Raw genomic sequence first — 144179 nt, forward strand, 5'->3', positions numbered from 1 at the left:
ATCTGAACATTCAAAAACCAAAGATCATAGCTTCTTGTCCCACTACTTAGTGGCAAATAGATGGGGAAAAAATGGAAACAGTGACAGATTTTATTTTCCTGGGCTCCAAAATCACTGTGGATAGTGACTGCAGCCATGAAATTAAAAGACACTTGTTCCTTGGAAGGAAAGCTATGACAAACCAGTCTATGAAAAAATAGGGACATCACTTTGCTGCCAAAATTGCATAAAACCAAAGCTATAGTTTTTCCAGTAGTCATGTATGGATGTGAGAGTTGGACCACAAAGAAAGCTGGGTGCTGAAGAATGGATGCTTTTGAATTGTGGTTCTGTAGGAGACTTTTAAGAGTGCTTGGACAGCAAGTAGGTCAAATCAGTCAATCCTAAAGGAAATCAACCCTGAATTTCTTTGGAAGACTGATGCTGAAGCTGAATCACCAATACTTTGGCCACCTGATGCCAAGAGCTGACTCACTGGAGAAGGCCCTGATGCTGGGGAAGATTGAGGGAAAATGGAGAAGTGGGCAACAGAGGGTGAGATGGTTGAATGGTGTTATTGGCTCATTGGACATGAATTTGAGCAAACTCTGGGAGATAGTGACAGACAGGGAAGTCTGCCATACTGCAGCCCATGGAGTTGCAAAGAGTCGGACACGAGTTAGCTACTGAACAGCAAGAACTCAGCATTTTCAACAATGTGCTGACTGACACTAAAGGAAGCATTAAAATGAACAACAAACCTGGGAGTCAAATTTATATTAAAAGAAATCTTGAATTAGTGGAATAGAGCACTTCTTACCACTGGGAAGATATGAGAGTTTCTATTATTACTATTTTATGCTAATTAGCCTATATATCTTAGCATACATATGTGCTTGCTAGGTAAAACAACAGATAATAATAACATTTGCTATAATATTTTGAATGTCCAACACCTACCTTATTGGCACTTTTGCAAATTACATTTCATTCCTTATGCTTAATCTTTCAACAATCTATAGGTCAGGAACTTTCGCTGAATGAAACACAGGATTCAATTAGAATGGGATACCAACCCTGTGCTCTTTCCCAAATTTCCCACTGCCTCTTAACCTAAGTCTGGTTCTTATCTATGCCTCTCTGACACACACTTTATTCCTTTGTTCTTTGGCTATCTCTAGGAATTTTCTTTGTAGAGAGGGGCAAAGCAATAAATAGTGTGACATTTTAGTCCTGCCATACCTAAATGTTCCACTAATTATTTCCAGATTATCAATAACACTTATAATGCCTAGGGACTTTAATTCTTTAGATAAAGGGAAAATAGCTACTCCGAATTAGATAGGCTTATGCTGAAGTTTCAGTGGCTTAGCAAACAAAAGATAATTGCTCACTTACACTATATGTCCTACATACCTAAATAATGGCATGTGTGTCTGAGTGAGGCAGTGTGCCTCAACTTCACACAGCCTGGTGGAAGTGTCAAATGTATAGCTGCGTTGTCAGTACACCTGACCTACTTGGTTGCCATGGAGGAGGGAAAACATGGGGAAGCATCTGTGATTTTTCCAAAGTCCAGAAATGCTGACTGTCATATTCTCTCATATTTCATTGTTCAGGGTAGTTTTTTTGACCATTCTCATATGCAAGTGGCCAGAAAAGTATAGTCTTTCTTGTGACAAAAAGAGAATAAGAAATGGGTTCTGGTAGACATAAGTCATCTACCAGATTATCCTCTCAAAAAAGTTAGTGGTTCTTGACACAGGAAGACTTCAGGTAGACAGTTTGTTGTTCAGTCACTCAGTCATGTTCCACTCTTTGCTACCCCATGGACTGCAGCACGCCAGGCTTCCTTGTCCTTAACTATCTCCTGGAGTTTGCTCAAACTTATATCCATTGAATCGGTGATGTTATCCAACCATCTCATTCTCTGTCGCCCTCTTCTCCTCATGCCCTCAATCTTCCCCAGCATCAGGGTCTTTGATACAAGGTGCACAAGCTTTTTGATTGATGTGAAGAGGGCCAACCTAAGAAATTATATAAACCTAGCACTGTATAAGATTGCCTCCTGCAAGGCAGAAAACAATCTCTCATCCCTATGCAGAAGATTGAATGGAAAATAATGATGCAATTTACCACTTAGAAGGATAAACAGAGAGACCTAGAAGATGGAAAGGCTCTTAAAAATAACTTTGGTGTTATGATATTTTAGAATGGCTCATGGCTTTAATAATTGTTTCTCATTGTGCCTGAGAAAATCAGAGGAGTGCAAAGAAGAGAAAACAATGGCAGCAGCCAGTCAGCAGTGAGAGGCTCCCCACTGAGTGCCATGAGCTTCATTATCTTCTGTCATAGCAACTCCTCAATCAAAAAGAAATAGTTCTCCAGAAGCAGGAGATGGAGGGGAAATAAAACATATGCAAATTGCCCAAATTATACTACAAACTACTACTAAAGATACAGTTAAAGAATAATAGAGAAAAGCAGTTATTTTCCTCCCATTTATTTCTTAAATTCTAGCAAATGTGATATCCATTTACTCTGTTACATGAGATAGAATGTGTTCACTAATCAAATGACTTTTTCATTTATAATGATGTTTCAGAATATTTTGATGTTTCAGAACATAAACAGAGTTTGTGATATCAATCTGTTCTCTGTGCAGAACAGAGTCACTTTTTTCCTATAGCTACTAATAAAAAATTTGCTGATAAATGTTTTAACTTTAGAGTATATATTTATAAATATATGTTTCAATGGGGAAAACTTGACAAATGCTTTACTATTCCTTGTATAAATATCTTTTATCAGATAATTAACATTTTTGGTCACTTTTATATGTGCCTACCTGAATCTTTCAGTGTGCCTGCCCTCTGATGCCCTCTCGCAACACCTACCGTCTTACTTGGGTTTCTCTTACCTTAGACATGGGGTATCTCTTAAGGGCTGCTCCAGCAAAGTGCAGCTGCTGCTCCTTACCTTGGACGAGGAGTATCTCCTCACGGCTGCCCCTCCTGACCTTGAACGTGGAGTAGCTCCTCTCGGCCCTCCTGCGCCCACGAAGCACACGGACCACAGCCTTGTCTAACTCAATGAAACTAAACCATGCCGTGTGGGGCCACCCAAGATGGTCGGGTCATGGTGGAAGGTCTGACAGAATGTGGTCCACTGGAGAAGGGAATGGCAAACCACTTCAGTATTCTTGCCTTGAGAACCCCATAAACAGTATGAAAAGGCAAAATGATAGGATACTGAAAGAGGAACTCCCCAGGTCGGGAGGTGCCCAATATGCTGCTGGAGATCAGTGGAGAAATAACTCCAGAAAGAATGAAGGGATGAAGCCAAATCAAAAACAATACCCAGTTGTGGATGGGACTGGTGATAGAAGCAAAGTCTGATGCTGTAAAGAGCAATATTGCATAGGAACCTGGAATGTTAGGTCCATGAATCAATGCAAATTGGAAGTGGTCAAACAGGAGATGGCAAGAGTGACTGTCGACATTCTAGGAATCAGCGAAATAAAATGGACAGGAATGGGTGAATTTAACTCAGATGACCATTATATCCACTACTGTGGGCAGGAATCCCTTAGACGAAATGGAGTAGCCATCATGGTCAACAAGAGTCCGAAATGCAGTAATTAGTTGCAATCTCAAAAACGACAGAATGATCTCTGTTCCTTTCCAAGGCAAACCATTCAATATCACGGTAATCCAAACCTATGCCCCAACCAGTAACACTGAAGAAGCTGAAGTTGAACGGTTCTATGAAGACCTGCAGGACCTTTTAAAACTAACACACCCCAAAGACATCCTTTTCATTATAGGGGACTGGAATGCAAAAGTAGGAAGTCAAGAAACATCTGGAATAACAGGCAAATTTGGCCTTGGAGTATGGAACGAAACAGGGCAAAGGGTAATCGAATTTTGCCAAGAGAACGCACTGGTCATAGCAAGCACCCTCTTCCAACAACACAAGAGAAGACCCTACACATCGACATCACCAGACGGTCTACACCAAATCAGATTGATTATATTCTTTGGAGCCAAAGATGGAGAAGCTGTATACAGTCAGCAAAAACAAGACCAGGAGCTGACTGTGGCTCAGATCATGAATGCCTTTATGCCAATTTCAGACTGAAACTGAAGAAAGTAGGGATAACCATTAGACCATTCAGGTATGACCTAAATCAAATCCCTTATGAGTATACAGTGGAAGTGAGAAATAGATTTAAGGGACTAGATCTGATACACAGAGTGCCTAATGAACTATGGATGGAGGTTCGTGACATTGAACAGGAGACAGGGATCAGGACCATCCCCATGGAAAAGAAATGCAAAAAGGCAAAATGGTTGTCTGAGGAGGCCTTACAAATAGCTGTGAAATGAAGAGAAGCGAAAAGCAAAGGAGAAAAGGAAAGATATTCCCATCTGAATGCAGAGTTCCAAAGAATAGCCAGGAGTGATAAGAAAGCCTTCCTCAGTGATCAATGCAAAGAAATAGAGGAAAACAACAGAATGGGAAAGACTAGAGATCTCTTCAAGAAAATTAGAGATACCAAGGGAACATTTCATGCAAAGATGGGTTCGATAAAGGACAGAAATGCTATGGACCTAACAGAAGCAGAAGATATTAAGAAGAGGTGGCAAGAATACACAGAAGAATTGTACAAAAAAGATCTTCATGAGCCAGATAATCACAATGGTGTGAACACTCACCTAGAGGCAGACATCCTGGAATGTGAAGTCAGATGGGCCTTAGAAAGCATCACTATGAACAAAGCTGGTGGAGGTGACGGAATTCCAGTTGAGCTATTTCAAATCCTGGAAGATGATGCTGTGAAAGTGCTGCACTCAATATGCCAGGAAATTTGGAAAACTCAGCAGTGGCCACAGGACTGGAAAAGGTCAGTTTTCATTCCAATCCCAGAGAAAGGCAATCCAAAAGAATGCTCAAACTACCACACAATTGCACTCATCTTACACCCTAGTAAAGTAATGGTCAAAATTCTCCAAGGCAGGCTTCAGCAATACATGAACTGAGAACTTCCAGATGTTCAAGCTGGTTTTAGAAAAGCCAGAGGAACCAGAGATCAAATTGCCAATATCCGCTGGATCATAAAAAAAGCAAGAGAATTCCAGAAAAACATATATTCCTGCTTTATCGACTATGCCAAAGCCTTTGACTGCGTGGATCACAATAAACTGTGAAAATTCTGAAAGAGATGGGCATACCAGACCACCTGACCTGCCTCTTGAGAAACCTGTATGCAGGTCAGGAAGCAACAGTTAGAACTGGACATGGAACAACAGACTAGTTCCAAATAGGGAAAGGAGTATGTCAAGGCTGTATATTGTCACCCTGCTTATTTAACTTATATGCAGAGTACATCATGAGAAACGCTGGGCTGGAGGAAGCACAATTGGAATCAAGATTGCCAGGAGAAAGATCAATAACCTCAGATATGCAGATGACACCACCCTTATGGCAGAAAGTGAAGAAGAACTAAAGAGCCTGTTGATGAAAGTGAAAGCGGAGTGAAAAAGTTGGCTTAAAGCTCAACACTCAGAAAACTAAGATCATGGCATCTGGTCCCAACACTTCATGGGAAATAGATGGGGAAACAGTGGAAACAGTGTCAGACTTTATTTTTTGGGGTTCCAAAATCACTGCAGATGGTGATTGCAGCCATGAAATTAAAAGACGCTTACTCCTTGGAAAGAAAGTTATGACCAACCTAGACTGCATATTAAAAAGCAGAGACATTACTTTGCTAACAATGGTCTGTCTAGTCAAGGCTATGGTTTTTCCAGTGATCATGTATGGATGTGATCAACATAAGTAATATGTTCCAAACATAAGTAATAGCACATAGAATTTGTCTTTCTCTAAGTTGTTTCACTAGCTTAATATTCTCTTGATCCATTCACATCATTGCAAATGACAGAATTGCATTCTTTTTTATGGCTCATATTCCATTGCATATATTTATAATATCCTTTTTATCCATTCATCTGTCAAATAACATTTAGGTTGCTTCCATATCTTGGCAACTGTAAGTTGTGTTGCTGTGAACTTGGGGTACATATATCTTTTTAAATTAATATTTTCATTTTTTCAAGGTATATACCAAGGAATTATATGCTAGTTCTGTTTTTACTCTTTTTGAGGAACCATCATACTCATTTTCATAGAAGCTGCACCAAGTTACATTCCCACCAAAAGTATGCAAATGTTTTGTTTTCTCCACACCCTTTCCAAAATTTATTTGTAAACTCTGATGTTTGCCATTCAAACAAGTGTGAGTTGATATCTCATGGCTTTGATTTGCATTTCTCTAATAATTAGTGTGAGATGAAGGCTGTGATTTTTCCAGTGGTCATGTATGGATGTGAGAATTGGACTGTGAAGAAAGCTAAGCACCAAAAAATTGATGCTTTTGAACTGTGGTGTTGGAAAAGACTCTTGAGAGTCCCTTGGACTGCAAGGAGATCCAACCAGTCCATCCTAAAGGAGGTCAGTCCTGGGTGTTCATTGGAAGGACTGATGCTGAAACTCCAGTACTTTGGGCACCTCATGCGAAGAGTTGACTCATTGGAAAAGACCCTGATGCTGGGAGGGGTTGGGGGCAGGAGGAGAAGGGGACGACAGAGGATGAGATGGTTGGATGGCGTCACTGACTTGATGAACTTGAGTTTGAGTAAACTCCAGGAGTTGGTGATGGACAGGGAGGCCTGGCGTGTTGCAATTCATGGGGTCGCAAAGAGTCGGATACGACTGAGCAACTGAACTGAACTGAATAATTAGTGACGTTGAGCACCTTTTTAGGTGCCTACTAACCATCTGTATATCTTCCTTCCATAATTACCTAACTAGGGCTTCTACCCATTTTTGATTGGATTATTTTTTTGTTTGTTTGATATTGTGTTGCATTAGCCATTTGTTTATTTTGGATATTAACCCCTTGTAAGTCATATCATTTGCAAATATTTTCTTCCATTCCACAGGTTGCCTTATTGTTTTGTCAGCGGTTTCCTTTGCTGTGCAAAAAATTTTAAGTTTAGTTTAGGTATCATTTGTTTACTTTTACTTTCACTTTTTTTGTCTTAAGAGATCCAATAATAATAATAATAATAATTGCTGATTTATAAAGTGAAAGAATAGTCTGCCCCCTTTAGGAGTCTTTTCTAGGAATTTTATGGTTTCAAGTCTTACATTTATGTCTTGAATCCATTTTGAGTTTATTTTTGTGTATTGTGTGATGAAATGTTCCAATTTTATTGTTTTACATGTAGCTGTCCAGTTTTCCCAAGCCCTCTTATTGAAGAGACTGTCTTTTCTCCACTGTATATTCTTGCCTTCTTATCATAGATTAATTGATCACAGGTACATGAGTTTCCCCGGAGTAGGAAATAGCAGCCCACTCCAATATTCTTGCCTGGAAACTTCCATGGCCAGAGGAGCCTGGTGGGCTATAGTTCATGAAATCGAAAACATGACAGAACGATTAAGCACACACATCTGGGTTTATTTCTGAGTTCTTCATTGTGTTTTATTGGTCTATGTGTCTATTTTTCATTTTCCCCATACTATACTGTTTTGATTAGCTTTGAAGTACAGTCTGAAGTCTGGGAAAATGATGTTTCCAGCTTTGTTCTTTTTTTGTGGAGATTGCTTTGGCAATTCAATGTCTTTTGTGGTTCCATATAAACTTTAGGATTCAAGTAACTTTTCTGTAACATAGATAAAGTCAATAAAGACAATATTGCTGATAACTTATTCAAGCCTCACTATCTCCTACCTATAAGTAGGTGCCTTTGTTACTCTCCTTTTTCATATGATGAGCAGAAGGAACAAAGAAATAAAGTAAATTAATGAAGGTTATACACCCAGCAGTTCAGAGCTGTGATTTAATCTCAGGTAAGGGCTCCCTGGCAACTCAGATGGTAAAAAATCTTCCTTCAGGGCAGGAAACCTGGGTTTGATCCCTAGGTTGGAAAGATCCCCTGGAGAAGGAAATGACAATCCACTCCAGTATTCTTGCCTGGAGTTTCCTATGGACGAAAGAGCCTGATGGGTTACAGGCTACAAGGTCACGCAGAGTCGGGCATGACTGAGCAGCTAACACATACGGTCCAGCAATTCAGAGCTGTGATTTAATCTCAGGTAGTAAACTCCGGGAGTGGTGATGGACAGGGAGGCCTGGAGTGCTGCGATTCATGGGGTCGCAAAGAGTTGGACATGGCTGAGCGACTGAACTGAACTGAACTGAACTGAGTCTAGCTCCAGAGTCTTTACCCCTAATCAATATTAGAAAACATCAGTTTTTATTCACAATCTAATTTTACTCAGGTTTTATTCATTTTGTTTTTCTTATCTATGGGACTATGGGACTTTGGGTTAGGGTAGCTATATTTTAATATTTATGATTGCACACACACACACACACACACACAAATTTCTAGGACAGGATTTTAATTTTGAAATATGATACAAGACAGAATATTTAATCTGCTTGCATACATCAAAGGATCTGTTTTTGTTTTTTATGTTGCAGCTTAATTGTTTTTCTCTTAGTAATACTAGAATGAGAAGTGGGTAAACACACTGTGACCAGGAGGTGCTAATGGTATCTATAGTTATAACTCTAAGTCTTTTCCAACTTGTTTTTCTTTCACTTTGTTACTATGTAGCTTGTTCTCTCCCATTTCATCTTGGCCCTTCTCTATCTTTACAGAATTCACTTACTTACTCATCTCATTTGCTAACCAATACAGTTCTGCAAGTATCACAGACTGAGAAGCTGAATATTTTTTAACAAAACTAAAACTTCTATCTCCTCTGAAAGTAAATATTAGAAAACAGTGTGACAGGGTAAAAAAAAAAAATAAATAAATAAACACCAGTATATTCTCACTGAGTGCTGAAAAATTGATGCTTTTGAACTGCGGTATTGGAGAAGACTCTTGAGAGTCCCTTGGACTGCAAGGAGATCCAACCAGTCCATCCTAAAGGAAATCAGTCCTGGGTGTTCATTGGAAGGACTGATGTTGAAGCTGAAACTCCAGTACTTTGTCCACCTCACGTGAAGAGTTGACTCATTGGAAAAGACCCTGATGCTGAGAGGGATTGTGGGCAGGAGGAGAAGGGGACGACAGCGGATGAGATGGTTGGATGGCATCACCGACTCGATGGGCATGAGTCTGAGTAAACTCTGGGAGTTTGTGATGGACAGGGAGGCCTGGCGTGCTGTGATTCATGGGATCGCAGAGTTGGACACGACTGAGCGACTGAACTGAACTGATATTCTCATAAGTATATTTATGTTTACATGCAGACATGTTGTTAGTGGCTTCTTCAAAGTAAACAAAAAAATTATTATTCTACCAGTGAAGCAGAGTTTCTTACACTTACTGTACATACAAACGTGTAACTGATTTATACATGCTGCTGGAAAAATTTGAACTAGATATAATGAAACCAATCATATTGCTTAGAAAAAATATCTGGCATATAGTAAATTATAATTAAATGTTATTATTATTGTTGTTTTTATGGTCTCAGTTATCCTATCTGATTTATTTAGGTAGCTATTACAGAAAGTAACACCAAAGGTATACAACCTGATTTGGGGAAATCATTTTTTGTTACTAACTTTATAAGCCACATTTAATAAAATGACAACCAGTATAAGTGAAAGTGAAGTCGCCCAGCCGTATCAGACTCTGCGACCCCGTGCACTGTAGCCCACCAGGCTCCTCCATCCATGGGATTCTCCAGGCAAGAATACTGGAGTAGGTTGCCATTTCCTTCTCTGACAACCAGTATAAAACAATGTAAATGGCAATATTCTTCTCACATGACATGAAAACTGTACATCTTATTCAAAATTAGAACCCTAGATTCCCAAGTGAAATGTGATTGTCCTATTGCAATGCATTCTAAGTGATGAGGAACACAAGGTTACAAATTTGTCCAGGATAGTCTCCAAAACAAGATAAATAAATGAGAGATTTTGGTCTTAATTGCTTTCGTCTGCTACTTTTTGTTTGCTTTTCCTCTTTGGTCTCTTTCTAGGAGTTCTAGTGAACATGGGCAAAATTATGATAGCCTAATTAGCAGACTCATCTGAATCTTTCAAGTGTAACAGTATATGTGAGGACTATAAATGTTCTTTGGAAAAGTTCATTCCATTTTGATTAGAGCCACGATTAAGAAGCAAGCTGAAGGAAGAAATGCAAATGTGATTAACTTGTTTTGAAAACATTTCATTTAGGTGGACAGGGTAATTTTTTACTGCATCATAACAAATGTCTCAATCAAGAACATGCTTTCTTAAAAGTAAATATATGTAACTATATATAAATATATATATATATTCATTAAATTTTTAAAAAAACCTTTAAGGAATTGAAATTCTACTCTCTGATGAACTTCTGTTCTTTAAGTCCAGAGAACTATATCTTTGATTATCCAAAATTCTACCTATTCCTTCATATGGAATTTCTTTTTCTGCTTCTTTTTCCAAATATGCTTTTTCATCTTTATTCTCAAAACCACTACCATGTCTAATTTTCCATATCACTGAACACTGAAATACTTTATTAACTAGTGGCTTAGCTGCATTTTTACCCTTCATTTCCAACTTGGCTCAATTTACGAATTTATGAGACTATCCTTAATACTCCATTTGGGGTCTGCTATCTAGTCCAATAAGGAGCATCCTTCTTCCCTTCTCAGATTCTCAACAAATTTTAAAATGAGGCAAAAGCATAAAACAAATTGAAGAGCAAAATATAAACATACTAATGGAGACAATTTTGGAGAATCTAATTATTATTCTAGATCATAGGGTCAAATCCCATGGACATCTGGCAGGTTACAGTCCACGGGGTCGCACAGAGTCCAAGGGAGTGAAGCGACTTAAAGTGCATGCTAGCATGCGGTGCCTGGTACTCAAACCCATGAGCGTGACAGATTTACCAACTTAGACAGAGGTAGCACTAGGTTGGCATAGACCACAAAATAGCAGTTTCAGTCAGGAGAACAGAGGAGAATAAATTAGACCTACTGCCAAGAGAGAACAGAAGAGTGGTGAACTTTTGTGAAATGTCCTTTTTTCAATGTCTCAATCAGATAAACACCAGCACCCCTGGAACAAAGGAGCAGAGGGGCAAGGAGAGGCTACTTATATACAGAAAACAGTATCAAGTGTGGGAAAAATATATATCCCATATATGTCTCCCCAACACTTCCCAAAAGTGTTTTCCATAAAAAACTTCACAGTGTTTACTGACACTTAATAATTTGTAATATACCATTTGGGTCTTTCATATCAAGCCTTAAATTCTCTGCATATAATGACTTCTTAAAGTTTTCCCTCGTTGTTTTGACAACTGTATTCGGCAATTCCTCTCTATTCTCCTATTACTTTGGACCAAAGTTAAGTCCTCATTGTCTTCATATATACCTAATGACTTAATTTATGAAGCCCTTATCTATTGTATTCTTATGAATCATAATTCATGATCCATTTGGAACACTATGTTTTTCTTTTTTTTTTTTTTTTTTTTTTAATTTTTTTATTAGTTGGAGGCTAATTACTTCACAACATTTCAGTGGGTTTTGTCATACATTGATATGAATCAGCCATAGATTTACACTTATTCCCCATCCCGATCCCCCCTCCCATCTCCCTCTCCACCCGATTCCTCTGGGTCTTCCCAGTGCACCAGGCCCAAGCACTTGTCTCATGCATCCCACCTGGGCTGGTGATCTGTTTCACCATAGATAGTATACATGCTGTTCTTTTGAAACATCCCACCCTCACCTTCTCCCACAGAGTTCAAAAGTCTGTTCTGTATTTCTGTGTCTCTTTTTCTGTTTTGCATATAGGGTTATTGTTACCATCTTTCTAAATTCCATATATATGTGTTAGTATGCTGTAATGTTCTTTATCTTTCTGGCTTACTTCACTCTGTATAAGGGGCTCCAGTTTCATCCATCTCATTAGGACTGGTTCAAATGAATTCTTTTTGATGGCTGAGTAAAATTCCATGGTGTATATGTACCACAGCTTCCTTATCCATTCATCTGCTGATGGGCATCTAGGTTGCTTCCATGTCCTGGCTATTATAAACAGTGCTGCGATGAACATTGGGGTGCACGTGTCTCTTTCAGATCTGGTTTCCTCAGTGTGTATGCCCAGAAGTGGTATTGCTGGGTCATATGGCAGTTCTATTTCCAGTTTTTTAAGGAATCTCCACACTGTTTTCCATAGTGGCTGTACTAGTTTGCATTCCCACCAACAGTGTAAGAGGGTTCCCTTTTCTCCACACCCTCTCCAGCATTTATTGCTTGTAGACTTTTGGATAGCAGCCATCCTGACTGGTGTGTAATGGTACCTCATTGTGGTTTTGATTTGCATTTCTCTGATAATGAGTGATGTTGAGCATCTTTTCATGTGTTTGTTAGCCATCTGTATGTCTTCTTTGGAGAAATGTCTGTTTAGTTCTCTGGCCCATTTTTTGATTGGGTCATTTATTTTTCTGGAATTGAGCTGCAGGAGTTGCTTGTATATTTTTGAGATTAATCCTTTGTCTGTTTCTTCATTTGCTATTATTTTCTCCCAATCTGACGGCTGTCTTTTCACCTTACTTATAGTTTCTTTTGTAGTGCAAAAGCTTTTAAGTTTCATTAGATCCCATTTGGAACACTATGTTTTTCAAATAGGTATCTTAATCTATAAAATTCTGAAAGATATTTTATAAAGAAGTTTTATTATTTAAACTTAAGGTAGTTAATTTTTTTTCTTCTTTACTAAACTGTTGGCATTTGAGGTCACTAATCCTACAATATAGCACATAACAAATAGTTGACATAAGAGTATCTACTCATCAACTACAGTTATATTGCTAAATAAATTAAAGCATTTAATTTCAGTTCAGTTCAGTCACTCAGTCATGTTCAAATCTTTGTGACCACATGGACTGCAGCACTCCAGTCCTCTCTGTCCATCACCAACTCACAGAGCCTACCCAAACTCATGTGCATTGAGTTGGTGATGACATCCAATCATTTCATCCTCTGTCGTCCCCTTCTCCTCCTGCCTTCAATCTTTCCCAGCATCAGGGTCTTTTCAAATGAGTCAGTTCTTAGCATCAGGTGGCCAAAGTATTGGAGTTTCAGCTTCAGCATCAGTCCTTCCAATGAACACCCAGCACTGATCTCCTTTAGGATGGACTGGTTGGATCTCCTTGCAGTCCAAGGGACTCTCAAGAGTCTTCTCCAACACCACACATCAAAAGCATCAATTCTTCAGTGCTCAGCTTTCTTTATAGTCCAACTCTCACATCACATGACTACTGAAAAAACCATAGCCTTGACTAGATGGAACTTTGGTGGCAAAGCAATGTCTCTGCTTTTTAATATGCTGTCTAGGTTGGTCATAACTTTCCTTCCAAGGAGTAAGACTCTTTTAATTTCATGGCTGCAATCACCATCTGCAGTGATTTTGTAGCCCCCCAAAATAAAGTCAGCCACTGTTTCCACTGTTTCCCCATCTATTTGCCATGAAGTGATGGGTGGGACCAGATGCCATGATCTTAGTTTTCTGAATGTTGAGCTTTAAGCCAACTTCTTCACTCTCCTCTTTCACTTTCATCAAGAGGCTCTCTAGTTCTTCTTCACTTTCTGCTGTAAGGATGGTGTCATCTGCATATCTGAGGTTATTGATATTTCTCCTGGCAAATTTGACTCCAGCTTGTGCTTCCTCCAGCCCAGCATTTCTCATGATGTACTGTGCATATAAATTAATAAGCAGGGTGACAATATTCAGCATTGATGTACTCCTTTTCCTATTTGGAACCAGTCTGTTGTTCCATGTCCAGTTCTAACTGTTGCTTCCTGACCTGCATACAGAATTCTCCAGAGGCAGGTCAAGTGGTCTGGTATTCCCATCTCTTTCAGAATTTTCCACAGTTTATTGTGATCCACACAGTCAAAGGCTTTGGCATAGTCAATAAAGCAGAAATAGATATTTTTCTAAAACTCTCTTGCTTTTTTGATTTAATTTAAATATTAAATAATTTTTTCATGTTCAGAGCTTGAACATGAACATTTTGGTGACTTTGTTACTAGATTTTGTAAAAATTTATAAAATATTAGAATTGATGCATGTATAGATATGACTGAGTCACTTTGTACACCTGAAATTAACACACTGTTAATCAGCTATGAAAGTGAAAGTGTTAGTCACTCAGTTGTGTCTGATTCTTTGCAACCCCATGGACTGTAGCCTGCCAGGCTCCTCTATCCATGAATTTCTCCAGGCAAGATTACTTGTAGCCATGCCCTCCTCCAGAGGATCTTTCTGACCCAGAGATCAATCCCAGGTCTCCTGCATTGCAAGCAGCTTCTTTACCATCTGAACTACCCAAGAAGTCATTAATCAACTGTATTCCAATATAAAATTAAAAAAAAAATTAATAAACAAAATGCTTCATACACACACAAATAAATTTATGCATGACAGATTATGAAATAAAGTACATTATATATACTGAACTTAATTCTATATTTGTATTGTCTTTCTCATCATCAGATTAAACTCAAATTACATGTAAGGAGGAATTTGGGGAAACAGAATGCATTTATTTTCACCTACATGTACAATTAAGCATGGGTGAGAGATGGACATCACCAAATTCTAACTCAGGTCAAACAGAGTGTAGCATATTCAGAACCGGCATTATGGCTTTTTGTCATAATGTTTTCATGAAAAGGGTAGTTTTGTGCTGAAGAGGTAAGGAAAAGTTTATCTTTCCTCCCACAAATATTTTCCAGATGAAAGACTAGGGATGAGTATGTAAGAGAGTACTTGAGGGAAATTTAAGAATTGTTCATGGATTGAGAAGACTAATACCCACTCATCACTGGAAGTTTTCAGAGTGATAGACCCCACAAGTACACTTGCTGCTGTTGGGTCCTGGAGGAAGAATGGAGAAATGGCCAAGTAGAATAGCTAGGGGAGCCTGGGAAATGTTAAACAAACAGTTCTGAGGGTAAGGGAAGAGAACTCTTATATGTAGCATTTGCTAAACTTTCCTCACCATTAAATTCTCATCATTGTTAATTTTAAGCTACTGATTTGAGGCCTCTGAACAGGAAGATCAGAAGAACTGCACATAATCGTCCCTTAGAGAAGCTGGTGGGAGCAGCTTCTGCAACCATTGCCTGGATGAGGGGTGAAAGTGTTTGCTTCAGTTTTGTCCTGGCGATGATTTTCATGTGAATCCAATTTCTGAGTTTCCTTTGTGCAGATATATGCACCATGTTTAAAAGCTTCCCCAAATCTACATGTCCATATGCCAATTAAAATCATGGGAATAGAAACACATGCAAGTTCTAATAAAATAGAAATGTAACTAATATACATGGATGACAAAAATGTCTGAATAAAGAAGAAAGATTAAATGCATTGTGGCATTGCCTGAGATAATTATGCATCAACTTAATTGAATATTGAACTACAGGATATATTATTTTAGAACAAACTAAGATATATGAAAACATCTCTCTTGCAGAATAAAAAGGGAACATATAGCATAAATTGATTTATTTTAGGAATAATGTATATTATCTGCTCTGTGACTAGGTATTACATATTGTATATGATGTATAGAACTAAAAATTCCTCCCCAAATCATTTCAGTGTGCTGTAGTTTTCATTCCTCTCATGCTTATCTCTATCCCTTTTCTTTATTTTCCAAGCTCCAGTCAGTCTCAAAATTTGATAAACTCTTTCTTCCTTTCCTTCTTAATCCCATCAATTTTGTGTTGAGTCCCATTATTTGTTTCTCCATGTCTAATTTTTGAACTGTTTCCTTTGAAATTTCCATATTTCTGTTCTCACCATGAAATTCTATTGCAGCCATGAAATTAAAAGATGCTTGCTCCTTGGGACAAAAGTTATGACCAACTTAGGCAGCATATTAAAAAGCAGAGACATTATTTTGCCAACAAAGGTCCATCTACTCAAAGCTATGGTTTTTCCAGTAGTCATGTATGAATGTGAGAGTTGGACTATAAAGAAAGCTGAGCACAGAAGAATTGATGCTTTTGAACTGTGGTGTTGGAGAAGACTCTTGAGAGTCCCTTGGACTGCAAGGAGATCCAACCAGTCCATCCTCAAGGAGATCAGTGCTGGGTGTTCATCGGAAGGACTGATGTTGAAGCTGAAACTCCAATACATTGGCCACCTGATGCTAAAAACTGACTCATTTGAAAAGACCTTGATGCTGAGGAAGACTGAAGGTGGGGGAGAAGGGGACGACAGAGGATGAGATGGTTGGATGGCATCACTGACTCAATGGACACAAGTTTGAGTAAACTCTGGGAGTTGGTGATGGATAAGGAAGCCTGGTGTTCTACAGTCCCTGGGGTCACAAAGAGTCAGACACGACTGAGCAACTGAACTGAATTCTCACCTCATGCTATCTATGCTATGTCCATATTATGTCCATATTATTCCATATTATGTATTCCATATTCCATATTTCATAATATGTCCATATTAATTCACATGAAATACTTTTTCAAAATATTAATGTTTTCTTATAAGATTCACACTCAGTTACAAATTGTACTGCAGCTTTATTACCTGCTGCATCTCCAAGGTGCTCATCACAGAGTCAAACTGAAACACTATTCCCCCAACTAGAGCATAGTCTTTAGCATTTTCTTACCTTTACTGGTTTGTTCCCTCTTTCTTAAACATTCCCTTCAAACTGTCTCCTTTGGAGCACATCTTCGATGTTACTTCATTATGACTGATTTGACTCAGTTAGCATTGTTTAATTGTATCCCCCTTATTCTGTGCACTTTTTGTGGTGCTGATCAAGACACCCACCTTTTTATTGTAAATGCTCTTTCACAGCCATTTGTCTGTTGCATGGTAAATCCTTATAGCAGAGGAGGGATGTATTCACATTTGTACCTCTAATATTTACTATAAGACTGGAAAATTTAGCCAATAAATAAATGAACAGATAAATAAACAGTAAATGAAACTGATGAGAAGGGACATGAACAGATGTTGAAAACATTGCTGACCCATGTTTTTCATAGTAACTCCAAGGTAAGCCAGTATAGGGTTATTTTTTTTTAAATGTTTAAGGAGTTATTCTAAGGAATTCTAAAAGACAAATGAAGTAGAGCTCACCGTATACAATAGTTATTTCCCATAAATGGTAGCTGTGAGTGTGTGGGGCTTCCCTGGTGGCCCAGATGGTAAAGAATCTGCCTGCAGTGCAGGAGGCCTGGGTTCCATCCTTGGGTCAGGACGATCCCCTGGAGAAAGAAATGGCTACCACTCCAGAATTCTTGACTGGAAAATTCCACTGGACAGAGGAGCCTGGCAGGCTCCATGGGGTCACAGAGAATCAGACATGACTGAGTGATTAACATACACATGGCAGTGAGTGTACATAAAAGGCAATGGTTTACATGCTATCCTGACAATGCATACCACAGTAATACAGCTGATATTTTCAAGAACATAGTAACTGGTTACTTATTAAATATCTGATCTGTTTAGGAGGACTTTCTGGGAATTGTAAAAGGTATATGTCTATAAAAATGAATTTAATGTATTTAGCATATATAAGAACTATCACAAAAACAAAACTTTAGAATTAGTGCACATTGTATTTGTTGTATATTAATTAATATGTACTCAATATAAATAAAACAATATAATTTTATATGTATTATGTGCAAGACACTGCTTCAAATATTTTACATGGATTATGTTATTTTACAAACTGTTGTTCCTATTTTGTGAATTAGTAAAGGCATGAAGAGTTGAGGTGACTTGATTACTTGTTGTGAAAATTATCATAAAAGTCATGTACTTTTTACTTGGAAGACTGTGCAGTCACTTAGATATGCTACCTCTTTACGGAGTAGTGATTAAGAATTTTTGCCTTTAAATTCAGAAAACAAAAATCTTGATATTATATACATGATAAAATGTGATTTTATAAGGTTCCAAAACTTACTTATGTGCTCTGGAGAAAATCATTTTGCACAATGACTATATATGCAGAGGACTCCATATGTAGATTTCCAGTCAGAACTCACTAAACAAGGGAAGGATTGAAAGAATTGGTTATTATGTGGGTTGTTCTAGTTATCCAACATACCAAAGTCTATTCAATCTGTTTCCACTTCCCAAGGGATTAGCATTCTGAAATATTCAACTAGACTTTTTAATACATTTACAGCAGTACAGTTTGAACAATGAGACAAGGAGGAAATATGTTAAATTTCAGATGAATGTCAAAAAATGTCATTAAGAATTTTCTGTTCTCTCTTTTCCATCCAATGGCAGAAAGATTGTTTAGAACCTTGCAAGTGCTGCAAAGATTTCATGAAAGAGAAGAACATGTAAAACCTCTAAGCAGAGAAATCCCCCTGTCAATTGTGCTATAATTTGATTATTGTTTCTGTGCCACTGGAGTAAACTTCAGTAGGGCAGGGATAGATGAGATTTGGTTCACCATTATGTTGACATTTATCACTCCAAACACAATGCCTGGAACACGGTGCCATTTGGTAAACCTTGTGCGTGCATGCATGTAAAGCCACTTCAGTCCTGTCCAACTCTTGGCAGCCCTATGGACTATAGCCGGCCAGGCTCTTCTGTCCCTGAGATCCTCCAGGCAAGAATATTGGAGTGGGTTGTCATTTCCTCCTCCAGGGAATCTTCCTGACCCAAAGATTGAACCCGTGTGTCTTGTCTCCCGCATTGGCAAGTGGTTCTTTACCACTAGTGCCACCTGGGAAGCCTGGTAAACCTTGACTGAAAGCAGTTAATTAGCTTACTAACTAATTATTTGTAACTAATCAACAACTCATACTGGTGAGGGCTGCCTGGAAAATTCAGATGGGAAGTGAGTGTGGCTCTCTTGTTTGTTTGTATGAGGGTCATATTAGATCCCCCTAAAGAAGTAAGGCCTTAAGTCTTAAACTTGGACAATTGGAGCTGTAAAGATAGAAAATATCTAACCCTAACATTAACTCCAATACTTTGGCCACCTCATGCGAAGAGTTGACATGTTGGAAAAGACCCTGATGCTGGGAGGGATTGGGGGCAGGAGGAGGAGGGGACGACAGAGGATGAGAGGGCTGGATGCCATCACCAACTCGATGGGCATGAGCTTGAGTAAACTCTGGGAGTTTGTGATGGACAGGGAGGCCTGGCGTGCTGTGATTCTTGGGATCGCAAAGAGTCGGGCACGACTGAGCTGACTGAACTGAACTGAACTGAACATAGTTCAGTTGGTCAAGAATCCACCTGCAATGCAGGAGACCCCGATTCGATTCCCAGGTTGGGAAGATCCTCTGGAGAAGAGATAGGCTACCCACTCTAGTATTCTTGGGCTTCCCTTGTGGCTCAGCTGGTAAAGAATCTGCCTGCAATGAGGGATATCTGGGTTCAATCCCTGGGTTTGGAAGATCCCCCGGAGAATGGAAAGGCTACCCACTCCAGTATTCTAGCCTGGAGAATTCCATGGACTATATAGTCCACGAGGTTGCAGAGTTGGACAGGACTGAGGGACTTTCACTTTCACCCCTACCAAATGAGTTATTTATATGAGGTAGCTTGTGCTAGAATTTCCGAGATTGCATACTGTAAAGGCTCCCTCCTGAAGGATGCATTCAGATGCACTCAGAAAGAACGACTTGTCGTGGAGAGAAATACAAGTTATGTATCTTGACAACAGCCCAGACAATTGTATCAGTGAACAGGGCGATAATGCACTTTCTGAATTACTTTGAAGAATATTCAGCAGCATTTTCAGTCCCCTATGTTTTGCGTTATTTGGAGAAGGAGAATGTCCATGGGATGAGGAAAGGATGAACTGGAGTTCAAATAACCTAACTGGTATGAACATATCATAAAATTCCCACTTATGACCTCTTTCCTTCTTGAGCATAATATCCTGGGAAACTTTTTATCACGTTATACTGTAGAACAGTTCCATATTCAATTTTCATGTTTATTTTTGGCTTCTTTCAACTGTTCAGATGAAAAGAAGAAGAGGAAAGAGGTGTTTCAAAAAAGTATTTTATTCACCTAAGAACTATGACACAAATTTGCATCTTGTTTCATTAATTTAGAGATATCTCTTATTCACTGGTTTTTATGAAGTTGGAGGAATGCATAATGGGTTAAACTGGAAAGCATATTTTATTTTCAGCTTTTATTTCAGTTCTTAAATCTAAGCTCTAAATGAACATTATGCATACTATTAGAACTTAGTTTTAAATTTTTAGGAAGCTGATAATGTTTTTTTCTAATCAGTAGACATTGAAAAACATGTTGCATTTAAGTTTCTTGATTAAATACATTATTCAGGTAGTTAAGTCTTCACAAATGTTCACGAGCATACTAAATATTGGGTACTAAGCTTTCACATTGGAGTCAAGAATTCCCTTTCAAGTGACAAGACTTTAGCAAAGCTGGCATTTTAAGAAATTAGATATTTGTAATTAATTGCCTTTGAAAACAATTTTGTTCAAAGTTTCATTTATTATTTTTATTATTATGAAAAGTAAGATTTTAGTTTTGATTTCCCTTTTTTCTCACCGCTCACCAGATTTTACTTTTAAAGCAACATTACATACAACAAAGCAATTCCTCAAAAACCAAGTCATGTATTTGCTAGGACTCAAATATTCCAAGCTCTAAAACATTTTCTTTAAAAAGTACTTGCTGTACATCATATGCACACTGCTACATTAAAAATAGATAGCCAACAAGGATTACTGTGAAGCTCAGGGAAGTCTGCCCAAGATTCTGTAATAACCTAAATGGGAAAGAATATGAAAAATACATACATGTAAGTGTATAACTGAATCATTTTGTTGTACACCTGAAACTAATACAACATTGTTAATCAACTATATTCAATATAAAATAAAAAATCTTAAAAAATGCACAACTAAAAAATACCTCCAGAAAATATTAAAATATTGCAGTTCATATCTAGATTATCTTTATAAATTAAAATAGATAATGTAAAGCTTTAATTTAGTTTCAAAAGTATGCATGAATATGTGTGTTTGTTTTTTCTGTTATATCCCTGGAGAAGAAAAGAACAGTACACATATACATGTACACAAAAGATGATGAAAAATCTTTGTTGGAAAAGTAAAGGCAGTATCAATTTTATCATGAAAAGTTTGAAGTGGAGTAATGGAGGTAAACTTTTCGATTTAAAAACCAAGCTGTACTACTTTCAAGAAAGATGATCTTGATCAAGTAAACTAAATGCTGAATCTTGATTTCTGCATTAGAAAATAGACATAATTTTTAAACATAGGGTGTAATGAGGTTTAAATTAAATAATCTATGTAGTAAGTAGGCAATAAATAGAAACTATAATTGTTAGTTTTTAAAGTATAATTACTAGAATTAATGAGAATGTGACAGTGATTTGTGATGTTAATGAAGATTATAGATCATAATAATTTAGAATTTATCCAATTAGTTAAGTTTTTCAAGAGGCCCAGTCCTATGGCATTTGAAAAATCTAAAAGGAACCAATTTTACCAACATCTTATAAACATGCAAAAGCTTATTAGTAGTTCCATTTGTAAATTACAGAGGCTTTCAGGTATTTTACAAGCATAAATATGTTTTAAAAAGTTTTTAATTAGTGAAGAATATTTGTGCTCATCACAGTCTCCTTGATTTTTATTATCTTTGAGCTTTTTGCATGACATGTTCAATTTTGAATAAGGGGTTACTTCCCTTTTAAGTTTATATTACTCTCTGAGGTATGGTTACTAGATATATGAGAAGACCTGAAAATTAGTGGAGCTTTTCAAAATTGAATTAGTTAAGTTTTTTCCTACTAGAATTAAATTAGAAAAGTTTCCCATTACAAGTCTTTTCAAGAAAAAAATGATTTGTTTCAAATGCAAAAGTTCAATGTGCTTTCAGGAATTCTATAGTATCTAATAGTTTACAAATGCTGTTCACAGCTGTGCAACATTGTAGTCACTGCTTACAAGTGGCTATTAAGGAATCAAAATATGTGATGAAGGAACTTAATTTTTAATTAATTAATCTTAATGAATTTAAATTTAAATAGACACATGTTCCTGGCAGCATCCGTAAGGAAACTTACATATTGTAAATTCCACATGATATACTGGAAATGTAGTTTCAAGTAAAGTATTATTATAAGTAAAAAAATAAAACAATCTACTTTTTATTCTTTTTTTTTTAATTTTTTTTTTTATTAGTTGGAGGCTAATTACTTCACAACATTTCAGTGGGTTTTGTCATACATTGATATGAATCAGCCATAGATTTACACGTATTCCCCATCCCGATCCCCCCTCCCACCTCCCTCTCCACCCGATTCCTCTGGGTCTTCCCAGTGCACCAGGCCCGAGCACTTGTCTCATGCATCCCACCTGGGCTGGTGATCTGTTTCACCATAGATAGTATACATGCTGTTCTTTTGAAATATCCCACCCTCACATTCTCCCACAGAGTTCAAAAGTCTGTTCTGTATTTCTTTGTCTCTTTTTCTGTTTTGCATATAGGGTTATCATTACCATCTTTCTAAATTCCATATATATGTGTTAGTATGCTGTAATGTTCTTTATCTTTCTGGCTTACTTCACTCTGTATAAGGGGCTCCAGTTCATCCATCTCATTAGGACTGGTTCAAATGAATTCTTTTTAACGGCTGAGTAATATTCCATGGTGTATATGTACCACAGCTTCTTATCCATTCATCTGCTGATGGGCATCTAGGTTGCTTCCATGTCCTGGCTATTATAAACAGTGCTGCGATGAACATTGGGGTGCATGTGTCTCTTTCAGATCTGGTTTCCTCAGTGTGTATGCCCAGAAGTGGGATTGCTGGGTCATATGGCAGTCCTATTTCCAGTTTTTTAAGAAATCTCCACACTGTTCTCCATAGTGGCTGTACTAGTTTGCATTCCCACCAACAGTGTAAGAGGATTCCCTTTTCTCCACACCCTCTCCAGCATTTATTGCTTGTAGACTTTTGGATAGCAGCCATCCTGACTGGCGTGTAATGGTACCTCATTGTGGTTTTGATTTGCATTTCTCTAATAATGAGTGATGTTGAGCATCTTTTCATGTGTTTGTTAGCCATCTGTATGTCTTCTTTGGAGAAATGTCTGTTTAGATCTTTGGCCCATTTTTTGATTGGGTCATTTATTTTTCTGGAATTGAGAAAGCAGGAGTCGCAATACTCATCAGATAAAATAGACTTTCAAATAAAGGATGTGAAAAGAGACAAAGAAGGACGCTACATAATGATCAAAGGATCAATCCAAGAAGAAGATATAACAATTATAAATATATATGCACCCAACATAGGAGCACCGCAATATGTACAGCAAACACTAACAAGTATGAAAGAGGAAATTAAGAGTAACACAATAATAGTGGGAGACTTTTATACCCCACTCACAACTATGGATAGATCAACTAAACAGAAAATTAACAAGGAAACACAAACCTTAAATGACACAATTTACCAGCTAGACCTAATTGATATCTATAGGACATTTCACCCCAAAACAATCAACTTCACCTTTTTCTCAAGTGCACATGGAACCTTCTCCAGAATAGATCACATCCTGGGCCATAAATCTGGTCTTGGAAAATTCAAAAAAATTGAAATCATTCCAGTAATCTTTTCTGACCACAGTGCAGTAAGATTAGATCTCAATTGCAGGAAAAAAATTGTTAAAAATTCAAACATATGGAGGCTAAATAACACGCTTCTGAATAACCAACAAATCATAGAAGAAATCAAAAAAGAAATCAAAATATGTATAGAAATGAATGAAAATGAAAACACAAGAACCCAAAACCTATGGGACACTGTAAAAGCAGTGCTAAGGGGAAGGTTCATAGCATTACAGGCTTACATCAAGAAACAAGAAAAAAACCAAATAAATAACCTAACTCTACACCTAAAGCAACTAGAGAAGGAAGAAATGAAGAACCCCAGGGTTAGCAGAAGGAAAGAAATCTTAAAAATCAGGGCAGAAATAAATGCAAAAGAAACTAAAGAGACCATAGCAAAAATCAACAAAGCTAAAAGCTGGTTTTTTGAAAAAATAAACAAAATTGACAAACCATTAGCAAGACTCATTAAGAAACAAAGGGAGAAGAACCAAATTAACAAAATTAGAAATGAAAATGGAGAGATCACAACAGACAACACTGAAATACAAAGGATCATAAGAGACTACTACCAGCAGCTCTATGCCAATAAAATGGACAACTTGGATGAAATGGACAAATTTTTAGAAAAGTATAACTTCCAAAACTGAACCAGGAAGAAATAGAAGATCTTAACAGACCCATCACAAGCAAGGAAATCGAAACTGTAATCAAAAATCTTCCAGCAAATAAAAGCCCAGGACCAGATGGCTTCACAGCTGAATTCTACCAAAAATTTAGAGAAGAGCTAACACCTATCTTACTCAAACTCTTCCAGAAAATTTTTATTCTTTATAAATATTTTAAAAATAATTAGAACAACTATTTCTACAAGGTGCTCTCTCTCCCTCTTTCTTATCTTTCTTTCTGTATATATATTGTTTTGTCTATATATTATACAACATCTTTCTCCTGGTGGTGGTGGTTTAGTTGTTAGCTCATGTCCAAACCCATCAGTCTCTTCTGTCCATGGGATTTCACAAGCAAGAATACCAGAATGGGTTGCCATTTCCTTTTCCAGGGGATCTTCTGGCCCAGGAATTGAACCTGTGTCTCCTCACAGTAGGTGGGTTCTTTACCGCTGGCCACTAGGAAAGGCCCATCTTTCTCTTAGTGGAAAACGTTTGTGTTTTAGTCATGACCAAGACAACTAAACTTTCATACCTACACGCTATTAGAATGTTTCCTGGAGGTTCATCTCACTTTGCTTCCCCATCCTTAAGACTCTCAAAAGCAGTCTTTGAGATAATTGCAGAATTTGGTCTTGTTCCAGCAGGAAACAGCACTACATCTTTGGAAAGGGGGAGGCACAACTATCTCTGTACCCAGACTCGTGACTATAAAGGATCACGCCATATGACCAGAGGCTGGAGAGCGGGGACACTAAGCATGCAGCACAGTATAGTTTCTTCTTCACATCCAAATTATTAGGTCACTTCTCATTCTTAGCTTGTACTAGAAGTCCTTAGTTATTTTAACACATACAGATGAATGTGGTAGTCTGCAATTTAGACTTGCAGAAGTCATTCCACACATTAATATCAAAAAGATAAAAATTGCAAGTGTGTGTGTGTGTATTCATGTGTGTGTCTAATAGAAAGTGATAAAATTCCTAAGTTAGATGACCTGCGACAGACGGTTCTATAAGGAAAGGGAATAACAATATAAGTGAGGATCACTGAAACATTTATGAAGGTTTGTAGTTTATTCACTAAATCACATCAAACTCTTTGCAAGCCCTAGACTGTAGCCTGCCAGGCTCCTCTGTCCATGCGATTTCCCAGGCATGAATACTAGAGTGGATTGCCATTTTCTTCTCCATGGGATCTTCTGGACCCAGGGATCAAAACTGCATCTCTTGCATGGGTGGAAAGTTTCTTTGCCACTAAGCCACCAGGGAACCTCTTATGAAGGTTATGCTGCTGCTTCTGCTGCTAAGTCACTTCAGTCGTGTCTGACTCTATGTGTCCCCATAGATGACAGCCCACCAGGCTCCGCCGTCCCTGGGATTCTCCAGGCAAGAATAGTGCAGTGGGTTGCCATTTCCTTCTCCAATGCATGAAAGTGAAAAGGGAAAGTGAAGTCACTCAGTCGTGTCCAACTCTTAGGGACCCCTTGGACTGCAGCCTACCAGGCTCCTCCATCCATGGGATTTTCCAGGCAAGAGTACTGGAGTGGGTTGCCATTGCCTTCTCCTTATGAAGGTTATAAATTATATAAAATGTTAAGAAAAATGTTCTGAGGGGTATGAGGTCATAGCCCACTTGGGAAGGGTACACGTCACTGAGAGCTTTGAATCTTATAAGGAATTTCAATTTATTCTAATGACAAGAGAAAGCATTTGCTGTGTATTTAAATTTTCAGTAGTGTGATGGTATAGCTATTGTCTGGAAAAACAACTGTGAGAGCAATATGCAAGATTATGGATGGAGAAAAGAGACAGAAAATAAGGAGAAAAGTTAGAAAATCTAGAAATCTAGTTCATTTCAATGGAGACATAGAAGAGAGAAAAATATAAATGGTACATTGAAAGCACACATATATTTCAAAGTTCTTACCCCTGTTACTGAACATATGGTAGGAAATTTAACACAGAAAAATTTTGATAAGGGAGAGATTGTGATGACCAAAAAGGCTCTCACCCAACTCTTTGGCAGGATGTCAGTGTCCTGAAAGTGTTAGTCACTCAGTTGTGCACCACTCTATATGACCCCACCAACTGTAGCCCACCAGGCTCCTCTGTCCACGAAGTTCTCCAGGCAAGAATACTGGAGTGGATTGCCATTCCCTCCTTCAGGGGATCTTCCCAACCCAGGGATTGCCACAGGGCATTCTGCATTGAAGGCAGATTATTTATCATCTGATCACCGTCCTAGTAACTTAAAAACACACTCAGGAAAATGGAAAGATTTTGCAATGACAGATTTAGTTTCTCTATTTAGAAATGGAGGCTCAAAATAAAAATTTTAAAAGAAATGTTGAAAATTAAGGAATTAGATATGGTAGACACAGTGCCTGAAGAATTATAAATGGAGGTTCATAACATTGTATAGGAAATGGTAACCAAACCATTCCCAAGAAAAAGAAATGCAGGAAGGCAAAGTGGTTGCCTGAGGAGCCCTTACAAACAGCTGAGAAAAGAAGTGAAAGGCAAAGGAGAAAGGGAATGATATATTAAGCCTTTGATTGTGTGGATCACAACAAACTGTGGAAAATTCTTAGAGATGGGAATACCAGATGATCTGACTTGCCACCTGTATGCAGGTTAAGAAGCAACAGTTAGAACTGGACATGGACCAATGGACTGGTTCAAAATTAGGAATGGAAGCTATATATTGTCACCCTGCTTATTTAACTTCTATGCAGAGTACATCATGCAAAATGCCCTTTGGATGAATACCAAGCAGGAATCAAGATTGCCAGGAGAAATATCAACAACCACACAACTAAAAGGAGGAGCTAAAGAACCTCTTAATAAAGGTGAAAGAGGAGAGTGAAAAAACTGGCTTACCAACTATAGCCCACCAGGCTCCTCTGTCCACGAAGTTCTCCAGGCAAGAATACTGGAGTGGATTGCCATTCCCTCATTCATAAAACTAACATCATGACATCTGGTCCCTTCATTTCATAGCAAATTATGGAGAAAAAGTGTGATCGGTGACAGATTTTCTTTTCTTGGGTTCCATAATCACTGCGGACAATGAAACCACAAAATTCAAAGATGCTTGCTTCTTGGAAGGAAAGTTTTGACAAAACTGAACAGAACATTTAGAAGCAGAGACATCACAATGCCAACAAAAGTAGAGTGATGTATGGTTTTTTCAGTAATCATGTATGGATGTGAATGTTGGTCCATAAAGAAGGCTGAGAGCCAAAGAGTTGATGCTTTCAAACTTTGTTGCTGGAAAATAATCTTCAGAGTCTCTTGGGCTACAAGAAGATCACACGAGTCAATCCTAAAGGAAATCAACCATGAATATTCATTGGAAGGACTGTTGCTGAGGCTGAAGCTCCCATTGTTAACCAGGTGATGTGAAGAGCTGACTCATTGGAAAAGACCCTGATACTGGGAAAGATGGAGGGTAGGAGAAGGAGGGGACAACAGAGGATGAAATAATCCAATGGCATCACCAACTCAATGGAGATGAGTTTGAACTCTGAGAGATAGTGAAGTACAGGGAAGCCTGATGTGCTGCAGTCCATGGAGTCACAGAGTTGGACATGACATAGTGACTAAACAACGACAACCCCAAAAAGCTATTCTATTTTTTTATATCATTCTTTGTGGGTTGAAATTTATGCCTTCATTATTAAATATAAGCATTTGTGAGACTTTTTATCAAACCTATTCTTTAATATCTCTCAATAATTATTAAAAAAAAAGTGAATATGACTATTAAGAACTTGGTTCTGGTTTCCACTTTTTTCCTCTATTTCATTAATATCTGCTTCTTCTTCTCTGTTTTTTATGATTTTCAGTTCAGAGACGAATTCATTGTGTGGAAATAAATTATTTGAAAGGTTTGATTCCATATTTCAGCCTTATTTAAAATGACGTGGAATTCAGGGCCATTAAGTTTCAACTAGAATTAAGTGAGAAAATCTTGAGAAAGGAAATTAAATAAAGCTGTTGAGGACTTTTGAACTGCAAGAACATGATATTACTTTGTTTAGAGAAAGATAATAATCAAGATTGGTGAATAATTAGATGTCTGTTTTCAGAAAATTTAAGTTAGAGCTATAATTATGCTGAAAGTTGTTATCATAACGTGGAAGTTTGTTCTAAGGCTGTTTAGTAAAAAAGACAGTTCTCTTTTTGAAATATTCATCCTTTTTTTACAGGACTGAAAAGTGTTTATCATATGAAATTACATTTGATAAGATGTTTTGTTATAATATTTGTGTTCAGTTAAATTTGAAACTATATTTGTCAAAGGAAATTGTACGTGAAAATACATCATTCTTGGGATGCTCACTAATTTTCACTTGACTCATGTTATTATCATAAAAACAACCAGCTCAAAACCCTGCATATATATGCCTGAAGTTTAAGGGAGGGAGAATTATTTGACTATCTATGTAAGTTTTGTGAATAAAATTAGATATTACAAACATTATCAAATCAAAGCATAATGTAGATAATCCATTTTTTCTTTAACAATTTTGTGGAAAAGACATATCTAAATTACTCATTAAAATGCTTTGAAATAGCAAGGGTATATAATTTCTGTCATATTATGTACTGTCATATTTAATTATTAGAATGGCATGCTCATGCAACAGACAGCTATTAAAAGATTATTTTCTGGTAAAGATTTATGAAAAAAACTATTAAATATCTCATCTCTCTTAGCAAAAATCAAATCTGCCATTTTTTCAAAATATCTTTATTTTGAGTATTTCTCAATCCCCTTCCAACTGCTGCTCTAATTATAAAATAGCACCATCTCTCTCTGTTTTATTTTGTATGTATTAGGCTTTTAACTTGTTTCCTGCTTTTACTTATTCTTCCCCTTCATTTATTTTCCACACAGGAAGGCAAGCGGTCTTTTAAAAATCCTGCTCAAAATCCTCCAATAGCTTGACTTATAGTGAAAACAAAATGCTTCTCATGACCCGAAGACTATTTATATTCCACTACCCTCTTCTCTCCTCCACCCCACACTCCCACCCACACATGTGCATGCACTCACACACACACACACACACACACACACAGATGCATTTGTTTTTCTTTTCTAATTTTAAGTCCTCCAAGGATATTCCTGTTCTGGAGTCCCATGCTTGTTGTCCTATCTGCCTAGAAAAATTTTCCCATGGATACTCACATGTGAGGATGCCTCACTTCATCTTTCTGTCTACTCATTTTCTGTAATCAGTTCAAAAAAGTTACCAACTGTTGTATTTTTTATAATTGTTTACAGTAATTTTATTTTTATAACATTTCTCATTATATAAAATTAAATAATAATATCACATTTTTTTTTTTGGTTTATATTTGGCTCCTTCCAGTAGAATATAAGGTTCATTGTAGCAGAGATTCTGCTTGCCTATGAATCACCACTGCCTAAAACAGTTCTTGTCACAAAATAGTAAATGCATAATCTGTGCTGAATTCATAAATGAATGAATTATGTCCAAGCTATACATAAAACACTCCTATCGGCCACAATTGTTGCCAATTATTTTAGAAAAATATTTTAAAGTTTTTCTTAGGGAGGTTTCCTTATGAATCATTTCTTTTAATACTTCACTAGAACAAAAGGCAAGTGACTAAATGACAAAACCCACTACAATATTGTAAAGTAATTAGCCTCCAACTAACAAAAATAAATGAAAAATAAAAGCTGGTAGGGAACATATTATTCGTTGTAGAATATAATATTTTTCAATATGGAAATTAGTTTTGTCAATAATTAAAGAGTGAGCCATATATGTATGTTTGTGTATATGTATATACTGTATATGTATATCCATGTACATATATGTATGTATATATATACACACACACATATATACACATAAAATACATATATGTATATTTGAACTTTTGTAAAATAGTCATTTGTAGCTAAAAAGCTGGTCAGAATTTGTTTCATTTATGTAATATCTAAGGAAAGTTAAATCTTTAGATATATCTAAACATAGGAGTATTAAAATTGCATACAATTCTGTGTGAGATTTTCCAGAATTAAAATGTATACTGTCTTATTCCTAGGAACTATTATTTATTATGTGTGGAAAAGTATGTAAGCTGTGCTTTTTTTTTTTTTTGACATTTTAAAATTTCTGGTCTCACTGAGGCATTTCCATGACTAAGCCTTTGAATAGGAGATTGAAATTCAGATGACCAGAAGGAGCTATATCCCCAATTTGTATTCATGGGCTCTGAGGCCTTAATTTTCAAATGGAAAGCAGACTGGTTGAACTAAAAGACCTATATGCCTGTTTTTATTTTTTATTATTTTTTTATTTTTTTTATAAAAATAAAATTTTTTTATTTATTAGTTGGAGGTTAAGTACTTTACAATATTGCAGTGGTTTTTGCCATACATTGACATGAATCAGCCATGGATTTACATGTGTTCCCCATCCTGAACCCCCCTCTCACCTCCCTCTCCATCCCATCTCTCTTGGTCTTCCCAGTGCACCAGCCCTGAGCACTTGTCTCATGCATCCAACCTGGGCTGGTGATCTGTTTCACCCTTGATAGTATACTTGTTTCAATGCTGTTCTCTCTGAACATCCCACCCTTGCCTTCTCCCACAGAGTCTAAAAGTCTGTTCTGTACATTTGTGTCTCTTTTTCTCTTTTGCATATACTGTTATCATTACCATATTTTAAAATTCCATATACTATATTAAAATTTCATATATATGTGTTATTATACTGTATTGGTCTTTATCTTTCTGGCTTACTTCACTCTGTATAATGGGCTACAGTTTCATCCATCTCATTAGAACTGATTCAAATGAATTCTTTTTAATGGCTGAGTAATATTCCATGGTGTATATGTACCACAGCTTCCTTATCCATTCGTCTGCTGATGGGCATCTAGGTTGCTTCCATGTCCTGGCTATTATAAACAGTGCTGTGATGAACATTGGGGTGCACGTGTCTCTTTCAGATCTGGTTTCCTCGGTGTGTATGCCCAGAAGTGGGATTGCTGGGTCATATGTCAGTTCTATTTCCAGTTTTTTAAGAAATCTCCACACTGTTCTCCACAGTGGCTGTACTAGTTTGCATTCCCACCAACAGTGTAAGAGGGTTCCCTTTTCTCCACAGCCTCTCCAGCATTTATTGCTTGTAGACTTTTGGATAGCAGCCATTCTGACTGGCGTGTATTGGTACCTCATTGTGGTTTTGATTTGCATTTCTCTGATAATGAGTGATGTTGAGCATCTTATTCATGTGTTTGTTAGCCATCTGTATGTCTTCTTTGGAGAAATGTCTGTTTAGATCTTTGGCCCATTTTTTGACTGGGTCATTTATTTCTCTGGAATTGAGCTGCACGAGTTGCTTGTATATTCTTGAGATTAGTCCTTTGTCTGTTGCTTTGGTTGCTATTATTTTCTCCCATTCTGAAGGCTATCTTTTCACCTTGCTTATAGTTTCCTTTGTTGTGCAAAATCTTTTAAGTTTCGTTAGGTCCCATTTGTTTATTTTTGCTTTTATGTCCAATATTCAGGGAGGTGGGTCATAGAGGATCCTGCTGTGATTTATGTCAGAGAGTGTTTTGCCTATGTTCTCCTCTAGGAGTTTTATAGTTTCTGGTCTTACATTTAAATCTTTAATCCATTTTGAGTTTATTTTTGTGTATGGTGTTAGAAAGTGTTCTAGTTTCATTCTTTTACAAGTGGTTGACCAGTTTTCCCAGCACCACTTGTTAAAGAGGTTGTCTTTTTTCCATTGTATATTCTTGCCTCCTTTGTCGAAGATAAGGTGTCCGTAGGTACATGGATTTATCTCTGGGCTTTCTATTCTGTTCCATTGATCTATATTTCTGTCTTTGTGCCAGTACCATACTGTCTTGATGACTGTAGCTTTGTAGTAGAGCCTGAAGTCAGGCAGGTTGATTCCTCCAGTTCCATTCTTCTTTCTCAAGATTCCTTTGGTTATCCGAGGTTTTTTGTATTTCCATACAAATTGTGAAATTATTTGCTCTAGTTCTGTGAAAAATACCATTGGTAGCCTGATAGGGATTGCATTGAATCTATAGATTGCTTTGGGTAGTATACTCATTTTCACAATATCGATTCTTGCAAACATGAACACTATATATTTCTCCATCTATTTGTGTCCTCTTAGAATTCTTTCATCAGTGTTTTATAGTTTTCTATGTATAGGTCTTTTGTTTCTTTAGGTAGATATACTCCTCAGTATTTTATTCTTTTTGTTGCAATGGTGAATGGTATTGTTTCTGTAATTTCTCTTTCTGTTTTCTCATTGTTAGTGTATAGGAATGCAAGGGATTTCTGTGTGTTAATTTTATATCCTGTCTTTACTATATTCATTGATTAGCTCTAGTAATTTTCTGGTAGAGTCTTTAGGGTTTTCTATGTAGAGGATCATGTCATCTGCAAACAGCGAGAGTTTCACTTCCTCTTTTCCAATCTGGATTCCTTTTATTTCTTTTTCTGCTCTGATTGCTGTGGCCAAAAAGTTCCAAAACTATGTTGAATCGTAGTGGTGACAGTCGGCACCCTTGTCTTGTTCCTGACTTTAGGGGAAATGCTTTCAGTTTTTCACCATTGAGGATAATGTTTGCTGTGGGTTTGTCATATATAGCTTTTATTATGTTGAGGTATGTTCCTTCTATGCCTGCTTTCTGGAGAGTTTTAATCATAAATGGATGTTGAATTTTGTCAAAGGCTTTCTCTGCATCTATTGAGATAATCATGTGGTTTTTATCTTTCAATTTGTTAATGTGGTGTATTACTTTGATTGATTTGCAAATATTAAAGAATCCTTGCATTCCTGGGATAAAGCCCACTTGATCATGATGTATGATCTTTTTAATATGTTGTTGGATTCTGTTTGCTAGAATTTTGGTAAGTATTTTTGCATCTATGTTCATCAGTGATATTGACCTGTAGTTTCCTTTTTTTGTGGCATCTTTGTCTGGTTTTGGAATTAGGTGGATGGTGGCCTCATAGAATGAGTTTGGAAGTTTACCTTCTGCAATTTTCTGGAAGAGTTTGCATAAGATAGGTGTTAACTCTTCTCTAAATTTTTGGTAGAATTCAGCTGTGAAGCCATCTGGTCCTGGGCTTTTGTTTGCTGTGAGATTTATGATTACAGTTTTGATTTCAGTACTTGTGATGGGTCTGTTAAGATCTTCTATTTCTTCCTGGTTCAGTTTTGGAAAGTTATAATTTTCTAGAAATTTGTCCATTTCTTCTAAGTTGTCCATTTTATTGGCATAGAGCTGTTGGTAGTAGTCTCTTATGATCCCTTGTATTTCAGTGTTGTCTGTTGTGATCTCTCCATTTTCATTTCTAATTTTGTTCATTTGGTTCTTCTCCCTTTGTTTCTTAATGAGTCTTGCTAATGGTTTGTGAATTTTGTTTATCTTTTCAAAAAACCAGCTTTTAGCTTTGTTCATTTTTGTTATGGTCCCTTTTGTTTCTTTTGCATTTATTTCTGCCCTGATTTTTAAGATTTCTTTCCTTCTGCTAACCCTGGGGTTCTTCATTTCTTCCTTCTCTAGTTGCTTTAGGTGTAGAGCTAGGTTATTTATTTGGCTTTTTTCTTGTTTCTTGAAGTAAGCCTGTAATGCTATGAACTTAACACTGCTTTTACAGTGTCCCATAGGTTTTGGGTTGTTGTGTTTTCATTTTCATTCGTTTCTATGCATATTTTGATTTCTTTTTTGATTTCTTCTATGATTTGTTGGTTATTCAGAAGCATGTTATTTAACCTCCATATGCTGGAATTTTTAATACTTTTTCTCCTGCAGTTGAGACCTAGTCTTACTGCACTGTGGTCAGAAAAGATGACTGGAATGACTTCAATTTTTTTGAATTTACCAAGGCTAGATTTATGGCCAAGGATGTGGTCTATTCTGGAGAAGGTTCCATGTGCACTTGAGAAAAAGGTGAAGTTGATTGTTTTGGGGTGAAATGTCCTATAGATATCAATTAGGTCTAGCTGGTCCATTGTGTCATTTAAAGTTTGTGTTTCCTTGTTAATTTTCTGTTTAGTTGATCTATCCATAGTTGTGAGTGGGGTATTAAAGTCTCCCAGTATTATTGTGTTATTGTTAATTTCCCCTTTCATACTTGTTATCATTTGCCTTACATATTGTGGTGCTCCTATGTTGGGTGCATATATATTTATAATTGTTATATCTTCTTCTGGATTGATCCTTTGATCATTATGTAGTGTCCTTGTCTCTTTTCACATCCTTTATTTGAAAGTCTATTTTATCTGATATGAGTATTGTGACTCCTGCTTTCTTTTGGTCTCTGTTTGCGTGAAATATTTTTTTCCAGCCGTTCACTTTCAGTCTGTATGTGTCCCTTGTTTTGAAGTGGGTCTCTTGTAGACAGCACATATAAGGATCTTGTTTTTGTATCCATTCAGCCAGTCTTTGTCTTTTGGTTGGGGCATTCAACCCATTTACCCTTAAGGTAATTATTGATAGGTATGGTCCCGTTGTCATTTACTTTGTTGTTTTGGGCTCGCGTTTATACAACCTTTCTGTGTTTCCTGTCTAGAGAAGATCCTTTAGCATTTGTTGAAGAGCTGGTTTGGTGGTGCTGAATTCTCTCAGCTTTTGCTTGTCTGTAAAGCTTTTGAATTCTCCTTCATATCTGAATGAGATCCTTGCTGGGTACAGTAATCTAGGTTGTAGGTTATTCTCTTTCATTACTTGAAGTATGTCCTGCCATTCCCTTCTGGCCTGGAGGGTTTCTATTGATAGATCAGCTGTTATCCTTATGGGAATCCCTTTGTGTGTTATTTGTTGCTTCTCCCTTGCTGCTTTTAATATTTGTTCTTTGTGTTTGATCTTTGTTAATTTGAGTAATATGTGTCTTGGGGTGCTTTGCCTTGGGTTTATCCTGTTTGGGACTCTCTGAGTTTCTTGGACCTGTGTGACTATTTCCTTCCCCATTTTAGGGAAGTTTTCAGCTATTATCTCCTTGAGTATTTTCTCATGGCCTTTCTTTTTGTCTTCTTCTTCTGGGACTCCTATGATTCGAATGTTGGGGCATTTCACATTGTCCCAGAGGTTCCTGAGGTTGTCCTCATTTCTTTTGATTCTTTTTTCTTTTTTCCTCTCTGATTCATTTATTTCCACCATTTTATCTTCTACCTCACTTATCCTATCTTCTGTCCCTGTTATTATACTGTTGGTTCCCTCCAGAGTGTTTTTGATCTCATTTATTGCATTATTCATTTTTAATTGACTCTTTTTAATTTCTTCTAGGTCCTTATTAAACATTTCTTGCACCTTCTCAATCCTTGTCTCTAGGCTATTTATCTGTAACTCCATTTTGTTTTCAAGATTATGGATCATTTTTATTATCATATTCTAAATTCTTTTTCAGGTAGATTCCCTATCTCCTCCTCTTTTGTTTGGCTTGGTGGGCATTTTTCATGTTCCTTTACCTGTTTGGTATTTCTCTGCCTTTTCGTCTTGTTTAGATTGCTGTGTTTGGAGTGGCCTTTCTGTATTCTGGTGGTCTGTGGTTCCTTTTTATTGTGGAGGTTTCTCCCAGTGGGTGGGGTTGGACAATTGCCTTGTGAAGGTTTCCTGGTTAGGGAAGCTTGCATCGGTGTTCTGGTGCATGGAACTGGATTTCTTCTCTCTGGAGTGCAATGGAGTGTCCAGTAGTGAGTTTTGAGATGGGTCTATGTGTTTGGTGTGACTTTTGGCAGCCTGTGTGTTGACGCTCAGGGCTATGTTCCTGCATTGCTGGAGAATTTGCATGGTATGTCTTGCTCTAAAACTTATTGGCTCTTGGGTGGTGGTTGGTTTCAGTGTATGTATGGAGGATTTTGGATAATCTCTTGTTACTTAGTATTCCCTGTAGTCAAGAGTTCTCTGATGTTCTCAGGTTTTGGGCTTAAGTCTCCTGCCTCTGGCTTTCAGTCTTATTCTTCCAGTAGCCTCAAGGCTTCTCCAACTATATACCACTGATAGTAAAACTTCTAGGTTAATGGTGAAAAGATTCTCCACAGTGAGGGACACCCAGAGGTTCACAAAGTTACATGAAGAAGAGGAGAGGGAGGAAAGAGATAGAGATGAGCAGAGGAGAAAAAGGGGGACTCAAGAGAAGAAAGACAGATCTATGCAGTTCTCTGTTCCCTAAGTGTTCTCCATAGCCCATAACACCCACAGAGATTCACAGAATTGGATTGAGAAGAGAAGGGGGAGGGAGGAAATAGAGGTGATCTGGGGGAGAAAAAGGAGAGTCAAAATGGGGAAAGAGTAATCATCACACTCCTGAGTAAAAATGGGCACTGAATATTGGTTTCTTAAATGTCCAAAATTGATATCAAATACTGAAAAACAAAGATTAAAAATCTAGAGTAGAGGTTAGGCTCTTAAAAATACAGTATTAAAAACAAAGCACAAAAAAATTAAGAAATATATATGAAGTTTGCTTTAAAAATAGGGTCTTTTTTTTTGCTTTTTGCAAGGTTATAGTGAAATGAAAATTAAGGAGTAATAGAGGACTTTAAAAGAAAAAAAAAGAAAAAAATTTAATTAAAAAATAGTAAAAATATATGAGAATGAAAATGAAAATTAAGGAGTAATAGAGGAGCAATAGAGGACTTTAAAAGAAAATAAAAGAAAAAAAAAGGCAAAAAAAATTTTTTTTAATTAAAAGAACAGTAAAAATACATCTAGGAATTTCTCTCGAGCTGTTGCAGGCAGTGTGGGTTTGGTTTAGTTTCAGATAGCTCCATGTTCCAGCTTACACTTTTCGATATCTATAGGCCCCTTCCGGTGTAGTCGGTGTTAACTACAGGGATTTTAATCTGTTGCACCCGTCACTTCTGAAGCGGTTCCCTTTGTTTATTTCGCTTCTGTTTGCAGGTCTCTTCAGTGTCTAATTCCCGCCCTGACACAGGCAGGCGGAGGTGGTCTCTTGTTTAGGTTCGCTTGTTCAGTGGTGCTGTGGGGAGGGAGGGGCACCGCAGACAAATCTCACTGGCGTGTGTGGGGAGCACTCGCAGTGTTCCGGCCACACTGGGTTTGCCCCCGCTCGCGGCGTGTGCTTTCCCCGTCTACACTGCTCAGGCTCCAGGCTGCTTTCCAGGGAGCGGGCTGTGAGTTGGATGCGGTTCCAGTTTTCGGGTACTCCACAAAAGTGCAGACTCGGTTGGGCCTGCGTTTTGTGCCTTCCCCAGCCTGAGCGGCTCAGGCCGCCAGGAGCTTGACGGGCGCACTCTCCCCGGGTGCGGTGCGCCTTATCCCCTCTGTGGTTCCAGCCTCAGTTTCCACACGTGCCTGTTGGGTGCGCCTTGTGTCTGTTCTGGGGAGCTGGTCTCTAGCCGCAACCCTCCGGGCAGATGTCAACTGTCCAGAATCTCAGGAAGTCTTTGGTTAGAAACTGGAGGCCTGTTTGCAGTTTGGTAGGGGATGCCATCTCTGGGGCCAAGTTTGCCCCTTTCCCCTCCCTCCTGCTTCATTCCTCAGGTGGGGGATGGGCCAGTCCACCGCCAGCTAGCTCTTCTCTGGAATTGCTCAGTCCTTCCTTTTGTTCCTAAGGAATGTCACCCGCTCCTCTCCGTTTTCAGCCCCCAGTTGCTGGTGGCGGATGCGGGCGTCTGGGGTACTTTTCTGCTGGGAGTTGCCTTTAGGCATGTAATCTGTGGGTTTTATTTATTTTTCCTCCCAGTTAGGTTGCCCTCCAAGATTCAAAAACTTCCCCCAGACCTTCTAGTGAGAGGGTTTCCTGGTGTTTGGAAACTTCCTCTATTACGACTCCCTTCCCAGGACGGATCTCCGTTCCTAGCTCTTTTGTCTCTCTTTTTATCGTTTATATTTTGTCCTACCTCCTTTCAAAGACAATGGGCTGCTTGTCTGGGTGCCTGATGTCCTCTGCTAGTGATCAGAAGTTTTATTGTGCAGTTTGCTCAGCGTTCAAATGTTCTCTCGATGAATTTGTAGGGGAGAAAGTGGTCTCCCGGTCCTATTCCTCCACCATCTTAGCTCCTCCTCGCTGCCTGTTTTTAAAATAAAGATTCTCTAGCCTTACTGAGTCAGAATCTGCACCCTAACAATGCAGACAGGTGACTCCAGTGCACTTATATTTAGGGATGCAGCACTTTAGGTGATTTTGATTGTCAGCCAGATGTAGAACACATGGAATTCTAGAAGCTTCACAGTGAAGTATTAGGGACTGTAGGTAAAGGACCAAATGGCTGAAAGTGATCTTTCACAGAAATAGTTCTGAAATTCAACCATTGATTTCTGTCCCTTTTAAGTTACAAGACCTCCCTACTCTGTCTCATTCCAAAGATTCCAAAGGATTTATCAAAGCATAGCATGTAAAGCTGCTAAACCATGAATTGCTGTTCAGCATCAGCATTTCTGAAGTGAACGATCTCAGCAGATAGGGTCAGTTGATTTCTGTTTCTCAGAATTCTTATTATATCTTTTTGTGAGAATTTAACTAACTTAATCCTGAAAGATGACGCTGTGAAAGTGCTGCACTCAACATGCCAACAAATTTGGAAAACTCAGCAGTGGCCACAGGACTGGAAAAGGTCAGTTTTCACTCCAATCCCAAAGAAAGGCAATCCCAAAGAATGCTCAAACTACCACACAGTTGCACTCATCTCACACGCTAGTAAAGTAATGCTCAAAATTCTCCGAGCCGGGCTTCAGAAATACATGAACTGTGAACTTCCAGATGTTCAAGCTCGTTTTAGAAAAGGTAGAGGAACCAGAGATCAAATTGCCAGCATCAGCTGGATCATTGAAAAACAGAGTTCCAGAAAAAACATCTATTTCTGCTTTATTGACTATGCAAAATCCTTTGACTGTGTGGACCACAATAAACTGTGGAAAATTCTGAAAGAGATGGGAATCCCAGACCACCTGACCTGCCTCTTGAGAAACCTGTATGCAGGTCAGGAAGCAACAGTTAGAACTGGACATGGAAAGACAGACTGGTTCCAAATAGGAAAAGGAGTATGTCAAGGCTGTATATTGTCACCCTGCTTATTTAACTTATATGCAGAGAACATCATGAGAAATGCTGGGCTGGATGAAGCACAAGCTGGAATCAAGATTGCTGGGAGAAATAGCAATAACCTCAGATATGCAGATGACACCACCTTTATGGCAGAAAGTGAAGAAGAACTAAAGAGCCTGTTGATGAAAGTGAAAGAGGAGAGTGAAAAAGTTGGCTTAAACCTCAACATTCAGAAAACTAAGATCATGGCATCTGGTCCTGTCACTTCATGGCAAATAGATGGGGAAACAGTGGAAACAGTGGCTGACTTTATTTTGGGGGCTCCAAAATCACTGCAGATGGTGACTGCAGCCATGAAATTAAAAAACACTTACTCCTAGGAAGAAAGGTTATAACCATCCTAGACAGCATATTGAAAAGCAGAGACATTACTTTGCCAACAAAGGTCCATCTAGTCAAGGCTATGGTTTTTCCAGTGGTCATGTATGGATGTGAGAGTTGGACTGTAAAGAAAGCTGAGCACTGAAAAATTGATGCTTTCGAACTGTGGTGTTGGAGAAGACTGTTGAGAGTCCCTTGGACTGCAAGGAGATCCAACCAGTCCATCCTAAAGGAGATCAGTCCTGGGTGTTCATTGGAAGGACTGATGCTGAAGCTGAAACCTCAGTACTTTAGCCACCTGATGCAAAGGGCTGACATTTGAAAAGACCCTGATACTGGGAAAGATTGAGGGCAGGAGGAGAAGGGGATGACAGAGGATGAGATGGTTGGATGGCATCACCGACTCAATGGACATGGGTTTGGTAGGACTCCGGGAGTTTGTGATGGACAGGGAGGCCTGGCATGCTGTGGTTCATGGGGTCGCAAAGAGTCAGACACAACTAAGTGACTGAACTGGACTGAACTGAACTTAATCTAATAACTGTATATCCCTGTTTACTACAGAATTCTCAGTATTTCTTGCAACTTAAATTCTATGAGTGGAATTTTAAAAATTGAGTTATTGTTGTTATTTAATGTGTGGTATCAATGTTTAACAACCCCTACCAAATATAAACTTGCCACTTGAAATTTCCCTTTAACCTTCCTAAAACTATTAAAAAAATGCATTTCTATTGACATGAAACCAAATTATTAGGAATATCTATATGGAAAAACTAGGAACTCAAAAAACCATTAACTCAAAATTTATTTCTTCATCTGTTGCTATTAATACTTTATTTTAAGATAAAAATTATTTGTATACATATATTGCTCAAAAAATAGAAGTATTAGAATTCATTGAACAATATTGTAAAGGTTATTAAAATAAAATTAATGAAAATATAATCTATAAACCTCTTAACTGGTGATGACTTATAGGTGTATACTATAAAATTAGAATATTCTGTTTCATAATTTGTCTTTTTTCAAAAGCAAAGATCTCTCTTACCTATGGAAAAAATCAACTTAAAAGCACTCAGAAGTTTTAGAAGAAACTTAGACACCTTCATAATATCAAAATTTGGGAAGTAAATGCAATGGAGGGGACAATTAAAACACAATTTTATTTTATTACTTCTCATAAATTAAAAATTCAATATACACATCATTACAGGTTTCAATGCGTGCTAAGTTGCTTCAGTCCTGTCTGACTCTTTGTGACCTTATGGATTGTAGCCCGTTAGGCTCCTCTGTCCATAGGGATTCTTCAGGCAAGAAAACTGGAGTGTGTTGCCATTTCCTCCTCTGGGGGATCTTCCCAGTGATCAAACCTGCCTCTCTTATGTCTCCTGCATTGGCAGGTAAGTTATTTACGATTAGTGCCACCTCAGTCGGTTCAGTTCAGTAGCTTAGCCATGTCCAACTCTCTGCGACCCCATGGGCTGCAGCATGCCAGGCTTCCCTGTCCATCACCAACACCCGGAACTTGCTCAAACTCATGTCCATTGAGTTGGTGATCCCATCCAACCATCTCATCCCCTTCTCCTCCTGCCTTCAAACTTTCCCAGCATCAGGGTCTTTTCCGATGAGTTGTTCACATCAGGTGGCCAAAGTATTGGAGTTTCAGCTTCAGCATCAGTTCTTCTGATGAATATTCAGGACTGATTTTCTTGAGGATTGTCTGGTTTAAACTCCTGGCAGACCAAGGAACTCTCATGAGACTTCTCCAACACCACAGTTCAAAAGCATCAATTCTTAGGTGCTCAGCTTTCATTATAGTCCAAATCTCACATGGATACATGGCTACTGGAAACACCATAGATTTGACTAGATGGACCTTTGTAGGCAAAATAATCTCTCTTCTTTTTAATATGCTGTCTAGGTTGGTCATAGCTATTCATCCAAGGAGCAAGTGACTTTTAATTTCACGGCTGCAGTCACCATCTACAGGGATTTCAGAGCCCAAGAAAATAAAGTCTGTAACTGTTTCCATTGTTTATCTATCTCTTTGCCATGAATTGTTGCGACCAGATGCCATGAGGTTAGTTTTTTTAATGAGTTTTAAGCCAACTTTTTCACTCTCCTCTCTTTCAGTTTCATGTAGAGACACTTTAATTCCTCTTCACTTTCCGCTAAGATGGTGTAATCTGTGTATCTGAGGTTATTGATATTTCTCCCAGCAATCTTGATTCCAGCTTATGCTTCATCTAGCCTAGCATTTTGCATGAGGTAGTCTGCATATTAAGTTAAATAAGCAGGGTGACAACATACAGCCTTGATGTATTCCTTTCCCAACTTGGAACCAGTCTGTTGTTCCATGTCCAGTTCTAACTGTTGCTTCTTGACCTGCATACAGATTTCTCAAGAAGCAGGTAAGGTGGTCTGGTATTCCCATCTCTTGGAAGAATTGTCCAGTTTGTTGTGACCTACACAGTCAAAGGCTTTGGCATAATCAATAAAACAGATGTTTTTCTGGAATTCTCTTGCTTTTTTGATGATCCAGCGAATGTTGGCAATTTGATCTCTGGTTCCTCTGCCTTCTCTAAATCCAGCTTAGTATCTAGAAGTTCACATTTTACATACTGTTGAAGCCTGGCTTGGAGAATTTTAAGCACTACTTTTTTAGCATGTGAGATGAGTATAATCATGCAATAGTCTGAACATTCTTTGGCATTGCACTTTGGAATTAGAATGAAAACTGACCTTTTCCAGTCCTGTGGCACTGCTAAGTTTTCCAAATTTGCTGGCATATTGAGTGCAGCAGTTTCACAGTATCATCTTTTAGGATTTGAAATAACTCAACTAAAATTCCATCACCTCTACTAGCTTTGTTTATAGTGATGCTTCCTAAAGCCCAATTGATTTCACATTCCAGGATGTCTGGATCTAGGTGAGTGATCACACCATCATGGTTATGTGGGTCATGAAAATTTTTTGTATAGTTCTTCTGTGTATTCTTTCCAACTCTTCTGCTTCTGTTAGGTCCATACCATTTTTGTCCTTTATTGTGCCCATCTTTGTGTGAAATATTCCCTTAGTGTCTTTAATTTTCTTGAAGAGCTCTCTAGTCTTTTCATTCTATTGTTTTCCTCTATTTCTTTGAATTGATCACTGATGAAAGCTTTCTTATCTCTCCTTGCTATTCTTTGGAACTCTGCATTCAAATGGGTATATATTTCCTTTCCTCCTTTGCCTTTAGCTTCTCTTCTTTTCTCAGCTATTTGTAAGGCCTCGTCAGACAACCATTTTGCCTTTTCCATTTCTTTTTCTTGTGGATGGTCGTAAATAATGCCTCCTGTACAATGTCACAGACATCCGTCCATAGTTCTTCAGGCTCTCAATCTATCAGATCTAATCTCTTGAATCTGTCACTTCCACTGTATAATCACAAGGGGTTTGTTTTAAGTCATACCTGAATGGCCTAGTGGTTTTCCCTATTTTCTTCAATTTAAGTCTCAATTTGTCAATAAAGAGTTCATGATCTGAGCCACAGTCAGCTCCCAGTCTTGTTTTTGCTAACTGTATAGAGCTTATCCATCTTCGTCCATAAAGAATATAATCAATCTGATTTTGGTGTTGACCGTCTGGTGATGTCCATGTGTAGAGTCTTCTCTCTGGTTGTTGGAAGAGAGGTTTGCAAAACTCTGTTAGCCTTTGCCCTGCTTCATTTTGTACTCCAAGGCCAAATTTTCCTGTTACTCCAGGTAGCTCTTGACTTCCTACTTTTGCATTCCAGTCCCCTAGCAGCCCATGCCCATGGTGGTGACTTGTTAGCCACGTGTGTGTGGAGTTAGGTCTGGACAGCAGGATCCAGGAGGCATCCCGACTGTCTCCTGAGAACCCTAAGATCCCAGAAGCATGAGCTGGAAGGGGCTGTGGAGAGAGTCTCGTTCTATACTTTCTCTCACTTGACAGATGGAGAACAGAGGCCAAACAGGGGTATTGACTTGTACAAAAAGACTTGCCATGCATTATGTGGGATCTTAGTTCCAGGACCAGGAAATGAACTGGTGTCCCCTGCAGTGGAAGGGTGGAGTCTTAACTATTGGACAACCTGGAAGTCTCAGAGCCCCTCTTGTGGGATACAGTTTCCCAACCAAGGATTGAACCCTAGGCCAGGGCAGTGAAAGAGTCCTAACTACTGGACTGCCAGGGAATTCCCTACAAATGAACTTTTCAATAATAATTATACTTTATGGATGTCTCTCCCATCAGGAAACTTCCATAAGTCTCTTATCCTTATTCATTAGAGGGTGGACAGATTGAAAACCATAATCACAGAAAGCTAATCAAACTGATTACATGGACCACAGCCTTGTCTAATTCATTGAAACTATGAGCCATGCCATGTAGAGCCACCAATGACAGATGGGTCATGGTGGAGAGTTCTGAGAAAACACGGTCTACTGGAGAAGGGAATGGCAAACCACTTCAGTATTCTTGCCTTGAGAACCCCATGAACAGTATGAAAAGGCAAAAAGATATGACCCTGAAAGATGAAATCCTCAGGTCTGTAGGTGCCCAATATGCTACTGGAGAAGAATGGACAAATAACTCCAGAAAAAATGAAAAGACGGAGCCAAAGCAAAAACGACACCCAATTGTGGATGTGATTGGTGATGGAAGTAAAAGTCTGATGCTGTAAAGAGCAATATTGCATAGAACCTGGAATGTTAGGTCCATGAATCAAGGGAAATTGGAAGTGGTCAAAAGGGGAGATGACAAGAGTGACCATTGACATTTTAGGAATCAGTGACTAAAATGGGCTGGAATGGGCAAATTAATTCAGATGACCATTATATCTACTTCTGTGGGCAAGAATTCCTTAGAAGAAAGAGTAGCCCTCATAGTCAGCAAAAGAGTCTGAAATGCAGTACTTGGGTGAAAGCTCAAAAACGACAGAATGATCTCTGTTCATTTCCAAGGCAAGCCATTCAATATCACAGTGCCACCTGGGAAGCCATAATTTAATTGTTCAATTCAATTAATGATTCTGCAACATATGAAACATTTATCCTCTGTTAATAATCAGATGATTTGGGAATTTCATGACAATAGAATTATTTAGTATATTATGTTAAATTGTTAGTATTAAGATCTTTCTATACCCACTCACACATATTCATTCACTCATACCTCATACACACAAACAGTAAATATCTCCCTTCTTACCTTTTCCCCCTGGAATTGCAGTTTGAGTCATGTAAAGCTAGCTTGTTGTTGTTGTTGTTTAGTCTCTAAGTCCTGTCAAACTCTATTACAACCCCATGGACTCTGGTTCCTAGCAGCTGATTAGAGAGAGCAGGCACTACAAGCCAAATAAAAGAATAAAGAGTGTTTATCTTAATTATATATGAAGAATGTCCTCTAAAAAAAAACCAACCAAACAAACAAACAAAAAAAAAAACAACACTGTCACACTAACCCAGAAACAAGACAGATAAATTTTCTCTCTTGTTTCCTCACTGATCTAAAGCTGGTTCCTCTGTCCATGGGATTTCCAAGGCAAGAATACTAGAGTGGGTTGCCATGTCTTTCCAGGGGATCTTCCCTACCCAGGAATTGAACCCATGTCTCCTGGTCGGCATGAAAGATTCTTTACCACTGAGCCACCTGGGAAGCCCATAAAATTTGCTACAACATAGTAAATATATTTTCCTGAATAATTCATTTGACAACTCTGGCATTATTCTTAGACAAATAGTACATGATTTTTTTTTTTCCTTATCAATCCCAAGGGAAGTTGCTTATTCTTTTTGTCATTTCTAGCTTTCTTTCAAAAATACATATTTGATTATATCACTGCACACAGGAAAATAAGTGCTTTTTTTTTGTTTTTTTTGGCTGCTGTTAGAGAAAGAAGTGAGACTCATTTGAGAAATCATGGCATCAATATTAAGCTTTTAAGAAAGAATATGTCAAGAATTCTTCTGACTGACTTTCAGGAGTGGCAGATGGCAGCCTCCAGGTATTTAACTGAGGAGAGTTTAATGAGGGGTCTATTACAGAGGTGTGGGCAGTGAAAGAAAATAGACAAGAGACGGCAAACTACCCAGGGACTAGTTGCACAGGCTAGCTGATACCAACTGAACTGGAGGGACAGAGAGAAGGGACAGTGTTATAAGGGACCAGAGAGACCGCAGAGCCTGGAATATGCCTCCTTCCTGCAACTGTACCCATGGAACACAGTGCATTCACGTCTGTGGCAAGACGGGGGAGGGATGAATAGAAGCAATAGTTATTTCAATCTCTCTTTGCTCAGAGTTCCAGAAAGTACACAGTTACCTATAACCACCTCTGGGGTTGTTGGAGTCCAATGTCATATAATGCTCTCACCTCACTTCTTCCTAATCTCCTTACACGTGTAAACACTTTAATCGATAAATTCAAATAAAATATGCATTTAGATGAATTTCTTAAGCAATAAAACCTAAGAGAAAAAAGAAAGCAGCTTTAGATCAGTGAGGAAACAAGAGAGAAAATTTATCTGTCTTGTTTCTGGGTTAGTGTGACAGTGCTTTTTTGTTTTTTAGAGGACATTCTTCATATATAAATAAGATAGACACTCTTTATTCTTTTATTTGGCTTGTAGTGCCTGCTCTCTCTAATCAGCTGCTAGTCATATGCTAGTTTGTTGTTGTTGTTGTTAATTTTTTGTTTATTTTTGCGGGTTTTTAAAGAATATATTAGCATTCTTAGAGAAAACCCTTTTTAAAGTCTAAAGTTTTAAAGTCTAAAGGTGTTTTCTCAATGCTCAACCAACTCTTCATTTTAGTCATCATCTTGTTGCCAATGCCCCAACATCCTTCACTCTACGTTTTGGATTTGTGTACAGACACCTCTCCCCAGGCTTGGGCATGGATTTCCAGGTCTTTGGGATTTGTGTCAAGCTAGTGTTAAAGACCTTTCAGAATGCTGGCCAATTTTTTAATAGGTTTTATCCCCTTAAGATACAAACTCGCAGGACTTCCCTGATAGTCCAGTGATTAGGACTGGCATTCTCACTGCTGAGAGCCCAGAATTCAGACACTGGTCAGGGAACTAAGATCCCACAAGCAACCCACCTCCAAAAAAATAATTAAAAATATACAAACTCTCATTCATTCAATCAGCAATTATTTAATGCTGAATAATTCTTCCTACACAAAGAATTGGGATGGGTACATGGAATACTGCAATATTCTTGAGAATACTCAGATTTTTGTTCCTTTCCCCCTGCTTATACAGGGATGCATTTGAATGAAGTTTATTTTTTTAAACTTTTTATTTTGTATTGGAGTATAGCCAGTAAATGGTCTTCCCTTGGCCAGGAACATCCTCTAGAGAAGGAAATGGCAACCTACTCCAGTATTCTTGCCTGGGAAATCCCACAAACAGAAGAGACTGATGGACTGCAGTCTGTGGAATTACAAAGATTGGGACATAACTGAGCATGCACTCACAAATAACTAATTAGCAATGTTTTGATAGTTTCAGGTGAACAGTGAAGGGATTTATATATATACATAAGCAGTTTCAGGTGCTGTCCTTGTGGTTATCCACTTTAAATATAGCAGTGTGTACATGTCCATCCCAAACTCCCTAACTATCCCTTCTCCCATCCTTCATCCAGGCAACAATAAGTTTGTTCTCTATGTCGGTGTCTCTCTTCCTGTTTTATAAGTAAGTTCATTTGTATCATTTCTTTTTAGATTCTACATATAAGGGATGTCATACAATATTTCTCCTTCTTTGATTTAAGAATGAAGTTTATTCTTGTTTTTGTTTATATTACTAGTTCTTAATACCAAAATTTAAGAAGTATAATTATAAACATATGTCCATCAGAGCAAAACAATGAATATGATATGGGATATGACTGTTAGAGGTAAAAAAGTTTAGAGTCCAGAGTGAAAAAAATTTGAGAACTACCCCCAATCTTTTTCCATTAACTTCCACTTTTGCAACAGTGGAAAATATGAGTACTATATAGGTGTAGGGGAGAAGCCTAATTTCATTTTCCCTTTTCTTTAACAGAAGTATCAGTGAAATTTTTTTTTATACTTTTCTTAAAAACATAACTTTAATATTATGTTTTAGTACTCTGAAAAACAATTTCATACTTTTCATCTTAATCAGAAAAGCAACTTCATTTCTTCATTGTTGCTTTCCCTTTCTAAGCACACTCATTCTTCCAAGTTTTGTTATAACATGATTAATCTATTATTATGATGTGTATCAATCAGTTCAGTTATGCCTAACAAAAACACAAAGATTATTAAACTAAAATCATTATGTTCTGAGGTTTTTGCACAAAGAATACATGATTATTATGAAATTAATTTTGATATACATCATATAGCATATAGCCTTCTTTTGGAATATAATTGAATAGTAAAGTAAAGCACATTCTATCTATAATAAAACTAAATTAAAAATGCAAGCACTTGCATCAAAACTGAATTTATAATAATAGTCTCTGTGCACTTGTTACTTATTTTTGCAGGAAATTTGTATGACGTTTTAACCAAAATCTAAACTGTAACTAAAATGAGGTGATTCATAGAAGAAATCAAAATATACATAGAAATGAATGAAAATGAAAACACAGCAACCCAAAATCTATTGGACACTGTAAAAGCAGTGCTAAGGGGAAGGTTCATAACAATACAGGCTTACCTCAAGAAACAAGAAAAAAAGTCAAATAAATAGCCTGACTCTACACCTAAAGCAACTAGAAAAGGAAGAAATGAAGAACACCAGGGTTAGTAGAAGTAAAGAAATCTTAAAAATTAGGGCAGAAATAAATGCAAAAGAAACAAAAGAGACCATAGAAACAATCAAAAGCTAAAAGCTGGTTCTCTGAGAAGATAAATAAAATTGACAAACCTTTAGCCAGACTCATCAAGAAACAAAGGGAGAAGAATCAAATCAACAAAATTAGAAGTGAAAATTGAGAAATCACAACAGACAACACAGAAATACAAAGGATCATAAGAGACTACTATCAACAACTATATGGAAATAAATTGGACAACTTAGAGGAAATGGACAAATTCTTAGAAAACTGTAACTTTCCAAAACTAAACCAGGAAGAAATAGAAAATCTTAACAGACCCATCACAAGCACAGAAATCAAAACTGTAATCAGAAATCTCGCAGCAAACAAAAGCCCAGGACCAGACAGCTTCACAGCTGAATTCTACCAAAAATTTAGAGAAGAGCTAACACCTATCTTACTCAAACTCTTCCAGAAAATTACAGAAGAAGGTAAACTTCCAAACTCATTCTATGAGGCCACCATCACCCTAATACCAAAACCAGACAAAGATGCCACAAAAAAAAAAAGAAGAAGAAAATACAGGCCAATATCACTGATGAACATAGATGCAAAAATCCTTAGCAATATTCTAGCAAAAAGAATCCAACAACATATTAAAAAAAATCATACATCATGACCAAGTGGGCTTTATCCCAGGAATGCAAGGATTCTATAATATCTGCAAACCAGTCAATTCAATACACTACATTAACAAATTGAAAGATACAAACCACATGATTATCTCAATAGATGCAGAAAAAGCCTTTGACAAACTTCAACATTTATTTATGACTAAAAAAAAAAAATTCTTTGGTCTAGTTCTGTGAAAAATACCGTTGGTAGCTTGATAGGGATTGCATTGAATCTATAGATTGCTTTGGGTAGATTGCTTTGGGTAGAATAGCCATTTTGACAATATTGATTCTTCCAATCCATGAACACGGTATGTTTCTCCATCTGTTTGTGTCCTCTTTGATTTCTTTCATCAGTGTTTTATAGTTTTCTATGTATAGGTCTTTTGTTTCTTTAGGTAGATATACTCCTAAGTATTTTATTCTTTTTGTTGCAATGGTGAATGGTATTGTTTCCTTAATTTCTCTTTCTGTTTTTTCATTGTTAGTATATAGGAATGCAAGGGATTTCTGTGTGTTAATTTTATATCCTGCAACTTTACTATATTCATTGATTAGCTCTAGTAATTTTCTGGTAGAAGACATACAGATGGCTAACAAACACATGAAAAGATGCTCAACATCACTCATTATTAGAGAAATGCAAATCAAAACCACAATGAGGTACCATTACACGCCAGTCAGGATGGCTGCTATCCAAAAGTCTACAAGCAATAAATGCTGGAGAGGGTGTGGAGAAAAGGGAACCCTCTTACACTGTTGGTGGGAATGCAAACTAGTATAGCCGCTATGGAGAACAGTGTGGAGATTTCTTAAAAAACTGGAAATAGAACTGCCATATGACCCAGCAATCCCACTTCTGGGCATACACACCGAGGAAACCAGATCTGAGAGAGACACGTGCACCCCAATGTTCATCACAGCACTGTTTATAATAGCCAGGACATGGAAGCAACCTAGATGCCCATCAGCAGATGAATGGATAAGGAAGCTGTGGTACATATACACCATGGAATTTTACTCAGCCGTTAAAAAGAATTCATTTGAATCAGTCCTAATGAGATGGATGAAACTGGAGCCCCTTATACAGAGTGAAGTAAGCCAGAAAGATAAAGAACATTACAGCATACTAACACATATATATGGAATTTAGAAAGATGGTAATGATAACCCTATATGCAAAACAGAAAAAGAGACAAAGAAATACAGAACAGACTTTTGAACTCTGTGGGAGAAGGTGAGGGTGGGATGTTTTGAAAGAACAGCATGTATACTATCTATGGTGAAAGAGATCACCAGCCCAGGTGGGATGCATGAGACAAGTGCTCGGGCCTGGTGCACTGGAAAGACCCAGAGGAATCGGGTGGAGAGGGAGGTGGGAGGGGGGATCGGGATGGGGAATACGTGTAAATCTATGGCTGATTCATATCAATGTATGACAAAACCCACTGAAATGTTGTGAAGTAATTAGCCTCCAACTAATAAAAAAAAATTAAAAAAAAAAAGTAAAATAAAAATAAATAAATTTAAAAAAAAAAAAGAAAGAACTCTCCAGAAAGCACAACAAAGGAAACTATAAGCAAGGTGAAAAGACAGCCTTCAGAATGGGAGAAAATAATAGCAACTGTAGCAACAGACAAAGGATTAATCTCAAAAATATACAAGCAACTCCTGCAGCTCAATTCCAGAAAAATAAATGACCCAGTCAAAAAATGGGCCAAAGAACTAAACAGACTTTTCTCCAAAGAAGACATACAGATGGCTAACAAACACAGGAAAAGATGCTCAATATCACTCATTGTCAGAGAAATGCAAATCAAAACCACAATGAGGTACCATTACACGCCAGTCAGGATGGCTGCTATCCAAAAGTCTACAAGCAATAAATGCTGGAGAGGGTGTGGAGAAAAGGGAACCCTCTTACACTGTTGGTGGGAATGCAAACTAATACAGCCACTGTGGAGAACAGTGTGGAGATTCTTTAAAATCTGAAAATAGAACTGCCATATGACCCAGCAATCCCACTGCTGGGCATACACACTGAGGAAACCAGAAATGAAAGAGACACGTGTACCCCAATGTTCATCGCAGCACTGTTTATAATAGCCAGGACATGGAAGCAACCTAGATGCCCATCAGCAGACGAATGGATAAGAGAGCTGTGGTACATATACACCATGGAATATTACTCAGCCATTAAAAAGAATGCATTTGAATCAGTTCTAATGAGGTGGATGAAACTGGAGCCTATTATGCAGAGTGAAGTAAGCCAGAAAGAAAAACACCAATACAGTATACTAACACATATATGTGGGATTTAGAAAGATGGTAATCATAACCCTAATTTGAGACAGCAAAAGAGACACAGATGTATAGAACTGTCTTTTGGACTTTGTGGGAGAAGGCGAAGGTGGGATGATCTGAGAGAATGACATTGAAACATGTATACTATTATATATGAAACAGATTGCCAGTCCAGGTTTGATGCATGAGACATGGTGCTCAGGGCTGGTGCACTGGGATGACCCAGAGGGATGGGATGGAGAGGGAGGTGGGAGGGGGGTTCAGGATGGGGAACACATGTACACCCATGGATGACTCATATCAACGTACGGTAAAATCACTACAATATTGTAAAGTAATTAGCCTCCAACTAAAATAAACAAATTAAAAAATTAATAAATAAAATAAAATGAGGTGATTACTAATAAGTCATAAAAATAGATACATAAATATCTAAATACTATCAGGAATGTTTGTTTTTATTTTATGTATTTGGTAGCTCATTACTCTTTTGGTTTATATTGTCAACTTTTATAACATAGTAGTTATTGTGATTTTTCTGACTCTAAGAATGTAAAATAATATATGATAAAATTTTTCAAGCTAGTCTGATCAAAATAGATCCTTTTCAACTATATAATTTTGTCTCCCTTTTCTTCTGATTTCTTCTACTGTCTTCCTCAAAAAGAAAAGAAAAAGCCTGTTTTTTGTTTGTTTTTTTTCCTAATTCCTGTAGGGAGTAGAATCTTGGAATTTTTTTTTTTTTTTTTAATTTTGGAAATGTTATAAAGCAACACAGACTAAAGTGGATAGTTCAGTTGTTAACCTGTCAGTCAATGCCCTTTTTACACTAAAACTGTAGTGTCAGACTTATGTATGACAAACTTTCCTGTCAACCAGTTTTTTAAAAAGCCTTATATGTTTTATCAAACTCAGTAGTAAGAAATCTGTCTGATTGACAGTTGAGACACATATAGTTTGGGGAAAAATATGTTACAATTAAGTGTTCTTCCCTTAAAAAAATAAAATTCAGGTATGCCCATCATTTGAGTGGTTGTTAATGGGTTATTCACAGATACTTGCAGTTAATGCTGTATTCAACTTTTGAAATTTCTTCACTGTTTAAAAACAAATAATACAATCATGGTTGCAAGTATGCATGGAATAAGCAGCCCAGACAGGTCGCTTTATGATGACTCCAATTATGAAAAAAATAGCAGTAACTGTTAATCCTTGCTAATGTTCATATAACAACTTTTGTATAATCACATAGAACACAAATATGTTCATATTTAAATTTTTTAATGGAAAGTTGCAATAACGACAAAATGCATGTGACATTGGTTGGTGATAAATTTCATGAAAATACAGTCCCTAAATGTTGAGGAATTTCAATTTCTGCCTGCATTTGCTGACATTTACTTAATGTCTTCCCATTAAAAAACCCCTTAATTTAAGAGGAATCGGGTGGAGAGGGAGGTGGGAGGGGGGATCGGAATGGGGAATACGTGTAAATCTATGGCTGATTCATATCAATGTATGACAAAAAAATAAATAAATAAATAAAAATTAAAAATAAAATAAAATAAAATAAAATTCTGATGCAAATTCCCTGGTCGTCCAGTTGTTGGTCACTTTCACTGTGGGGGCAGGGTTCAATACCTGGCTGGAAAAGTAGGATCCCACAGGCTCAGTGGCATGGCCAATAAGTAAATAAATAAATAAATAATTTGAGGATGTTTTGGTGAAATATCTTCTTCCTTTCTTAGACCTTCAAAGTAGGAATTGTCCAACCTTACTTTAGACAACAAAGTATATCCTTGATATCTTTCCCTCAATTCCAGCCCTGAGATATGACCCATTTCTACTGCTTATCATTCAGTATGTAACCCAGACCATGTACTACCATTAAAAGATATAGGATTGTCCCCATTATTTCAATACAAATACATATTTTACGAGCCTTTTATGTGATAAGTGGTGAGTTAAGGGTAGAAAGTACAAAAATTAATTTTATAATGCTCTCCCAAAAAGTCACTATTCTATGCATGAACTGATGATAACTTCATCCTCTTTTCCTAAATTTCATAAATCTTCAGATTATAAAACACACAAACAGAGTCAAGGGAGTTTTTCGTCTTTAGATGAAACAATAAGAACAAGCCCTGAAGAAGCAGTAGCATCCTACAGAATTATTGGAGTACTTTAAGAGAATGTTTAACAAGCAATCCACTCAATGGTAAATAATGAAACAATGCAGGTTTCAGTGTGTAGAGCATTATTCTGATAAGACTGAAGTTATTTTTAATTGCTAAATGGTTACTATAGACTGAATGCTTGTGTCCCCTTCAAAATTCATATGTTAAGTCCCAACTCCTAGTGTAATTGTAATTTGGATGTGGTACCTTTGAGGAATGATTCGGTCATGAGAGTGACCTATTCACTATCACATTTCTTTACATTTGTGTGTCTCATTACCTTCATATATTATGAGCCGCTGATATCAGAAACCATGTACATCCATTCGTATAATCTCAAAACATTTTATACATACAAAAAGTGTTAAAGCATATGTTCTCACAGAATACATCTCATTCTACTGAATGATTTGCTAGATACTGTGAGAGATGATAAGAACATATAATGCGTTAAATTTAATCGCAAATACTACATAGACTACTGGGGAGATAAAATTAACGACAGGGAGTAATAAATGCATAGTAGACAATACAGTTACAATAAAATTATATAATTATAGTTATAAAGTCTATAGGAAATCTAGAGATAAATCAATGAAGGATGGATCATTTAGGATAATAGTAGTGCAAATTCATTCAGAATTTATGTAGCTGAAAATGTGCCAAGTACTTTAAATGCATTATTTTGATGAAACTTTGTAATGATGTAAATTGTAGGTACTATTATTATTGTATTTTACATATGCAGAAATTGGAACTTGAAGGTTTTGTGAAAGATTATTAGTTGCATTCTCTATCTTTAGTGTCAGAACTATAATTTTTATTCTTCCCAGTCCCCCAACAATATTTGTAGGTGCATGTGATGGTGATATTACCTTCTGACCTATAAAATTTGAGGGATTAGGACATGTTAGACTTTTAGGAAATTCTGTTAAAGAGAAGAGTACATTTACTCTTCCCACTTTTTTTTCTTTCTGAAAATCTAGTTTGGTTTCTGCTGCAACCAACTTCTTATTCACACATGAGGTGACCTTAAGAGACAATAATCTACTGAGGATAACAAGTGTGAGCTTTTGTCCTTCATGCCACTGGGCAGCTGTGCTATCAACCCTGGACAGTCTTCTTCTGATTTTTTTTTTTTTTAATGGCAGAAAGTGAAGAAGAACTAAAGAGCCTGTTGATGAAAGTGAAAGAGGAGAGTGAAAAAGTTGGCTTAAAGCTCAACATTCAGAAAACTAAGATCATGGCAACTGGTCCCATCACTTCATGGCAAATAGATGGGGAAACAGTGGAAACAGTGGCTGACTTTATTTTTGGGATCTCCAAAATCACTGCAGATGGTGATTGCAGCCATGAAATTAAAAGACACTTACTCCTTGGAAGGAAAATTATGACCAAGCTAGCCAGCATATTAAAAAGCAGAGACATTACTTTGTCAGCAAAGGTCTGTCTAGTCAAGGCTATGGTTTTTTCAGTGGTCATGTATGGATGTGAGAGTTGGACTGTGAAGAAAGCTGAGCACCGAAGAATTGATGCTTTTGAAGTGTGGTGTTGGAGAAGACTCTTGAGAGTCCCTTGGACTTCAAGGAGATCCAACCAGTCCATCCTAAAGGAGATCAGTCCTGGGTGTTCATTGGAAGGGCTGATGTTGAAGCTGAAATTCCAATACTTTGGCCACCTGATGCGAAAAGCTGACTCATTTGAAAAGACCCTGATGCTGGGAAAGACTGAGAGCAGGAAGAGAAGGGGACAACAGAGGATGAGTTGGTTGGATGGCATCACTGACTCAATGGACATGGATTTGGGTGGACTCCGGGAGTTGGTGATGGACAGGGAGGCCTGGTGTTCTGCGGTTCATGGGGTCGCAAAGAGTCAGACACACTGAGCGACTGAACTGAACTGAATTCCCATTTAACTTGTTTAAGCTGGAATTTGTATCTTGCTCAAAGCTAATCAAATACAAACTCATATGGAACTGAACTAGAAGATTCATGCAACTGAATCTTTGTTTATAAGGGGAAATGATGTGCAATGTAAGCTACTGCTTGAATAATTTTAGCAATACTATTATGTGCATAGTTAATGGCAAGATAGTCTCATGATTATGTGAAAAATAGGAGACTGAAAAATGTAGTTGCACTCAGAACAGTTCAGAGGCATTTGAAAATTATCCTTATTTTGAAAATAATGGATAATGAAACTATGCACTGAGAGCTCTGGCTCCACTTTATGGTTATTTATGAAAAAAAAAACAAACAAAAACACACACACACTCACATCTGCCAATTGTTTATTACCTTTGGTTTTCACTTCTTAATTTCCATGTCAGTTTTACTGATTATCTCTTTCATGAAATATTTTATGTTTGAAATTATTTTCTTTGGGGACTTCTTTTATTGGCACCTGCAGCATTTAGATTCTTTCTAAACTTCAGATTCTAAATTAAGGCTAATTTACTTCATTGCTTGCAAACAAAGCATTAGTCTTTATGAATTCAGAATTGAAGTGATCTGGCTATTTGGAACATATAGCATAAGTCCACTAAAATTTTTTTATAAAGTAGATGCCAGAATTCAAATATATGCATATATTGCCATGTAATTTTCTTTTCTTTATAATTTATTTTTTAATTGAAGGATAATTGCTTTACAGAATTTTTTTGTTTTTTGTCAAACCTCAACATGAATCAGCCATAGGTATGCATATATGCCCTCCCTTTTGAACTTCTCTACCATCTCCCTCCCAAACTCACCCCTCTAGGTTGACACAGTGCCCTGTTTGAGTTTCCTGAGCCATACAGCAAATTGCTGTTGGTTATCTATTTTGCATATGGTAATATAAGTTTCCATGTTACTCTTTCCATACAGCTCACCCTGTTCTCCACTCTCCCCATGTCCATAAGTCTATTCTCTATGTCTGTTTCTCCTTTACTGCCACGTAAGTAAGTTCTTCTGTATCATTCTTCTAAATTCCGTATATATGTGTTAGAATACAATATTTATCTTTCTCTTTCTGACTTACTTCACTCTGTATAACAGGTTCTAGGTTCATAGACCTCATCAGAATTGACTCAAATTCACTCCTTTTTATGGCTGAGTAATTGTATATATGTACCACAGCTTCTTTATCCATTCATCTGTCGGTGGACATCTAGGTTGCTTCCACCTTCTAGCTATTGTAAATAGTGCTGCAATGAAGAATGGGATACCTGTGTCTTTTTCAATTTTGGTTTCCTCAGGGTATATGCCTAAGCGTGGGATTGCTCAGTCATATGGTGGTTTTATTCCTAGTTTTTTAAGGAATCTCCATACCATCTTCCATAGTGGTTATATCAATTTACATTCCCAACAGTGCAATAGTTTTCCCTTTTCTCCACACCCTCTCCAGAATTTATTGTCTGTAGACTTTTTGATGATGGCCAATCTGACAGTTGTGAGGTGATATCTCATTGTAGTTTTGATTTGAATTTCTCTAATAATGAGTGATCTTGAGCATCTTTTCATGTATTTGTTAGTCATCTGTATGTCTTCTTTGGAGAAATGTCTGTGTAAGTTTCATATAGGGTGAGATTTGTGCTGAGTTTTTGTTTGTTTGTTTGTTTTTCTTCTGAAAAGCAAAGCTGAGTGACATGGTAATCCTGTCTGCTGATGATTGGGTTTGTGTTTTTGTTTTGCTTGTTGTTTAGCTGAGGTGTCTTGCACAGGGTGTGACTGGTACTTGGGTGATACTGGGTCTTGTATTCAAGTGGTTCCTTTGGGTGAGTTCTCACTATTTGATACTCCTTATGGTTAGTTCTCTGGTAGCCTAGGGTTTTAGAGTCAGTGATCCCACTCCAAAGGCTCAGGGCTTGATCTCTGGTCAGGAATGAAGATTCCACAAGTGGTGTGTTATGGCATTAAGTGAGATTAAAACTAACATCCAAAAATGAGAAATCGAAGATGGACTGCAGGCAAATGGCAGTTACAAAATTAGGCAAATAATAATTAAAATAATGAAATATACATATACACCCATGAGCAAAGTCAAAACAGTCCAACAAAAATAATGTACAGTGGATTGACCCAGTGAACAAAGGAAATAAAAAATTATATTTACCAGTTAATAAAAAAAACAAAGCACAAACTGGAAACAAAACTAAAGCAAGGTTTCAGGTAGGGAATAAAGCAATGAAAACAAAACTAACAAATATGTTAAGAGGAAAGGAAAGAAAGAATAGATATGCAAAGTTACCTCAGTTCAGTTCAGTTCAGTCGCTCAGTCATGTTGGACTCTTTGCGACTAGATGGACTACAGCACGCCAGGCCTCCCTGTCCATCACCAACTCCCGGAGTTTACTCAAACTCATGTTAATTGAGTCAGTGATGCCATCCAACTATCTCATCCTCAGTAGTCCCCTTCTCCTCTCACCTTCAATCTTTCCCAGCATCAGGGTCATTTCAAATGAGTCAGCTGTTAGCATCAGGTGGCCAAAATATTGGAGTTTCAGCTTCAACATCAGTCCTTCCAATGAACACCCAGGACTGATCTCCTTTAGGATGGACTGGTTGGATCTCCTTGAAGTCCAAGGGACTCTCAAGAGTCTTCTCCAACTCCAAGACTCCAACCTCCTACATACAGGTAGATAAAGAAGAGTTGTTTACATTAAAGATTAACTGTAAGGGGAAAAGGACAGTAGTAAAAGCAGAAAAATAAATGTAGAAAAAAATGATAATAGGTCTAAAAAAATAAAATTAAAGAAAAGAAAAGAAAAAAGCAAACTTCACAGAAATGCAAAAGCCCAATGTAGAGGCAGAGGTTTATAACAACAATAAAAAAAAAAAAATGTGACTGAGGAAAAAAAGCTCATAGATTTCATAGTGCCAATAAAATCAACTTCAACAGAGCAGGGAAAAAAGGGAAAAAAGAAAAAAAATCCAAAAGAATCTACAGAACAAGTTAAAACATAAGAAAATAAGTGTTTTTCTTGAGTCACTGCTGTCAGAGTACTTTCCCTCGCTGGGAGTCACAGTCCACCTCACCTCCCTAGGATGCCCTCCAACACTGTGCTGATCTCTGGACCTGCTGTGGGAAAAGCTCAGATTGTATTCTGGTCCTTCTCCTGTGTGTTCTTGCCTAGAAAGTCCACAGCTGTCAGAACTAGTGCATTTTCTCTTGTGGGAGCTCTCAATGACCTTTTATATATTCCATAGACACAGGGTCTGCTTAGATGATTGTGTGGGTTTAATCTGCAGGTTGTACAGCTGGTGGGAGGGTTTTGGGTCTTCTTCCTTAGACACTGCCCCTGGCTTTCAGTTGTGGTTTTATTTCCACCTCTGTATGTGGGTCATGCACTGGGGTTCACTCCTTAGGCTGCCCTGGAGGACTTGGCTTTGCCCCTGTGAGGCTCAGGTGTGGAGGTGGTGCAGCTGCTTGGGTCACAGGGGTTCTGGCAGCAGCAGGTACTCAGAGGGGTTGGCGGCTCGGGCAGCAGGAAATATAGTGCTCCAGAAGGGTATGGCAACCGGTATTGGCCAATACGCTCCAGTATTCTTGCCCTGGAGAACTCCCCTCCCTGACAGAGAAGCCTGGCAGGCCACAGTCTACAGAGTTGCAAAGAGTCGGACACGACCGAAGTGACCCTTCACACAGACACAAGACTTTTTTTGGCTGTGGCAGCTCTGCCCCAGTGAGAGTTGAGCGTGAAGGTAGGGCAGCCACTTGGCTTTTGGGGACGATAGTGGCACCAAGTGTGCAGGGACACGGACTGTCTTCACAAAAGGAGTTATGGCCCAATCAGAGTCTTTTTCGAGCCTCTTGTAGCTGGCAATCAGAAGGCCTCTTTGGCTAGTCTTTCTCTGTAGCTCCACCCATTCAGGCACTTAGAGGGCTCCCTTGCCTGGGGTCCTTCTCTGCTGTTTGGTGCATCAGGCACATAGAGGAGCCCCCCCGACTGGGGTCCTACTGTGTAGATCCCAGTGTTAGGCACTTAAAGGGGCACCCTGGGTGAGATACTGCTCTGTAGTTTGATGCATCAGTCACTTAAAGGGGCACCCTGAGTGGAGCCCTACTTTTCAGTTCAGTGCGTCAGGCTTTGGATGGGCCAGCCTCTCTGTTGTTCAGCTGCCAATGCCAGCATGTGGGAAAGAGACTATGGTGATGGCTCCATGCCCTATGCATGACTCAGCAGTATCGCCGTGCCTCCATGGCTGCCCAGCTTTCCTCCACAGGCATTTCCCACCACAATCTCCTCCCTCACCTCCCCTCCATCTGTCTCTCCACAGTCAATAGCAGCCCTCACCCTGGGGTTGCTCCACAATCCCTAAACTCCAGCTCCCAGCCACTGCATCTTCCAGGGGACCTGCATCCCTGTTCAGTGTATGAATGTCTGTGGCAAGGACTGTCTGATTCTCATTTCATTTAGGCTGCCACAGATCAGCTGTTTCACTCTCAGCCTTAAATGTTTCTCCCCTGACTCAGACAATTGCCCTGATGTGGAGATTGGACCCTGCTTCAGTTCCCCCAGTGACCAAGGGCAGGTCCAGTCCTACTAACACTCTTGTTTTTCCCCCTAGTTCCTTTGTCCTACTGAGCTTTGAATGGTTCTATATATTCTTTTCCACTCATCAGGTGCTCCTGTCCTCTCTCAGCTGGTGTTCTGCATGCACTGCTGTGTGTGAAGGTGTATTCCTGATGTATCCCTGGAGAGAGATGCATTCCATGTCCACCGACTTCTCCACCTTCTTTTTCTGTTGCCATGTAATTTTGATTTGTTACCTTCCGTTTAAGTTTCAGATTGTGTATACATAAAGCAGAATCTTTAAATACATACAAAATCCTAGTTGAATATTTTGGAAGACAGTACAAACTCATCAAAGATGATTGAGCTAAAGAAAACTGCCTAGATGTTGGTTTTCCACAGATGTACTGAGAATCATTAGTCCTAGGTTATGATGAGCTCAAAAACATTTCAACTTCTCAAAATATAAACATCACTAGTAATGGTATGCAAATTACTGTAATGGTGGTAAAAAGTTTTAGCACCATCATAATATTCCATTTTAAAGTGAAAACATCTGTGAAATGCAGTAATTCATTTTCATCAACTGACTTTGCAGAGAGTGTTTTTTTTTTTTTCATAAGAACATCTATTTTGTAATGAGCAACAGCTGAAAAGCAAATAAAATTAATGATATCCTATTCTATGTTCCTTATTTCAGAGTGGCAACCATTTAATTATGTTTTTTTTTTAACCCTGTGTAAGGAATAGGAAAAAAAAATTCATATCACAATTGCATACTGTCTTCCAGTTTAGGATGGGCCCAGAGTAAAGGGACCAGAATCATCTCAGCTCTGTTTTCTCCTAGAAAACTCAGGACTTGCTTGTTTAGGCAAAAACAGCACTTGGGGCTCACAGGGTTTAGCTCTGCTCATCAGGGTTGTGGGTTTTACTTCAAAGTTTGGATAATGGAACCATGTTATGAGACTCAGAGTAATAATTTCCCCAGGACACACTCTCCCATGTTTGTCTTTCTAAATGTGTCTCTAGAGCAGTCTTGAATAGTCTGAGTCCTAAACTTCTGGAACACAATAACATTGATCAAATGCATTGGTTTTATATGCCATTATTATTTTACATAGGGTTTGGTGGCTAATGGTGGCTGGTGGCTCAGTTAGTAAAGAATCCACTTATAATACAGGAAATTTGGGTTAGATGCCTGGGTTGATCCCCGGGAAGATCCCCTGGAGAAGAGCAAGGCAACCTACTCGAGTATTCTTATCTGGAGAATCCCATGGACAGAAGAGCCTGGAGGGCTACAGTCCATGGGGTTGCAAAGAGGAGGACATGACTGAGCAACTGAACATGCATGCATGTATTATTCTACATAGGACTTCCCAGGTGACGTTAGTGGTAAAAACCTGCCTGCTAATTCAGGAGGCTTGAGAGATGTGGATTCAATTACTCTAAAGGGGTTAGGAAGATCCTCTGGAGGAGGGCATGAGAACCCACTCCAGTATTCATCCTTAGAGAACCCCATGGGCAGAGAAGCCTGGCAGTCTTCTGTCCATGGGTCCATGGGATCACAAAGAGTTAGACATGACTGGAGGGACTTAGCATGTGCTTGCACACACACACACACACACACACACACACACACACACACACACACACACACACACACACATTACTCTACATAATATTCATCAGGTTTTGATCCAAGTGTATTTCCATCAATGACTGCAAAGCTAGCACTTTATTTTACTTCTGGCAACCAATTAAGAAGCCTACTTTGAAAATTTTACTTTGTCGGCTGAAACACCTAAAGAAAACCACTCTGAGACTGGTGTTTATGTTACCGAATCCAAGCTCACTCTGCTTCCTACACAACAGGCCAATAAATCTGGGAAAACCAGCTGAATGAGAAGATGGCAGACTAATGTCTCAAAAAGACCATCTTGTGGGGGCCTAGATGCCAGGTTCTTTCATGGATGAGAGACAAGAGGAAGTGGGGAAACAAAGTAAAAAGACCATTTACTTCTTGGAAATGTCTCCTAGAATGGCAAGCCTCAGGCAGGAGAATATGTTAATGTATCTCTTCCAACAATATACAGGTGGACAGGGTTATGAACAAAGACACTTTAGTTTAACAGTCAGGCAGAGAGGGGCAGGGTTCCCTGAGGCAGGCCATTATGTATGATTATAATAGCAAAAGCAGCAAAACAAGGGTTAAAGCAAGAGGAATAGATTCAGCACCTTCCTGACTGCATTTACCTATTCATAAAATGCAGGGATTGCACAAGTTTAACCCTATAACTATTGTGTGTAAGGACTTTGGGGTTAGGCTTTATTCATTTTTCTTCGGACTGAGTTTTTATTGTATATGTGATTTCTTCCAAAATCTTTGGGAAAATATTTTGAAATAATAAGAAATTCTGTTAGCACATATTGTGGTGTTGTGAATAGATTTCTTTAACCTGCCATAGGAGGAAGATAATGGGGGCAGTTAAGCTTTTCCTCAATCTTGACAAAGAAAATTATTCAGAGACTGCCACAATAATATATTGTATCTTCATTACTAGAGAGAATGTAGTTTAGTGGGTGAGAATACTAGTCACAGAATTAACAGTTTGGAAACAGTGGTGGAAACAGTCATCTCTGATTAAGGAACAGAGAGAGCATTCCTTCCAGGAGCACAGGGTCCTGGCAGTGGGTTATAAATTTCATCTTTGTATACGTTGTCTCTAATCTTCCAGGCAGGCTGCTATTAGGACACTCCCATTATGACGGGAGAAGCAGAAAGCTCCTATGCTCCTCTTTTTTGGCAGCAAAGATAACAATAGTAAAAAAAAAATGTGTTCTAGGGAAACCTTTCTTGAAATCTGATTTCCTGGAAATTTTTAGAGATCATGTTGAATTTTGAAATGCACAATGGCTAACAATATAGTATCCCAGGATTTCATCCTTATAACTGAGGAGACAAAAGCTTTCATAACTGCTTGAAGGTAACAGAAAACATTTAATGGTCATGTACAGATGTGAGAGCTGGACAAAAAAAAAAAAAAAAAAAAAAGGCTGAGCACTGAAGAATTGTTGCCTTCAAACTGTGGTGCTGGAGAAGACTCTTGAGAGTCCCTTGGAATGCAAGGAGATCAAACCAGTCAATCCTAAAGGAAATTAATCCTGAATATTCATGGGAAGGACTGATGCTAAAGCTGAAGCTCCAATATTTTGGCCACTTGATGCAAAGAACTGACTCTTTAGAAAAGACCCTGATACTAGGAAGGATTGAAAGCAGGAGGAGAAGGGGATGACAGAGGACAAAATAGTTGGATGGCATCACCGACTCAATGGACACGAGTTTGAGCAAGCTCTGGGACATGCTGAAGGACAGGAAAGTCTGGTGTGCTACAGTTCATGGGGTCACAAAGAGTCAGACATGACTGAATGACTGAACAAGAACTACAATAAACTTCCAGTCATATGATTAACATTTTCCAGGAATATAATGTACAGCAAGATGATTATAGCTAATAATAGTGTATAAACATATAATTTGAAAATTCTTATTCTCATTGCAATAAAGAAATGGAAATTATGTAACAGAATGGAAGTGCTAGCTAACACTGTGGTGGTAATCATTTTGTGACATTTGTTCATTGAATCAATGGATTGTACACTTTAAACTTATAATAACAATGAAGGGAGCCAATTTTAAGTTATATTCTTAGAGGCTGCTATGGTACGAATATTTCTGTCCTCCCACAAAATTCATATGTTGAAATCCTAGCCCACAAGGTGATGATATAAGGAGGTGTAGCCTTTGGAAGGTGATTAGGTCATGAGGGTAGAATCTTCATGAATGAGATCTGTGCCCTTATAAGAGAGACAGAGAAAACTCCATTACTGTGAGATTACAGAAATCAAAAGAAAACCTTCTAAGTGGAAGTTCTTCAGGGGTCACAGAATCTACGTAATCTGTATGTGCCATTATCTTGACTTCCTACCCTCCAGACTGTGAGAAATAAATGTTTGTTTTTTATAAGCCTCAGAGTTTATAAACGTCCCAGGTGGCACAAGTGGTAAAGTTAAGTTCAGTTCAGTCGCTCAGTCGTGTCCGACTCTTTGCAACCCCATGAATCGCAGCATGCCAGGCCTCCCTGTCCATCACCAACTCCCATAGTTTATGCAAACTCATGCCCATCGAGTCGGTGATGCCATTCAGCCATCTCATCCTCTGTCGTCCCCTTCTCCTCCTGCCCCCAATCCCTCCCAGCATCAGGGTCTTTTCCAATGAGTCAACTCTTCACATCAGGTGGCCAAAGTATTGGAGTTTCAGCTTCAGCATCAGTCCTTCCAATGAACACCCAGGACTGATCTCCTTTAGGATGGACTGGTTGGATCTCCTTGCCATCCAAGGGACTCTCAAGAGTCTTCTCCAACACCACAGTTCAAAAGCATCAATTCTTCGGTGCTCAGCTTTCTTCACAGTCCAACTCTCACATCCATACATGACCACTGGAAAAACCACAGCCTTGACCAGACAGACCATTGTTAGCAAAGTAATGTCTCTGCTTTTTAATATGCAGTCTAGGTTGGTCATAACTTTCCTTCCAAGGAGTAAGAAGACTCTTTTAATTTCATGGCTGCAGTCACCATCTGCAGTGATTTTGGAGCCCCCAAAAATAAAGTCTGACACTGTTTCCACTGTTTCCCCATCAATTTCCCATGAGGTGATGGGACCAGATGCCATGATCTTAGTTTTCTGAATGTTGAGCTTTAAGCCAAATTTTCACTCTCCTCTTTCACTTTTATCAAGAGGCTTTTCAGTTCCTCTTCACTCTCTGCCATAAGTGTGGTGTCATCTGCATATCTGAGGTTATTGATATTTCTCCTGGCAATTTTGATTCTAGCTTGTGCTTCTTCCAGACCAGCATATCTCATGATGTACTCTGCATATAAGTTAAATAAGCAGGGTGACAATATACAGCCTTGACATACTCCTTTTCCTATTTGGAACCAGTCTGTTTTTCCATGTCCAGTTCTAACTGTTGCTTCCTGACCTGCATACAGGTTTCTCAAGAGGCAGGTGAGGTAGTCTGGTATTCCCATCTCATTCAGAATTTTCCACAGTTTATTGTGATCCACACAGTTGAAGGCTTTAGCATAGTCAATAAAGCAGAAATAGATGTTTTTCTGAAATTCTCTTGCTTTTTTGATGATCCAGCTGATGTTGGCAATTTGATCTCTGGTCCCTCTGCCTTTTCTAAAACCAGCTTGAACATCTGGAAGTTTTCAGTTCATGTATTGCTGAAGCCTGGTTTGGAGAATTTTGAGCGTTACTTTACTAGCATGTGAGATGAGTGCAATTGTGTGGTAGTTTGAGCATTCTTTGGGATTGGAATGAAAACTGACCTTTTCCAGTCCTGTGGCCACTGCTGAGTTTTCCAAATTTGCTGGCATATTGAGTGCAGCACTTTCACAGCATCATCTTTCAGGATTTGAAATAGCTCAACTGGAATTCCATCACAGCCACCAGCTTTGTTCATAGTGATGCTTTCTAAGGCCCCCTTGACTTCACATTCCAGGATGTCTGGCTCTAGGTGAGTGATCACACCATTGTGATTATCTGGGTTGTGAAGATCTTTTTTGTACAGTTCTTCTGTGTATTCTTGCCACCTCTTCTTAATATCTTCTGCTTCTGTTAGGTCCATAGCATTTCTGTCCTTTATCGAACCCATCTTTGCACGAAATGTTCCCTTGGTATCTCTAATTTTCTTGAAGAGATCTCTAGTCTTTCCCATTCTGTTGTTTTCCTCTATTTCTTTGCATTGATCGCTGAGGAAGGCTTTCTTATCTCTCCTGGCTATCATTCAGAGGAGAATATCTTTCCCTTTCTTCTTTGCTTTTCGGTTCTCTTCATTTCACAGCTATTTGTAAGGCCTCCTCAGACAACCATTTTACCCTTTTGTATTTCTTTTCCATGGGGATGGTCTTGATCCCTGTCTCCTGTACAATGTCATGAACCTCCATCCATAGTTCATCAGGCTTTCTCTCTATCAGATCTAGTTCCTTAAATCTATTTCTCACTTCCACTATATAGTCATAAGGGATTTGATTTAGGTCATACCTGAATGGTTTAGTGGTTATCTCTACTTTCTTCAGTTTCAGTCTGAATTTGGCAATAAAGAGTTCATGATCTGAGCCACAGTCAGCTCCCGGTCTTGTTTTTGCTGACTGTATAGAGCTTCTCCATCTTTGGCTGTAAAGAATGTAATCAATCTGATTTCGGTGTTGACCATCTGGTGATGTCCATGTGTAGAGTCTTCTCTTGTGTTGTTGGAAGAGGGTTTTGCTATGACCAGTGTGTTCTCTTGGCAAAACTCTATTAGCCTTTGCCCTGCTTCATTCTGTACTCCAAGGCCAAATTTGCCTGTTACTCCAGGTGTTTCTTAACTTCCTACTTTTGCATTCCGGTCCCCTATAATGAAAAGGACAACTTTTTTGGGTGTTAGTTCTAAAAGGTCTTGCAGGTCTTCATAGAACCATTCAACTTCAGCTTCTTCAGCGTTACTGGTTGGGGCATAGGCTAAGATTACTGTGATATTGAATGGTTTGCCTTGGAAACAAGCAGAGATCATTCTGTCGTTTTTGAGATTGCACCCAAGTACTGCATTTCAGACTCTTTTGTTGACTATGATGGCTACTCCATTTCTTCTAAGGATTCCTGCCCACAGTAGTCGATATAATGGTCATCCGAGTTAAATTCACCCATTCCAGTCCATTTTAGCTCTCTGATTCCTAGAATGTCGACATTCACTCTTGCCATCTCCTGTTTGACCACTTCCAATTTGCATTGATTCATGGACCTAATATTCCAAGTTCCTATGCAATATTGCTCTTTACAGCATCAGACCTCGCTTCTATCACCAGTCCCATCCACAACTGGGTATTGTTTTTGATTTGGCTCCATGCCTTCATTCTTTGTGGAGTTATTTCCACTGATCTCCAGTAGCATATTCGGCACCTACCCACCTGGGGAGTTCCTCTTTCAGTATCCTATCATTTTGCCTTCTCATACTGTTCATGGGGTTCTCAAGGCAAGAATACTGAAGTGGTTTGCCATTCCCTTCTCCAGTGGACCACATTCTGTCAGAACTCTCCACCATGACCCGACCATCTTGGGTGGCCCCACACGGCATGGCTTAGTTTCGTTGAGGTAGACAAGACTGTGTTCCTGTGATCAGATTGGCTAGTTTTCCGTGATTATGTTTTTAGTGTGTCTGCCCTCTGATGCCCTCTCACAACACCTACGTCTTACTTGGGTTTCTCTTACCTTGGATGTGGGGTATCTCTTCACGGCTGCTCCAGCAAAGCTCAGCTGCTGCTCCTTACCTTGGACGAGGGGTATCTTCTTACAGCCGCCCCTCCTGACCTTGAACGTGGAGTAGCTCCCCTCAGCCCTCCTGTGCCTGCGCAGCATCTGCTCCTTACCCCACCCCGGAGGTTGGGGCCCCGCCCGAGAGGAGCTACCCCACCTCCAAGTGGTAAAGTACCCACCTGCAAATACAGGACACTTAAACAACTTGGGATAGCACCTTGGGTTGGGAAGATCCCCTGGAGGATGGCATGGCAATCCATTCTAGTATTCTTGCCTGGAAAATCCCATGGACAGAGGAGCCCATGGAGCTAGAGTCCATAGGGTCACAAAGAGCTGGACACAACTGAAGCGACTAGGCACAGAGTTTATGGTATTTTAGTAAGTTGAACTGGAAAATCCCATGGACAGAAGAGCCTGGTAGGCTGCAGTCCATGGGGTTGCGAAGAGTCGGACATGACTGAGTGACTTCACTTTCACTTTTCACTTTCATGCATTGGAGAAGGAAATGGCAACCCACTCCAGTGTTCTTGCCTGGAGAATCCCAGGGATGGGGGAGCCTGGTGAGCTGCCGTCTATGGGGTCGCACACAGTCGGACATGACTGAAGCGACTTAGCAGCAGCAACAGCAGCAAGTTGAACGGACTAAGACCAGGGCAAATTATTGTTTAGAAAGAAAGTGAATGCCTTTAAATATGTAGCAAGCATGTGGAAAAATACAATTCCTCATCAACACCATGGATGTATTAAAGGCCACATACACACAAGCCACAAATAAAAATCTCAGTATCAGTGGATATTACTGATTTTCAAAATCTTTCATTTCTAAATTAATTTGTTATATGCCAGCCAGAAATAAATATAAATGTTATAAGACAATTTCTAGAAATATATATATTTTCAATTCCCCTTATGTTCTTGTATGCAAAAATAGTTTTGAGAGAATATAAGCAGACTAAATAAAGTATTAAGGAAACTGTCTACATGGGCTCTGCTATTCATTTATTATGCTTAATATGCTTTAAGCAAATTAAAGTGAAAAGGTGTTAACTAAAAATATTTACTTAATATAAATTAAAGTGATGAAACACTCTTTGGTACAATATGACACAATATTTAATTTTATCGAAATATTTTTTTTTTTTATCGAAATATTTTTGTAAGGTTTTGTTTTATGTTGTTTTGCCTGTTTGGCTGGTTAGATGAATTTGTTATTTTAAAAAGCTATTCTTTATTTCTAAATAGACCACTAAATAAATCCAGTTAATAAATAGAAATTAATGAACTGGATATAAATTCTGCTTCTACCATGAATCATTACTATAATAATTAGTGCCCCTCCCATAAACAAATAGCAAACTGGGAAAAATGTATAAAGCAAAGATTTGTCAAATATAGACAAAAGACAGTAAAACAGTGGGGGACTTGAGAAAAATAAATAAATAAAACAGGCACTACTCTTGTTTGGCTATACCCTGAAGGTGGTTTCCAAGCCATAAGCAGATAAGGGGAACTGAAACACCGTCCTAGAGTCTTATCTGGGTTGCAGAGAAGATCAGAATTGAGGGATGCTGAGTATTTGCATGGCAAAGTAACAAAAGGACTCCGCTACAGAATGGGAAAGCTGTGAAAAACTGTGAAAAAGGACAGAAAAACATCTATTTCTGCTTTATTGACTATGCCAAAGCCTTTGAATGTGGAATAAAGAGTGGAAAATTCTGAAAGAGATGGGAATACCAGACCACCTGACCTGCCTCTTGAGAAACCTGTATGCAGGTCAGGAAGCAAGAGTTACATCTGGACATGGAAAATCAGACTAGTTCCAAATAGGAAAATAGGAAATATTTTGGAAATAGAAAAAAGGAAAAGGAGTACATCAAGGCTGTATATTGTCACCCTGCTTATTCAACTTATATGCAAAGTACATCATGAGAAACGCTGGGCTGGAAGAAGCACAAGCTGGAATCAAGATTGCAGGGAGAAATATCAATAACCTCAGATATGCAGATGACACCACCCTTATGACAGAAAGTGAAGAAGAACTAAAGAGCCTCTTGATGAAAATGAAAGAGGAGAGTGAAAAAATTGGCTTAAAGCTCAACATTCAGAAAACTATGATCATGGCATCCAGTCCCATCACTTCATGGCAAATAGATGGGGAAACAGTGGAAACCGTGTCAGACTTTATTTTTCTGAGCTCCAAAATCACTGCAGATGGTGATTGCAACGATGAAATTAAAAGACATTTACTCCTTGGAAGGAAAGTTACGACCAACCTAGACAGCATATTAAAAAGCAGAGACAGACATTACTTTGTCAACAAAGGTCTGTCTACTCAAGGCTATGGTTTTTCCAGTAGTCACGTATGGATGTGAGAGTTGGACTATAAAGAAAGCTGAGCACAGAGGAATTGATACTTTTGAACTGTGGTGTTGGAGAAGACTCTTGAGAGTCCTTTGGACTGAAAGAAGATTCAACCAGTCCGTCCTAAAGGAAATCAGTCCTGGGTGTTCATTGGACGGACTGATGTTGAAGCTGAAACTCCAATACTTTAGCCATCTGATGTGAAGAGCTGACTCATTTGAAAAGACCCTGATGTTGGGAAAGATTGAGGGCAGGAGAAGAAGGGGATGACAGAGGATGAGATGGTTACATGGCATCACTGACACAATGGACATGAGTTTGGGTAAACTCCAGGAGCTGGTGATGGACAGGGAGGCCTGGCATGCTGTGGTTCATGGGGTCACAAGGAGTTGGACACCACTGAGCAACTGAACTGAACTTAATACAGTAGAAAGGGGATAAAATTCTTCAAGAGGGCTTGGTGAAGATATTGGTTGAGTACTCATGTGAATAAGTGCAAGGGGAAACCCTCAAAGATGGACAAAGAATCAGGAAAAATAGTAGGAGGAAAAATTATCAGAGATCAAACAAGCCTGGGAATAATCTGTGTTCCTAATGTGTAGAGATCTTGAAAGTTAAGGGGCAGTGGGTAGGCTTCTTTGGAATATGCTTTTAGAACAAAGCTAAATTAGACATGGGCTAAAAGATGCTCTGAAGCTACTATTAAAACAAAAAGAAACTTTAAAAGCAAACCTCAAAAGGGATAAATATGCAAGTAGCTGAAACTATGTACTAGAATAAAATTCAATACTCTAAAAATGAAAAGTGAAAGATGCTTAGTCATGTCTGACTCTTGGCAACCCCATGGACTGTAGCTAGCCAGGCTTCTCTGTCCATGGGATTCTCCAGGCAAGAATATTGGAGTGGGTTTTCATTTCCTTGAAAGAGAATGTTAGTCACTCAATCTTAGAACTTGTGTCTCAGTCATGTCTGACTCTTGGCAACCCCATGGACTGTAGCTAGCCAGGCTTCTCTGTCCATGGGATTCTCCAGGCAAGAATATTGGAGTGGGTTTTCATTTCCTTGAAAGAGAATGTTAGTCACTCAATCTTAGAACCTGTGTCTCCTGCACTGCAGGCAGATTCTTTACCGTCTGAGTCACAGGGAGGGATATAACAAATGTCTGTAGCCAAGAATGTGAAATTACAGTATCTAGAACTGAAATTGTAAATGTGCAAAGAAGCAGGAGTATAAATGATAATCAGGAATAAGCATACTAGCAATTAATAGCAATAATCTATAAATGGTGAGGATGATGAAATGAGTAGACAAGTTAAATCTCTATAAAAATAGATTCAAAAATATACAGGAGTATATATATATATATAATTTGGAGACATAGTACCTGGGAAAAATATGTTATATGACATTAAAAGAAGAGTAAACACTGCAGATAAAAAGGACTAGTGAACCTGGAGAGTTAGCAGCAGGATTTATACAAAACAAAGCATAACAAGAAGCTAACTCAATACAAATAAATATGGCTTCCATTAGAAATGGCATATAAATGAGGAAATTATACATGTAATTAGATTATTAGAAAGAGAAAAAGGGAGAGGAAAAATTAGCAAATTACTTAAAAAAATAGAAATTTTCCAATATGTTGAGATGTATAGTCTACAGACCCAAGAAAGTCAACTAAATCTAAACAAAGAAAAATAAAGGAAATTATATCCAGGTGGTCATAGTCAAATGGCTGAAAAAATAGAGATAAAATATAATTAAAAAAATTTTTAAATGTCAAGGAAATAAAAAAGCTCCAAAATAGAAAATACATGGTAAATATAATAAATATATTTTGTATTTAATTCTCTTTAAAGAATAAGTGAAAAGATAGTAAAATATGTGGTTTGTTCAGTTCAGTGCGGTTCAGTCACTCAGTCATGTCTGACTCTCAAGTACTCATGCACAACAGCACTCCAGGCCTCCTAGTCCACCACCAACTCCCAGAATTTGCTCAAACTCATCTCCATTGAGTTGATGAAACCATCCAACCATCTCATCCTCTGTCATCCCCTTCTCCTCCTTCCTTCAGTCTATCCCAGCATCAGAGTCTTTTCAAATGAATCAGTTCTTCACATCAGGTGGCCAGATCACAACAAACTCTGAAAAATTCTTCAGGAGATGGGAATACCAGACCACCTTACTTGCTTCCTGAGAAATCTGTGTGCAGGTCTACAAGCAACAGTTAGAACTGGACATGAAACAACAGACTAGATACAAATCAGGAAAGGAGTACCCCAAGGCTGTATATTGTCACCTTGCTTATTAAATTATATGCAGACTACATCATGAGAAATGCTGGGCTGGGTGAAGCACAAGCTGGAATCAAGATTGCCGGGAGAAATATCAGTAACCTCAGATATGCAGACGACACCACCCATAGAGCAGAAAGTGAAGAAGAACTAAAGAGCCTGTTGATGAAAGTGAAAGAGAAGAGTTAAAAAGTTGGCTTAAAGCTCAACATTCAGAAAACTAAGATCATGGCATCTGGTCCCATCACGTCATGGGAAATAGATGGGGAGACAGTGGAAACAGTGGCTGACTTTGTTTTTCTGGACTCCAAAGTCACTGCAGATGGTGATTGCAATGATGAAATTAAAAGATGCTTACTCCTTGGAAGGAAAGTTATAACCAACCTAGACAGCATATGAAAAAACAGACATTACTTTGGCAACAAAGGTCTGTCTAGTCAAGGCTATGGTTTTTCCAATAGTCATGTATGGATGTGAGAGTTGGACTATAAAGAAAGCTGAGTTCAAGGAATTGATGTTTTTGAACTGTGGTGTTGGAGAAGACTCTTGACAGTCCCTTGGACTGCAAGGAGATCCAACCAGTCCATCCTAAAGGAGATCAGTCCTGGGTGTTCATTGGAAGGACTGATGCTGAAGCTGAAACTCCAACACTTTGGCCACCTGATGTGAAGAGCTGACTTATTTGAAAAGACCCTGATACTGGGAAAGATTGAGAGCAGGAGGAGAAGGGATGACAAAGGTTGAGCTGGTTGGATGGCAGCACCGACTCAACAGACATGGGTTTGGGTGGACTCCAGGAGTTGGTGATGGACAGGGAGGCCTGGCATGCTGCGATTCATGGGGTCGCAAAGAGTCGGACATGACTGACTGAATTGAACTGAATTAAACTTATATTACATGATGAAAAAGGTACTTTTCCTCTATGATCGTCCTCCCCCAAACCTATAATCCCCATCTAAACAGTAAAAAGATCATCAGAGAAAAACAAGCAAAGATTTTTTACTAAATAAAGACCAAACTCTCTTCAGTACAGTAAAGATCATGGAAGACAAGGAAAGACCAAGAAACTGCCACAAATCTGAGGAGGAGATTGAAATATGACCAAATGCAGTGTGATATCATGTGTTTGATCTTGGAATAGAGAAGTGACATTACTTGTGAAATTAGTGAAATTAAAAAAAAAATTAGCTTGTTGTTTATTTAATAGTAATGAACTAGTTTTAATTTCAGTTTTGACAAATGTACCACAATGATATAACACCTTAACATTAGCAGAAAGTGAAACAAAAGTGTAGTTAGAATCTGTACTGTCTTTGTAACTTTTCTGTAAATCTAAAATTATTTTGTAGAAACATTTATTTAAAAAAAAAGAAAGCTATTGTAGAATATTATGACACATGTCACTAGGCCAAAGAATATCACCAGAGATAATAAATTAATTTCTTATTTATAAAGGAGATATTTAATCTGCCTGATTTAATTCCAGAGAACATAATAATCCCAATTGTTTTTGCACTTAATAATAGAGTTTTAAATACCTGGCACAAAATTTGTCAAAACTGAAAGCAGAAACAGACAATTTCACATTTGTATACCAATACTAAATAATTCTAGCGTAATAATTGATAAAATGCATAGATAAAAATTTAAGCAGAATATCAAAGACCTTAATAACTACCAAGCAACTTTACTAATGATTGTTAGACCATCTTCTTGCACCTTGGTGGGAAAACAGAAAAGGCTGAAGGTGCAGACAACTAACTTTTTATAGAAAAGTTGGGAGAGTGTCATGAGAGCTGAGAATGCTGTGGCATTTGACTTTACAATAACACTGGAGATAAATTTGATATAGTGCCCATGAAATCTAGGTACAGAGAAGCGTAATATCAAATTTATATTTAAGAAGTATTTGGGAAAGGGCATCACTAAAGTGGCCTTATTAGTGAGATAAAGTCATGGAACAAGAATGTGTGGCTTCATGTCTGAGGACTTGAAGTAGACCCCACATATAGAGATCAGACTGAATTTTTTCTTTCTTTCTTTCTTTTTTTTTCCCCAAGAATCCCATCCAAGACTCAGAGGTGACATCAGCAGAAAGAAGCTGAAATTCAGTACTGTGTATAGAATTGGAGGTGGGTATTCAGAAAACTAAGATCATGGCAGCTGGTCCCACCACCTCATGGGAAATAGATGGGGAGACAGTGGAAACAGTGACAGACTTTATTTTTTGGGCTCCAAAATCACTGCGGATGGTGACTGCACCCATGAAATTAAAAGATGCTTACTCCTTGGAAGGAAAGTTGTGACCAACCTAGATAGCATATTAAAAAGCAGAGACATTACTTTGCCAACAAAGGTCCATCTGGTCAAAGCTATGGTTTTTCCAGTGGTCATGTATGGATGTCAGAGTTGGACTGTGAAGAAAGCTGAGTGCTGAAAAATTGATGCTTTTGAACTATGATGTTGGAGAAGACTCTTGAGAGTCCCTTGGACTGCAAGGAGATCCAATCAGTTCATCCTAAAAGAGATCAGTCCTGGGTGTTCACTGGATGGACTGATGCTGAAGCTGAAACTCCAATACTTTGGCCACCTAATGCGAAGAGTTGACTCATTGGAAAAGACCCTGATGCTGGGAGGGATTGGGGGCAGGAGGAGAAGGGGATGACAGAGGATGAGATAGCTGGATGGCATCACCGACTCAATTAACATGAGTTTGAGTAAACTCCGGGAGTTTGTGATGGACAGGGAGGCCTGGCGTGCTGCGATTCATGGGGTCGCAAAGAGTCAGACACGACTGAGCGACTGAACTGAACTGAACTGATGGCTTCCCTGGTGGCTCAGAGGTTAAAGCATCGACTTCCAATGTGAGAGACCCGGGTTCGATCCCTGGGTCGGGAAGATCCCCTGGAGAAGGAAATGGTAACCCACTCCAGTATTCTTGCCTGGAGAATCCCATGAACTGAGGAGCCTGGTAGGCTACAGTCCACCGGGTCGCAAAGAGTTGGACAGGAATGAGCGATTTTTTTTTTTAATGGTCTAAATTAGGCAACTAGATGAAAATCAAAGCCCAAAGTACACCGTACTTGACAACTTACCAGTGGGGAAATCATTAGGAAAATTGTAAGCTCACCCTTGTTTGTTTCCAACCCCAGGATTTCCCAGATGACATATGAAACCAGTTTGAATACACAAAAGGCAAGGAGAGAGCAAAGAAAGAGGTGGATCACTCCAGATCAGTAGACTGCAAATGTAATAAGCAAGGGAACTTACATATTAATATGAGTCTTGTCTTGAGTGGCCACAAGACAAATAGATCTCCACACCCACCTGTCAGAATCCTGAGTTAATATAGAAGCTTTAACAGGTTTCACTCACGTATTTAGTCCAGATAGTCTCAACAACATTTCACTTCCTCAAAGTGGTGTCCTTGAAAGAGCTTCAGTTATGGGAACAGTGGGTGTAATGTATATTCCAAGGACAGGGAAGAGGGTAAGGAGCCTCACTGCAACAGGTCTAGCTAGCTGGTCAACTGTTGATCACATCCTCTTGATAAACTTCTCCAGCAATCCCACAGGAGGAAGCATTAGCTTTTTACACCATCTACTTTTACAGGGAGTCAACACCAGATTGTAATACTATCAATCAAGGAAATCATTCTTGACTCTTAGTTTTTCATTGACCCACCCATCTTTTCTCTGCTAAACCTAATTATTAATTTTGTCATTCTTGTTACAACTCTTGCTACCATAAATCAAGAAAAATTAACTAACTTTGAACAAAACTCAAACATCATCATTGCCTACAAATTCAGCATTGAACTCTACTCCTTATGTTTACAAGAATAAAATAGCTTTGCTGGTTCTGGAAAATATTGCTTTTAATTTCTTGAGGATAAGAAATATAGAGACAAAAATGATGAAAATGCAAAATCCAGGAAATATCCAAATCATTTTTCAGGACAAAAAGAACAGACTTTGAAGACTAGAAAAATGTAAACCATTAAATTGATGACACTTAAATGCTGGGACCTTCAGTTGACATTTGTTGTTGTTATTTAGTTGCTAAGTTGTGTCTGGCTCTCGATGACCCTTGGATTGTAGTCCACCAAGCTCCTCTGTCCAGGGGTTTTCCAGACATGAATACTGAAGTGGGTTGCCATTTCCTTCTCCAGTGAATCTTCCTGACCCAGAGCCCAAACCCACATCTCTTCCATTGGCAGGCAGATTCTTTACCACTGAGTCTCCTGGGAAGCCCTTCACTTGACAGAGGTTACTCCCAAGGCTACTTCTAGTCTCTTCCACTAAATGCCAAGAGAGAACAGAAGACCACAGAAGTGTCAGAGGTTTGTCACTGTCTTCGACAACGAATAAGGCTGTTAGGTTGCTCAGAATACTTCCATATTTGCCTGGCTCTCAACAACCAACTCTCTGCTTCCTGTTAACTTACCACCCTCACTTCCACATCCAGCTCATGGGAAGTGTGAGTGGTAAGGACTCAGTCCTGCTGGTAGAGTTGCTTCAAAAGGAGGTTTGTAGGCCATGTGAAACGAAGCATATTCTGAGTAAAAACTGAAAGGATAAGTTAAGGATACAGCTTTGCCAGAAACAAATCATGTTGCTATTGGCTTTTCCTATACTGCCTTTAATGTAAATAAATAAATAAAAATAAGCTAGGCTAGAGGAGAACATCTGAGTTATATTCTCTTCATTCAATAGAATATGAAATGAAAAAAAAATAGTTGACATAGGAAGAAGCAACCAAAACACCTACAAAAAATAATTTTAGGATAAAAGTACTCCAAGATTTTCCTTTGACTGTGTGGGTCACAAACAGCAGTGGAAAATTCTTAAAGAAATGGGAATACCAGACTACCTGACCTGCCTCCTGAGAAATCTATATGCAGGACAAGAAGCAACAGTTAGTACTGGACATGGAACAGCAGACTGGTTCCAAATTGGGAAAGGAGTACTTCAAAGTTGTATATTGTCACCCTGCTTATGTAACTTAAGATGCAGAGTACATCTTGTGAAATGCTGGGCTAGATGAAGCACAGGCTGGAATCAAGATTGCCAGGAGAAATATCAATAACCTCAGATATGCAGATAACACCACCCTTATGGCAGAGAGTGAAGAAGAACTAAAGAGCCTCTTGATAAAAATGAAAGAGGAGAGTGAAAAAGTTGGCTTAAAGCTCAACATTCAGAAAACTAACATAATGGCATCTGGTCCTATCACTTCACAACAAATAAATGTGGAAACAGTGGAAACAGTGACTGACTTTATTTTTCTGGGCTCCAAAATCACTGCTGATGATGACTGCAATCATGAAATTAAAAGGTACTTGCTCCTTGGAAGAAAAGCTATGACCAACCTAGACATCATATTAAAAAACAAAGATATTTTGCCACCAAAGGTTGGTCTAGTCAAAGCTATGGTTTTTCCAGTAGTCATGTATGGATGTGAGAAGCTGAGTGCCAAAGAATTGATGCTTTTGAACTGTGGTATTGGAGAAGACCCTTGAGAATCACTTGGACTACAAGGAGATCAAACTTGTCAATCTTCAAAGAAATCAGTCCTGAATATTCACTGGAAGGACTGATGCCGAAGCTGAAACTCCAATACTTTGGCCACTTGATGCAAAGAACTGACTCATTGGAAAGACCTGATGCTGGGAAAGTTTGAAGGCAGGAGGAGAAGGGAATGACAGAGGGTGAGATGTTTGTATGGCATCACCACCTCGACGGACATGAGTTTGAGCAAGCTCCAGGAGTTGGTGATGGACAGGGAAGCCTGGCGTGCTACAGTCTAGGGGGTTGCAAAGAATCGGACAGGATTGAGCAACTGAACTGAACTGAAGCTTATATCAGGTGTAATAAATTATAATAATGTTTAATATATGTTATGTTTTGATGATATTAAGTTTTTTTCAGCCCTGTAAAAATGTATATTTTGGTTTGATTTTTTATTTTAAATAAATATTCACTCATGTAGTTAATTTTGTTAATGATTCTTATTTTCTTGCAAAAGATGTCTCCAAATTATATAATCCTATGTTTCAATATAACTAGATTTTAATGAAAAGAAGACTGGATTATTATACACTTAGGAAAAATGAGGTAATTATTATTAGAATTATAAAAATTAGTACCTAATAAAACTAATACCCATATTTGGATATTGTTTCAAGAAAGATCACCTATATAAACAGGTGAGATTTATAAAACACTTGTACAATTATGTAGTAAACTTATTTCAGATGAAGCTCCATAGTTGAGAAATAGAGTATATTTATAATAAGCACACTGAGACATGGTTATGATGAAAGCTAATTGTTAGAATAGCTTTCCTACAAATATGTACTAGAAATTTTGAAAGAAGTTTATATATTTGTAAGAATATATGTGTTTATATATATACATATATATATATATGTAGAGAGAGAGAGAGAGAGAGATAGCTATCTCTCTCTATATATACACATACATATCTACTTGGTTTTCTCTCAGAACCTCTACTTTTGGTCTTTGTTCTGCTTAAAAATCTTCATAGTAAATTTTTGCATAGGTGACCCCTCATATTATTCAGATGTCAATTCACTTCTTAGCTTTTCTTATTACACAGTTTAAAGACAGTGTGTTCCATCCAAATCATTGTCTTCTTTCTTTCACTGCTTTATTTTGCACTCATAACTGCTCCTTATCTAAAAATACCTTTTTTGTTTTTTCTTATTTGTTATCTATTGCTCATCCTTTACATATGGATGGTCCTGTAAATAGGCAGAAGCTACTATAAATTCATAATTTAGCTATAAATTTAAATAAAATTGAAGGTGTTCTTTCTTGTCATAGTACTCACATTAAGAAGAAATTCAATACTTTTCTACCTTAATATCTAAATGTGGCTATTGTGTACCAGAGTGAATAACTTCTATCATTGCAGAAAGCTATTGGAGAGCACTGCTTTATCCGATGTCAGCTTGAAGAGATAAAATCTTTCCAATTATTTCTCTGTCATATATGGAGTCTAGAAGAGTTACACGCACACAGAAAGTATTCCATTAGTATTTGCTGAATAGATTGTTAAAGTAAATCCAGCACATTTTAGCTACCTCAGAGAACAAAATACTGCACTATTTTGCAAGTGAGAAAACAGCAAAAGGGCTTTCCTGATGACAAAGAAGATAAAGAATCTGCCTGCAATGTAAGAGTCATATAAGGCACCAGTTCAATCCCTGGGTTGAAAAGATCCCATGGGGTAGGAAACAGCAACCTATTCAAGTATTCTTGCTCGGGAAATCTCATGGACAGAGGAGCCTGGTGGGCTATAGTCCATGGAGTTGCAAAGAGTCAGACACGACTGAGCACATGAGCACAAATAGCAAAAGGACACAAGAACAATTAAAGATAATAATAATATAGCAGACCCTAGGTAAATATTTAAATTTCAGAGAATTAATTTTACTGTCTTTTACTCTCTTTTTTTTCCTCAAACAGACATATGCAAGAAAACAGGAAGCAATTATAGGAAATTTCTGTTTTATATTCCCCAAAAGATATAAGAAGATGCTGTATCCATAAAAATAGAGAAAGCAGTTATGGAGAAAAATCCATTTAGGATAAAGAGTAATTACATGTAAGTGGAAAACTTGATTGGTAGATTGGTAAATGCAATCCTTGATTGAAGCAGTAAACAGTAGACTGATTAGTACGGAAAAGTGAAGAACAAAAGTAGAACATAAAAGCTAGGACTCAAAAAAAAAAAAAAAAAAAACCACCAACTGGAAATTAAACTTGAATAAGTGAAAAACACTTCTAGGAGTTTCTATCTATATAACAAGATAAGAAGCAGTTAGATGATAGAATGAAACAAAGGTGATAATTTAAAATGCTAAATGCCAATCAATAGAAAGAAACTATTTTGAAGGAATATATGAGTTTTCAGATAGAGTTTTAGATAGAAATTAATTAACAGGTTTTCCAAAAAGCTGAATTTCAAAGAAAGATATAAAAAAATTCTAAACCTTTGTGAGGGAGGATGACTATTCCCGTCTTCCCTTCTAGATTCTTTGACTAGTACAGTAATTAAATTGGCATAAGACAGATTAACAGAAGGGAGAGCATATTTAATTTCATACATACAGGGGCTCCAAAGATATGAGGCACAGTTAGGCAATTGATGCCATTCTGAGTTAAGGAGAGTGTCATAGAGATCTGGAACTTTAAAGGAAAGGAAGATATTTCTCAGGAAGGAAGGTGTGAAAAGCAAATATTTGGTAAACAGATGCTGGTCATGTCAGGAGCAGAAGTCTTTCTGATGTAAAAAAATGTTACCTTTGATAATAGCTCTCTTCCTGGTTAGGGAACACTATTAAAAAATTTCTCTTAGGCAGTTAAGAGGTGGTGGTGAGGGGTGATAATAAGCTCTTCCTGAGTCTGTCTGGCCTTGTGTTCTGCTCAAAATAACCCTTAAGTCAAACTGGTGCATATTGTGGAGGCCTGGCCCCCATCAGCTTATGCCCTGTGTACTCTAACTGAACACACCAAAAAAACAATTTTTATACAAGAGAAGTTTGAGACTTTTTGCCACAGTAAATAAATGAACAAGTAGAGAAATGGAAAGTTTTCCTTTTTAGTGGGAGGGATATCAAAGAGGTAAATGGTGAGAATTATGAAGATTCTGTATTCACCCTATTATATTAATTTACAAAGACAATACAAAATGAGATTTGACTGCCACCCATTGTGAGACTTCTAAACAAAGTTTTTTGTCTATTCTATTAAGGATTCAAGAAGGATCAAAAATCAACAGCAGCAGCACACATTTTAATCTTACTAGAGTTTTGAGAAAGAGGTAGATAGGTATGCAGCCTTGTCTGTGATTTCTCTCTGATTTCTAATTATTTAAGAAGTGTAAGAAAATTAAGTCCCTTGATCATTTTATCAAAAAGCAACCTCCTGAAATTTTTAAGAACAGTTTTCACATTTTATTATACTCAACTTTTACATATGAATATTGGGCATATGTAACAAGACTGATAGCTGTCACAGTCAATGGATGGTATGAAAGCCTATAGGTGGAGTTTCAAATACTTAATTTATGAATTTGTACTAGCTTATACCCTTTATGAACTTTCAGGGCATCTGAATAGCAAGTTCAATTCTTTATATCCCAGTTAGACATAGAAGAGAAAGAGGTAAGAAGACAAACAAATTGACAGAAAATTTCTTACCACCTCTTTCATCATTAAAAAAAAAAAAAAAGTATTATTAACCTTCTTTAAGAAGAAGTCCAGAGACAGGGTGATTAATTTGATGACTGAACCATTTTATCCTTGATCTAGCGTCTTTCTGTCCTACCATTATCAGCTTTGACCTCAGGGTACTCCGTAATGTTGATGTGCAGTCACTAAGTTGTGTCCAACTCTTTGCAGCCTGCATGACAGGCTTCCCTGTCCGTCACTGTTTCCTGGAGTTTGCTCACGCTCATGTCCATTGAGTCAGTTATATTATCTAAGCATCTCATCCTTTGCTGCCCTCTTTCCATTTGCCTTCAATATTTTCCAGCATCAGGGTCTTTCCAATGAGTTGGCTCTTTACATCAGGTGGCCAAAGTATTGGAGTTTCAGCCTCAACACCAGTCCTTCCAGTGAACATTTAGGGTTGATTTCCTTGGTTATTGACTGGTTTGATCTCCTTGCAGTCCAAGGGACTCTCAAGAGTTGTCTCCAACACCACAATGTGAAAGCATCAATTCTTCAGTGCTCAGCCTTATTTATAGTCTAACTCTCACGTCCATACATGACTACTGGAGAAACCACAGTTTTGACTGTATGGACCTTCGTCAACAAAGTGATATCTCTGCTTTTAATACACTGTCTATGTTTGCCATAGTTTTCCTTCCAAGGAGTAAGTGTCTTTTAATTTCATGGCTGCAGCCACAGTCCACAGTGATTTTAAAGCCCAAGGGCGGGGGGTGGGGGGCGAGGAATTGTCACTGCTTCTACTTTTTCCCCTTCTATTTGCCTTGATGTGATGGGACCAGATGCCGTGACCTTAGCTTTTTGAATGTTGAGTTTTAAGCCAGGTTTTTTACTCTCACTCTTTTTCACTTTTACTCTTTCACCCTCATCAAGAGGCTCTTTAATTCCTCTTCACATTCTACCAGTAAAGTGGTATCATCTGCGTATCTGAGGTTGTTGATATTTCTCCTGGCTATCTTGATACCAGCTTGTGATTCAGCCAGCTTGGCATTTTGTATAATGTACTCTGTATATAAATTAAATATACAGGGTGACAATATACAGGCTTGTTGTACCCCCTCTTAAAGTATTAAAATTCCTGCTGTAGGTTTAGGCATCATTTGCTGATACAATGGCATTAATTGAGGAAAAAGACTATTTTCCTGTGTGTTTTCCTTTTTATGTGTCTGAAAACCTTTCCAAAATCACCCAGCAAGTGTCCTCCTTATCTAATTGATTAGTATTTCTTATGTTTCTAATTGCTAAAACTATAATAGGAATGAAATGGCTGAGGCTGACTTCAAACTGGAAATAGGTACTCAAAGCTGGTTTCTGTAAAAGTCTGTGGTTTAGATAAAAAGAAAAAAAAAAAAAAAAGGTGAACTTGGTGTTTGAAATGGCAACAATGCTGCTATACGACCCAAATCCAAAAGTTAGTTTACAATAATAAATGGCATTTATAACAAAAAGCAACCTATACAGCTTATTAAAAAGCAGAGACATTACTTTGCTAACAAAGGTCCATCTAGTCAAAGCTATGGTTTTTCCAGTAGTCATGTATGGATGTGAGATTTGGACTATAAAGAAATCTGAGCACTGAAGAATTGATGCTTTTGAAATGTGGTGTTGAAGACTCTTGAGAGTCCTTTGGACTGCAAGGAGATCCAACCAGTCAATCCTAAAGGAAATCAGTCCTGAATATTCATTGGAAGGACTGATGCTGAAGCTGAAACTCCAATACTTTGGCCACCTGATGCAAAGAACTGACTTGCTGGAAAAGACCCTTATGCTAGGAAAGATTGAAGGCAGGAGAAGAGAATGACAGAGGATGAGATAGTTGGATGGCATCACCAACTCAATGGACATGAGTTTGAGCAAACTCTGTGTGTTCAGGGAAACCCAGCGTGCTGCAGTCCACAGGGTTGTGAAGAGTTGGACATGACTGAACAGCTAAACTGAACAGATAACAAAAAGCCACCTGGTGGCTCATATGGTAAAAATCCTACAATGCAGGACACCTGAATTCAATCCCTGGGTTGGAAAGATCCCCTGCAGAAGAGAGTAGCTACCCACTCCAGTATTCTTGCCTGGAGAATTCCATGGACAGAAGAGATTGGTGGGCTACTGTCCAAGAAGTTGTAAAGAATGGGACATGACTGAGTAACTAACACTTTTGCTTTCACGGCAAAAAGCTGCCTAGACCAGTCCTACAAATCTATTGTATTTCTGCTCAGTAACTACGGCTATGGCCTCATCTTTGCTAGTTATCTGTTGACTAACAATAGAGAGGCTATCATTGTTTCAGCCTTCTCTGGGTATAACAACATATGGCAGCACCATAGGGCATGAAAGACAGGAAATTGCTATTTATAGCTTCTGGTAGAGAAACAGAAATGTCAGGAATCAGTAGGTCTTTGGAATGAGGTAATCTCTGCTTCTCTGACATGGCACCATGAAGTGCAGAACAAACCCATAGGTCCAACAAGACTTAGATCTCACTAGATGCAATGGTAAATTTTGAAATTGAAAAAGATAGATGGTTTGAGAGCAGAAACTGATTTTCTTCCAGCAAATTTGGTTGAATTGCCTAGGAGAGAACTGGAGTAAAGGTATTTCTTGTTACAGGAGCAAGTCTGTTAACTTATTCACTAAAATATTATGTATGTACATTTGTTTCTATACAGGTGTGCATGTGCTTGTGTGTGTATCTATGCTTATGCTGAAACCAGTTAATCCTAAAGGAAGTCAACCCTGAATATTCATTTGAAGAGCTGATGCTGAAGCTGAAGCTCCACTACTTTGGCCACCTGATGTGAAGAGCTAACTCATTGGAAAAGACTCTGATGTTGGGAAAGATTGAGGGCAGGAGGAGAAGGAGATGACAGAGGATGAAGGAGGAGAAGGGGATGACAGAAGATGAGATGGTTGAATGGCATCATATACTTAATGGACATGAGTTTGAGCAAAATCAGGGAAAGAGTGAAGGACAGGGAAGCCTGGTATGCTACAGTCCATGGGGTCACAAAGAGTCAGACAGGACTTAGCACCCGAATAACAAGATGTGTATTTATTTATATATCATTTTTGTATTCATCAGAGTAGTTCAAGGTCATGAAGTCCTTCAGTTTGGTATCTATAAACCTTTGCACACGTCTGTAGCTGCAGATCTGCTTAATAATACGCTCCAAGGCAGAGAAAGCCAGCCCATGTCTTCTTTTCATGAGAGCATTCTCCTAGAGTCATCTCATGCATCATTTTATATACACAGTAGAAGGAAAGATATACTATTTATTTCAAGACATTGTTGACTTTAGAAAGCTGCACAACATGAGATTTGCAAATTAAGATTTATTTGGGGCAAAATGAAGACTGCAGGCCAAGAGACAGCTCTTCAGATAAAGAAACTGAGAAACTGCTCTAGAGAAGTAATGAGAAAAGGTCAATATAATAGGATTTGATGAGAGGGGAATTCAGGCAATCAAGCACTTATTTTAGATTTTCTGCTAGTCTAAAGGGATTTAGTGCTTTTCTAGATATGAGGAGATGCAAGGATTGGGATCATGAAATCAGTTTCCGAAAACATCTGACTATCTAAAGACCTGTTCCACCAGTTCCCTGGAGCACAGAGTGCCTCATTCTCCACCCTGAACTCCCTTCAGGGTCAAAGGTCAACAGCTGCAGCAGAACAGGATTCAATTTCCGCAGAGGCAAATGGCAAATGCCCTTGGCAAGCACCAATTTGTAGTTGATAATATTGTAAGCCATAAGACATACATTTTAGTTAGAATTTTTAAAAAACATGCCAAACACTTTTAAAAATTTTTAGTTGAATTTAGCACTATAATATGAAATAATATATTATCAATATCATATATCAATTAATAACATATATTAAGTATCAGGGCTTATCAGTATAGATAACAAAAGACTAAATTTTGGGGATAAAGTTCTGCCTGCCTTCAAAAACAATATAAGTAATGGTGCACCTATCTGCCATTATAAAATGAAATCATTTTCCCTACAGTCTGTTGGGCAAAGAAATTTTTTCTTTACACTTCTAGGGTCTTTTAGTTGCCATTTCCTTCTCCAGGGGATCTTCCTGACCCAAGGATAGAACCCAGGTCTCCTGCATTGCAGACAGATGCTTTAACCTCTGAGCCACCAGGGAAGCCCCTTTAGGGTCTTCTGGATTGACTAAAAATTAAATTGATGTGAGAGGTGTTAACAGTGAGGTAGAAATTGATAGGCAGTCAGTATAGGACCTCAGACTTATTTTCAATATGCATCTCAATCCATTAGCCTAGAGCTATATCCTTTGTCCTGAATTCTTGGGTTGTGTCCTTGGTCTGATAATCAGTACTCAGATACACAAAAGAGTAGTAATTAACTTCTGTTCTATATGCCTGAGAAAAAACAATTGGTAATCCTACATACAGGGTCCATTGTAAAATAGCCAGGGGACATGAAAAAGGGTGGTGACTTAATCTGAGGATCTAGAGAAGCCACAAAGATGTAAGGTTAAGCATCTTGACCTTTAAATTTATTGGTTAAAAATGACATATTTTAAGGACAGAAGCAACCAAAAATGTACAGATTAATACTAGTAAAGATAAAACTGCTGTAATCTCTGCCTTTTGAGGGACTTTTTACCCCCTCTCAGTGTCTATGCTGAGAGTTTTGTACTTTCCTTCCCTTTAACAAATCCTATTCTATTCGCTTGCTACTGTAGAGTGTTTGCATGTTTGTGAAGTTAATTCTTTGACCTCATGAAGAACTAAGATTCCTATTTTAACAGGAGAAAATCAGACTAAAATTTAATAGCATGTATATATAGGGAGTATTAGTATTAGTCACTCCGATTGTATGTGACCCCATGGACTGTAGCGCGCCAGGCTCCTACATCTATGGGATCTTCCCAGCCCAAGGATCAAACTACTAGGGCAAGCACACTGACTGAAACCGCCCACTCTGGCCAGACACCATAGTAACCATTTGCATGGGTTGTTTTCAGACAGGAGGTCCTGGTAAGGATCACGGAATTAATAAGCCACCACCAACTGGAAGAGTTCAGGAAAGGTCAAAATGTGATACTACATGTCCAACCACCTCCCAGAATCCTCGCTGGTATCCATCTTGGTTGAACAAGGCATGCACCACTGGGAAGTACTTTGAGTCAGAATGACTGGCTAAAGACAACCCAGAAACTAATCCCATCAATATAAAACCCAAGCAGTTCTCCCGGGTCCCCTTACCCTTCTGCTTTCTGCCTGGGTGCCCCTTCCCAATAAAATCTCTTGTTTTGTCAGCACATTGTGAGGTTGCCAGGGTTAATACCATGACGGGCGGCCTGGACCTAAGTTTTAGCTTCCCCCGAAATGGTAAGATTCCCTACCCCCATCAGGTAACCTGGAGCCAGCCAATCAATATGCGCCCAGTAAGAACAAAGGGAGAGCTGAAAAGCCCGCGAAAGTCTGTACCGATAGAATTACTTTGCAAACATGTAACCAATCCGCTTAAGCCAGCTACTAACCGCTTTTGCATATCTTATAAATTTGTGTACCAAGCTTGAGCTCGGCGCTTTCTGACCCTGCACCACTGTGATGTTTGTGGCAGAAAGCCCTGGCTCGAGACAGTAATAAACTTCCCTTTTTGCGAGTTGCATTGTCTTGGAAGCCTTCTCTCTTCCCGCTCGGGGATTCGGACATCGGGCATAACATTGCACATGTGTCTGCTCAGACAATTCATTTCCAAGGGCTAGACAAAAGCCCACTTTTGGGCCCTGGAAGGGTTCCCCCTTCCTGCAACAGAACCTGGGTCTCCTGCATTGCAGGCAGACACTTTACCATCTGAGCTACCAGGGAAGTCCCAGAAAAACTAACTTGCTGTGAATGCATGCTAATGCTTCAGCTGTGTCTGACTTTTTGTAATCCTGTGAACTGTAGCCTGTCAGGCTCCTCACTCCTCTATTCATGGGTTTCTCCAGGCAAGAATATTGGAGTGGGTTGCCATTTGCTACTTCAGCAGATCTTCCCCACCCAGAGATTGAGCCTGGGTGTCTCCTGCATTGGCAAGCAGATTCTTTACCACTGTTACCACCTGGGAAGCCCAAGTAACTTGCTTGAAATGGCTGAAACTCTCACCTTAAATACGGTCTTCGGCTAAAAGTAAAAGAGGATGTTGTGGAAGGCAGTAGTGGTTTGGGACTTCAAAGGGAAAAAAGGCAATTTGTATGGAGATGGAAAAGCAAATGCTTGGTAAACAAAGACTTGCTATGTCTTATAGAGACACTGAGACACAGAGTGGACTCTGATCTCTAGGCCCTGCCTAGCATTTCCTCCAGCACACCTCCTTATTCTTTGCTAATATCTCTGATGATAGCTTTATTCTTGGAACAGACTGTCATATAAATTCCTTTAGCAGTTTGGGGTCAGGTCAAAGTTCCTTCCTGAGTCTTTGGGTCTTGATTTCAGCTCAAAATAATCCTGATACCAAAGAAATATTTGCGGGTGGCAAGTTTTTCTCCCTCACATATCCAACAATAATAAAAGAATAATTATGAAGTTCAGAACAAGTGCATTTAATTTCTACCTACTGTATCTTTTTTTCTATGTTGTATGAAAAAAATTAAATACTTAAATGCTATGTATGATCTTTTGTCCTTAAATCCTTTATACATTTTGTAGGGGTTTTTTGAAAGTAAGAAATTATTTGGAAATGAGTTGGGACTTTAATTATTCTCAGGAGAAGAAAATAACAATCGATTATTCTTAGTCATTTCTTTATATTCCACTAATAGACATTGAAAAGAGTAGAAAATATGAAAATCTACTAAAAAAGACAGACTATTTAGTATAGATGCACTAAATAAAATAGAAGTTATTTGACAGAAGTATATTGAATTAACTGAAACTTTATCACTATTAATTACTCATAAAATGAAAAAAAAATTAAAAATGCATCAAGCATAACATTTAAGAGCAATAAAAAAGAGAATTTCATCTGAAATGATACAAATAATATGACATGCTTAAAATGTATTATTTTTACAATTACAGTAATTTGGGAGTCCTGTATAGCAAAAACAATTTGGATTACAATCTCTAAGGAATAGTGCACAAAGTGGAGAGGAACTAAAGAGCCTCTTGATGAAAGTGAAAAAGGAGAGTGAAAAAAACTGGCTTAAAACTCAATATTGAAAAAACTAACATCATGGCATCCAGTCCCATCACTTCCTGGCAAACAGATGGGGAAACAATGGAAACAGTGACAGGCTTTATTTGCTTGGGCTCCAAAATCACTGCAGATGATGACTTCAGCCATGAAATTAAAAGACACTTGCTCCTTGGAAGAAAAGCTATGATCAACATAGACAGCATATTAAAAAGCAGAGACATTACTTTGCCAACAAAGGTTGGTCTAGTCAAAGCTATGGTTTTTCTAGTAGTCATGTATAGATGTGAGAATTGGACCATAAAGAAGTCTGAGTGCTAAAGAATTAATGCTTTTGAACTGTGGCACTGAAAAAGACTTTTGAGTCCCTTGGACAGCAAGGAGAACAACTCAGTCAATCCTTTAGGAAATCAGTCCTGAATATTCATTGGAAGGACTGATGCTGGAGCTAAAGCTCCAATATTTTGGCTAGCTGATGCAAAGAACCCACTTATTGGAGAAGACACTGATGCTGGGATAGATTTAGGACAAGAGAAGAAGGGAGCAACAGAGGATGAGATGGTTAGATGGCATCACTGACACAGTGTACATGAGTTTGAGTAAACTCAGGGAGATACTGAAGAATAGTGAAGCTTGGCATGATGTAGCTCATGGGCCACAAAGAGTCAGCAAGACTTAGCAACTGAACAACAACATTAAAAGGATTCAGAATGTAAGGCCAGATGAGTCAAAAACACACTGTGAATATCTTGGCTCATTGAAGTGACTCGTATTTGCCTTATTTACCAAGTGTCAAAGCATATGACACCCTTCCCACAGTTCTAGCATTAACACCATCCTGCCACACTCAATATATTCTTTTGCAATTTCAGGGACTCCCAATCTCTCAATAACTAAGTTTTAAGTCCAATCACATGTCCAGATTTAGACCTCTCAAATTGTAAATGATAAGAAGATCAATGAGTCATCATAACAATACCTCTTCTGTGCATATATAGGACTTTTCTAGAGAGATTTATCCATAAAGGGAAAAAGTTCTCTGTCTCAATTCCACGTTAGCAATTAACTGGTACATCCACAGTATTGAAACAAATTCTACCCCTAGATAAATATTGACTGAAATAGAAACTATACACATTGTTTGGATAATCAGTGTTGACTTATCTAAAGACATAGAAGAAAGTCAGGCCCAGTTGTAAACCAGTAATCATGTTGTTGATGATAATTTTTTGATTAAGGAGGGTCATATATCCACATTTGCAAGCATAGCTGTCTTTTTCCTTGTAGGAACAGAACTGCATGAAATGTGTTTGGAACACCTGAAGGAGCCCTCTAAAGAACCCATAAGAATAACTCATAGAATGAAAACAGTTATCAAAAGCTAAGTTCAGTTCAGTCGCTTAGTGTCCGACTCTTTGCCATCCCATGACTGCTGCACAACAGGCTTCCCCGCCCATTACCAACGCCCGGAGTTCACCCAAACTCATGTCCTTTGAGTCAATGATGCCATCCAACCATCTCATCCTCTGCCATCCCATTTTTTCCTGCCTTCAAACTTTCCCAGAATCAGGGACTTATGAGTCAGTTCCTCCCATCAGGTGGCCAAAGAATTGGAGTTTCAGCTTCAGCATCAGTCCTTCCAATGAATATTCAGGACTGATTTCCTTTAGGATGGACTGGTTAGATCTCCTTGCAGTCCAAGGGACTCTCAAGAGTCTTCTCCAACACCACAGTTTGAAAGCATCAATTCTTTGGTGCTCAGTCTTCTTTATGGTCAAACTCTCACATCCATACATGACTACTGGAAAAACCATAGCTTTGACTAGATGGACCTTTGTTAGCAAAGTAATGTCTGCTTTTTTAATAAGTTGTCTAGGTTGGTCATAATTTATCTTCCAAGGAGCAAGTGTCTTTTAATTTCATGGCTTCTGTCACCATCTGCAGTGATTTTGGAACCCCCCAAAATAAAGTCTGTCACTGTTTCCAGTCTTTCCCCATCGATTTCCCTTGAGGTGATGGGGCCAGATGCCATGATCTGACTTTTCTGAGTGTTGAGTTTTAAGCCAACTCTTTCACTCTCCTCTTTCACTTTCTTCAAGAGGCTCTATAGTTCTTCTTCACTTTCTGCCATAAGCATGGTGTTATCTGCGTATCTGAGGTTACTGATATTTCTTCTGGCAATCTTGATTCCAGCTTGTGCTTCATCCAGCCCAGCGTTTCTCATGATGTACTTTGCATATAAGTAAATAAGCAGAGTCACAATATACAGCCTTGACGTACTCCTTTACCACTTTGGAACCACTCTGCTGTTCTGTGTCCATTTCTAACTGTTGCTTTCTGACGTGCATACAGGTTTCTCAAGAGGCAGGTCTGGTGGTCAAGTATTCCCATGTCTTTGAGAATTTTTCAGAGTTTGTTGTGGGCCACACAAAGGCTTTGACATACTCAATAATGCAGAAGTAGATGTTTCTCCGAAACTTTCTTGTGTTTTCAATGAAACAGTGGATGTTTGCAATTTGATCTCTGGATCCTCTGCCTTTTCTAAATCCAGCTTGAACATCTGGAAATTCATGGTTCACATATTGTTGAAGCCTGGCTTGGAGAATTTTGAGCATTACTTTACTAGCGTGTGAGATGAGTGCAATTGTGCGGTAGTTTGAATATTCTTTCGCATTTTCTTTCTTTGGGATTGGAATGAGAACTGACATTTTCCAGTCCTGAGGCCACTGCTGAGTTTTCCAAATTTGCTGACATATTGAGTGCAGCACTTTCAAAGCATAATCTTTAGGATTTAAAATAGCTCAACTGGAATTCCATCACCTCCACTAGCTTTGTTCATAGTGATGCTTCCTAAGGCCCACTTGACTTCACATTCCAGAATGTTTGGCTCTAGGTAAGTGATCACACCATTGTGATTATCTGGGTCGTGAAGATCTCTTTTGTATAGTTTTTCTGTGTATTCTTGCCACCTCTTCTTAATATCTTCTGCTTCTGTTAGGCCCATACCATTTCTGTCCTTTATTTCATTCCCATCTTTGCATGAAATATTCCTTTGGTAGCTCTAATTTTCTTGAAGAGATCTTTAGTCTTCCCCATTCTATTCTATGTTTTTCATCTATTTCTTTGCACTGATCACTGAGGAAGGCTTTCTTATCTCTCCTTGCTATTCTTTGGAACTCTGCACTCAAATAGGTATGTCTTTCCTTTTCTCCTTTGCCTTTGCTTCTCTTCTATTCACAGCTGTTTATAAGGCCTCTTCAGACATCCATTTTTCCTTTTTGCATTTTTTTCTTTGGGATGATCCTGATCCCTGCCACCTGTACAATGTCACGAGCCTCTGTCCATAGTTCTTCAGGCACTCTGTCTAACAGATCTAATCTCTTGAATCTATTTGTCACTTCCACTGTATAATCATAAGGGATTTGATTTAGGTCATGCCTGAAGGGTCTAGTGATTTTCCCTACTTTCTTCAATTTAAATCTCCATTTGGCAATAAGGGGTTCATGGTCTGTGCCACAGTCCACTCCTAGGCTTGTTTTTACTGACTGTACAGAACTTCTCTATCTTTGGCTGTAAAGAATATAATCAATCTGATTTCAGTATTGATGTCCATGTGTAGTCTTCTCTTCTGTTGTTGGAAGAGGATGTTTGCTATGACCAGTGTGTTCTCTTGGCAAAAATCTGTTAGCCTTTGCCCTGCTTCATTCTGTACTGCAAGGCCAAATTTTCCTGTTATTCCAGGTATCTCTTCACTTCCTACTTTTTCATTCCAGTCCCCTATAATGAAAAAGACATCCTTCTTGAATGTTAGTTCTAGATTTGTAGGTCTTCATAAAACTATTCAACTTCAGCTTCTTCAGCATTACTGGTCAGGGCATAGGCTTGGATTACTGTAATATTGAATGGTTTGCCTTGGAAACCAGGAGAGATCATTCCATCGTTTTTGAGGTCTCATTCAAGTACTGCATTTCGGACTCTTTTGTTGACCATGATGACTACTCCATTTCTTCTAAAGGATTCTTGCCACGGTAGTAGATATAATGACAATCTGAGTTAAATTCACCCATTCCCATCCATTTTAGTTTTCTGATTCCTAAAATGTCTATGTTCACTCTCGTCATCTCCTGCTTGATCACTTCCAATTTGCCTTGATTCATGGACCTAACATTCTAGGTTCCAATGAATGTCGACATCCTAGGAATCAGCACGGGAGGACAGAGGATGAGACGGCTGGATGGCATCACTGACTCGATGGGCATGAGTTCGAGTAAACTCGGGAAGTTGGTGATGGACAGGGAGGCCTGGCATGCTGTGATTCATGGGGTCACGAAGAGTCGGACACGACTGAGAGACTGAACTGAACTGATGCAATATTGCTGTTTACAGCATCGGAGCTTGCTTCCATCACCAGTCACATCCACAACTGGGTGTTGTTTTTGCTTTGGCTCTGTCTCTTCATTCTTTCTGGAGTTACTTCTCCACTGATTTCCAGGTGCTTATTGGGCACCTACTGACGTGGGGAGTTCATCTTTCAGGGTCATATCTTTTTGTCTTTTCATACTATTCCTGGTATTCTCAAGGCAAGAATACTGAAGTGATTTCTCATCCCCTTCTCCAGTGGACAATGTTTTCTCAGAACTCTCCACCATAACCCGTCCATCTTGGGTGACCCTATATAGCATGGTTCATAGTTTCATTGAGTTATACAGCCTGTGATCAGATTGTTGTGATTAGATGTGGTCCATGTGATCAGATCAATTTCCAACAGAAAATTGGATTAAAGATTTACTGAATATGGCCCTGCCCATCAGAACAAGACCCAATTTCCCCCTCAGTCAGTTTCTCCCATCAGGAAGCTTCCATAAGCCTCTTATCCTTCTCCATCAGAGGGCAGACAGATTGAAAATCACAAAAGTTAAGAGGAGTCAACAAATAGCATAAGGAAAAGACCTTACTTACATCCTTTACCCGCATCTGTCTTCATTAATTAGTTCTGTAAAAGAAGAAATTTGAGTAAAGGAAGAAGATAGGAAGGATGGAGGGAGAGACTACTGGAGCCCCTCGTAAATAAGGGATGGAATGGAACAAGAAGAATTAGAGAACAGACATCAACTAAATCACTACTCCACTGCTGGTCTTAAAAATTCTCCAGGCAGTTTAAACTGCTGCTGCTGCTGCTGCTGGCGATGGGGTCATTGAAATGTATTACAGATTAATACAGAGATTTGAAGTTTTCATATTCAGTTTTGGGTATTAAAATGAAACTGCTCAGACCTGAAAGTGTATGGATTCTGTTCTAAATGTCTCTCATGTTCATGGTAGGAAGATGTGACAAGAAAACCAAATGTCTACACTACAAATACAAATTAAAATAATTTTCTGTTTGAGTCCTGTTAAATACAGTCCATTAAGTAAACCAATACAAATTATTTTTCTTTATGTACATTGCTTAATAATATCCTTTGCCTGTTTATTTATTGGGCTTCCCATGCATGATATACAAAATAAGATGATTCACTAATTTAAAATAAGTTAGACATTGTAGAAATAGGTAAATGTTTATGTTATTTGTTAGCTCTTAGAAAGCTCAGTATATTGAGGAAAGATAACAAAATAAAATTTACCATCATCGTGTACAGTAACATGTAAAAAATAAAATAAAATTTTCACTAGGTTTATGTGAGAATTTGATGATTCTTTTCATTATTTTAAAAGATTTAGACTTTTCCATTCTCTTTTTAAAATAAAATTGGTTGAATTGGCTAAAAATTAAAGGTGTTTGGCTTTTAGAAAAGGAGAGTTATATAGCATTATCAGACATCTAACCGAATCAAAAAATTGTTTTACTTCACATTTCCTAAAGGACAATTTAAGAATTAAAAGTCACATTGATAAAACTTGAAGTTGATGCTTTTTAATATACTTTAAGCTTCTTGATTCCTAAAAGAATATATATTTGACAGATTTTCTACAAGAAAGAGAAAACTGACTTAAAGTATTACTTGGACAGAACTGTCTATATGATCCCAAAGTGTTTTGACATTCTTTAGTTTAGCTCACTCTTTCTGAGTGACATCAGGCTCTTAGGAATCAGTACAAATGGGGTGAGAAAACATTACTCTCCAAGAATGTCCTGTCCTTGCAAACTAAAGGTATATATTATAAAGGAACATTTAATTCTTGCACTTAAAACAAGTGAAGTGTAGTTAGTTGATATATGATAGATGTTTTGAGAAGTCAGTGATCTTGTGTACAATGGCTGTTTTGTACATTCTTACTTAAAATAATTTCTAAGATAAATGGTATATATAAAATATATTATGCATGTATGTACTCATATATATTATTAAACATCTCAAATGCTGGGAAACCATTTTTTTTTTTGCAGATTTTCATTTTATACTTAATGAAAATTCTTGTTTTTTAAAACTGACTCATTCCAATAGCATGATCTAAATATTTCTAAAAGCATTAAGAAGGAAATGAATCACACAGGTCCATTTTGTGCCTGCAAATACATCCGAAATTTCTTGATAAAATTCAGAGGCTATGAAGTCTCATGGACTAAGTTATTTACCTAAATGTTAAAACTCTCTTTATAGTTTTACGTACTTGTTTCGCTGGGGTCATTGGATTGGGATTTTCCTCCATGTCAACAAAAAAGTGGTGTTGTTTCCCTGATGAGCTCAACTCGACTGTAGTATATTCAATTTACAATGTAAAAAATATTTTGCTTTGCCTTATATAGATTCTTTAAGACAGCTTCGTAGCCAAATGGCCAAGCTAAAATTTTCAGAAGCAGTTGGATAGGTCAATTTCCAGTATCAGTCTAAAACTGAAAGCTGACATAAAACAGAGACGATTTCTGTTGAAACTTGTTACATATAGCCCTTGTATAGCACTAAATTCTCAAATGCCTCTGCTAATGTAATCACTTGTACTAGAGTCTTCTCTTTAATTGTTGCCTGGTTTGGCTTATTAAATACCCCTCCACACACGGAGCTTCATTTTGAGGATAGATGTTTCAGCCTCAGTCTTGTGTCATCTGTTTGCTCTTTATTTTCCATCTTTTAAATTTCAGATCTGATTTAATAAGCAGGTAGTCACAACAAAGCAGATGCTGGGAAAGATTGAAGGCACGAGAAGAGGGTAACAAAGGAAGAGATGGTTGTGTTAGGTAGTTAGAACAGGAGAAAGGAGTCCAGAATTGTGGTGGCTAAAAGACAAAGAAAGGAAAAAGCCTGTGAAAATAGAACAAAGGAAGGTCCAAGGACGAGAGTGAGAACCTCAGGTAAAACAAACAGCCTTCCTGGCTAGCCCAGTTTACATAGGGCAGACTCAGGGGGAGGAGGGGGAAAAAAAATATATATATATATATATAAAGAGGAGCTAAAATTGAGCCAGGGCCTCCCTTCTCTTAGCGTCTTTTGGGTTGGCCCACCCTCACGCCTTGAGGATGTATTTTCCTCTGCTTGCCAAACAAAAGTGAGCTGTAACACTGGTCCATCCGTTGCTTCAAATGTTTGCCGCTGCAAGACAGAACCGAGGAAATTACAAACTCCCCCAACATACATGGTGCTGTGACTCAGATTTAACCTGGCTGAAACAACCTTGTTTTGGGCCCCCGTGACGTGCAGGGCAAGCACAGAAGAAGCCTAACTTGGTGAAACCTCCTGCGATGGAAGCTGAAACTGAAAGCGAAGAAAATCCTCTGCAGTGGAAGCGACAGGAAGCCCAGTGTGCTGGAAGCTGGGAGAGCAAAAAAAAATTTGGCAGAAAGCTTACATGGCTCAGTCTCCAGTTCCAGGAGACCTCCAGTTAAGGTAGGAAGTCCTTGCTCCTATGGCTGAAAGGACATATGGCTAAGAAAATCTTAATTTCTTTATAATCTCTTGTTTCTTGCTGTGCTATGCTTAGTCACTCAGACACATCCAACTGGGACTTGAGCCTGGCCAAAACACACAAAGCCTTGTTTTAGGACCTAATGAAGTCTCATTGCAAAAAATTAAGTGAGAGACACAGTCTTAGTAAGAGATAGATTTGTTCAGAGGTGGATTTAGAAAGATGCACACTCTGCAGGGTGGGCCATTGCAGAGGGTGAGTGGAATGTGCTGTGGTTAGTTTTTGCCAGCTGGGTGATTTCATATGCTAAGGGGTGGGAGGATAATCCCAACAGTTGGGGAACCATCCACTCCTCTGTCATAGTGTTTTGACAGTGCCTTGGAACTGTCCTGGTACCTCCGGGTTTGTCATTTAGCTTGCAGATTGAGGATCAAGGTTTAGTTTAATTTGACTTGTCATCTTGGACCCATTTGATTTTAATCAGTTTATGTTATGCCCTTGGGCTATGTCATTCTTTCAAAAGTTGTGCCCTGCCCCCTTCCATCCTGTTTCATGCTCTTTTCCTGAGTCTCAACTGTGCCCACAATGTTGCCTTTACCCTTTTCTGGAAGGGCAACCAGAAAATAGCTGGCCCTTGGGAAAGCAATACTGTATAATACCCAATATCTCTAGATATTCTGGCCTTCACCTTCCATGTTTCCTAAAACATGTGCAACAACAGCATGTCTCAGTGAACCCGCTAGGGCAGATGACAGGCACACAATGCCTGCTAGAAGTTCCATCTGTTGGTGGCATCCCTTCAAGAGCAATTGGGCTCCCAGGGATAATGTTTGCCACTTTGGGAGTTAGCCTTGCAGGCTGTTTGGGCCCAAACCCTTACCACCCTTCTTCTAAAGTTACAAACATATCCATGGATCAAATTTCCACTCCACTTTTATGGAACATCTTGTCTGTTGCCTCTTATCAATTTGTTTGTAAGCCACTTACTAACTCCTACAACCAGGACTCTACCCCCTTGTAGGCAACATTGCTCTACACTGCTTATTATTAAAATACTCTTAATGCCCCTAACAGGACCAAAAAACCACTCTTTTGTCATTATTTCTGTTGTTACCTAGAGTGGCTCTCTGACAATGAAATGTTTACCATTGGAAGCACCCTAAACTGCTCTTATGGAGGACTAGGTGGAGAAATCAGTGACTTACATTCCCTCAAAGCAATAAGAGGATAAAGCTTATGGCTATAAGCTTTTTTCCCCCAGTCTCAGGGCAGACTTGGATTACTTTACATCATGGTGGACATATCATGGAGGTATGTCCCATCTGCAACGGACAAAACAGCAATGAGTTAAGATTACAGTCCCTTAATCCTACCTGGTACTGGTCACGCTGGAGACCTTGGGGACACCCAACTCCAGTCAGGGGGTCCCAGGAGGTCTACCTTCCTTGACTTGCCTATCGATCTGGTCCTTGGAAGGTTGTCACACCTCAACCTGCTCAGGGATCTGCCAGTCCAGGGGTCCCAGGAAGTCCACATGCCTCGACCTGCCCAGAGACCCAATTCTTGGGAGGCCAACCTGCCTCGATCTGCCTGGGGATTTGATCTCCAGGAGGCTGTCATGCTTTAGCCTGCTTGGGGATCTGCACCCTGACCTGGGGACACCTGGCTCTCAGGTTGCAACAGCACTGGGTAGGATAAACTTCAGAAAGACTCACCCCTAAGGAAGTCCACCCATAAAAATAGAAGGAGGCCTATTCATTTTTTTCTTTTTTCTTTTCTTCCCTGTCATCACTGTCTTTCAGATGGGAAATAACCAATCTACTTCCTGACAGATGCCCTTGAGATGCATTCTTGATAACTGGAAGCTGTTTGATCCTCTAACTCTAGGGAAAAGTCACTTACAATTCTTTTGTGCCACTGCATGGCCATGATATCCTCTGGGGGACAAGGAACACTGGCCTGAGGATGCAAGTTTAAATTACAATACCATCCTATATCTAGACTTATTCTGCAAACGACAAGGGAAATGGACAGAGACCCCCTACGTCCAAATTTTATTCATACTAAGAGATATGAAGAAACTCTGTCTTAAGTATGGGATTGTTGTATGCCCTAAAAGTGAGCCTACTAAGCAAATGGTGTTAGGCACAGACAACCAAGAGAAGGAAGCCCCCCCATGAAGGCTCACTTCCTATGGCTCCCGAGTTGACTGGTGCTCTTTCCTTGTATCCAAGCATGTCCTCATATCTGAAAGCACCCCTTCCACAAAAGCCAACTCAAGTATGTCCCTTAGTCGAAACTGGAGGAAGATTTGACCCAACCTGGGTCCATAAGCCCTCCTCCCTCTTAGAACTAAGATAGATCAAGCAAGACCTGGAAAGCTATACAGATGACCCAGCAATTATATAGATACATTTCAACACATTACCTTGGCCTTTGACTTGACATGGAAGGACATCGTGGTCATATTTAGTCAAACTTTATCTGACCCTGAGCATGCTAGAACCTTAAGACCCTTCCTTTAAAAGAAGCCCAAAGATATGCTATGGGGCTTCACATGTCAGATGATAAATACCCAGTAGGGGAAACTGTGGTCTCCTTCTCAGATTGTAATTGAAATTATAATGACCCTGAGCACATCTGGGAAAGGGATCATTTTCTGATCTGTGTAAAGGCAGGACTAACATCAGCCCAGCAAAAAGTAATCAGCTAATACGCCCGGGTCTTAGCAATAACTCAGGAACCAAACGAGAACCCCATTGCCTTACTGGAAAGGCTAAAAGAAGCCCTCTAAAAGTTTACCAATCTGAACTTAGACTCTTATGAGGGTCAGGTGATTTTAAAGGACAAATTCCTGTCTCTCTGTGCATCAGACATCAGGATAAAGTTACAACAGCTATAGCAGCAGGACTCTGCTGCCTCTTTAGATAAGGTGGTCCAGGCAGCCACCAGTACCTTTTATAACAGAAGACAGGAGAGGGAAGCCAAGCCAAGGCCCAGGAAAGGGAGAAAAAGAAAGGGACAAGCCATGCCCAGATGCTGGTCGCCCTCCAGGGAAGCCCTATGGCAAACCCCGAGTCTTTGAAGGACAAGGCATGAGGCAAATGCCTAATTTGTATACAGGCGAGACATTGGTTCACAGAGTGTCCAAACCGTGACAAGTCTCCTAAAATGGCTTGCTACAAATGCCATCAGTTGGGACATTGGGCGGCACTCTGCTCTTGGGATCCAAGAGCCTCAAGGTCAAGCACCAAGCCTACCCTCACAATGGTTCAACAGGACTGAAGTGGCCTGCTCCAGCCAGCCCACCTGTCACAGATAAACATCACGGGGCTGGGGCCAAGGGATGTGGCAGGTAGATCTGAGAATTTCTTGGTTCACACAGGCGGCTACCTACTTTGTCATGACTTCCTACTCCAGAGCCTTCTCCTCCCAAACCTGTACCATTTTGGGAGCTACATATAGGAAAAACAATTACAAAAAGATTCATCTGAGCATTTTGTTGCTGGGATGGATGAATATTTTCCCACTAGTTTCTGGTGGTCTCTGAGTGTCCCACTCCCTTATTGGGAAGAGATCTCTCCCTGCCTTTGAAATCTTGCAGCTATTGCAGTCCTGATAGAAGATGCTTTAAAACTTTCTCCTGGGGGCAAACTAACTATTTTTACCAGCCACCAAGTGAAACAACTCCTGAATGGGAGAGGTCATTTATGGATGTCTAATTAAAGAATTTTCAGATATCAAGTAGTGCTGATGGAAAATCCAGGCCTGGCTATATTCCCTTGTGAGGTTATTAATCCAGCTACCATCCTGCCTACCTCCATGGGCTCTCTCCCCTTGCACTCTTGCCTAGACATTTTGGACCATTGGACAAAACCCCATGAGGAATTGTCAGAAGATCCTCTGACAAATCCTGAGGAAATCTGGTACACTGATGGAAGCAGCTTTGCCTTGGATGGAAAAAGAAGAGCCAGCTATGCAGTAGTCTCCAATTTTGAGACCATAGAGGCTAAACCGTTGCCACCAGTTACTTCTGCCCAATTATTTGAGCTCATAGCCCTGACATGAGCTTTAGAACTGGAAAGAGGATAAAGAGCAGCCATTATACTGACTCCAAGTATGCCTTTCTGGTGCTACATGTACATGCTGTTATTTGGAAAGAAAGAGGCCACTTGACCACCTGAGGGTCCCCAATCAAATATGATGATCAAATCCTGAGGCTCTTGGAGGTGGTGCCCACTGGGGTTTCAGTCTCCCCCTGTAAAGGACACCAAAAAGGGAGCATGGAAGTGGCATGAGGGAATCAAGCAGCCAATCCGGCAGTTAAGAAAGCAGCATTACAGAACAACGACCTAAAAGGGTTTGCTACCTTAGTTCCACAGACTAATTTGCCAAAAACTCCTTCATATACTGAAGGTGAGACTTTTAAAGCTAAGAGTGAGGGCTTTCAAGAAGATCATATGGGGTTGTTCCAAAAGGAAGGACTCTTTTCTTCTGCCTGGGAACCTCTAATGGAAGTTGGTTAACTCCTTATTTGCCACCACTCATATAGGGGAAAAGGCCCTCCAAAGATTACTAGAAAGGTCCTTCAGAGGAACAGGCCTCCAAAAAACCTGCTCCATGAAATCATTCTGAGATTTGGTCTGCCCAGGTGACTACAAAGTGACAATGGGGCATCATTTACTTCTAAGGTCACCCAATGGGTCTCCAAAGCATTGCACATACATTACTTATTATCTCCATCATGCCTGGAGGCCTCAGTTTTCAGGAAAAGTAAAAAGAGCCAGCCAATTCTTAAAATAAGTGATTAAAAAAAATAACCTAGGAGACCTCCCTGGGATGGAAGGCAGCTTTACCAATAGCTCTCCTCTGCACCCGTATTGCTCCTAAGGAACTGGTTGGTCTTAGTCCTTATGAGATGCTATATGGGAGATCTTTTGTTTATGTCAATGACCTCTTCCTAGATCCAGAGGCTCAGACCCTTCAGTCTTATATCATGGCCATTGGGCAATTCCAACAGGATATACACTTGTAGAGTGTCAATCAGAACCCAAAAGATTCTAAAGAGTCAGCACTATATGCTCTAGGGACTCAAGTCCTAACTAAAGTCTGGAAAAATTGGTCCCCAAAGACTCAACTCCAGCCCACATGGAAGGGCCCCTACCCTGTAATACTTTCTACCCCCACAGCAGTCAAGGTACCAGGACATGACTCCTAGATTCACTACTCATGAGTCAAGCCATGGAAGAAAACAGAAGAGGACACGCAACACACCTGTGAAGCCCTGGGAGATCTCAGATACCATTCAGGACTACAAATGAGTGCCATTCTAATGAACATCCCCCCAAAATTAAGCTTCTGGGGATAAAATTTCTCAGGACAACTCTGAAGAGCCAGCTAGCTTGGCAAGGGTTGTACTCCAAAATAGGAGATAGATCTCCTGATTCCTGAGCAAGGAGGGACTTGAGCCATCTTGAATGAGACATGTTGTTTCTGGGTGAATACCTCCAGCTAAGTTAAAGTTTCAGAATCCTCAAGAAAAGCATTCACATCCTCAGTTCAGTTTAGTTCAGTTGCTCAGTCATGTCCAACTCTGTGATCCCATGAATTGCAGCACACCAGGCCTCCCTGTCCATCACCAACTCCCAGAGTCTAGCCAAACCCATGCCCATCGAGCTGGTGATGCTGTCCAGCCATTTCATCCTCTGTCATCCCCTTCTCCTCTTGCCCCCAATCCCTCCCAGCATCAGGGTCTTTTCCAATGAGTCAACTCTTCGCATGAAGTGGTCAAAGTACTGGAGTTTCAGTTTCAGCATCAGTCCTTCCAATGAACACCCAGGACCGATATCATTTAGGATGGACTGGTTGGATCTCCTTGCAGTCCAAGGGACTCTCAAGAGTTTTCTCCAACACCACAGTTCAAAAGCATCAATTTTTCGGTGCTCAGCTTTCTTCACAGTCCAACTCTCACATCCATACATGACCACTGGAAAAACCATAGCCTGACCAGATGGACCTTTGTTGGCAAAGTAATGTCTCTGCTTTTTAATAAACTATCTAGGTTGGTCATAACTTTCCTTCCAAGGATTAAGCGTCTTTTAATTTCATGGCTGCAATCACCATTTGCAGCAATTTTGGAGCCCCCAAAAATAAAGTCTGACATTGTTTCCACTGTCTTCCCATCTATTTCCCATGAGGTGATGTGACCAGATGCCATGATCTGACTTTTCTAAGTGTTAAGCTTTAAGCCAACTTTTTCACTCTCCTCTTTAACTTTCATCAAGAGGCTTTTTAGTTCCTCTTCATTTTCTGCCATAAGAGTGGTGTCATCTGCATATCTGAGGTTATCGAATTTCTCCCTGCAATCTTGATTCCAGCTTGTGCTTCATCCAGCCCAGCGTTTCTCATGATGTACTCTGCATATAAGTTAAATAAGCAGGGTGACAATATACAGCCTTGATGTGCTCCTTTTCCTATTTGGAACCAGTCTGTTGTTCCATGTCCTACAGGATCTCAAAGAACAAGCTTGAGAGTTCTCAGGTGGCTACAATCTGTCTTTGGGGGATCCTTCTCCTGGAGAGGGGTAATTTGGAGTTATCCTTATTATCACCATATTGATGCTATTTATGATTGCTCTATGTATTATCAATTGTCTAACTATTTTGTCTCTTCCCAGGACAACAAGCTACACATACAAGGATATATAAAACTACAGGCGACCACAGAAAATATCATTCACCCTTAGATGGACACCACCATAAGGACTCGGGCCTGAGACTTGCAAGAAAGGGAAACCCAATGCCCCTCTCCATCCCATTTCAGCAGGAAGTAGCCAAATAGACCTCAACATCCCTATTCCCGAAGAATTGGGCCTCCCATCTCTTGAGAGGAGAATGTTAGGTAGATAGAATAAGAAAAAGGAGCCCAGAACGGTGGTGGCTAAAAGACAAAGAAAGTAATAAGCTCATGAAAATATAACAAAGGAAGTTCCGAAGATGGGAGTGAGAACCTCAGGTAAAGCAAACAGCCCTCCTGGCTAGCCCAATTTACATTGGGCAGGCTCAAGGGGAGGAGGAAAAAAAATATATATATATATATAAAGGAGCCAAAATTGAGCCAGGGACCTCTCTTCTCTTTGCGTCTTTTGGGTCGGCACACCCTCACACCTCGAGGATGTATTTTCCTTTGCTTGCCAAACAAAACTGAGCTGTAACACTGATCCATCTGTTGCTTCAAATTTTTGCTGTGGCGAGACAGAACCAAGGAAATTACAAACTCCCCCGACAGTTGTATGGCATCATCAACACAATGGACATGGGTTTGAGTAATCTCTGGGAGACAGTGAAGGATAGGAAGCCTGGCATGCTGCAGTGCATAACTTAGTGACTGGATAGCAACATATAAGACTGACTAATTGTTAAGTAATGCAAATAGATAAAGCAATTCTAAGACAATTGATTTCACATTGGCTAATTTATAAGGCACACATTATAATTTTTTAAGTGATAAATAGCTCTTCCACACTTCTTTGGGTAGCAGTACATATTTATGAATAAATAATAGCTGTATAAATGTGTTTGTACTCAGGGGAAAATTGAAAATAATTAAGTTTAATTAGAAGCTGAATTAGAAACTGATTTGGATAGGGGAATGACAATTTAAGCTATGTATAGCTTTATTGTTGTTGTTATTGTTGTCATTGCTGTTTTTGAATTCCTGAAACTCCCAGATGGGGATCTACTAACTGCATATTATCATGGTTATTATTAGCATTGCTATTTTAGATGATGTGACATGTATGATAAGCTCAACTGTGATCCCAGAAACATGGATTCACTCTAAATTTTCCTCTTCTAAAATTAACTGTATTCATTTTACTAAAATGGCACATAAATGGAGATTTATCATATAATTATAGGGAAACTATTCACTATTTTAGAACAAGAATTGACTTGTTTTATAGTTTAAGACACCTCTGACTGTCTCCTGCTGCTTGCTCACATTATTAACTGCAGTCTTCCTGCAGGGGGTTTTGTATCCATCAGGGTTTAGGCAGAAAAACAGACACACTTTTACATTTTTTAAAAAAAGAGGAAAATGTCATGCAGGGAATTGGCTACACAGTCTTGGAAAAACTGAGCTCACACTTGAGATTCACAATTGCAAGAAGCCATGAAGCTAATACTCTCCCTAGATGAAGAAAACAGAGACCAGTGCTCCTGGAGGCCAGAGCCTGGGTCCCCTGGGGATGAAGGAGCCAGGGTGTGTTCCTCTCCAAAGCAAAACCCTGGAGAGATAGAGCCTGGGTAAGAGAGGAATAGGGAGAAAAACCTGGCTTTGCTGAGGTTCTACCCTCTCATCTTGCTAAATGCCTTTGTTGAAAGTAAACAGACATGCCCGAGAAAGGGCCAGCTGCCCAGCGACGCAGAGCAGAGCGAGGAGGAAGGCAGGCCCTGGATGTGCACCGTGCCCCAGGGCACTGGCACTTTCCTTCTGCCCAGACACCTCTGATCCTGCTCTGGCTTGTCGATAAGGAAAGCCTCATACTGAAAGCAACATAAAGGTACAGGTCTTTCCATCTTGGAGACAATGTTTTTCTAAGAAATTTAAACACATACCATATGAGCTGAGTAATGTTCTTTCTCCTTAATGATACAACAGTGAGAAGTATCACTTCAACAAGAAAGTCCAGGTGATCTAGTTATGCTCAAAATATATTTCTGTTCTGTTGCCTAAAGATGATGAGTAGATAAAATGATAGGCTTTCTTAAAGCCATTCAGAAAAGTTACAAAATATGAAGTTTTCTTAAATTCTCTTTGGCCCTGCAGCATAAATGATAAACAAGGCTGGGCACAGTTTAAAAGTAGTGAGGATATCCTATACGGTTGGTGGGAATGTAAATCGGTGCAGCCATTTTGGAAAACAGCACTGAGTTCCTCAAAAAACTAAAAATAGTGTTGCCACATGATCCAGCAATCTCACTCCTGGGCATATATCCAGACAAAGGTATAATGCAAAAAGACACATCCACCCCTATTTTCACAGTAGCACTATTCACCAAGACATAGCTAACTAAAATGTCCATTGACAGATGAATGGATAAAGAAGATGTAATATTTATACACAATGGAATACTACTCATCCATAAATAAGAATGAAGTAATGCCATTTGCAGGAACATGGATGGACCTAGAGATTCCCAAACTAAGTGAAGTCAGAGAAAGATAAATACAATATTGTCACTCATGTGTATTCTAAAATATAACACAAACTAGCACAACATTTTAAATCAGCTATTGTTACTGTTGCTTAATCTCTGAGTAGTGTCCAGCTCCTTTGTGAACCTCTAGTCAGTAGCTCACCAGGATCCTCTAACTATGGGATTTCCCAGGTAAGAATATAGGAGTGGGTAGCCATTGCTTTTTCCAGGGGATCTTCCCAACTCAGGGATCAAACCTTCATCTCCTGCATTGGCAGATGGTTTCTTTACCAGTCAGTCACCAGGGAAGCCCCAAATCAACTGTAATATAAAATAAAATGAAAGTCAGATTAAGCACTAAAAAATAAAATAAATTATGACACAAGTGAACTTATTTACAAAACAGAAACAGACTCACAGACGTGGAAAATGAGTTTATGGTTACCAGAGGGGAAAGGAAATGTGGGAGGGATGAAGTACAAGCTTGGAATTAGCAAATGCAAACTACTATATTTAAAATAGATAAACAACAGTGTATATCATAGGAAACTATATTCAATATATTATAATAAACTGTAATGGGAAAGAATATAAAAAAGAAAATGTGCACATGTTTATGGGGTTTCCCAGGCAGAACTAGTGGTAAAGAAAGTAGGGGACTTCAGTTCAGTCGCTCGGTCTTGTCTGACACTTTGTGACCCCATGGACTGCAGCACGCCAGGCTTTCCTGTCCATCACCAACTCCTGGAGCTTGCTCAAACTCATGTCCATCGAGTCAGTGATGCCATCCAACCATCTCATCCTCTGTCATCCCCTTCTCCTCCTGCCTTCAATCTTTCCCAGCATCAGGGTCTTTTCAAATGAGTCAGTTCCTCGCATGAGATGGCCAAAGTATTGGAGTTTCAGCTTCAGCAACGGTCCTTGTAATGAATATTCAGGACTGATTTCCTTGAGGATTGATTGGTTTGATCTTCTTGCAACCCAAGGGACTCTCAAGAGTCTTCTCCAACACCATAGCTCAAAAGAATCAATTCTTTGGTGCTCAGCTTTCTTTATAGTCCAACTCTCACATCCATACATGACCACTGGAAAAACCATACCTTTGACTAGTCAGACCTTTGTCGGCAACGTAATGTCTCTGCTTTATAATAGCAGGAGACATAAGAGAAACTACCAGCGACAGAAGAGATGCTGCTTCGATCCCTGCATCTGGAAGATGCCATGGAGAAGAGTATGGGACCCCTCTCCAGTATTCCTGCCTGGAGAATCCCAAGGACAGAGGATCCTGGCAGGTTACAGTCCATAGGTTTCAAAGAGTAACACAACTGAAGCGACTTAACAACACGCATATATGTGTATAATTGAATCACTTTGCTGTACACCAAAACTAACATAATATTGTAAACCAGCTATACTTTATTTATTTATTTATTTTTAAGTAGACGTGATACATGCTATTCAATAACTTTTGCAACAGAGAAGAGGGTCTAGTGTGGACAAAATCCAATTTTGTTGAAACAAAAGGCTAGAGACTTTTTAAAGGCTGAAATGTGTGAAGGGAAAGGTGCTGAGATGTATTAAGGGGGTTGATCCACTGACAGCCTAGACCATCTGGGTTTGTTAATTGGCAGTCATCCAAAGGAGAGAAATAACCTCCTAGCTTTAGGACAGGAGGCAGTCCTGTTAAGTTAGAGCAAGTCTCCCATTAATTCATGCCTTTATCCTCCTCAGGGACTGGGAGGGAGAGGGAAAGCTATCTCTGAATGTTCACATTTCAAAAAGACAGCTTTCAAGTCCTTTGGGGAAACAGTTTGTGGAGGTAGATTTACATCTCAAAGAGCAGAGAAGGGATTTATAATTACTGGCTTTCAAAAGAAATTGCTCTAAGAAGGGGTTCACAGCCTATCTGCCTATCATCAGATTTTGGCTGGAACAAATAGTAAATCTTCTGCTGGGCATTTTAAGGAGACCTGGGGTCATTCTAAGGATATGAAAGAAATCTTACCACAGTCTGGGCACATCTTTAGTGCAGTGATCTGGACAGAGTTATGAGATCGACATTCTCATCAGCTCTTTGCTAATCACACTTGGATGGTTTAAAATTGTTCTGTAAATTCTTTGCCCCCACCCCAAGCCAGATTTTTTTAGCCAGTCCCCATCATAATACTTACTAGATGGTTTTGTACCATGTATTTGAAATATCAGAATCTCCACCTATACAAAGTAAACATTCAGAGAGGAGCCTCTGTATTCATTCTTTTCCAATCTCTTTATTTAACATGGGAACAAGTATAAATAATAATTCTTAAACTGTATTAAATTTTATTGCACACACCAAGCACTCCGATAATTGTGACTATTGCCTCATATTATTTAATCTTCCCTGTGGTTTTATTCAGGAAAGGCCTGGAGGTCCTTATTTGTCAAGGATAGTTAGCATAAGAAAATGGAAACTGGAAAGTTAAAGAAACTCCATGTAAACTGGAACCACTGAATATCTAATGTTAAAATATATATTGGAAATTTAGCTTAAAAAAAAAAACCTGCCAGTGAAAATGTTTACTTTACCTTTCATTTAGTGAAAAGTAGGTAGTAATTGCCATTATATGCTAATTCTTAAACATAAAAATATCAGGGCACAATTTTTAAAATAGTATACAATAAAACATGGCATTCATTACCTCATTTTACTTTCACAATGTAATTATTTTAAAAAATCCTGTAAGAAATGTTTAGCAATTGACAAAGTCCTTTATTTTTTTAGAAACATATATCCTTGTATATTTTATAAATTTCTTTGTAGATTTTCTCTTCTTCTTTGCTATTTGTCCAACTCTGTCAAACCTTCATTTTCAATCACTTTACTTTGAATTCTCACATTTCTGTTACAGTGAGTTCATCAGAATTCACCACAATTCCTATATTTCAACTATTTTTCTTAATAATTCTCTACAATTGATTAATGCTATGCTTCTATTTTATCAGATATTTCAGATACCTTCAGTTTGACCAGTGTCTGTTAGCTAAGATGATCATGTGGCCTGGTAGAGTCTTTGGCTATGTTCAGGAATTATTTTAATGGAGCACCTTTTATCTCAAAGTGTCACAATTTGGATCATTGATTATATACTGGCCTTAATAGTAGTCAACCTCAGAGAATGCTTATTAAGCACAAGCATGCTTCTAATAATAGTAGGCTTTTATTAATGCTAAGTAGGCTTCTATTAATGCTCACAATGACTCTGTGAGGTAAGGAGTACTGGTATTTTCATTCTACTAGAAAAGATACTGAGACAAAGCTGGCTTAGGTATCTTGCTCAGAAGATACAATTAAGACACATTTTTCCTATCTAAACCCAGGTGGTACGGCTCCAGAGCCAAAGCTCTTAACCAAATTCACAATTTACTGTTCCCTTGGCCCCAAAACACATTTTATTAATGAGCAAGTCTAAATGCTAATGTGCACGACAACAAAAAACGTTACCACAGTTCAAAAATACTTTTGGTTTTTATTCAAACTGGCAACATTGCTTTTCTATCAAAAGTATAATTTATAAGAAATCTGTATTATTATATAATTACTATAGATTAAAAATCAGAGGGTAGAAGAAGTTAAATCTCTTATCCTCATTCAGCAAGTGAGCATGTAGATGAGCTGAAATGTAAACACAGGACACCTGGCTTTAGAGGTGACTCCCTCTTACACTGACTCTGCCTTACTGCCCAATATTGAGACGGAAGTCTTCAAATATTTGTTTCAACAGTGAATAAACAAGGATTCAATATAGTTGGGAAAGTTTCATAATTTATCTCCAAAAATGTACAGAAAATGTAGTTATAAACTTGAGTAGAAAATAAAGGTATGATCATAAACTGTGATTGACATCTATAAAATAAATTTCAAACTGTATTGATGCTTAATGTGTTGTAATGGTATGTAAGACCTTATCTGAAACACAGATAGGTTTAAGCATCTAAGGTAGTATTTAAAATTCCGTGTCCAAAACAAAAGAGGGGCTATTAGATATAAATTGGAATCTCACACATACACAAAAACAAATAGAAAAATAATGAAAAGATTTTATCTCTAAAAGTTAACTTGATTTATAGATGACATAATTCTGAAGATTACTTTTATATCAAAGAAAATTTGATAGATATTTTCCTTCCTATAAATAAATGGGAGGGGGGGAGTGCAAACAGTTGCAGATTTTATTTTCTTGGGCTTCAAAATCACTGTGGACAGTGATAGCAGCCACGAAATTAAGACTCTTGCTCCTTGGGAGAAAAGCTATGACAAACCTAGACAGCATATTAAAAAGCAGAGACGTCACTGCCGCGTCCAGCAGAGCCGGTGAGAAAGACCTGAAACGGGGGCCAGCGCCTAAGGAAAAGACAAACAGATAATTTGGCAACTGGGGAGGAGAGGGCCCTCCTGTCAGGAAGACAAAATGGCTTCTTTCAGCCCGCACTTCATTAGCAGAAGTCACATGAGATCATTAGGGAATAGCGATACTGGGGAGTTTGATTAGCGCAGGCTCTGCTGTCTATCAGGAATATCTTGTTTTGTTTCCATGGACACGGACGCAGGGGTAGGCAGTGAAGCAGAGCGGAAAGCATGTCCCGCTCCAAGAATGTCCATTCGGCATGCTTACTAGGACAATCAGGAGGGCGCAGTTTGCTACACCCCCGAGTCATGGGGCAGGTTCTGGTCTCCTCTCGGCCAGGCTGCAACACATCACTTTGCTGACGAAGGTCCAAATAGTCAAAACTATGGTTTTTCCAGTAGTCGTGTATTGATGTGAGAGTTGGACCATAAGGAAGCCTGAGTGCCAAAGAATTGATGCTTTAGAATTGGAGTGCTGGAGAAGACTGTTGAGAGTCCCTTAGACAGTAAAGAGATCAAACCAGTCCATCCTAAAGGAAATCAACCCTGAATATTCATTGGAAGGACTGATGCTGAAGCTGAAGCTCCGATCCTTTGGCCACCTGATGTGAAGAGCAAACTCATTGGAAAAGACCCTGATGTTGGTAAAGACTGAGGGCCGGAGAAGGGGAGACAGAGGATTAGATAGTTAGATGGCATCACTCACTCCATAGACATGAGTTTGAGCAAGCTCCAGGAATTGGTGATGAACAGGGAGGCCTGGTATGTGACAGACAATGGGGTCACAAAAAGTTGGACACGACTTAGTGACTGAGCAACAGTACTATGATAAAAGGTCTAGCATATTTAGAATCATTTTCATTTTTATTAATTGTTCTAATTTATTCAAAGGGTATGTAAGACAGATAAAATAGATTTGTTTTAAAATCATGTATTATTGATCTTTGCAAAGATTTTTAAGCTTTTGAAAATAGCTTTCTCTTTTTTATATTTAAAAAACAATCATGCATTCAATAAAATAACATATAACAGGGCTTGGTGCAAAATACACAGTGACAATGAAATGGTTAAAGAAATAGTATTTGTTAAGAGAGGCTTCCCAGATGGTGCAGTGGTAAAGATTCCACCTGCCAGTGCAGGAGACACGAGAGACTTGGGTTTGAACCCTGGTTTGGAAAGATCCCCTGGAGTAGGAAATGGCAACCCACTCGGTATTCTTGCCTGGGAAACTGTATGGACAGAGGAGCATTTTAGGCTATAGTCCATGGTGTCTCTAAGAGCCTGACACAACTGAGCACACACATATATACATTTAATAAGAGAGCTTACAAGGCGCATTTGATAAGAAAGAAAGGACTAAGTCCTGCCATCCTTCTATTAGCCTGCCAGTTGCATCTTGTGACCAAGGCCCTATCAAACATTCATGCGGGCTGTGGAACATATGGGAGACCATCATGCTGTTTCTTTCATTTTGTATTGAAGTGTGAAGATTTTTTTTTTTTAACTTGGAATACTATTTGAGATTCATGCAGTTTAGTTTAGATATATGCTTTTGAATGACCCAGTGTTTATAGTACCTGAAGAAAAGGAATCTTTGGTAAATTGCTGCGCCCTCATATAGGGACGAGGAAGCCACCCTGACCCAGGGGAGGCTGAGCTCCCTTGTAGCCCCCTCCTGCTTGGAGAGAGACAATGCTCTGTTCCCATTTAGCACAGGGAATTCAGACTGAGAAAATGGGGCCACTTTCCATCAGGTCTATTCATTAGGCAATATAAGCATTGGTGAGCCTACCAAAAGAGAAGCTCTGGAAATTTACCTAAACATCCATGCATACTTGGACTTCCCAGGTGGCGCTAATGGTAAAGAACTTGACTGCCAATGCAGGTCTAAGGCGTTCAGGTTTGATCCCTGGGTGGGGAAAATTCCCTGGAGGAGGGAAGGCATGGCATCCCACTCCAGTATTCTTGCCTGGACAATCCCATGGAGAGGAGAGCAGTGCAGGCTACAGTCATAGGGTCACAAAGAGTCAGACATGACTGTAGTGACTTAGCACACATGCACACCATAGATGCTTCCATTTAATCAGACATTCAGACTCTTCCATCTGAGTGTGTGTGTGTGTGTGTATGAGAGACAGAGACTGTTCTTATCAGGGTTACCATGAGTAGTATGAAAGTGGAGTAAACAAAAATTGAGAAAACCATTCAATTTTGCTATAAGATGGAACCAAATTAAAAAGAGGTACATTATACTGGTTATTTTCCTAGCAATATGCTAAAGTTTCATAGGTTTCCTTTGGCAAAATAAATAAATAAGTAAGTTCTCTATGTTAAGGAAGCACAAATTAAGCCTGAGCTGATAAATCCATTGTTCTCTTTCTAGTTGCAAAATTGCTTTATGAAATATGTGGGGGAATAAATGTTGCTGTAAGAAATCAATGTTTCTATGTGTTTGTTGTCCTAGAAATATTTAGGTGGGCATTTTATCATTATTTTAATAAAAATTCAGAAATATTTAAAAAATTATAGTGATGACAACAATTTATGGGTATGCTTAAGAGCAAGTGCATGTGCTATAAAAGATCAAAATAAGACTCAGAGAATTTATGTGAGAATTGACCTTAACTAAGCAATTGCATACTTGATTGTTTTTTACTTGAACTGTGATACTTCTGACTCAAGAATTTGTTTTGAGAAAATGTAATAAATATATTAAGGAAAGAAAAAATTTAAAATATGTAGAATTAAATATTCCAGGTTTACAAAGTAAATTTTTAAGACACTGCTAACATTTTAGTCTGTGTAAAAGAAGTTGTAGTATAAATATTTTCTACCAAACATACAGAATTTCTTTTTCACTTCAACAAATTTAGTCTATACATAAATCAAGGTAACTTTAAGTTTCTATAAATGAAACATCTAACTAAATAAATAAAAGCTGAGACCTTTAACAAGGTGGCATTTTTGTTTAGTTCTTTGTTGCTGAAAAAGTCTGGTTGTTGGTGCAGCTACACACGCATATCTCAGTATGCTAGGTAATAATTACCTACTCTATCATCTAATTATTTGGGGAAATACTTACAATGTTCTGAGAAAAATTAATGTGCCAATTTACAGTATCAATAAAGAGGCAGAATATTGCTTTTTAAAAACTCACAAAATGCACAAATGTCTTATAGCAGCAAAATGCAATTAAGACAAATTTTTATCATTATATCAGAACATTGTAAAATTTCATGAATGAGAATTGTCGGAGCACTCTTTGGGATACCTTGTCAGAATTAATGTCAGAAGGATCAATTTAGCTGATAGCATAATAACTAACAGGAAATCAAACAGTAAAATGCATGTGCTTTTTTGATATTGAGCTAATGTTTTGCTCCTGCAAAATGCTACCATGTAAACCAATTGAAAGTAATGGTAATTTAACTGATTTATCATAAAATTTACATCCTATTTAAATTTTGATTTAAATGTAAGATGCAAAACATTTCTGTGAGCACAGAAATCTAAGTAACCATAAAATGCAATTAGTGTTGGCAGTTTTAGTGTTTTACACAATAGTAAAGTGAAGAATGATCTATTGATACACCAGTAACCAAGCACCCTTACTTTATTGGTTGTAGAAAGAAAACTAGCCAGTGGCTTACCCATAATACGTTAAAGAGTTACCAAGTTTTCTCGTAATAATCTTTTTTATTTTAGTATTTTAACCCCTCATTGTTTGATAGCAGTAATTTGAAATAACCACTTTTAAAAAATTCTAAACATCCACAGTACTCAAAATAAGTGCTAAACTTTAGTTCATAGGAATTCTTGAAGTTAGCAAGATAAAAAATACACAGAAAATCATATTGTCCAATCTTCTAATATGCTTTAAAATTTCACCATGGTTGTTTAATATACATTTTAAAACTTGGTTGGTTAGACAGTTAATATCTTAGTTGATTGCATCTTAATAAAAAACCCTCTTCTAAATTACTCCATAATATAGCAGGAGCAACAGCAACAATAAATGTGACCAAGGAAAGCAGAATTTCCTCAGACAAACTTTCAGGCTGTTCTTCACTAATTCTTCATCTCCATTTCTTCTCTTGTCTCCTTGGTTCTCCCTTCTGTATTCCTAAATTGGGTTGTGCTGTTCTGCTTTTTTATTTCAGTGATATGTTCAGATTATGTGTCCCTTTACCTGGTTCTCTTGAACTCAGATGCCCATAAAATAGCATCCCATTGTTTGTTTGTTTTAACATCAAGGGGGAGCCAGGGTGGATGGGTGTAGGGATCCCCAGAAAGGCAAATAAGGTGCAATTGGAACCTGAAGTGTGTGTTGCTGTGGTTTAAGGAGTGTGCAGATAAGTGCAGGTCCTTTTGGAGGGAAAGCGGGAAGGGACAGTCTGGGATGCGCTGAATCCTAGGGGCAGCTCAGAGAATGATAGTGTCATGCCCAAGGTAACATAGCTGAGATCACTCTCCAGAATAAGTTTGATCTTCTGAGATCTTGAGCCAGTTGGGGAGTCCTGCTGAAGCTGCTGAAGGTCAGTAGTCATTAGGAGTCTGGTTCATGCCATTTATCACACAAACCCCAATGCTCATAGATGCCTGTCTGCGGTACAGGAATTTATATACCTCATTTTCTTTATCCATTCATACGCAAAGGACATTTAGGTTGTTTTCATATCTTGGGTATTATAAACAGTGCTGCACTGAAGAACGTGGGAGTACAGATACTTCTGGGATATCCTGATTTGTTAGTGTATTTATTTGGTTAATTTGTAATCAGTGGTAGACAGAAGATAATAGAAAAAACTGGGGAAGTTACCTGAAATTTAACTATTTCTCCCTAAAGGTATAAAAGACCCATGTTTCAATGGTCAGTAGACCATAAGAAGGGCTTCCCCCATAGCTCAGTTGGTAAAGAATCTGTCTGCAATGCAGGAGACTCAGGTTTGATTCCTGATATGGGAAAATCCACTGGAGAAGGGATAGGCTACCCACTCCAATATTCTTGCCTGGAGAATTCAATGGACTGTATAGTCCATGGGGTCCCACAGAGTTGGACACGACTGAGTGACTTTCACTTTCAGACCATAAGCAAAAGGAAATCTATTTTCACCCCAGTTAGTAGAGTTTGTTTAATGACAAGAATTATTGCCTTATCTCATTGTCAAAGACACTAAATGCAACTCTATTTTTTTATTCATCCTTATTTTCAATTACACATATACACTGCTAGTAATGCATCAAGCAAGCTTCCCTGGTGAATCAGATGGTAAAGAGTCTGCCTAAAATGCAACAGACCTGAGTCCAATCCTTGGATTGGGAAGATTCCCTGGAGGGGATCCCCAAGAAAAAGAAATGCAAAAAAAACAAAATGGCTGTCTGAGGAGGTCTTACAAATAGGTGTGGAAAGAAGAGAAGCTAAAGGCAAAGAAAAAAGGAAAGATATACCCATTTGAATGCAGATTTCCAAAGAATAGCAAGGAGAGATAAGAAAGCCTCCCTCAGTGATCAATGACAAGAAATAAAGGAAAACAATAGAATGGCAAAGACTAGAGATCACTTCAAGAAAATTAGAGATACCAAGGGAATATTTCATGCAAAGATGGGATCAATAAAGGACAGAAATGCTATGGACCTAACAGAAGCAGAAGATATTAAGAGGTGGCAAGAATAAATAGAAGAACTGTACAAAAAAGATCTTCACAACCAAGATAATGATGATGGTGTGATCACTCACCTAGAGCCAGACATCCTGGAATGTGAAGTCAAGTGGGCCTTAGGAAGCATCACTATGAACAAAGCTAGAGGAAGTGATGGAATTCCAGTTGAGCTATTTCAAATTCTAAATGATGATGCCTTGAAAGTGCTGCACTCAGTATGCCAGCAAATTTGGAAAACTCAGCAGAGGCCACAGGACTGGAAAAGGTCAGTTTTCATTCCAATCCCAGCCAAAGAAAGGCAATGCCAAAGAATGCTCAAACTACCACACAATTGCAATCAACTCACATGCTGGTAAAGCAATGCTCAAAATTCTCCAAGCCAGTTTTCAGGAATACGTGAACCATGAACTTCCAGATGTTCAAGCTGGTTTTAGAAAAGGCAGAGGAACCAGAGATCAAATTGCCAGCATCAGCTGGATCATCAGAAAAGCAAGAGTTCCAGAAAAACAGCTATTTCTGCTTTATTGACTATGCCAAAGCCTTTGACTGTGTGGATCACATTAAACTGTGGAAAATTCGGAAAGAGGTGGGAATACCAGACCACCTGATCTGCCTCTTGAGAAACCTGTATGCAGGTCAGGAAGCAACAGTTAGAACTGGACATGGAACAACAGACTGGTTCCAAATAGGAAAAGGAATATGTCAAGGCTGTATATTGTCACCCTGCTTATTTAACTTATATGCAGAGTACATCATGAGAAAAGCTGGGCTGGATGACGCACAAGCTGGAACCAAGATTGCCGGGAAAAATATCAATAACCTCAGATATTCAGATGACACCACACTTATGGCAGAAAGTGAAGATGAGCTAAAAAGCCTCTTGATGAAAGTGAAAGAGGAGAGTGAAAAAGTTGGCTTAAAGCTCAACATTCAGAAAACTAAGATCATGGCATCCAGTCCCATCACTTCGTTGCAAATAGATGGGGAAACATTGGCTGACTTTATTTTTCTGGGCTCCAAAATCACTGCAGATGGTGATTGCAGCCATGAAATTAAAAGACATTACTCCTTGGAAGGAAAGTTATGACCAACTTAGATAGCATATTAAAAAGCAGAGACATTACTTTGCCAACAAAGGTCCATCTAGTTAAGGCTATGGTTTTTCCAGTAGTCATGTATGGATGTGAGAATTGGACTATAAAGAAAGCCAAATGCTGAGGAATTGATGCTTTTGAAGTGTGATGTTGGAGAAGACTCTTGAGAGTCTCTTGGACTGCAAGGAGATCCAACCAGTCCATCCTCAAGGAGATCAGTCCTGGGTGTTCATTGGAAGGACTGATGTTGAAGCTGAAACTCCAGTACTTTGGCCACCTGATGTGAAGACCTGACTGATTTGAAAAGACCCTGATGCTGAGAAAGATTGAGGGCAGGAGAAGAAGTGGGTGACAGAGGATGAGATGGTTGGATGGCATCACCGACTCGATGGACATGGGTTTGGGTGGACTCCAGGAGTTGGTGATGGACAGGGAGGCCTGGCGTGCTGCAGTTCATGGGGTCGGAAAGAGTCGGACACAGCTGAATGACTGAAGTGAACTGAACTAATTCATCAAGCGCACAGTAAATATTTATTAACTTTTATAAACATGTATTTATAAGTAAGCACTCCTGGGATATAATATAGCTAGATTAGATGCAGTACCAATAATTTAAATGTGTGATATGTTAGCTTCCAACATTATACTCTTATGGAAAAAATGTCTCCTTTTTTGTTTATCTTTAAAAAATGTTAACAAAAGCCCTTTGAGATATACAATTCCCAGTATAATTTTGTAAGCCTTCATGGATACATACAGTAAAGAGGAAAGCCATAGGATTATCAGAGTTTTTGACTTAGGATTTTTTGATTTGGTCTTGATGAGTCTCAAGAATTGAAATTGACTGTTTTTTTTTTCTTTTTCCCCTCAATTGGAACAACTTTTTTTCCTTCAAAGATTTGGGATGCATGATTTTTTATCAGGTGTAAATAAACTATATTTAGCTTCTGCAAGGTAAAGGGGAAAAAAAAAGTAATGAAGCTATGTGGTTGTGTGTATGTTTAACACATCTGTTTAAAAGTAAGATAAGCTAGCCAATGAATAGCTCACTTCAATATTGTCATTATATGCATATTTTGCTACTTCTCTCTGTTAGGGATATTCTTCTAGAATAATATACATGGAAAGACATGGAAATGAACACATGCATACTGTTTTCTTCATATCGAATAAGATGTTCATGCTATAGCATTTCCCTTCTATACCTAATAAATTAAAGATCGAATTCAGACTTTTCCTTGAAAAGTTAGCCATATAATTAAAAGCATCAGACATTTTTGGCAAATGTCAAAATTCTTCTAAGAGTTTTATACCCAAGAAGAGCACATGAAACATACAATTCAGTTACTGTGGTATGGAGAGAATTCTAAATGTTTTTATTCTCTTTGTTCAAAATCAAAATGTCTAAAGCCAGAAAAACTACATTTTTATTCTACTAGTTATCTGCTAATTATTTAAAATGTATCTAAATAAATTAATTTGTTAGATAATATAATTATCAAAAAGCATATGAAAGTCTCCACCAATATGTCAAATGTATGTAATGGTCTAGAAAATATGATTTGCAATTTTTATGCACAATATGGTTCTGCTGTTAAAATAAGCACTCCGCTTTTATATTAATGGTGTTCTTAATTAAAAGCTTAATTTTACCTATCTTTTTCCCTTTTTTTTCTTCCAGTAAGGTTAACAAATGTACTGTTTGTTTCTGTAATTTTAATATTTAAAATATAGATATCTTTCACCAGATTGTCTGCAAGAAACACTCGGGGCTAAAAAATCAATTTACATTGAAATACTTAAGGTGCACAAGTTTTAAAAAAGTGCAATCAGAATAAAGATTTTTCAGTCTGTATTACTCTAGAATGATCCTTTTCCTGTGGAATTTCTCAGAGCTGTCATACCTTAACATGTCATATTTGCTTTACCAGTAACTTCCATTTACTAATAGCAATATAGATTTTTGGTAAATATATAAATAACAATGATTTTCAGGGATCTGATTCTCTTTTCTCTAAGACAGTTACAGGCAGTAATAAAAGGCCCACTAGAGTGCATTAGGCTTGTTTAATGTGTTTTGGAAAATGATATCCAAAGTACAGACTCCTATTAGTTTACTACAAAGTGATACCAACACCCTGATGCCCTGGGGTTGCCCACAAGTAGAGCCCTGTGGAAGCTTAGAGCTTATTGCTTGTTTTCCACCCATGCCAACTCCTTACAAGGTTCTATCTTCAGAGCTGGTTTATGGAAATTTTGGCCCAGTCATCGTCATATTAGGTTGTGTTTCTGAATAAATGAATTAGTTTTTGGCTAAAAGGAAATAGTGAATTTTTTATTTTAAAAGTGGCAACTATCTAGTTTTATCTTTTCCTGGAATTAGGGTTTATAAGTCAACAACTATCTTTTATTTTTTATTGTCTAAGAAAATTTGTACTGCTTTTCTGTTCTTGTGCATAAGCCTTCATATCAACATCAAATTATGCTGTGAATGACATTTTCAAGCTAACTACCTATTGTTTCCATAAAGCACTTTAAAAGACAATGATTTTCATCTTTTCTGTAGGTATCTTGTTTAAAGGTACTCAAGGAATTTGATTTTTATTATATTGGGGGAAAAAAGATAAACCAAAGTATTTTTTTAAGGCCTATTGCTTCTAAATAAACAATAGAATAGGGCTTCCTAGGTTGCCCTAGTGGTAAAAAACCCACCTGCCAATGTAGGATATGTAACAGATGTGGGTTAGATCCCTGGGTCAGGAAAATTCACCAGAGGAGGGCATGTCTACTCACTGCAGTATTCTTGCCTGGAGAATCCCATGAACAGAGGCACTTGGCAGACTACAGTCCATAGGGTTGCAAAGAGTTGGACATGACTGGAGTGGCTTAGAACCCATGCACAAGAGTAGAAGTAAAGAAAGATTTTTGAACAGGTCCCAAAGTTTGACCTAGGAAGCACTATGATCTTTCATGGGCAAACTGATGAATTTCCTGGATTAAGAAGAGCATCTGAAAGTTTAGACAATAGCATGACCTTTAAGTTTTCTTTGAATTCTGAATCTACAACGTTCTGGATAAAACTTGAGCCTAAAGAGTGGTTGAGAATAAACTGTGGCAGGTGACCCTGTTACAGACTCTTCAAAGAATTAGAGCCACCCACTTGCAAAGATGATGGAGTATGTAAAGACAATATAAGGTCAGTGGGCAACCAGTGGGTAATTCAAGGCACAAGCCTTCTGTTGTCTAGCAGTCTGGTGTCATCGTGGTTGATTCACTTGATGTTTGGCAGAAACCAACACAGTTCTGTAAAGCAATTATCCTTCAAGTAAAAAACATAAATAAATTTAAAACAAAAAAAGAAAAAGGATAAGAGAGCAAACAGCGATGTGTTTTGAGCCCAGGCTAGGTAAGAGGCCACTGCCATTTCTGCATCATTCTTATGGCTAAAGCAAACGACTCAGCTAGCCCAGCTCAAGAGGTTAAGAAAAGTTTGTTGGGTGAAGCTGCAAAGTTTCAAGGTAAGGGTAAAAAATAGAAATAAATTTCTACTAAATCAATCCAACATCCTTGTTAGAGAATATACTTTATTATTATTATTTGTTCACTTTACTTTCCCTATTTCATTGATCCCTTTTGGATCTCCCACCTTTTCCTTAAAAAAAAGACAAAAAACTCTAGACAAAATTCTAGAAAGCAATTAAAGAGACTCTTTGGTTAATTATTAAAAGATTTCATACTCCAGATAATATTTTACCTGAGTTTAAAGCATTTAAAATATTTTTAAGCATTTTGAAAATATTTGTCCACTTTATTCTGTGATATAGCATTTTTATTAGGGCTTTGCTGGTGGCTCAGATGGCAAAGAACCTGGGGTTTGATCCCTGGGACTGGAAGATCCCCTGGAGCAGGGAATATTAAATCTGTTATAAAACTGTTGTTTGTTCTTTTGCATTTGACCTTCTTTTTTATTCTGCATTTGACATTTCAAGGATTTGTTTCTAATGGTTTGTTTTTCTGCTTCCATACCTAAGAGTGGACCACCAGGGAAGTCCCACATTTTGTCTTCTTGAGGGTTTACAAAGGCTTTTGATATTGCTGTTGGCTATGTGTGTATTTTATAGTTGGTATTTGCCTCTGGAGTGTGTCACACTCCCTCTCATTTCCATGTCACCTCCAGTCTTTAAGTTTGAGAATAGCCAGCAGCTCTTTCTTTTGTGCCATTCCATTTGGAGGCAACTTTTGAATAACTGTTATTGCTCTCACCTTAAAATTAGGAGTGCTTTCTGAGCGCAGTTTAAATATTCTTCTTCAGTTTTGGCATGGCACTTCTTATAAATGCCTCTTTTTCATGTGAAAAATAATATTTATTGACTTCTCCAGTGCTTTCTGAAGAGCAGCCCCACTCTGTGGTCAAATTTCTCAAACTTTGATATTAATAATTTACATCCTCAGGCCTGGAGTAAGGCATAGAGGTATGCAATTAAAAAAAAAATTATCCTGGGTAGTTCTCATTTACTTGGTTCACAGCCCATCCTGTAAAGTAATTGTAAGGACATTCTCAACTCAGTGAGAAAAGCATAGTAGAAGCCAAAGGATATCTCTTAGAAACCCCAATTCCCCTTCAAGTAACCTGGTTGTCAGCAAATTGTATGCCCCTTAGGCTAGGATGACTAACAGTTTCCAGCATGCTACTTCACAAAGGAATTTCTTAGACATATATATTCCAGTAATCTCACATATTACAGATTATTCATGTTAAATATACCAAAAATAGTTCAAAACTAGGCTTATGTGGCCCTGAAGGATTTTGTGCCACATAGCTAGTGTGGATTCAGGCTAGCCGTCCACAGGAGAGTCAGCTGAGTTTCTCAGTGGAAACATTTTCCTCCTTTACTCAGAGACAGTCAGTCAGTTCTGTCACTCAGTCGTGTCCAACCCTTTGCGACCTCATGGACTGCAGCACGCCAGGCTTCCCTGTCCATCACCAACTCCCAGAGCTTGCTCAAACTCATGTCCAATGAGTCGATGGTGCCATCCAGCCATCTCATCCTCTGTCGTCCCCTTCTCCTCAAGCTTCAATCTTCCCCAGCACCAGGGTCTTTACTAATGGGTCAGTTCTTCTCATCAGGTGGCCAAAGTTGTAGCTTCAACTCCATCATCAGTCCTTCCAATGAATATTCAGGACTGATTTCCTCTGGGATTGACTGGTTTGAGCTCATTACAGTCCAAGTGATTCTCTAGAGTCTTCTGCAACACTGCAGTTCAAAAGTATCAATTCTTCTGTGCTCAGCTTTCTTTATGAATTCTCCAGCGCATAAATTCTTTATCAATTCTGTGTTGCTCCACTTGCTTTTCTCAGAGACAAGATATAAGCAAATGCATTTCCTTACCACCCACTTTCATGGGGGTGACTTTCATAGTATTCTGATTCCCTGAGTGTGTCCTTTGAGGCTCATGGATCTATTCAGGCGGCTCTCATCTGACTATCCTTCTGGCAAGGCTTTGCCTCAATTACCCAGTGTGATGTTAGAATTGCAGCTTGAAGTTACACGAATCTCTAGAACATTCAGAACAGTGTGCATATTGTGTTTATGATTAGAGGAAGTTTCTTTTTGGAGGGATTTCCTTAGTTATGAGGGTTTTTTGTTTGTTTTGCTTTGCTCTTATTTCAATTTCAGAGTTTTGAACTATGCATTCTGAGATATAAATTTTCTCTGCAGATACTGCCCAGAAATCAGTTTTGCCTTCTCAGTGCCCACCTGCAATCCCATGGAACTGTATATGTACACAAACTTCCCTAACAATCTTAGCTTTTAGATCCATATTGAAATAATTGCGGGCAATTCTTTTCTCTCACTCATTTATTCATTGTACTAGCCTAGCAAAGTGGCTGGTATGTATTTGGCTCTCACCAATGAGTATTGCATAAGAAGGAACCATTGGATGGACTTGAATAGATTCCCTTTCCTCATGATACTGCCCCATGGAATACAATTAGGACCTGATAATATCCAGACATATTTTTAAAAACATAACAAATAAAAAAATGTTTTTATTTCATTGAAATTTGCTATCCAGAGTCATATGCATTTTTATTATTTTGTTATTTAAATAAGTATGTATATGTATGTATCAGTTCAGTTCAGTCACTCAGTCATGTCTGACTTTTTGTGACCGCATGAATTGCAGCACACCAGGCCTCCCTGTCCATCACCAACTCCCGGAGTTTACTCAAAGTCATGTCCATCAAGTTGGTGATGCGATCCAGCCATCTCATCCTCTGTCATCCCCTTCTCCTCTTGCCCCCAATCCCTCCCAGTGTCAGAGTCTTTTCCAGTTAGTCAACTCTTCACATGAAGTGGCCAAAGTATTGGAGTTTCAGCTTCAGCATCAGTCCTTCCAATAAACACCCAGGACTGATCTCCTTTAGGATGGACTGGTTGGATCTCCTTGCAGTCCAAGGGACTCTCAAGAGTCTTCTCCAGCACCACAGTTCAAAAGCATCAATTCTTCAGCGCTCAGCTTTCTTCACAGTCCAACTCTCACTTCCATACATGACCACTGGAAAAGCCATAGGCTTGACTAGATGGACCTTTGTTGCCAAAGTAATGTCTCTGCTTTTTAATATGCTATCTAGGTTGGTCATAACTTTCCTTTCAAGGAGTAAGCGTCTTTTAATTTCATGGCTGCAACCACCATCTGCAGTGATTTTGGAGCCCCCCAAAATAAAGTCAGCCACTGTTTCCAGTTTCCCCGTCTATTTCCCACGAAGTGATGGGACCAGATGCCATGATCTTAGTTTTCTGAATGTTGAGCTTTAAGCCAACTTTTTCACTCTCCTCTTTCACTTTCATCAAGTGGCTTTTTAGTTCCTCTTCATACGTACATATATGTGTGTGTTTAATGTATATATGCATATATGTGTACTTCTATGTAGTTGTCTATAAAAATATATATTTATGCATATGTTTATATATGTATATATTGGTGGTGTGCATGCTCAGTCACTCAGTTGTGGTGTGCATGCTCAGTCACTCTTTGTGACCCCATGGACTGTGGTCCAAAGGCTCCTCTGTCTGTGGAATTCTCCAGGCAAGAATACTGGAGTGGGTTGCCATTTCATTCTCTGGGGGATCTTCCTGACCCAAGGACTGAACCCACATCTCCTGTATTGGCAAGTGAATTCTTTAGCACTGAGGCACCTGGGAATCCATATATTGGTGGTAGGAGCTAATCTTTATAGAATGAACTACAGCACCATGTATATAAAGGTGAATCATTAACAAATAGGTTACATTTCAACATACTAAGAAACACTTTTATTATCTGTATCATTTGTTATTGTTGTTCAGTCACCCAGTTGTGTCTGACTCTGAAACCCCATAGACTGCAGCACATCGGGCCTCTCTGTCCCTCACCACCTCCCGAATTTGCCCCAGTTCATGCCCATTGCATTGGTGATGCCGTCCAGCCATCTTTTGCTCTGATGCCTTCTTCTCCTTCTGCCCTCCATCTTTCCCAGCATCAGGGACTGTAACATACATTTCACTTTCATCCCACTTAGTCTGTGTCAGCACTTTTTCCAAAAAATATCAGGATTCTCTTTTCTGATCGAATGCCTTTTTATGTCTTTCTCTCTCTCCTTGTGGAACATATGAGGGGAAAACAATGACAAAATGCCTGCCTATATGGTGTTTATCTTCAAAAAGGAAAAAACACAAAAACTTTGCTTCTCTTCATACTTGCCTGATATCTAGGTGTGCAATTCCTCCAGATAACTGTTCTCAGCAGTAGTAAATAGGCTGTTGTTACAAAATAAGTTGTCAAAGGATAAGCGAGATACTATAAATACTTTCCCCAGGTCTGAGTAATAACGTTGTGATCTGTAAAATGCTAGTTTAAATCCTAGAGCTACAGCCATCTGGCCATTCACCTCAGCCTCTCAACAAGATCAGATTATGATAATAAATTTTATATTCAGAGTGGGAGCATTGTAGGTCGGTTCTTTACCTGCTGAGCCATCAGAGAAGCCCAAGAAATATGGCAGAGGCTACTAAATAATTTTATTCAAAAGTTTTTATTACCATGATTTGCAAGCAGCAGATGGGTAGGAGTCACTGAAGAATCCCTCCTTCTCATTTATCTTAACATATTAGCCAGCTCAACCACATTCGGAAGTGTCTGACTTTTGGTTTTGGCTACTAAAATTAAAATGTTTTCTACTTCAGATGCCCATTTAGAAAAAATCAAATTTATTTATTATCAAATATAAGCACACAATTCTTTTGGAGCACTTTTGTTTATCTTCCTATTTTCCTCTTTACCCATAGATTTATTCTTATCACCCATAAACACTTTTATATCACTATTTTTAATACCCTTTTTAAACAAAGTGACTCTGGTGTCACACAAAACTCTTCCATTGACTTTCCTCTGTATTTAAGAAAGAGACAGTCCTCTGAGTTGGCCAGGTATAAAGACATTTTATTTGCCATATTTAGGGGGACAGAACTTTTAAATACTATGGATAAATAGCATGGATAAATGGTCATCATTTTGTTTTTCTCTTTCTCTTTTTTTCCCATTCCCATTCCCCCTTAAGCACACACATTTTTGAAAAAGATGATTCTTGCTTCAAGACAGTCAGAATGGAAGCTAGTGTTGCTTATTTCCTCAAAGTTGATCAGACTGTGTTTTATTTGAAGGTTGTGCTAGGGAAGAATCCATTTCAAGTTCATTCCATTGGCAAAATTTGTTTCCTTATGATTGTATGACCAAGGGCCCATCTTCCTACTGGTTATTGGCTGGAGGCCATCCTGAGCTTCTAGATGCCTCATGAAGCATTTTCCTGAAGCACACTGTTTAAGTAGTTTACTACATTGACAGTTTTTTCAAGGCCACTAGGTGAGATTCTCTAGTGGAGACAGACAGACAGACACACACACACACACAAAGCTAACACTTTGCCATGCAGTGACATTTCTACACTTTTGTCATGTTTTGTTGGTTAGAAAAAAGTAACAAGAGCAACTAAAACTCAAAAAGAGGGAATTATATAAGATTATCAATCGTTGGGAGTCAACTTGTGACATTTGCGTCATATCCTCACGCACTACAATTGGTTATTTCTCCTACCATGAAGGAGTGAGTACTGAATGTCGATAGATTGAAAACAGATTTTCTATAATCAGATATTTTATAGCTTATTAGTGCTAAAATATCTTAATCTCTTCCACTTAACAAAAAATCCAGAGTCCATTTTTCTCAAATTCTAAAGGAACAAATTTTACCTCATTCTAGGAAGGAGAATAAGCTGGAGACATTTTCTGACATTTTATTTGTTGGAAAAATGAAAGTGAAGTCTTATTTACCCATTAAATTATTGAGAAAATGGATATCTAAAGTTTTTGTCTGTTCTCCTAGGCTTAAATAGTGTGCTTTTTTTTTTTTTTTTCCCTATCTACAAAATCAGGTCCTTAATAAACCACAAAAGCTTGTGTTTGGCAATGAAAAATATCAGAACTTGTTGCTTATCTAGATGTTTAATGGCATATTTTCTAAATGATATGATTTCCCACATATTATCAATCTATAACTGGAATCATCTTAATTTATTTCATCATGCTAATTTCAACAAAATCTATCAGGCACCATACTCATTTGCTTTGATAGTTTGCATTTTTAACTTTTTTTTTCTGTCTTTTTATGTGTTCCCTATGCACTTTCACTGTTTCTGTCCCAATGTAGCAATGTCATGCATTAGCAGTTTTCTTGAATAAGGCAGGGTGCACCATGAGTTTCAACATTTGTATTAACTGCTCTTTTCGGTTGGTATTTATTTCAATCTCAATACTCATGTGAGGTACAGAGGTGAGAAAAAGAAACAAAAAAACGATAGCACTTTCCTTCAAGTAACAACACAAAGTAGAGATTCAAGATAATTGAAACAGACTGATACAACAGAGCAATTAAATTTTTATTTCTTTTTTTTAATTTAGCTCCTGGCACTCAACTAATAACAAATTCACACTACAGATGAGGTAGGATATAGCTTGGGATAAAGTAGATTGAGAAAGTTTGACAATAATAAAAGAAAAAAGACCTAATTTTATTTTTATTTGACTTTCAACCAAAAGACCAAATGTTGAAATCAAAACAAACCCTAAGGCTTGTACATGCCAGTATCTAATGTACTCAACAAAGCAGCAACTTTCAGCATTATAGTAAATAAACAGCTTCTTGCCTGATGGAGAAAATAAAGCAAAAACTTGAAACAAATTCTGTCCAAATTTGGATTATAGACTTTGGTATTATGCAAAGGAAAATGACAACAATGAAATAAAAACTGAAACTAACTCAACAGGCCAGTAATGAAACTAAGCCTGTTTTCTTCGTGAGGGTAAATGCTAAATATATTCAGATTTGTGTATGGATTTTGACTTACTGTACAAGTGTATGAACTAGGAGAATGCCTTTTAAAAATAATTTAACTGTTTCTATGGAATTGTGCTGAGTCACTCAGTTGTGTTCAACTCTTTGTGGCCCTCTGGACTGTAGCCTCCCAGGCTCCTCTGTCCATGGGAATTTTCAGGCAAGAATACTGGAGTGGGTTGCCATTTCCACCTTCAGAGGATTTTCCTGACCATGGGATGGAACCAGTGTCTTCTGTGTCTCCCACATTGCAGGCAAATTCTTTCCCATTGAGCCATTTGAGAAGCGCTTATATGAAATTACATGAAACCATTTGCAGACAATATTTGCTGGTAAAGCTCTCATTATTCTATTTTTCCCCCATGAGGTTAACAGATATTCATTTTCCAAAGTTGTTTTTTTTTTCTTCCCATAAATGTTCTCACAATATCAACCCAAAGTTTTGAAGCCCATTATAGATTTGCATAAATCAAAAAATGGTTATCAATATGAACATTACACAGAATTTCCATTTCTGTTCAGAATACATGTCCTTATTTTTGAAGACTATATTTAGATATACATCATCTTTTTGATTTGTGAAATTTAGAGAAAAATTATTCTATTAAAGAAAATTTAAAAAATGCACATGACATTACTGGTTGCATAAAGTTAATTTTCTAAAGTCTAGGATATTAACTTAATGAAAAGATACAAAAAGAATGAGGTGCAACACTGTTTAGTGCAAGGCAATCTATTTACAAAAACGAGACAAGCAACAGAATTGACAAGATCCAATTAACTTCTCAAATTTAATGTATTCAAAACTGAACTTATGATCTTCTTTTCTAAATGTGATCCTCCCCTAGTGCTCCCAATCTAGAAAATGACATTTCCATTTTTCCTGTGGCTTAAACTTAGAAATCTGGTGTCATCGTTTACATCTCCCTCATGCACACTGTCTGCGTCCAGCCTTTCCTGGCTGTGCTGTTTTCTCTTGTTCTGCTTGTATGTCAAGCAGTCCTCCTTTCCCCACTGTCATTGCTGTCCCATTAGCCTCGGCTGTCATCACCCCTTATCTCTGCTACTTCACTAGCCTGACAATACCTCCTTCAACATCAACTCTTATCTTCCTCAGACCTTCCCTATTTTAGTAACCAGAGTAATTTTTAAAAACACAAATAGGATCACGTTATCCTTGGTTTTAAAACCCCTCAATGGCTTTTTAACATAATATGCTAAGGATATTAAGAATCTTAAACACAACTAACAGATTTCTGCATATTCCTGCCCCTGAATATCTCTCCAGTTTTTTCAAGCCACATTCTTTTTGTTCCCTCTGCTTGCATCACTGCCACATGTATCTTACTACCCCATGCCTTCTCTCTCCCTAGCCTCTTCACATGGCCTATTCTTATCCATCTTCTGATCAAATGCTATGATATTAAACTACTATTATAGATTATTTTCTGTTAAAACTTTGCGTTTCACGCTGTTCTAAGTAATTTTATTTATACCACTTTAACTCTAGTATTATTTCTGTAATGGTTAGCTGACAGTCATTATTCTCTGACCAGATTTTTAAGGAATATAAATCCAGAAAATATATTTGCTCCTTGTTGTAGTCCCAGTATTTGGTACTGAGGTAATTCATAACAGGCAGGTAAAATGACTGTTGAATAAACTAATAGGGGGCTAAATATCAGCATATGTTTAAAGATTTAGTGTTCAAATATCATCACAATTCTCTAGTGTGGTACATTTTGGAGAAATAATAGAGAAGCCATGGAGATTTAAAGTTGAAATAAATCTTAAAGTCTCTTAGGTTATCCTTTTATTACCAACCAAGTCTCTGAAAGAATAAAAGGCTTGTTAGATATCATGCCATTAGTTAAAGTCAAAGCAAAAACAAAAAGTAAGTTTGTCCACTTCCCAGTCTAACATCTGTGCTATTGGTAGTTTGGGTCTTATTAGCATGACTATGTATTTTTCTTTAACCCTTTTCTCAATAATGTGGGTATTATGTTTGTATCTGTAGATCTTTATAATCACTTATTTTTGTGGGAAACTACACTTTGATTTCAAAAATACCACTAAATGCTCATTTTTTTTTTTTTTTTTTAAATGCTCATTTTTTAACATCTCTGACTACTCTATTTCCACTTCTTGTTCCTGAAATGTAGCTATTATTCAAGTTTCTGTTTTTGTTCTCCCACAATTTTCATATTCTGTAGCAATTTAGGTGACTCTATATACTTTAAACCCTTCCACTACTTTATATATGATAATTGATCCAAAATATAAATCCAGAGATGACCTCTTTCCCTTGTCTTCCTGAATCAAATAACCATCTATTAGTTAAGTATTCAATAGTAGAAGTTGGAAGTAGCTGCAGTGAGAACTCTCATTACATCCTAAACAAAATAAAAATCATCATCTACTCTTCCAAAGAACATTCCCCAATCCAAGACTTAATGTACAGTATTGTCATTCTTCTGCATGTCAAAGCCTGAAAAGTCCCAGGTGTCACATTCTCTGCCTCTCCCACTCTCTGCCTCACCACAACTTGTTGAATTCTCCTTAAATATTTCCAGACTCTGCCTCCTCATCTCTATCCCTACTGTCATTTCCTTACTTCTGTTGCCTTGATTCTCTGAGCTATGTCATTGCATCACGTTTAACTACAAGTTAAATTTCCCCTTTGAACCACACTTTATGGTATATCTAGGTTACTTTTTAATCTAAAGACTTGCTATGCTGTTAATCCTGAATCAAATGCCTTATCAGCAAGCATTTCACTGGCCTTTAACATAAGAGGCAAACATGTTGGTCTGTTCCTTAAGAGTTTTAGCCACAAGTGACAAAATCAAGTGTAAATTAGTTTGAGCAAACAAAAGAAATTAAGGAAAGAGTCAATGATCAACCTACTGGAGAGGCAGAGATAAAGCTGGGCATCCGCTAAACTGAAGAAGCAGACTCAGATACCACAGAGAGACCCTTTCCTCTGTTCTCTAACTTTCCCTGACCATTAGCATCATTTTCATCTTCTTTGTACTTGCTCTTTTGAAATGAGGGAGGACAGTAGCTATATACATTTCCTCAAATTTGTATGAAACAAACCTTTTCTTCAAATTGAGGTTATGATAAGGTTTAGTTTTCTAAAACATACACTTTTGTTTAAACAGTAACAGAAGGAAGACAGTCAGGGACAAATCAAAGAAATAATAGAAAAAGGAATACCTATAAAATTACTGAACCTAAAATTTAAATCCAAAGTAACTAAATAAGGATTTAAGCAATTTAGCCAATGTAATACATACACAGTACTGTCCCATTTCAGTCATACTACAAAATTTGAACTTTATTTTCTCTTTAATAGTATGAGTTGACTTCCAATAAAAGCTGCAAACATCTTTCAGGGAAAGAAAATGGATTGTGATTTCAGAAAATATTTACAGCACACTCTTGTCCCTGCAGTGCTGTTCAATAAAAGACCACGGTGCTGCAGTTGCTCAAGAGTTGAAGCCAGATCTTGCCTACTGTTGTTTTGTTAGCAGAGTCACGCAATTGACAATGGCGTCCAAAAGAAAGTAGTTTCTCTGTGCTCCTTAATTTCCATATGTAGCCACAGAACTTGGCACAGTATGCATTTGAATCTAATTTCCTTCCTTTCTTATTTGTACATAAAATATATGGTTTCTAAATTGGTCTAATGGAAGCAATTATCGGAACAATATTCGTTGGAAGTGCTGTGTGTTAGGAAAATCCATAACAATAGAAATTACATTTTTGAGAGAGACGTGTATAACCATTTTAGCTCAAGAAGTAAGCAGATCAGCACTATGTGGCTGAACAGTGTTCCTGTTAATCTATCTTGAATTCAGAGATTTCCATTAGCCTGTAATCCCTTGAAGGTTGCTGGAGCTTTGTTTTGTTTAATACTAAACTTCCATTGCCACAAAGAGTATGCATTTGCCTATCATTTCATACATTTGTGCATGCTAAGTCACTTCAGACATGGTTGATTCTTTGTGACTCCATGAACTGTAGCCCATCAGGCTCCTCTGTCCATGTACTTACTTCTAATTTTATTATCTTTTTATTTTAAACCACTAACACCCCTATTTAGTTGTGAATCTATAACATTTATAATTAATACCTACTATATGGAAATCTTACACAAGGATCTGGTAAACATTTAAACTATATCAAGAAGGACTCTTCCATACACCAAATAACAATTTGGAAAAATAAAAGACTTTATTATTGACCTAGAGGTTTAAAAGCATGAAAAGCCAACAATTCACAGCAAGTGGACCATGCATACTTGAATGGCATGCATGGCACAGCCTCTAGGTTGAAAGAATTTGTGTTTCCCAGTCATTATTGGGTGCATAGAATAAAGAGAACAGTTGATTCTTTAATTTCAGGTCTATCCATTTCAGTAACACTAGTGTTTCTCAAATACGTGGAATATCTTTCCTACTTTTTTTTTCTTTTTACGCCAGATTGCCAGATTTATACCCCCATTTGTTCCCTTTTGAACTTCAATATTATAACAATAGCTTTACAGAGTAAAAAGATCAGGCTGAGATTTTGTTCTACAAAGATAAGAATAGAGACACTTCTAGCAGTTATCAAGAAAAAGTATTAAATATAAATGGAGTGTTGTTGAGAAATAAAAGTATTGTTGAAACTGTTATGTTGTTTGAAATATGAAAAAGTGGAATGGAAGATGAGAAAATTGATAAACTATAGGATCAATGGAAAGTAGGTTGAGAGATTCATATATGCCATTCTACTTTTTTTGCATTATAGGGATACATTTCCAACTAATTGGTGTCAAAATTATAGCAAATACTGCATTTTATGTACAGTCTTATAAAACCCCAAAATTCAGGTTGCTTCTCATAAGCCTAAGTTTAAGTTTAGTAAACCTAGAGGGAAAAAGGAGTATATTTTCTAGCATATCATTCCTGGGAAAATGTGGAAAGCTTCAGAAGTTCAGGAGAAATTACAAATACTTCAGGATAAAAGTTGATTAGAAATGTAAGAACCTAGAGGTAGTTTTGCAAAGTATTGTCAAGTTTGAAATGCTTGTTAAAGTAATCAAGTTTAAAGAGGTAGTGAGAAAAATGCAATCCAAAATTGCCCCTGGATCTCTCCATTTGCTAAAAAATCTATAGTAAAGGATGAAACTAACTCATTTCAAACTTGCAGTTTTTTAGTATGAAAATTTGAAAGCAGAAAATAGAAACTCCTCATGGCTTTTTGCAAATTGTTGAACAACGTGTTCCATTATTTGTCGCAAATGATCATTCTTGGAAACACTGCTTGTTTGTTAGCAAAGAACAGACTTTAAAAATTGTAGGCAGAAGTTATCCTGCAAGTAAACATGAAATAATTCATTTCTGGTATAATTCATAGAGAGATTAATGATACGATGATAATTAAAGAGAAAAAAATGCTATTAAATAAAAGCTACTGTTTCTCTTCTCCCATATTTATATCCCTACAGACAGGGAGACCTGGAGTGCTGCAGTCCATGGGGGTCGCAAAGAGTTGGACATGCCTGGGTGACTGAACAACAACAGCCAACATTCTCTATTAAATAATATTTAGATAGATAATCCCAAGACTACAAGCTAACAGCAAAATGTCTTCCATACCATTTCTTTTTATGATTATGGATCCATCTCTATGAACATTTTCTAGAAAGTACAATTCTTCTTGCTTCATTTCTTTGAATTAGATTTTACATTTTTCTAATTTTTGCAAATCTTTGCCTTTGAATGATCAAAAGTATAAACTATCCCAAAATCTTCCCTGATTTTCGGACTGGAAGTATTTATCCACTCATACCAATCTCTTTAAAAAATTTTTGGTTAAAGTAATTGAGTTTAAAGAGGTAGTGAGAAAAATGTAATCCAAAATTGCCCAAAATTACTTTACCACCTTTTTAGATGATATTTGTTACTAATAACTTGTATATTTTTGCATAATCTCCATGACTAAATTTTAAGTTCCCTGAGGACAATTAATTACTTTCTTTTTATGATTCACACTTAAACATTCACCTAGTACCTAGTAATCTTTATAATAAATATTTTCTGAATATTCTGTCTATATAAAAAGAGCATCACATGATTTTGATTGCTTTCTAAATATTCACACTAAAAATGACAAGATGCTTTGATTAAAGACCCTACTTGATTAATTACCTTTAGGAAAATTTATAAGTAGCCTTATTACATAATTGTCATCTTCAGTTACTTTTAATTTACACTTAGAACTCAGGTCAAAGGATGGCATTCCAGAATTTGGGACTGATCATTAGGATAAAGTCATTATAATTAACAAGGTATTTCATGAAATGTGTTTTGATTATTGTCAGTATTTTGTATGTAATCAAACCATATTATGATGCTAAACATTTAATCAAAATAACTTCTCAAGAGCATTATTTTGTAGTCTTTTTTGCTTTCATAGTCAGTTAATTGCTATAAAATGGTTAGCATTTTGATGTATATGTTTAGTATTAGTACTTTTTTAAATTATATGTCAAACAATCTTTCATTTTGGATTTTTTTGTTTTTTTCCTTCCTTTATTCTTGATTTGGTTAAGGGCATCAATGAAGGGATTTATTGGTATATCTTTTTTTAATAGAGAGAGACACTTGACACATGTGTGTTATTATAGACACAGTAATTTCCCCTAGCCACAATTTTGCTTTGTGCAGTTTCAGTTACCCATGGTCAATGGCAGTCTGAAAGCATTAAATGAAAAATTCCTGAAATAACACTTCTTAAGCTTTAAATTGCATGCCCGTTTTGTGTAGCGTGATGAGACCTCTCATCATTCAGCTCTGTCATGCTGCAGGTATGAATCAGGCCTTTGTCCAGTGTTCCCCTTTAGTTGCTTAGTAGCCCTCTTGATTATCATATTGACTGTCACAGTACCACAGCGCTTGTATTCAAGTAACCCTTATCTAACTTAGTAATGGCTCCAAAGCACATGAGTAGCAATGCCAGCAATTAGCATATGCTAATAAAGGAAACTGGAAAATACCTCCCTTCTGTGAAAGGTGAAAGTTTATGACTTTTTAAGGAAAGGCAAAAAAATCATTTGCTGTGGATGCTAAGGTCTCTGGTACGAATGAATCTCATATCCATGAAACTGTGAACAAGGAAAAAGGAATTTATGCCAGTCTTGCATATAATGCCTCAAGCTGCAAGTTTTAGTTAAGATGGAAAAGGCAATAAACTTGCACAATGGAGAAAGAGAGACTACCTTTCCGTAATTTTTACTGAAGTATATTGCTTTACTATTAGTTATTGCTATTATTCTCTTACTGTGTCTAATTTACAAATTAAATTTTGTCATATGTTTGTATGTATAGGGAAAGAACATGGTATATATACGATTTGGTACTATCCAAGGTTTCAGGCATCCACTGGGGGTCCTGGAAAATATTCCCTCAGATAAGGGGAAACTACTGTAGTCTTTTAAGTCTATGATTCCCAAATCTATCTGACCGCAACCATTTATTTGGATTTTTGTTACCTTGAATTCTTACTCTTACTTCAGAGTAAATTAAATTAGTTGGAAGTATGCAGCAGGGGACCAGGAATTTTCAATATAGTCAGATCCCAGTGATCTCCCAGGTTTAAAATCAGGACCTAAGCTATCAAAGTATGATTCATTTTGAAAGAATAAACCCATTATTTCAAAAGGGAAAATCTGAGGCAAATTTCAAGCTACACTGATCACTAAATGAACAGAAAACTCAATGGACAATTTTTCAGATAAGGCAACAAGAAACAATGTTTTAACACTGTTACATAACTATTACTAAAATCCAGTAAAATTTATAAATTGCTTTGCTATATATCATGTCAAATAGAGTGCAGTACTTAAATTGGAAATGTAATAGTTCTGTTCTTCAAATTACATTCAGTTCAGTTCAGTCACTCAGTTGTGTCCGACTCTTTGCGACCCCATGAAACGCAGCACGCCAGGCCTCCCTGTCCATCACCAACTCCCGGACTCCACCCAAACCCATGTCCATTGAGTCAGTGATGCCATCCAACCATCTTGTCCTCTGTTGTCCTCTTCTCCTCCTGCCCTCAATCTTTCCCAGCATCGGGGGCTTTTCCAATGAGTCAGCTCTTCGCATCAGATGGCCAAAGTACTGGAGTTTCAGCTTCAGCATCAGTCCTTCCAATGAACACCCAGGACTGATCTCCTTTAAGGTGGACTGGTTGGATCTCCTTGCAGTCCAAGGGACTCTCAAGAGTCTTCTCCAACACCACAGTTCAAACTCATCAATTCTTCAGTGCTCAGCTTTCTTCACAGTCCAACTCTCATATCCACACATGACCACTGGAAAAACCATAGCCTTGGCTAGACGGACCTTTGTTGGCAAAGTAATGTCTCTGCTATTGAGAGGTATTGTATTTAATACTGATAGAGAAAAAGGAACAATCCATTAAAAAGGATTATAGATTTTATAGATTACCAGTAATTTTTTATTTTTTATAGCATTTTATGCCAATCATCAACAGTAGGAAAATCTACAAAAGGCAGAATATGGCATTACTTGTCAAATTAAGTTCTTTAGCTTAATCAACGATCTAAAAGAAATAGAGAGAAGTACGTACCTACGCTTGCATTAAAACCATAAAAATTGTTTTATAAAAGCGATTTAACATATTTTAATGCTTTACAGGGTAACTTGGGAAATATATCTTTAACAAGTTTACTGAAATTCTGATATTTTTAAAGCATTTGCCTCAAAATCTTCTGTTAGTATGCTGGCACTTGCAAAATCGTGGGTACTAATGGTTTCCTTTGTATTGTTGACTCATCTGAATTATGAAAAAAAAAATCAATCTTAACACCAAAATTTTTGTTTCCAAGCAAAAGAGATCTATGAAACAATAACAATCTCATTTATATGATAACTTCAAAATCAAAACTTCAATATGGCAAATACTAAAAAGCAAAAGTTTTGTGCAAAGATTTGCCAAACCTGCAATTTCTAATTTTCAGTGATTTAGAAGGAGAGTAGATGATAACTAGGTTTGTAGCTTTGCAGAATCACTTTGTAGTGCATACAGATGCCAAAATATAGTGCTATATACCTGAAACTTATACAATAAAAATAAAAGAACAGAAAACAACAAAGATAGTCTATCAAAATAAATAAGTAAAATGCCAACTGAAGGAAAAATAAAAAGAGCTTGATATTTGTATTGCTATTGTTTCTAGAACTGGTCATGTATGTAATTTTATGACTGTAATGATTCCCAAAGATGCTGATATGAAACTGTCTATCTAATCTATCATTTATCTATGTATTTGATCAGTAAATATATATTGAGTATTCCTTGTAGTATTCTAGGAGTTTGGAGTTTCAGTGCACTACTTGATGAAGTGTGTGTATGTGCTAAGTCACTTCAGTCATGTCTGACTCTGTGCGATCCTATGGACTGCAGCTTCCCAGGCTCCTCTGTCCATGGGATTCTCCAGGCAAGAATACTGGAGTGGGTTACCATGCCCTCTTCCAGGGGATCTTCCCAACCGGGAGATCAAACCCACATCTTCTGCATTGGCAGGTAGTTTCTTTACCATTGGACTTCCCTGGTGGCTCAGAGAGTAAAGCATCTGCCTACAATGAGGGAGAACTGGGTTCATTCCCTGGGTCAGGAGGATCTCCTGGAGAAGGAAATGGCAACCCACTCCAATATTCTTGCCTGGAAAATCCCATGGATGGAGGAACCTGGTAGGCTACAAGTACATGGAGTAGCAAAGAGTCAAACACAACTAAGCGACTTCACTTTCTTTCTTTTCTTTACCACTAGTGCCACCTGGGAAATCCTTGATGAAGTATAAATTCGTTTAAACTTCCTGAAAGATAGTGTTTCAAAAGTTTTGAATATCTTTGATTCAGGAATATAGCATCCAAGAACCTAGTCTTAAACATGATGTATGTATACAGAATTTTAGCTACAGAGATATTCACTGAGACATTGTTGAAAAAAAATGATAAAGCATAACACATTAAATAATAGGAACAATTGTGCTTCCCTGGACGCTCAGATGGTAAAGAATTAGCCTGCAATGCAGGAGACCTGGGTTTGATCCCTGGGTCAGGAAGACCTCCCGGAGAAGAGAACGGCAACCCACTCCACCATTCTTGCCTGGAGAATCCCATGGACAGAGGAGCCTAGTGGGCTTCAGTTCATGTGGTTACAGAGTCAGGCATGACTGAGACTAACACTAATTGTTGGGTTGCCTTAGCAGCAGTTGCATAGGATACAGAACCTCTTGCTAACCGAATCTATACACATTTTTCTTCATTTATTCACATCATGGTAGCAGATGTATCCTTCTCCTTCTAAGATTATGGTCTATAATTATTCAGCTCCCTTTGGCTAACATTCCAGGGAATATCTGTAGGTTCCTTGGGGGATTTCCCGTTCTCAGGTCCTTCATTTGTCCTGTTAGTTTCCTCTGCTTCTTCTGCTCAGATGATACCAGGCAGGCCTTGTGGCTCTTCATGATTTGGCCCTACTTCTTTGTGTTTTAAAGAGATGCAATACAGTCAAGTTTGTTTTAACTGTTGTCCATGAATATTACCTGTTTTTACAAACAGATTCAAAATTAGGTTTCTGTCACTGCCACCATGTCCCAAAAAGTCCAATGCTTATTTTAAACATGAGAAATGTTGCTTTTTTATTGTTAAAGGTAGAAAGAAGCAATGATAACATTTCCTAAAATAAGTGTAAAAGTAAAAGAAAAGCCTTATCTTATCTGATAAGTAAAGCCTTATCACATATGTCTGCACTGACAGAATTTGAAATTGCTGCTGAACTGTCACAATGATTAACATGTTTACCATAGAAGCTTTTAAGTTTTTCCCTAATTATATCTATTACTCTGGCATAGACTGTCCTTTGAAGTTAGCCACACCCTAGAATATGTGTATCCTAGAACCAATTAAAATTGCATGACCTTTGTATGGAGGTGGTGGTGGTTTAGTCACTGTGTCCGACTCTTGCAACCCCATGGACTGTAGCCTGCCAGGATTCTCTGTCCATGGGATTTTCCAGGCAAGAGTACTGGAGTGGGTTGCCATTCCCTTCTCCAGGGGAATCTTCCCAACCCAGGAATCGAACCCAGGTCTCCTGCATTGCAGGCATATTCTTTACCAACTGAGCTATGCGGGAAGCCCAACCTTTGTGAGAGGATGCAAATTTTTCCGTAAAAACACAGGCAAATTTTGGGAACAGAGATAAAATAGCTACCTATAGCGAGTTACATATATTTGAGTTAAAAACACAAATTTGCATTTATGACTTTGAGTCATGTATTTCACTCACAAGATTTTAAAATAAATACTATATCATTAAGTGAAAGTTTTAGTCTCCTGGTGGACTATAGCCTGCCAGGCTCCTCTGTCCATGGAATTCTCCAAGAATACTGGAATGGGTAGCCATGCCCTTCTCCAAGGATTTTCCTGATCTAGGGATAGAACCTGGGCATCCTGCATTTTAGGCAGCTTTACCATCTGAGCCACAGGGAAGCCCCCATTAAATCAGTAATTGAATGCTAATAAATCATAGGTTACTATTTAACTTTCTTTGTTTTACTGCTATAGTCACTCTCTCTGACTGATGATGTAGCAGTTCCAGCCAAGAATTGGCAATAATAAGATTTAATTAATTTTCTAGTATTCTAGTATATTAAAAATCATGAAGAACAGTAGAAAAACAAGTACACAATGTTAAATTATTTATAAAATGAAGATATTAGAAAGGTAAAACCAGTAGTAAGGATTAGTTTAAAATCATAGTGAGGTCAAACTCTATAATTTTTAAGCTAAGGTTTTGTTAATGCAGAGAATTGACAACTGCTTTGTCTTCCTATTGTTGGATTAATGATTAGGATTAATATCTCTTGCTACATAACAGATTGAAAGCTTGCTCATTTAAAATTGTAAACTCCTTACCGAAGCATGGAACAAGGGGTTACATTAGTCCTGCAGCACTTTATGCAGAAAAAGAATGTAACGAATTCTCTGTGTTATATAATTTGGATCAGGATCCCAGACTGCTGCATCCCCAGTTTTCACATGCTCCCCTTGTTCTCCTTGTGGGCACATAGGAAATATTGCTCATTTGAGATCACTAAGGGTTCTGCTTTTCTTCTCCATGGACAAGATAGGGAAGGGAAAGAGAAATTTTAAAAAGCTGGGACCTGAAAGTCAAGCCTTGAAAACAATATTCACTGGATTAGTTTCAGTAAAAAGACTACATCAGTTATCATTCTCCTATAGAACATCCAGCTCCCTCCAATTTTACTAAGGCTCTACATATATTTCCTTATTACTAGAGATTGCCTGTTATTCTCCTTCCCTGGAGGCTCAGTATTAAAGAACCCACCTGCTTACTGGGTAAGGAAGATCCCTGAAGAAGGAACCAGCAATCCAGTCCAGTATTCTTGCCTGGAAATCCCATGGACAGAGGGGCCTGGCCAGCTACCATCCATGGGGTCGCAAAAGAGTTGGACATGATTTAGCAATCAAACAGCAACAACATTATGTTCTTTATTCAACTCTTTTACTTTTTGGCTTCTTTCTTCAGCCACTCTCTTTATGATTTTGTTCAAGTTGTTAAAATAGAAATAGCAATACCTCCCACTGCATAGCTCACAACTTTAAATGTATTACACTGTGTAAAAACAGTTTGGCAAGGCTTATTACTTTGTACAAATGAATGGTAATAAAATAACAACACTTCATTCCCATAAAATATTGAATTTATTCATCTATAAGCTTTTCGTAGATATTCAATCCTATGAAGTGTTTGCTAAATTGAAAGCTATTAGTACAGTTGGAAATTACAATACTTTGAGGGGAAAGTATTGAACAAATCTCATGCATAATTAATTGTGCATGCCATTGTGAACATTGCCATGTTGAGATGGAGGTCACAATTAATGAATGGCTTCAATGACAGGGCAAATAATGGATATTGCCTCTTCAAAAGGTAATGGCAGTTTCATCTGGTAATGTATTAGCAGCATTGTTTATGAATATTATCATTCATATAATAATACCTTGGGTTTTAGTTATTTGATTTTTCTATTCAGAATCTTTAACAATCTCTGACTATATCTGGACACAAAACTATATGGGTATACTTATGTATATCTGTATGCATCTTTAATGCTTTATTTTGGATAGTAAAATGAATATTCAATATGCAAAACCATTCCAGGAATAATAAATTGTTCCTACTATTTTTAGCAGTTAGGAAAGTTCATTTGAAAGTTAATGCTGGTGACTGTCATAGGTGAAGTGCTAATCAATTAGCCTCAGGAAGGCACATGACTTTCTTGGCTGTTTTACCTGAAGACTGTAAATGTGTGTTATGTTCCTATGCTTATAAATAGCATTATAAATTGCAACAATAGAAATCCCTGCCTAAATCAATTGGAAAACACTATTTTTCAGATCCTTGAATTTGAACTGCTTTCCTATCATGTGTTTTTGTATTATTAGCTGTTGTGTTAGCTATTAAAGTGAGTAAATCAACTACTACTCACTTTCAGGTGGAGTAGCAAAGGACGACAAATTTATATGAAATCTTGTTTTTTTTTTTTTTAATAATTTTGAGTTAATGTGAAGGATCTAACTCAAATAAATTGTCATCTAGTGTAGCTAATGTACATATCCATGTATCAATTAAATTGTTTATGAGATACTAGTTTCAAATATATACTATATCTCAAAATTCAAAAGAAAATTATATCAGAAATATAAACATTTAAACCTTTACTTAGCTTTTATAAGGACAACTTGGGAAGGAAGCATTTGAAAGCCTCACTTCAGCCCTCCACTAAATTCTGGTAATATACTGAACTTTTTTTTTTTCCTTCTTAATGTATTCGTAAAAGTAATTGACTCCTGAACAAACCACTCAGATGTTTTCTGACCTGCTATAACTTTCAAGAATTAGAGTAACACAAGGAGAAAAGAAATTTCAACCATCATTAATCAATGGATTGCTTTTCTTTTAAAGTCAAAGTAAAAGGCAGCATTTAAATTTACCAATGCTGTTAGGTGCATAAAAGTCATAATGACCCACACATTGTTTTGTTAATTACATTTTCTCATGTAAAAGTAAGGATGCAGAAAATAACCTGATTTTATAAAGTTTCTAAATTTCATAAACATTTAAAATATTTTAAAAATAAAAAGGATGTCAAATATAGTTTCATTCACATTATGAAGGTGAAGAGATCAGATAATCTAGTCTAAAAGCCTAACTAACTAAACTGCAAAATTTTCAATTCTCAAAATATCGGAGTACCAACTACTCGCTTCATGTCTCATAGATACATTTAAAACTGATACATTTAGAAGTCCTATCATTTTTTCCATGATGTGCAATATCCTGTAAAGCATATTTATCTCACTCATTAATTTATAACTTCTTAGTGTCATCATTTTCCTTATTATATGGTCTCACAATCTGATTATGTGTTCCACCCATAGTGTCAAATGCTTATTGCTGCCTGAGGGTAAACAAAAAGTCCTTTTAAATAACAATGTCTATATAGGCACAAGCTTATTAATTATAGAACACTAGTGAAAAGACCAGGCTTTAGATTTGTAGATATTTATTTTGGAACCTGGTGAAATATATACTGACTGATTACTTGAACTTCAGTTTCCTTATATAGAAATTTGGGGAAAATATATCCAGCAAGTAGGAAGACAGACAAAATTTATCCAGTTTTTAGCATGCAGGAAGAATGTTTCAATAAATTTTATATTTTAAAATAGTTGTACATTCAATCATTTGTTGGCCTTTTGGCTAAGATCAAGTGTAAAAATAACTGTAGATTCATAGAACAGTGAGTGTACAAATATTCGTGCTTAGTTTCTATTATTAATATCTTACATTAGTGAATACATTTTCTTAAAATTAATGAAACAATGCTGGCATATTATTATTAATTAAAATCCATTTGTTAGATTTCATTTGTTTTCACCTAATGTCTGTCTGTTTTTTCCCAGAATCCCATTTGGGATAACCCATGATGCACTTAGTCATCTTGTCTCCTTAGGCTTCTCTAGGCTGTGACAGTTTCTCAGATTTTCTTTATTCTTCATGACTTCAGCTGTTGTGCAGGGTACTGCTCAGATATTTTTACAATGACCCTCATTGGGTTGTGATATTCATGGTTAGACTGGGGTTAAGGTCCTGGGGAAAAAGGTCACAGGGGTGAAGTATTGCTTTCATCATATCATGAGGAAATGATATTAAATCATTTCATATCACTGATGAGAATGAGGTAGTGTTTGCTTAGTTTCTTCATCATTAAGTTATTCTTTGGGCCCTCTCTCTTCCAGGCTGTACCCATTGGACAGAAGTCACTAGGCACAATCACAGTTATGAGGTGGAGGGTTATAGTTCACCTTCTAAAAGGACAAGATGTACATTTTATTTGGAATTCTGCACTGATCCATATGATACTGGATTATATCAATAGTTGGAGACTGCATGAACTAATGTGTTGCTTGGATTTTGATTGCTCTCTCTTGTTATGTGTTATGGTCATTTGTTGATATCAGTATAGACTCACAGATATCTATTTTATCATTTTGATTATAATCCAACACTGTACTATTTATTTTGCTGATTCAATTGTTCTCTCTTGGCTATTGACATGCATCCATAGTTTTATTTTCCTTTGTGAAACAAGTTATGTCAGGAATGGCTGAGATGTGATCTGGGGACCTGTGGGTTTGTTGCCATGCTGAACTTCTGCTGAACAAACATCTGAAATAAAACTGCTAAAACAATGCTGAGTTGACTAAAGGAAAGAATAATGCTGAGACCGGGACTTTTTCTGGACTAAGGAAAACAGAACTTTCCCTAGTAATGGAGGAGATGCTTTCCATAACTTAGTTGTATGTGTGGAGCAGTTTTACCCTCCAGTCCAAATTCTTGACACACAGCTTGCATAAGGCTACATTAACTGACCTGCTTTTCTCATAAAAATCCATGCCCAGGGTCTTCCAGTGGGACACTTTGTGGTTTCCTCCAGAATCTGTGATCTATCCCTAAACTGTAATTCTAAGACCTAAAATAAGCTGTTATTTTGCCTCTTCACAGTTCATGAACCTTTATGCTGACACCTTTTATTTTGTTTTGTTTCATGCTTTCTGGCACTGCAAGACTCTCCAGACTTACCTTGTGCCAGCCTTAAGCTTTAGTATAAGCCATTTCTTTTTGCTCCAAAGAGACTTGATTTCTTTTATTGAAAAATAGTGTTAGAAATCAAGAGCTGAGTAATGAGTATGCTTGTTGCTACTTCAGTGTCCTTGCTTCTAGGACCTCTCAACTGAGAGGACAATGAGATATATGTGTACATAGTAAGCTGTGCATGTACACACAGCTATGAACATTTGATCTATATTATGCTACATGTGAGTCCATGCCAGTGTCTTCAACTCAAATCTAGTACCAAATGGATCACACTAGACTTCCATCTTTTCTTCTCTACAGTCACCACACCAGCAATGAGAAACTTGTCTCCCAGCATCTGCCATCTATTCACTTGTTTAATTTCAGTATACAAAAGTATTGGGTACAAATTGTTAACCCACACCTCAATGGTCAAGAACTTTGCCAACTAGTACAGTGCTTACATACCGTTCCTTTTGCCTTTTGTCTTACAGTCTCCACTCATTTTTAAAATTACTTAAGTCAGCTATTTTTGTAACTCCATTTAGTGAGGTTAGTACATTTGTAATACAATTAGATTAGTTCATTGTAGTCTACATTTCATTTTGGTATTCCCTGACATCTTAAATGATTTTTTAAATTGCATAC

Source organism: Cervus elaphus, chromosome 8, assembly GCF_910594005.1.
Source record: "Cervus elaphus chromosome 8, mCerEla1.1, whole genome shotgun sequence".
In the NCBI taxonomy this organism is placed as follows: domain Eukaryota; kingdom Metazoa; phylum Chordata; class Mammalia; order Artiodactyla; family Cervidae; genus Cervus; species Cervus elaphus.